The sequence below is a fragment of the Ammospiza caudacuta genome, chromosome 2 (genome assembly GCF_027887145.1).
Source record: "Ammospiza caudacuta isolate bAmmCau1 chromosome 2, bAmmCau1.pri, whole genome shotgun sequence".
Taxonomy (NCBI): domain Eukaryota; kingdom Metazoa; phylum Chordata; class Aves; order Passeriformes; family Passerellidae; genus Ammospiza; species Ammospiza caudacuta.
Window position 1 is genome coordinate 106,728,594 of NC_080594.1, and position 144,179 is coordinate 106,872,772.

General features: G+C 40.4%; 1 protein-coding gene across 1 annotated transcript; it reads left to right on the forward strand.

The window, feature by feature from the left end:
- Window positions 1–13,974: 13,974 nt before the first annotated feature.
- PHEX (phosphate regulating endopeptidase X-linked) lies at window positions 13,975–108,826 on the forward strand. The gene is made up of 22 exons (XM_058825515.1): window positions 13,975–14,258; window positions 18,313–18,381; window positions 19,554–19,715; window positions 35,422–35,508; window positions 36,560–36,786; window positions 39,507–39,575; window positions 40,139–40,255; window positions 43,258–43,341; window positions 43,637–43,782; window positions 50,376–50,469; window positions 55,248–55,376; window positions 58,865–58,966; window positions 74,951–75,028; window positions 76,571–76,674; window positions 84,551–84,609; window positions 95,528–95,582; window positions 98,686–98,753; window positions 100,115–100,245; window positions 103,181–103,246; window positions 103,361–103,465; window positions 105,177–105,253; window positions 108,389–108,826. The coding sequence occupies exons 1-22, from the start codon at window positions 14,147–14,149 to the stop codon at window positions 108,489–108,491; spliced, it is 2,244 nt and encodes a 747-aa protein (XP_058681498.1). The 5' UTR covers window positions 13,975–14,146; the 3' UTR covers window positions 108,492–108,826.
- Window positions 108,827–144,179: the final 35,353 nt, after the last annotated feature.

Below are 144,179 nucleotides of genomic sequence, written 5' to 3' on the forward strand. Positions count from 1 at the left end.
GGTCTCTAAGTGGAAGAGAATTTTTCTGCTAAAGTAGTAAGTTGGCTTTGGGGGACAGTGATTCATTGTATGGCACAGAGAAAAGACAGGCTTAGGAGAAGTCAGTGTGACATTGAGAATGATGGAAACTGGCACAGAAGTTTAGGAAACAGGGAGAAGGGCACAAACAGAATGGGCACATCAAAGAAGTTATTAGCCTTACCAAATCACACCCTATCATAATGTTATAAATGAAAGAAAGACATTACTCACAGAAAATATAGAGAGATTTACATGAATTCCAGCCAACTGGAAAAGAGAAATATTCGCATCTGCATTAAGTACAGTGATAGCAGAAAGCTTGCTAGTAGGGAAAAAGAAAGGGGGAAGGTTTAACTTTGAGGGGAAAAAAATCTTACACATAGACTGAACGTAGAATAAGGGGTAATTTTGGAGTGCCTGCATGCACAGTAGGGAAGATAGATATCTTGGGTTTTTATTTTTGCTGTTTGAGAGTCTGAGGTGTTGACAGCTTGCTGGAGGGAACAAGGTGAGGGGATGGCTGAGAGGAAGAGAACTCAATTTCTTATTTTAATTGAGGAATAGGAGGCTGCAGATGATGTTGCCTGTGGGTAATAGCAGAGAGCTGACAAACTTTGCCCACAGAGAGAAGAGTAGTTGGAGTCATTAGAGATGCCAAGGGAGCAAGTGAGAGTAGTAGCAAAGTAAGCAACTGCTGCAGTGATTAATAATAGCACTGAGCAGCTCAGAAGTGCCTTTTTGAAATGTGGAATGTTGTAGGAAGCTAGGAATGAGGGATGTGGAATGGGAACTGGGAGGATATCAAGAAGTTCATACTGTGGTCATACATTGCAGTGAACTTGAGCTTCAGAGGTAGAAGTGGAGAAGGTGTAAAGAAGGATAAGTAAAATGTGAAATTGATTTCATAATTGGAAGTGTGATGAGAAGTATTCCTGTGCAGTGTCAAGAGCAGAAAGGATGCAGGGGCAAGAGGCATTAAGTTGAAAAGGAACTGAGGAAATGAGCCAGGAAGAGGAACCAACAAACAGGACAGCACAACAGATGTGGTGTGGGGATTTGGGGAACACATCTGGACATACAAAAAAGTGCCAGTCACACTGCCCAGCCTGTCCTCTGATGGTATTGGATGGAGAAGGAAGAGAAATTGGAAACATTTGGGGTTTTTTTGTTGTTGTTGTTTTTTCTAACTGAGTAATGAATGCAAGATGTCTTCTAAGTATTTTCGGAGGAAAAGAGCTTAACTGCTGGAAATTAAATGAAGACTAAAAGGAAACTTCAGATTAAGGAGTGTTTAAGGGTAGACTGATTACTGAAGCAAATAATTACAAACTTCATGAAGTCCAAAGGCAGGGCAGCTGTGGGATTTAACCGTCATGGATTGTCACTGAGCATGGAAGGGAGGTAGGTAGAAGATACTAGTGGTGTCTTTGCTGTCTTCAACTCATGCAACTGGAAATGCTGATCAGAACTGGCAAATGTATGATAATAACTAAAAAGCACTGCTACAGCCATCTGACTTCAACATGCCATGATGACTTTGTGTGTTACTTGAGAGGAAATTCTTATCAGTGATGAATGCACAGCACAATGTGCCATATTGCTGTGCAGCACCCAAATATAAAAGTATTTTATTGGTGTATAATGGAAACATCTTAATGCAACTGTTATTGTATAGGCACAGAAATGCACCAATGGAATAAAACACTGGTTTTAGTAGATGGGAATAACAAAGATGAGTGTGTACAGCTCTCTGAAGCCTTTGGTTTTTCTGGTAGCTGCTAGTGTCATCTAACACTTCCCCGTTTAACTTAATTATCAAACCTGATAGCATTGATTTTTAAAACTATTTTATGCCATGCTTTGTCCTGATTCTGCTCTTAAGCTCCTCACTGGACATTCTGTGAAATTACTTCCTAGTGATTGGCATGTCTTGTAACACTTCGGTGTTTTCAATGATGTTTTATAACCACTGGTTAGTTAATTGGGGTGGAAGGATGACAGGTTTTTTTCAGGAAACAAATTTTTGACAGCTCATTGTTTAAAATCACAGTGAAGACTGACAGAACACTTATAGGAACATGCCATGACTTTTCTTTTTAGAAAGGACCAAATACTGTTAGAAGTTTTCACTTGTGTCTTGAATTAAAATGTTTATACTAGGATTGTAAAATTCTTGCAGTATATATAACACTTCAATACTAAGGAAAGGAAAGTTATGTGCTGGCATTTTCTGGAGCTGATTTGCAGACAGCCACGTGGCTTAAGTTGTATTCTAGATACACTTAATAGAAGCACGAAGATAATCAACAATTAACCTAATACTGCCAACACTAAAGCGTATCCCTGAATGCCATATCTGCTCCATGGATGGTGATTCATCTGCTTCCCTGGACAGCCTGTTCCTGTGCTTCACAATGCTTTCAGTGAAGAAAATTGTTCTTAATAGCCAGTGTAAACTGCCCGTGGCACTGAGTGAGGCCACTGGCTCTTCATCCTGCTGTTTATTACTTGGGGGAGAAGAGTGACCCCCAGCTCTCTACAATCTCCTTTCAGGTGGTTACAGAGAGCAGTAACGTCTCCCCAGTGTTTTTTCAAAGCTAGAGAAACCATCTTGCCTCAGCCACCCCTCCTAAGGTTTTTGCTCTAAAGTGAGCCCCCAAAGGCCTGTATAGGCCCCTGAGTTCTCTGTTCTTGACTGGCAGACTGCTGGAGCCTCACCCACCTCTGGATGCAGTTGGATGGCTTCTGAGAGATGGCCTTGTGCACAGAGACTTCTGGTTTTTGCTTTTGTTTCTGCACTGCTCGAAAGTAGAAGCATTGCCTGTGTCTCCTGGGCAGCTGCAAGGGTCGCTCATGGTGCAGGTAAATTAATGGGTGTCTTTGGCCCGGGTCTCTGGGCCTGGGAGCAGTGGGGCTGCAATGGCTGGGCTGAGGAGTGACAAAATGTTGCACAGTGGAGTTGGGAGCAGCCCTGTGAGCAACAAGGTGAGAGGAGGAGGAGAGAAAGTACTGCAGGCATCAGAGGAGAGATTCCCCTGCTGCCCTGGGCAGGGCTCCAGTGGAGCATGGACTCCCCTGCAGCCCTTGGAGGGAGCTAGGCCGGAGCAGGGATCCGCACGCTCTCCACAGGACTTGCACTGGGGCATGTGGCTATTTCCTGAAGAAACTACAACCCCTCTGGCCTCAGGTTTGTCCTGAAGGACTGTGGCCCTTGGGTGGGACCCCACTCTGGAGCAAGGGAACAGTGTGTGGAAGATGGAGCAGCAGGGTCGAGTTGGTGGTGACTGAGCCCACCTTGCTGCCTTGCACCTCTCAGGGAAGTGGGGCAAGGAAGGGGCAGGAGTGAATTTGAGCCCAAGAAAAAAGATGAGGTGTGAGAGGTGTTTAATCTTTGTTGCTCACTTCCCTGCATTTTTAAGTGGCAACATACTGGATTAAGTTGGTAACTGGTAAAAATGATGAGTGGAACAGAAGCACAGCTGAAAGGAACATGTAGAGCAAAAAGAAGCATCTAACCCAACTTCCTGACCACTTCAGAGTGACCAAAAATTAGAGCATGCTGTTGAAGGGCATTACCCAAATGACTCTTAAATGCTGACAGGCTTGAGGCATTCACTACCTCTCTTGGAGGCCTGCAGGACGGACATTTTTCTTAGGTCTCCCTGGAATGCCTTCAACCTTTAAAAAAACAGGTGATACATTAGGTATGACTGGGAAAACAAGAGAGGAATTTAGTGCTCTTCTGGGTAAGTAGGGCAAGAGACAGCCTCATTAAAACTGAGGAGTCCAAACCATTTTCAAGTTGCTGACTACTTAGCCTGGAGGCATGAAAATACGAACAACTTTTGGAACTTCTGGAACAATGAAAGGTTGTTCTCTTGAGCTAAATCTAAAGAGCCAAACTACTGCCAAACCTTTCTATTGCAGTGTGTTTTCAGCCTAGGGGCTGTGCTAGAACTATTTTAAGGGCTTGTTCCCAATACAGACCTAACCCTTAGGTTTGCAGAAACTGGAGGGTAGAGTCCCTCTTGTCCCCTGTCCCTCTAAACTTCTGTTTCTAGAAGTGCTGCAAATGATTATGAGATGTATGGAAATTTAACTAGCTGTAATTTCTCAAAGATAAATATTTCAGACTTTCTTGACTGGAGTGTTTTCTAAGGTCTGTTTAACCCAGTTCCCCCAATGCTACAGCTTATGGGAGAGGGTTGCTGTAGAGTCATTTTTTCCACTAGCTGTGCCATATGAATGCTCCCAGCTCTCTCTGCTCTCTCATTGCTTTGGCCTCACCCTGTGTTGTCCCCTCTGCCATGAGAGTTTCAGGGAGCTCTCCCATGGCCATGTGACAAACCAAGAGGGTTAAAAACAAACAAGCAGACATGTTAAAGGTAAATGGGAAACTGATGTTGCTGAGCTACACTCCTGAAATGAGTGGACAAAAAAGCTGTCAGTGCTTCATGTAGACCTGTCTGGCTCCTCATATGCTGGCAGACCTCAGTGGTGAGCAGGATTGGGAACTGGTGGTGGGATTGAGAAGCAAGCCACGCCAGGTGTAGGGAAAAATGCTTGAAGTAAAGGCTGCAGAGCACCATGCTTTATACTTGCTTTAGAAGTAGGGAGAGGAGTTGTTAAGGGGGCTACCTCTTGTTTTTTTCTTTTCTCTGATCCTATCTACTGAATTACTTATGGGTCCCTTCCAACTAAAGATATTCTATGGTATTTTGATTTCAGTCATCCAGAAGTTTCAAATCATTTGAACTTTAGACAGCACATAAAAGGTAAGCTAGTAACTTTGATCTAGTGGGAATTAAAAGCTTTATCTGTGTTAGTACTTTAGTGTTGGTGTGGCTTTGTAGGGGGATGTGTTGTTTTTTTGGTTTCTTGTTGCCATTCATACCTTCTAAACTTTTAAATAAAATTTTATGTCAGTAATTTGGCTGTCCCAGTTGATTTTGGTTACAATGACTGGTTTTTTTTTTTTTTTCTGTTCTGAGAATTAGATTAAAAATATGATAATACTACTCATAAGGAATTTTTTTAAAGAATATGGGAACAGCACCCATTTTGTGCAGTGTGGGCTTCCTTGCTCTTGACCTTCTTTGGCCTGTTCTTTAAAAAAAGAAATGTAAGGCCCATTATTTAATTTCATTTTTACTACAAGCAAAATCAGCAATATGTTTTTAGATACCTTTGCACAAGGAGTGCTGTTACATGCTATCACAAAGGCAAAACCCTGCTCAGTGAGTTACAGTGGCAGGGTACCTTGTCGGCCGTGGTGAGTTCCTTCATCCAGTAGAAGTGTTTTTCTGTACTGAGCATGCATTATTTGGGAGAGCAGAACAACATGGTCTAAGTCTGGATCATGTTTGTAACCTGGCTTTCCAGCACCTACTTGGCTGTCTGGTGGCAGTGAGTAAATAGTTTTCCAGTGAACAAAAATGTGGCCATTTTTAACCATTTAATTGTGAACAAATGATACTCAAATATATCTGAACTTCAAACACACTAAAATGCATTTTATGTCATGCTGATCAAAATGCATTTGAATAGCTTTAAACATTTTATAGTGCATCCAGATTCATGCAACAATGGATGAGTTTCATTCAGTATTTTATTTAGCTTAAAATTATGTTTTATCGTTGCTTTTATGCCCAGATATAGGGAAGAAAAAAATGTAGTTAAAATAAAAGCAGCAAGCCATAAATGTTTTTATGAAATAAGGTTGAAAGCATTCCATACCTCTTGAGAGTGTGTTTTCCAAAGGCAAAGGCTTCAATGTCCCAAGAAAATGTAGTCATGGCACCACACTGTGAAAGCCTAGACAAGAGTGTGAGTTTATCTGATTGACTCAGAGTGAAGTGAGCTGCATTTGCATCATTCCTGGTAATGTGTTCTGGTGCTCTGAACAGTGGGAGTAGTGACAGCAAAGGGAATGAATTAATTTCAGCAACAGTCAGCACCTTGCTAAAAAGCAGAAACATGGCACTGCATTTTCAGACTGCTTTTGCAGGGAAAGACTTGGAACCAGAGAAGGTTAGAAAAGGCCTGTGTGAGAGGAGCAGGTCTGAGCCTCTAGGAAGTGTAAGAAAGTCCTGTGAGGAAATGGATGGAGGGTTTTCACTTAACACAGTTGGTATCCTGGGCTATGGGACCACATTCTGGCTGGCTGCAGCACAGCCTGGGATCCTGATCTCTCTGATGCCCCTGGCACATGGGAATTCTCATCAAGGTCTTCCCAGTGTTCTTCTGTCCCGAGCTGCCCTGAACATGCTGGAGGCTGTACCCAGGTGAGGAGCTAAGGTTTGGGAAGCCAGTAGGAAATTCTTTTGTGTGTCTTAGTCCAGATGTAGTCTGGCTGTGAGTGCTTTTGCTCTGCTTTGGGGAGATGGACTATGCCTCTCAGGGTTCTTATTTCCTCTCATTAATTGCTGCTTCAAAAGCCATGATACTCCTAGGTTGTTTTTTGAAACTTACTGTCAGTCTGCAGACTTTTGCTCAGGTAAAGCAGATGCTGTGATTATGCCCTGGCCAATCTACATTCTGTTGGTAGTCCAAATTGCAAAACACATCACATCTTTCACTTTTTTATTAAAAGCACAATCATCGTGGAAATTTTACTTGAGGATTGTTTTAAAGTTGGGTAATTAATGTCCCATTTCAGTCAACCAGTTCAACTAAGGAAGAGGTTGATTGTGTTTGCAGCAATTTCAAAGAACTCTCAACAGAAACAGCATTAAATTATTAAAAACCTATGAATTTATCAGCATCTTTTAGTGGACTAACATTCTGTCATTTTCTTGGGAAGTGCATATTGAAGAAGTTAAGGAAACTTTTTCAGAAGAGCATGATTTTTTCTGCAAGTTGTGGAAAAGGATTTGGCTTTGATCAGCTTAATTTTCCTTCCCTTTAAGCAAGCTTGGTCATGACTATTTTTGTCATTAACTTTGCTAACAGTATTGCTAATTCCTTTGCATGGTTATTTAAATGTCTAAGAGTAGCTAGTTAGAGCCATACTGAGGCCCTTTCATCAGTTTCCCTAATCCAGCTACTTGTTCTTAGGTTAGTGAAAATTTATGGGGAGAAATACCATGTAATGATCAACTTTTGATCTGTAGATCTAACAAGTAGTTTGGGTATTTTTAATAGTACAGAAATCCTTATTCTGTTCTAAAACCTTGTGTTAATAGTAAAGACAACAAACCTTTATTTGAAATAGAGATGTTGGAAACTTAAGGCCTGTCAGAGACATAGCAATTTGACTTGTAAAGATAATTATAGTTGGTGCCTAACTGATTTTTGAGGATTTCTGCAGCTTCAGGAAAGCAAATGTTTGGTCTCGATGATCCTGTCCCGTGGGGCCTCATGCTGTGGTTTCATCCTGATCCGACTCTGGTCTCCCCTTTCCAGAGAACTCGCTGACTAAACACATTTCAACTCTGCTGAGGGGCTGCTGCTTAGCATTATTAGATACATACATAGTTACTGGAATTGCACCAAGATGAGGACAAGATGAGAAATGTCTAGAGATACCTCCACTGAATTAATACACACAAAATCTCACATTGTCAAGGGGCGTTTTATTTAGGACATCATATTTAATGTGAGATTTTTCTGGCTTTCAGCTGTGTGCAAAGTGAATTTTAATCTCATTTTGAAATGAAGGAAAAGAGCTCAGTGGAATAAAATACTTTGAAATAAAACTAAATTCAGTAAGACCCTGAGCTGGTTGTAGCAATGCCCTGGAAGAGCAGGATTTGGTTTTTCAGGTTTGTGGGTGGGGTTTTTTTGTTGTTGGTTTTTTGGGGGTTTTTTTTTGGGTTTTTTGTGGTTTTTTTTTCCCTCCAGGCTGATTTCTTCTGAAAACAGAGGTTATGCAGTTGTGCTTTCCTGTCTCTGTATCCCCTCTCTCTCACCCAGCCTTGCTAAGTAACGCTAGATCTTGTCAGCCAGCTTCAGTCAAATTTGACAGAAGGGATTTGGGTTCAAAGACATTAATTCTGACAAGTCTTTGCTTGGATGAAAAGATCTCTTATTTCTGCTACCAGCCCGTGGTCAGGTGCATTTGTTATACAGAGGGATGTGATCCAACAGCCCCTGAGTGAGAAAGCTTTCACCAGAGCTTGTGCCTGATGGGACTGCTGAGCTCTACTGCCTTGGCCTTAAAGCACTTGGAGGAGCCTCTGCTTCACTTTCTTTTGTTTCCTACAAAAGTTATCACAAGCAGGCTCTGAGTAGATGGCGGTGACAGAGTGCCTGTTACCTGTTCAGTGGCACCTCTGTGGAGCAATTGCTCTGCTCCTGGCTGCAGCTCTGAGCTCTGGTGCTGCCAAAGACAGATCTGTGCTGCTGGAGATCCAAGTGGGAGAGCAGGCAGAAACCATTGCTTCTGCAGGGGCAGTCGTGCTTCTCTGAGAGACAAGAGCTCACAGTGGAGGGATCTCTTTGGCAGATGCTGAAAGCAGCCACATACAGGGCTGGTGGCTTTCCTCCTCTTTTAATTTAAAATGCTGGTGAATGTGTGTCTCATTGCACACCTGAAAATTCATCCATGGGACACAAACTCCTTGGTAACCAAGCTTTTTGCTTCCACTCATAAAAAGAGACTTTGACAGCTGCCAGCAAACATCTGGACAAAGCAAAATAAGTGAGTAAAGCCCTGGTGGAATGATGCAATATTTCAAGGAAACAACAGATATTTATTTGTGTTCTATTTCCCTGTACCTACAGCTGTAGCCACTGGAAAAATGATATTTCCCAGCAATGTCTTTTTCAGTGTCTTTACAGCCTATATACATAGTTAGACTATATTAAAAAAACCAAAAATTTGCTCTGAGTTATGCCAGGATATTTTGTATATTTCTTAATCCCCAACTGAAATGCCATTCTACAGCCCATGTCAGCATGCACCCTTGTTTAATCTCTGCAGCAGGATGACAGATGGGAAGGATGCCCATGTGATGGCTGAGTGTAAACACTCTCTGGCTGTAGTGAGAATGTGGTCTTTAGGAGAAGTAGTGTTTGGTTTAGCCAGAATTTAATGTGCTTCTTGACGAAAAATTGCCGGAAGACCTAAAGCAGTTCCTTCTGCTTGAGAACATATGCATTGCTTCATTAAAGTGCTTTTTCAAAAGAAGCAAATAAAAAGCTTGCAAACTTAAGTGGCGTAACTTTAATCATCCCAGATGTTTGGTTTCATAGTCAGTTGCTGTTTGCATTAGATATAAGCACCTTTTGGTCAGAGAATGCAATGTTTCCTGCAGAAGGGAAAAATTGGTCTTGGAGTAATGAGAATAGCTTAGTCTACTTGGAATAGAAAAAGAAAAAATTGATTTGGGTATTAAATGTTGGAGAACAAAGTTTTCTGCTTTGCAGGGTGTTCTCCTTACAGTTGCAGTTATAGTTAGTGGAGAAGCTTGCCACCAGCAGTGTTTGGAGCCCTGCAAATCCTGTTGGCTCAGTATTGACTCCTAATTAATGATCCACGTTCTCACAGATGCGCTGAGGCCTTCTGTGATGTGGCTGGACCACTGGAAAACAATAGAGTCATTTATTTCCAGCTGTATTTGTCCCATGAATAAAGGACATGAATTAGTGCCAGTGTGTGGTTTCTGTTGGCTGCTGTACAGAAATTTGGCAGCTTTTGTAGCCAAGGGAGTGTAATTTATAAAATTCAGAGATCTGATGAAAACTGGTCAAGCTGTCTCCAAATGCAACATGTTGGGCTTTTCTCGAGTTTGCTTTGTGTACATAAAGTCCAGTTCTGGCTACAACAGCTGCATAGTCCAAAAAACCAGTTCAAGGCCCAGGGTGAAATGGGGTGGAATACAGCCTTTACTCTGACCCACACTAATTAATCTCTTTCAATGAAGTCAGCATATAGCTCTGTTCTGTGAGGAAGCCACTCAAGCTGTATCTGGTGTCTCTGCTTCCATCAGTGTGACGGTGACTGTGTTTTCCTTTTACCATGGGCTAAAAATGCTCAATAGTACATCACCAAAGCTGTGATGCTGTGATTGTGGACTGCTTCTGATAAGCTGTACTTGCACTAATGTACTTTAGGAACCTCTCAGGTAGGATAAGTGTTTAATGTGCACATGAGGACAGTGTCCTCTGAGGCAATGTCTGTAACTCACAGACATTGTTGGTGTTGGTGTAACCTAAGATGTTTTACCTGTATTACATTGGGGTTTACATCTAGAATTGAACTGGGATTTTTTTCTCTTTTTATAAAAAGTATCAGTGACTGTTTTAATATGTTTTGAAGTTATCTAAATGCCAGAAAGATGAAATATTTTACAGCACTCAGGCTCATTGCACGCAGGTTCTTTAAGCAAGCTTGGGCTGGCTATGTGCTGTCCTCAGGCTGTTTTGCTGTTCCAGACATTCACCAACACCTATGCAACTGGTTTGGACTGTTCCAGTGAAAACTGGGTAATATGTGTGATTTTGTTGATCAATTGAATAATCAAACCTCACTTTCTTGGGCCAAGCTATATGAGGTGAAGCTGACATGGTGCTATTGGTTTTAGCTTTGATAATTCTCTTGTCTGACTCTGACATAATGGCTGGAAGTGAGAATTGTGTCTGCTTGTGGAAGAGCAGGATAACACACACTCGTGTGTGGTTGTGAGTGTACATTCATGTGCATACACACACACACATATTTACAGACAGACCTTTTCTAGAGGCTGGGACACTTGCTGTGGTTCAGCCCACAGCACGTTCCAGAGGGTTGGCCAGCTCTGACATATGACCATGGATAGAATTGTTTATGCATTGTCCTGGCTTTGTTACAAGTGCTAGAGTGATCCCATTGTTTGAGTGGGATCTTGATTCAGATGGAATTCTGAGTGAATGAAGCGTGGTTTGGAGCATGTAGCATTTAGTTATTGCTTTTTTGCCACTTATGTCTGTTCAATGTTTTATGAATGTTTAGCAGAGTCTTTGCACCGCCTCATTAAGTGCCTTATTGGGCTGCAATGGCCAGGAGTGCTGTTAGCAGTTCCAGCAGGAGGTGTGGCCATGTATCCTGTACCTGCCAAAGAGCTGCTGGACTTGGGAAGAGCAAGGCAACCAAATCCTAGAACGCTCATCAAAAACAAGAATTAAATTCCACAAGCTTCTGTCACAGATCATCAATATCAGGAACTTACTCACATGTGCTCTGTGCACCTTTTCAAACACTGCCAGAAACGGACCTCTGCAGCTGCTGCCTGCAGCTGTTTATGGTTTAGCTGTAATTTCATAGTTCTGTACATGCTGGAGAAACCAAGATGGTTTATTGACTGCAGGCAGGCTCTACAGCCAGAGGAAAGGACACTTTATACTTTATGCCACAGTGTAAATAAGCCCACAAACCCAAACATGGAAAAGTAATTCTGTTGCTGACAACTGATTTGTGATTTTTCTTGCCACAAAAGGATTAGGTGCTGCTTGGAGCTGACTCACCAGAGGACTTGTGTAGTTGGAGCTTGCTGGATTTTGTTGGGGTAGCTCGATGTTCCCATAGTCCTCACCTTCTTGTGTTTGGGAGAGGGGAATGAATTGTCCAGCTTCTCCCTGCTCTTTCCCTATCTTTCCCTTTTCCCCTGACACAGATTTCCAAAGAGAAATAACAGGTTGCTGCTTTGTCTGTTGAAAGCTGTTCTTAGTTTCTGGCTTGATGTTGTCCTAGAAAGGGCTCAATTGTGCCAATGTAGAGTGATGCAGAGTCCCCAGGCAGTGCAAAGGAGAGCTGCTTTATTGCAAAACCAGGCCTTTTAAAGCAGTTAGCCATTTATCAGTTTACCTGGTAAAGGTAAGGTACAACAAGCCCAAGTCAGCCAACCACTAAACAGCATGATGTGGACAATGCAGCCATCACGCAGCACATCTCCCACATCTCTTCATCCCTATTCCAGATGAGTCACTCTCCCATAGTTCCCTCCTATTTAGCTGAAGTATCAGGCCTGAGCCATGATTTTACAAGGCCCTTATTTTATAAGGCGTTACCTATGTGCAACAATTGATGAAAGCGAAATCCTGCTAGTGAAACACTGAAAGAGCATGATGGTCAGTACATACAAGTACTTCTCAAAGGGGAAGAAAATGAAATTTAAAAATTCTGGGGGAATTGAGTAAGCATATGATAATTCAGTGTTGGTTGGGGGGACATAAAGCTGACGATATGAATAGGTCTAATATCTCAGTATTTGTAGTGTTGGGGTTCAGTAGAAAAAGCAACAGCAGGTCAGGTAACCAACAGCAAATAGTTGTCAAAAGGTCCTTCTGAGGTTTACTCAGTGTTCAGGTCATGGATACAGTGGATTAGGTGTTGAGATCACATGGTGTCCATGCATTTTCTGTAAAAACCCTGCCCTTTTGGCAGCCCCTTTGAGATCATAGTGATTTCTGATATGGGGACTAAATTGCACCAATGTCACACAAATACCTTCCCAGACCTGTGCTGGTAACAGTCTTGTGCTGAGTATTTTTTATAACCAGATATCTGCTCACACCCATGGAGTCATTCACACATGACTGGGAATTTCTATGGTGGGAGACATGTGGTCCTCCTGGTTCAGCAGCATCATTTCCCTCTCTTGCCTCAGCTGATGGATGTCAAAATATGGGTTATATGTGGGACAATAGGCAGGTGAAAAGGAGCAAATGTTTTTTTCCTGTTCTGCATCAAGCAGGGAATGCCCTCTTGGAACTTCCTGGTGAAGAGGGACAGGGCATTTTGTTTGCAGGGCACCAACAAGGCAGTAGAGGGGGAAGAGAAGTTTGGATTTCAGGACCTTCAAACTCTAAGTCTTCTTCTAGGCAGAGTGGGCTTTCCCTTTAGGTTGATATGACATCCAGGACAACTTGTGTGCAGGTACTCACATGGAAAAAGGTTTCAGTCTCCAGGCTGATAACTGCCATTACACACATTTTGTGACACGTGTATGTCTTTCTTCTCTCTCTACTTGTGCAACTTATTATCAGGATGGTTGGGGGCTGAGATAAGGACTTTTTAGTCCTCATGAAAGTAAGTAACTCAGTAACATAAACTGTTGAGAACATGAGCATGGTGCTGCCTCTCCCTGCATCCTTACGTTTAGTGTGAGAGTCCAGCTCTCGAGAAAGCAAGAGCTCCTCAAAGGGCTGAATGTCACACTCAGCTCAGAGAATTCGCCCTGAAATGGCTATTTTTTTACTTGATGAATGGAGAATGTTTGCTAAATTGAGGGGACTCCAAGTTTACTCCACTGAGAAATCTATATAAAAAAGATATTTTTTTTAATCCCCTACCATCTTCAAGTGCCAAATAGATACTTTTCCACTAAGCTTATAGTAGTACTTGACTTGGAAGCATAGGATCATCTCTTAAAATGTGTTGTGTACCAGCAAGCACTGAAATATCTTGCCTAGAAAAAAACAGATCTAGCTTTTAAAGCAGAACTTTTCCGTAGGTTGGCTGATTATTGCTTTGTGCTGCTTGACTGTGATTTTTGGCACACAGTGTCACATACCAAATTCCCGAAATAAAATGCTACATGATATTCTAAGAGTTCTTAGGAAGCTTTAAAAAGGGATTTGTCTGCTGAGTGGGTACCTCTTCTGAAGCCAAATGATGCAGCAGCAATGGTTTGAAAGGAGAAAACTTTAGTCAGCAGATAATTAGTCTTTTTAAATAAATGCAAGGGGAAAAAAAAAAACCTTCCATCAGACTTGTGTTTGTAGAAGTTGTCAGCAATCCTGCTTTGATTGGAGAGGGTGTGCAGCCCTTTGAATAGTTAAAACATCTGTTCAGCGACGTTGTGAAATGCTCGTGTTGGGAACCCCTGATAAGGGGGACTGCTGAGCACTTGGCTCCTACAGGCAGCAAGGGCTGCACTAACTGTGGCCACTGCTTGCCTTTCCTCCTCCTGGGCAGAGCACAACGTAGGACACAGCCACTATTTTCCATGTGATTTTGCTTTGAGAGGCAGAGAGCAGGAAGTGCCTAGGAAATGGTTCATGACAGAAACCTGGAGTTTTAAATAGGAGAGAAGAGGAGGAGGAGGAGAGCACATGGGCACAGTTTGTGAACATTTTAAACACTGACACAGCAGCAGGGGAAAACCAGACTTCTGAGAGAGCAAGCACCTCCCAAGCTGTCCTGATGGAAGGAGAGACAGTCTCTGAGGCCAGGGGAGCAGGCAGCAAAGCCACTCGGATCGCCCTCGGTGTCTTTGTGAGCGGCACTGTCGTGCTTGGCACCGCTCTTTTCTTGGGTAAGTGAAAGCCTTGACACTAACCTGAGCACAACCTCCAGCCTGCCTGCTGGGTGCCTGTGTTTGTGTCTCGCAACGTCTTTCGGTGAAAATGTAAATATATTTTTCTTTCCCCTCTTTTTATATTTATCCTGGAGGGGATATGTGTCAGTAAAGGAGTTCTTGTTGTGGGAATGCTAGAGCTGGGGGATGCAATGGGAACTCATGTAACATTTTGAATGCCGAATTTAAATTTGGATACTCAGTTGAATGTGTTCTGACCAGACTTGGGTTCTTCCACAGGACAGAGAGAAGCAGGGGAGATTATGCTGATTACGGATTCAGTGGTTGTGACTGATGTGGAATAATATTCTCTGTTTCCTGAAAATGAATCTGTGTAGTGCGTGCATTTTATGGAATCTTTTAGAGTTTTCCTTCATTTGGTTTTCATTTAGGGCTTGACTAAAACCCCTATAGAAATCTTCAATAGTGCATATGTGGGCACATATTTTAGATCTTTCTGTTCTTCTATGATGAATTGCAAAGTTGCCTTTACAAAAGTCATAAAAAGTGCATCTAGGATGAAATTGAAATATTTTTGTTAGATATATAAGCTGTAACTAGATGCAACTAAGAAGGAAATAGTTTTTCCTCTCCCAGATTTGGAATTAACTGTAGATTGGTTTTGTTAGCATAACTTGAAAGCATATGCGTACACTTTTGAAATTGTGTAGAAGTATAAATATGCCCAGAAACTCCAAGCAAAGAGGAAACTGTGTTTTATCCTGTAAGAACTTTGCAGAGTTGGATCCTCTTTTGGAGTAATTCTGCCCAACTTTTTGTTTCTTTAGACCAACACAGATTTCCCCAGATTGGTGGAAATCTGGCCTCTAAGTGTATCTTTTTCTTTCATCCAATCCTTTATGATCTTGTTTGAAAGGTCTGCTTTGTTTGCAGTCACAAAACAATGTCAGGTTTTTCATAGAATATTTAAATCAACAGGCTCACTCTTGGTTAGAGCTCTTTTGCTCTTGAGCAATTTCTGCCACATTTGCAGGAAAACAACTCCTGTGTCAGTGATCCCATTCGAGTAAACTTTTTATAACCATGAGTGAGTTTGAATCTTCTAATTTCTAGATAAAAGAAAAAGTTTTTCCCTTAAAAAATGCAGTATAAACACCAGGGAGTAATAATGGAGAGACCTTATTTCTTTTTACCTTCACTAGATTTGTTTGTTTGTTGCTTAGAGCAACCACCACAGCTTCTCAGAGATAGAACTGCTTTATCCATAGCCAGGTGTGAAAATTCAGGCAAATATATTGATTCTTGCAGACAGTTTTCCAAGTGTGCCTGTGGCATGTTCTGTAGGCAGCAATTCAATATCAAAATTTTCATTGGCATAACTGCTAAGAAAATAAAAATGCTGGCCTTGGGACAGCCAAAATGCTTTTAGGATTTCTTTGGAAATGGTCTGAAATTTTCAACCTAAAGAACCAAGGGAAAAAAGTTAAATTGTTGTGGTTTAACATTTTTTCAATTAGATGTTTCCACACTTCATTGTGACATGGTTTTGTTTGTAAGTTTGAACTAATTTTTTTTTTTAATGTTTTATTTAACTGTAGAAATGGACATCATTCTTTCTGTCCATATTAAACACTTCAGGTGCCTCAAGATGTTCTTTTTTCTTCAATTTTCATTTAGTCTGCAAAACTTATTGTTTCTGATACACCTGAAATTAATTTTCCAGCCTGAGGAGTGAAATGTAGCTTTCTCCTGCTCTCTTCTTCTCATAGTTCCTACAAGTCTAAGGAAGATGTGGGAGAATCAGATATTGTTATTTACTGTTCCTTGCTCGTGCTGGCTGTGATCTCTCTGTGACTCCAGTGGGGAGCATTGCTGGGGTCCTGCCTGTGGCACTCTGGTGGGAGACCTGTGACAGGACAGGCGCCACCCCCTCCTTGGAGGAACCAGATTGCTCTCCAGTGTCCTTGGGTGAGAAGTCAGGCAGCTTTGAATCTCAATTTGAAAGCCTCTTCTACAGACTTGGTGGAACATTCACATTATTTCCATCTGTACATTTATATTATTTTCCTTTTCCCTTATAGATTTATTTTTTTAAACTCAGTTGTGGAGTGCATTTGCTTAACAATCTGGAAACAGGCTTATCAAGGAGGAAGCTAGGATGCTGAGGGTTATAACCATGACTCTTAAGTAATAATGTTGTGATTAGTTATCTTAACAATAAAGGCAAGAGAAAAAAACTGTGCAAAGTTTTTTCTGTCAAAATTAGCTGTTATTTAAAATGGAAATGTTACTACCAAAAATTTATTCTAATTATAAAATTGTAGGTGTCCCATTGAAATGGTATTTTGTATTTGTTTAGAAGTATCAAAAGCACAAGGGCTGCCTCAGATTAAGCATGAAATTATGTCTGGGCTTTTCCCTCCTTTCTCTGCTTTGTTGAGAAAAAAGTCTAGCAAGCATTCAAGACCTGGATGGATTCTAAAGGACTAAATTGTAATCAGGGAAAAAGGTGAGTTGGGAGGAGTGCAGCACTTAATTAAAAGGGACAGTATCTATTATTTGTAGTTCATCTTTGTAGTGGCTCAAAATCATATTCTGGAGATCTCCACTTCTCTATTTTCTCCTGGTTTTCAATATTCCAATTACAACCTTTGCATGCCTCAAAATCTTGTGTATTTCTTGGCTAATTGACAGAGGTGTTTGAGGTGTTGTGTTTCACTAAACCAATGAAAGCTGTGGAAAAGCTGTCCAGAAATAGTTTTACATTTCCATTTTTTGAGAAACTTGGATTGAAATCCAGCCATTTCTGCTATTAATTGCCATTAAAACTGTGAGACTGGAAGAGAGGAAAGAGCTTTTTATTCAATTCTAGCTTTAGGACATTTTGCAAAAAAATTTTCCTGGGCTGAAATGAAATTTCAAATTTTTCTATCACTTTAAAACAACATATAATTACAGCAGAAATTGCTTTAGAACTATCAACACTGTTAAAGCTATGGTACCATAATATATTCCATTGTTGTGTTTTTTCGTTCAGTGTTATTTGCTTTTTTTGTTTTTGTCATGGACTGTTATTAAGATAATGGGTATAATGAGACATTTCTTTATGCCTACTGAGCACATCTAGTGAGAGCTATTTCACCTATCCCTTGGGATTCTCCCTTCCTAAACGCAAGTATTAATTATCTGCATATTTGCTGCCTGAGAGCAGTGTCTGAAATTAGCAATTCCTGTGCTTAAATTTCAGTGGCAGTTGTAATACATGTATTTAAAAGATGAGCGAAATTAACTGACAATTTCATAGCTCTTCTCAGCAAGGCTTTGGGAAGCAAATGCAATTACAAAACTTACAAGACAATTCAGACAGAACCTGGGTTGTGCCCTATAAAGCACAGCTATCCTTGTGCCCATTGCAGTCTGCTCTGTTCCAGGCTGGAATGAGGAGACCCTGGGAGGGTCCTGTAGGTGCTGGGTTGTGCTGGGCAGGGCAGTGTGGGCAGCACAGCTCAGGGGAGCTCTGGAAGCGCTGCAGAGGGTGGGGAGGCTGCCCCGTGGTGCATTTCCAACCATGGAAGGTGCAGCCTGGTCCTGTGCAAGGCCTCTGCCCATGGCAGAGCATTGGAATTAGAGGGTCTTTAAGGTCCCTTCTGAGCCTAGCCATCCTGTTCTCCTGTATTTCCAAGCTCTGGAGGATGATAACAATGTGAATTGTTTGTATGTGGTGGTGCTCACTGTCAGGGAGTAGGGCTGAAGTGATGCTGCTCCAGGCACTGTGCACAGACAGCCCTTGCTCTGTGCTGCCTGTGAGCAAAGAGGGGCAAGCAGAAAGCAGCACTAGGAGGGGGAAGTTATTTGTACAAACTGCAGTATTTACATAATATATATTCTAAATATTTACTTAATATACATTCTAAGTGCTCTAAATCAGTGCAGTCAGAGAGGCACTGGGACCAGAGGCTGCACTGATATTGGAATGATTGAGTACACAACATTTGGCTGCAGCTGTCAAAATTCATTGCAAATGATCTCGTTATGGTTTTCTATTTTGCAGTTAGCCAAGGTCTTATAAAGTTTCATCAGAAGCAACAGTACTGTTTGACTGCAGAATGCATTGAAGCTGGTAAGCAGCAATTTTATCTTCTCAATTATATCATGATTATAGTATGTTAATGAGATATTTGTACCATTTAGTTTTTTTCCCATTATACATTTTACTCAGAAAGCTCAGTTAATGAGGGAGAAAGAACGACAATCCCAAACTTTTTAGAAAGTCAGTCCTCAAGTTGCTTCTGTTTTGTTTATTTTGTACAATTAAAATTCACATTTTAATTTGGTCTAATTCTACTAGTCTAACTAGGTTGACTCAAAGTTTCCCAGAGGGGTTATTTTCTTTTTTTTTAATAGGAAAAAAAATGTTGAGTGACTTTGAGTGACTAGACCTTCAGGAGATTTTGTTGCTTCCTCTCCAGTTATCAGAAAACTAGCAAGGGTATTGTTAAGCAGAGAGATGCTTTTGTACCAGATCTGGCACACATTTTATATGATTTTATATAAAAAGAGGGTAGATTCAGACTAGTTATCTGGAAGAAAATTTTTATGGTGAGGATGGTGAAACACTGGCACAAATCACTCATAGAAGTTGTGAATGCCCCATTCTGGAGGTGTTCAAGGTCAGATTGGATGGGACTGAGCAACTTGGTTTAGTTGATGATGTCCCTACTTTTTTAGAAGGTTGGACTAGGTGACCTTTAAGGGTTCCTTCTGAGCAAAACTATTCTATGGTTTTATGATTGTGTATTGAAAAGCTACTGAGTCTTGGACTTGTCAGACTGATCTCTCTCTTACCACCTCTCTTTCACTGACAATAGTAACTGGTAAGGAAGCAGTCACAAAATGGAGCTGAAAATGCTGACAATCTTTTTCAATGAATGGTAGATCAGAATTTGATTTGTTTTCTTGTGCAGTATTCAGCTAGAGGTAAACACTGCATGGTTACTGAAATGCTAATCACAATCTACTTAATATGTATACTACTAAATTCCTCAGGCAATTAATTCTATCATGACAACAATGGAGAGCCTGTCTTCAAGTGCCTGGCTCCAGCAGCTCATGTTCATGTAGTGCTAAGTTCAGTCATCATTTCTCTATGTCTCTCAAGAAGATTCATTGCAGATATTTTGTCTTTTTTGTTTGTTTGTTTCTCATTAATCATAATTTCTGGACTGTAGCCCTGCCTAATTCTCTATTTATAAAAAAGTGTTCCACAAAATCTATGTGGTATTTTTTTTACAGCTGCTAGCATCCTGAGCAAGATAAATCAATCTGTAGATCCATGTGAGAACTTCTATCGATTTGCATGTGATGGCTGGATAGATAATAACCCCATTCCTGAAGATATGTCCAACTATGGTGTTTATCCCTGGCTGCGACACAAAGTGGACCTCAAACTAAAGGGTAAATAGATAATTTCTAAAAGTACTTGGTTGGCTTGTCACTGTAACTTGCTAATTGGCTGAGTTTGAGAGGACCAAAAATCTCCACAGTTCTCATCACTGGAAAACACCCAACCGCCTGACTTGATGTTCTCTTTTAAGTATATTTTTCTTTTTTTAAAATTGAAAATTACATTGAGAGATAATGAATTTAACATAAACAGAATTTGGGAGGAAGAATAGAATTGCTGGGAATTCTGGTAATTCTACAAGTTAAGAATGGATGGATGAAATTATATTGATTATAAAACAAAATGCAAAGACAAGGGGATTTAAATCTTTCCCCCTTGAAGTAGATGGTTAGACCGGAGTGTAGGAGCTTAGCACATGCAATTAAGAATGTCCCAAAATCAATCATCAGTCCAGGGCAGCAGGCTGTCTCTAACAGTGACCAACAGCAGGAAAGAATGCAATAAAGCCAAACCAGGGTGATATTTTCCAGTACAGCTAGCCCTCAGCAGAGGCAATTCTCAGGCTTCCGGAGATGGAGGTTGTTTGGGTATTGGGTTTCCTTCCCTCTGCCATTCAGGCTGCTGCTGAAGTACCTGAGCTATCATCAGTGAAACAGAAAGTTGCTTAAGAATGTGTTTCTGGAGGAAAAAATAGCTCCAGGGTGGAAATGTGTAGGAAGAAAGGTATTTTAATCTGCATGTGATTTGACTTTAGGCTATACTCTGCAGTGTGGCTACCTCGGCAGGAAGCCCTGCAGGCCAGCTGGGGGGAAAGGGTGATGATTATTGTTAGGTAGGAAAATCTTGCCAGATTCTTACAGTCTTGGCTAGAAGTGAGTCATTCAGAAAAAGGGAGACACGCAAGATTTAATATTGTTGGTGGTGTGCTTGAGCTTTGCCCACCTTGAGTACATAATTGACATAAGAATCCTGCTTGAGCTCACCACAGAACAGAGGCCAGTTTTAGAATTTCATGATTAAATACAGCATTTGTTTTTCTTTGTTTTGTGTAGGCACCAAAGCTCTTCTCCAATTGCTTTCTGCAGTCTTATTGTATCCAATTTTCAAATCATTAAGTATATTAAAAGCTGCATTTGGGTTCAGAATATGAGTTTTGGTTTTCAGCACAGTACATGACCTCAAGACTTTTGTTTAAAGTCTGCTGAAGATGTCACAAGGAAAGGAAAAATAATGTTGCCAGAGCCTATTTTAAGTTATTCTTTGCATTCTAATTGTTCTGCTGCCAGAATTGGGCTATATTAGATAAGTGCACGTCCTGCATGAACCATAGCCACAAAGAGGCCAGTCTTAATTGAATATAGAGTAGCAAGCTGTCACTGTCATCCTTAATTTCCTCTTTTTGCATGTCCTAATCAAGGACATCATGCTAAGCCAGATTTTTATTTGGTTTTCTTTCTGCAGTTCCTTTAGAAGTTGCTAGTACATAGCTAGAAAAAATGCAAGACAAAGAAAGAAGCATCCAAGTTTTCATTAAGCATTTGCTTAATGAAAACTCTATATCAGATAAAGGGAGTTTATACAGATTTATTTAATAAGAGGCCCTTGGCACAGACAGGGACAAAAATATGTGAAATGCTGGTTGGTGTACAGGAGTGTTTTTAAAATAAAACTTCCCATTTCTTCCTTAACTTTTAACTTCATAAACTTTCCAAAATATATTATTTGTAATTAATAAAAAGGAAAATAGAAGGCATTGGCAGCTGAAATAATATGCATAACTTCAGCCTCTAGGTATATTTGTGTTTTCTCTTGCATTATCTCAATATATTAGCTCAACACTGAGTTATTAATTTGTGTATGACCACAACCTTGCTAGCAGTTTTAACAAGAGGAAGAACTTCTGCACAGAGAAACAGTTATAGGGTTGAATAGACCTTGGAAGCAAATTTAATCTCTCCTTTCTCAAGAACTCTTAGCAGAACTTTGTACCACATGGTAAATATACCTGTTTGACATTCAGTAGATTAAAAAAACCTCAGTATTTAAAGACCTGGTCATTATGCAAGTTCTATGCTCTGAAATATTTGTCATATTAAAGAAAACTATTAATCTTAAAATGACAACATGGCTTGGCAGAAAGACACATTTTTAATTTTTGATTTTCTTTGATGGTATGATAGAGATGGAGACATTTATTCAGGCTATATATTAAAAAATTATGTTAGTTAAAAGAAACTATTTAGACATCTAATCTGTTTTTGGTCCCTGAATGTTCCTGAGACTACTCCTGTTCCAGAGAAAAGGGATTTTGGGCAAAGACCTGTAACACATATTGCACAAGTGTATCTTCAGTATTCTGGAAACTTTTTTTTTTTGTTCGGGAGCAATTGCTACAGAAGAAGATCTTCCAGTAGATAATGAGTAGCAAGTGTAAAAATTAATTTTGTCTTACCAATGAAAGGTAGTTGTGGCTGTGTAATGTAATGTACTGAGCCCTGCATTAGGTGTTAGTGGGCTTGAGAACAAAGCGTTTTTTTTCTATTTCTTTTGGGTGTTTTTGTTTGTTTGTGGTTTCTTTGTTTGGTGGTTTTGTTTTGTTTGTTTTTTGTTTCTTTTAGTGTGTGTTTGCAATTTTCAGTTTTGTTTAGTTTTCTCTTTTTGTGTTTTTTTTTTTTTGGTGTGTTCTTGGCGCTTTTTTGAGACTCACAAGAGCAAACAGTTTTTCAGGTGTCAGCTTCAAAAAGGGTAGAACGTTTTCTGTATCAGTGAAGGTTTTTGGTGCCTTAATAGGGAATTCTAAAGAGGAAATGGTAGTAGGTCAATCCAAAATAGCTAAGGACTACTGGGTGGTAGATTTTTTTGTCTGCATATCTCTGGTTGATTAAAAGATCAGGATTAGAAATATTAATTTTGGGGTTCTTCTAGATATCCAAACCGTAATGTGATAGTTAAAAGTAGGGTTTTTTTAAGATTTGGGTTTATAGTGGGGTAGGAATATGTATATGTATATGATGCTCCCATGGGTTTCTCTGTCTGTCTTAAGATGCATTCAAGCTAAAATCATATCATCATATCCTCTTTAATTTCTTTTCCATATGTTGTTTGAGGGTACTTGGGTTTATTTTTCTGCGCTCAGAGGAATCCACAAACCACATGTGTAACTTGCTTTGATCTCCTGACTATACAAAATAAATAAAGTTCCAGCCTGGAGAAAGTAGTGGTAGGTCTTTCCTTGGATGTGACCTTCAGCAGGATTTCAGGCGTCATGGAGGAATGTAAAGGAGATAATCGTAGAGCCAAAAATACCTCAAAAGCAGAGGCCTGTGGTTTGGGTTATAATCCAAACCTAGGTAAGGGACATGTAATATTTAGGTTAAAATTGCTTATAGAACTATTCCTTATAGAACTTTTCTGGAGAGGACTGATATATGACTACTTCCCCATAACCATTCCTGGCTGGAGCCAGCCTTTCCTTTTCAGCTACACCACTTGTTAAAAAGTACCTCACTAAAGAGCTAACACTCCTGGTGCCCAAGAGGCCTCTGATGAGGAAGTTCTTGGAGTTCTCCAAAATGGAAAGAATCATTTGGCTGTGGCCTGTGTTGTATGAACAGAAGCAATCTCAAACTGCAACAGCTCCAGCCTCATGTCAGGGCAAGATAGCAGTAACTCTAGGAGTTACTAAATGTTTTCCAAATACCATAATATTTCCTCCAAAGCTATTTGTGTTCCTGATGAACTTTTCCATCTTGATTTGATGACCTCCATTAAGGTTTTAGGAGGGCTTTTGTCTTGTCACTGAAAAGCAAGTGGCTTTTTGTGAACAGTTCAGAGCTGGAGGTCTGAGGCACATAATTCAGTGCTTATTACCTGTGGTGAATGTTGGTGGTGAACCCAGAAGCTTCTTTTCCTTTCTCTGAAGTACAATGGTATACAGCTGGCTTATTTTTTTCTTTCTGGGAGTGACCGTGCAGGAAGCAATAAATTAAAATATAAACAACAAAACAAACTCCACAAACATTCCTAAATCTCAGCACTGCAAAGGAGCTGATTTAAATTATGTGAATAATTTGTGAATATATCTTCCAGATCTTTTCAATTTAATTTATGACTGTGGAAACCAGTTTACAAATTGAGACTCCATACTGTTCCTGGTCCAGTGAGACACCTACTTCAGGCTGATTTGCTGTGCTAAGCTTTGTAGTGTGGCTGTTTTCTGAATGTCAGTCAGTTTAAAATGAGGAATTTCCAGTGTGGTAAACAGAAAGAAATGGAGGCCTTTTAGGAGAATATGGTGTGTGGGTTTCTAAAGAACATGAGACAGACAGCAAACAAAATATCTTGGCAGCGTAGGCAGCTTTTCCCAAGATAATCTGCAATGATTTCCTTTGGAAAAGAAATTGTTTATAAGTAAAACTGGTAAGTAAAAATATATCTTTGGAAATTTATGCTGTTTGACTATAGGATATCCTTTCAGACTGGTCCCAGGAGTTGGTGTTGAGCAGTTGTTTTTGCTGTTGAGTGATTGCTGTCATGCACAGAGGCCCTGTGCCATGGGGCTCCTTTAGGGCTGGGTCTCTCACCATTCAATTGATGCTCAGCTGAGACCACTGGGATAGTCTGGATGTGTCCCATGAAATCTGTAATGCAGCTGCTGACACTCCTCCCCAGGTTTCCATTAGCTGACCTGTCTCTTTTAATTTGTTTCCTTCAAAGTTATTTGAGCTTTTTGAGCGCTGTCCCAAGTATGAGAAAGAATACCAGTAGCAATTAAAATAAAAGAGGATATTTATGGTTTTGCCTCCAATATATTGCTGGCTAACTGCTCTTGAATAACAAGAAGGCAGAAAAAATCAATAGCACTTCATGCTGTTTTGCTTGGTCTTTTCTGCAATAAATGGATCTCTTTTCAATGGTACAGACACTTATTCGGTGGTCCAAATCTTTACTATAGTGGCTTATTTGTAAGAAAATGTAAGAGAAAACATAAGTGGCACAAGTCAGGTTAATCTCTCCAGGCAAGAAGTTAGTAGCTTTTTGGTAAGTACCTAAGTCAAAAGTGGAGAAGCCAGGACTTTTTCCAGGCTTTGTGGCTGCTCAGAATGAAAATTGTTTGTAATGGGTGATTTTTGGGAAACCATGAGTACAGAGAGGAGACAATTTTGGTTCCTAAATGAGGTTTAAAGGCAGCACAGTGACTGAGCCGCAGGATTCCCACAGCAGCTGCCTGGTTTGGAGACAAGAATGGCATCCTCCTCTGAGCCCTCAGCTAGAACCAGAGCAGGGCATCCTGCTCGCTGCTGTTCCACATATGGCACATATTTCCCTTAAATTTACAGTGAACCTGGGGTTTGTATGATGATATGTGCCACTCATACTTGCAGATACTGAATTTCAAAATTTTTAATGGCTATGTTTGGGTGGGCAATTTTACAGAATCAGGACTGATGCCTTGGAAGGCCCAGCAATCCATGACATATGATTCTCCTTTTTGACCAAAAAATTTCCACAAGTACATGTTGAAAGTATTATTGTAATGAAGTAAATGTAATGCTGCCATTTAGTACGGAGCTCCACCTATATTGTAATGATTGGGAAATTTGCAATCTTCTGGTGTAAATGTGTTTTAAAGTCTTTTGCCTAACACTACAGTGACATGTGTTATCCCCTAAAGCATAATACTAGGAGGCCAGAAGGGCAGGGCAGGAAAGAGGGCAATTCTACTCAAATGAGTAAGATTTATTCTTGAAATTTAATTTATGAATAGAGGGTCTCACTTCCTTATAAAACAATATTTTGTTTGGTCACAGTTTGTGTACATTTATGTTGACTTTTGGAGGAACTCACATGATGGGCTTATCTTTTGATATACAAACTCAGAGAATTTACCAAATACTGAAACTGTAAACAAACAACATTTCTGTTTGGGAAATGTGCTGTGTGTTAGGGCACTGAGCAGCATTAGGAAGCATTTATGTAAGCACAGCTGTGTGAATGCTATTTCCATGAGAACTTCCATATTGCTAAAATGGATATTCAAGGAAAGAATTTGTGGGGGAATTTCTTTTCAGGGGGTGCGGGGGATCCCTAGAATGTCAGTACATTAGTTGGGTTTATTTGTCTAAATAGAGAATCCTTTAATGAAATTCGTATTTGGAAATATTTTTTTGTTCTACTTGGTTTATGTTCCTTGGGAACTAGAACCTATATGAATCGATTAATTATGAGATTGTCATGAATTCCTGTGGAAATACATATTCATAATAATTACATCCTCATGAGTGCAAAATTAATTCATAATGATTTAAATGTTCCATTGGAATATCATAAAAATTAATTATGAGGGGCTGTTATTTTTCAAGAGTCACTGCTCCATCCATGATGAGATGAATGCTGCCATCAAGAATTGGCTGATGGACAGTAATTGCATCAAATAAAAAAGATAGTTTCCTGAATTGATAACTGGTGTCTTGATCATGATTAAATACCTTTAAGAAAAACCAACAAAATAAAACCCCAAACCGAAAAAAAACCCCTAACCAACTCCCTAAAAACCAAAAAAATGAAAAAAATAGCAAAGAAACTAAATTCCCCCCACCAACCAACCACCAAGCCATCCTCTCCCCTCAGCTCACAAAATAAAACCAAGGGGAGGAGGGAGACACAGTTTATCAGAGCAAGGCAGACCGAGATTAAGGCATTACCTCCACAGGGGCTATTCTGAGGAATGAACTTATGGAACTGCAGAAAACACTGGTAGATTTATTAAAGAAGAAAACAAAAACAAACTAGTTACTGGTTTAATAATAGGGAAACTTTTATATTTAATATCTAAGGCATATCTGAGGCCTGTGAGCCAACACAAGGCCTTTCAAAAGTGACTAATGGCCCCGTCCATTGACATCCTGGGTGGTTCTGCCTTCCAAAGTGGGAATATACAATACAGCAGGTGTGGACAATCTGAGAGGAGGCTAGTGCTCTGCATTGTTTCATATTTCTCTGTGAACAAGGGGTTTGCCATTATTAAATTTGCATTGACTGATTATTTCAATCACTTATGCACACCAGTAAGATGATTCTGGTTCTGGTGATCTGATTATTAACAATGGGGAACTGAGAGTAGAAATGTAAGAAAGTAGTGGAAGGCTGGTTAAGAAGGGAATGCAAAAGACATGAAAGTGGAAACAAGGTGTGCTTTGGAAAAATTTAAAAACTCTTTTAAAAGCACCAGAAAGGTGTATTGATTTGCTATCTTATTTTATTTTAGACACTCAAAGCAAAAGGCTTTAATTAGGCAAGGGTAGTTGTAACCATATGGAGAAAGATTTTTTTGCAAGCCTTTGATGCTAGTTTGTTCTCCCATATATATATTTAGCAAACAGTACAGAAATATGGACTATAATTAATCAAAAACTCAAAACAGGTATTTATAAAATCCAAGGAAATATACTTTGTACTGCATTAGGCTTGGATACTTCTCTTCCTGTGCTCTGAAACTGAGAATTCTTTACAGCCACCAACGCACAGAGAAAAGGAAGAAAAGGCTTAATGTCAGTAACAATTTAGCAATTATTTAATTTATTTATGGTGGTGAGAAATTTTTTCATCACTTTTCATGCTTGTTTATTTGTGAGTGAGTAAAAATTTTATCTTTAGACTGTGTATTTTAATATTTTGGACTTTTGGAAACAAATTTTTATTGAAAACCAATTATTTGCAGTTCACTTCTGATAAAGTGTCTGGTGGGGGAAAGGACTCCAGACTTCACATGTCAGACTGTACACAAAATATGTGAACTAGAAAGAAGCAATGCAGAGCAATTAGCAGAATCAGTAGTTTACAAAAAAGGAAATAAATTTATATTAGCTCATATTTTAGGGAAACCTCAGAAACCAAATATTGCCATCAATTGCTACTAGAGGAAAGAAGTGATTTTGAGTACTTAAGTCACTTATCAGGAGACATTGTCAGCAGAACTTGTGTTTTTAAGGCATTGAGGACTTTAACGAGGCCTTGAAATGATGCATTTGAGGTTGGGTTGCACTGGTGTCAGACAAGAACTGCGAGCAGTCATCTGCACCTCCACTGAGATTTGTCTCTGTGGTATTTTCCAGGCAGGCAAGATCTTGCTTTGCTCTTCTTCCAAGGCTTTCAGATGCACAGCAATTCTGAAATTGAAGCTGGGTAGGTGCATTCAAGTGGGAGTTTGACCTGTGCTATTAACCAGCTAAGATGGATAAAGTTGTACTGAAACATTAAATGTTGTGTCCTACAGCAGATGTCCATGTCTTTTTCAGAAGAGTGCTCTGAAGAAACAGATTTAACTCTAAGAATAGTCTTGGCTTGATGATACTTTTCTTGTTCCCAAGAAATGTGTTCAGCTTGAAATATCAATTAAGTCTATCACTTCCATTTAGAACATACATACATACATACATATATATAAATATAATATTCTTCACTCTCCCCTCAAGACCCCATTCCAGCTATAAGTCCCTTTTCCAAACTAATGAGAATAAAAATATATGTATCAGATTTTCTTCTTTGACTATTTTGTAGCCTGGAATGTTGCAGTCTAATTAAATCTTATTTTCATGTATCAAGACAGAAATGTTACTGTTGGTCAAAAGATCTCAGCAGTCTTGTGTATAATTCTATGTGCTGTGGCCAGTGCTTTTATTTTGGGGTAGAACATTGTGCCCCTTGTAGGAACAATGATACTTACCACTGCCAGCTCTCCTTCACTTTGGACTTTGAGAAGGAGGATCTGGAAACCAGATACTCTAAATGAATGTCAGCTGGCCCCAAACCATTCTGAAATGATCACTCTTGAAACGTGCAAGCTCATGTTGCTACAGACTGTACATTTGTCTAGCTGTGATGTCTGTAATAGCAGTGTGGTATCAAAGTTCTTTGTGTGCCCTTTGGCATCTTGGCCAAATCTCTGCTCTGTGAACCATCCTGATCTCGACTTCTGAAATCCAGAGTGCTGAGAGTTCGAAGAGGGGTGATGCCTTCATGCTGCAGTTGGAGGGATAAACATCCCCAGTGGCACACTTGCAGGTGGATACTTGGTTTTAGAGGTTACTTTGCAGGAACTCTTTTGCCATACCGCTTAAGCATGAAGAAAATATGGGAATTAAGAGTTAGACATTTTTATAGAGGGCTAGATTAATCATAATTATCTTATAGTTCAGGGACCTCAAGGAATGACATTCTGTACACGTGTTGTGTGTTTAGTTTGATTGCTAAACTCCAACCAGTGTTCAAGAAGTTTTTTCTCTACATTTCAGAGGTAATTCCTCACAGAACATCCTTAAAATAACCTGTTGTTGTCATCAGTGGGCCATCTGCAATTTTCCAAAAGATAACTTGGGGTTTTTTTTTTCACAGAGGGAGCACATAGCAGTGCTAATTTAGAGGGGAAACAAAGGTTATCACTGATAGCTGGAGATGGGAACAGCTCTTTTAATTATTCTTCTCATCAGTTAAGAAACTCAGCTCTTATAGCTGTAGAGCACCGTGAGGGCAGGGTGACTAGCAGAGTCTTAATTGCTCAAGTGTTGAAAGAGAAATTATCTGTCATTGGGTATTTACAAATAAACCTGCTAAATGTGCAGGGCCTTGGGCTGCTTGATCCCAAAAGAATGCCTTACAAGCTGCTTTCAGTTTAGTACTGAGCATCATCTGGGCAATGCCAAGCAGCTCTCACTGTCTCTGAAATTAAAAGGGCTGAGGGGCATTCACTGTCTCCAAAGGATCAAGCTCTTTGAGTGTGTGGATCAAGTTCAGCAAGCCTTATGCTCATAAAGGAGCACTGTTCCAATCACTAGGAGGCTGACATTAGTTAGATAAGGAGCAGTCTGTGGCTCACTTTCTTTATCTGCAGCAATGGATAATGGCTGTGTCTCCTTGCTCTGCCATGCCTAAGAGTGCTTTGAGATCTGTATCCTACATGTATAGAGTGCAATGGCAGCAGTAACCACCAGATTATTTCCTGTGACCCTTTTTGTGTCACAGACAATTACATTACCCATGTAATGCAGCTCAGTAGCTTGCACTGGGATAAAACATAATTGACTTTGGGGTAAAGTTTATCTCCCAAAAAAGCATGAAGTCTTTAAGATATTAAGGGGCAGAGAAGTCACTATCTCCTCTGGTTGCTAGTTCCAGTGGTTAATCAGCGTCACTGATGAATTTGTCTTGATTGTTCAGCCATTGCCTTTCTTTGTGCCTTTTTGCCATAGACTTCTAAAGACCTCTCTAGCACCAAGCATTTTCTAAAGGTGTTTTGATATTGTGTTCCCATCACCCTTTCACATCTCTTGTGAGAAAAATCATGTTCCCTCACTGCATGCCTTTTTTGTCCCTCCCTTCTATTTCTCAAGCCACACCCTCCAAAGAAAAAACCCAATTGTTTTGATATTTTTCTGCCCTCTGTCCAACTGTCCAACATTGTTTTTAAAATTCAGACAGCCAAAGGGCAGGCTGTGTTCCAGTCTGTCTCACCAGCCTGTGTACACACTAAGATCATCTCCCCATTTTGATACTTCTCTGGTTTTGCAATCCAAGACTCCTGTCTGTTCTAGAATTGCCCTGGGAGTTCACACTGCATTATTTGTCTGCTTCTAGCTTTTGAGTCCTCCAGGGTTACAACTTTCCAGGAAATGGGATGTCCCTTGGGGTTCTTGTATAATTTTTGGGTTTTTTTTAGTCCAAGCATATTCCCTGGGGGATGTTTGCACATGGAGTTCTTTTTCTTCAAGATACAAAACATTATAATATATTTCAGATCATTGCCAGATATCACTATGCAAACACTTGAACTTGCATTTTCCACACAGAGCAAATGTTTGTAAAAGGATAAGGACAAAAACTAATGGCAAAATGCTATCTTTACCAATTGGATATTTCTCAATATTTAGGGTTGTAAAGTGCAGAGAAAACTTGTATTTTTTCTCACTAGAATAGGAAATAAACCTCATGGATAACACAGTATTTCTCAGGATTTCAACTCAACAATATATATAGGAAATGGTCTGATAGGGTAAGTATATATCAGCATACAATCTGATCAGGACACTGATAAATTTAATCAATATTTCTAATCTGAATGAATGGTGTGCATGTTTCTTTTCTCTGCAAATCTGGCTTTTCCATCCTTTTTCATGCAGTCCAAGTCAGAAGAAGGAAAGGTATGGGATTTCTTGGTGCCATAAATAAAATATGATGGTAGAAAACCAAAGTGAAGCTGTGCAAGACAGTGGGCTGGAAAATCAACAAGGGCTGGAAATGGAAAGTGAGATTAAAGGTAACACTTAGCCACAAGACTATCCTTAGCAGCTTTAGAATAGTATGCAGCTAAATAAACACACATGCAAAGCTTACTTTGTAATGTGCCTTGCTCTCACTTTTAACAGCAGATGATTGCTATTTACTCAAGGGTAGTGAACCACAGGAAGCTGGCCTTTTTTAGCACTCTTGCCCTGGAAAAGAACTGTGTGAAGGCAACTCAATATAAACTCCCTTCCTTCCTTCCCAGCTCCCCACCCTCAGCTGTGCCTTTTTTCCCTTGGCTGTGTATCTGAGCATCTCCAGTTCAGACAAATGAAGAGCACTCCCAGCTATGGAGTGGTTTTTGCTGGTGAGGCTGAGAGTTTGTGTTTCATAAGAGAGTCAGGGAGTGCAGTGATGCAAACCTGCCTGACCTGGGGCGACAGAAGTTCAAGAACCTTGACTGAAATGGGAACTTCTACATGCTCATCTCCTCTATACAAGAAGGTGAATGATGAAGCCATTTGCAATCTCAGGAAATTTAGGATATTGTGAACACCTTTAGCCAGATTCTGACTGTGCAAGTGGTAGCTGCTTAATGCCATGAGTTATGTTATTACAGCACTGTGGAGTGCAATTGCTAATAGGTGTTGACACTTGCCATAACTAAGTTTTATGTGAAGGAAAACATAAATCTTGCATTTGGGCATCCTGTGCATATGGAAACATGAACAATGAGGTGCTGAGGTCAGTGATAGAGGCAAAGAACTTCTTTTTATCCCAAAGAAAATGACTTTGGAAATAATTTAGAAGTGAAGAAAGTGAAAGATGTAACTGAAAAAGAACTGTTTTGCTAAAAAAGCTATTCAAACATATACTTGATATTTGGCTAAGGAAATGGGATCCAAAGTGTACATTCAGCTGGTTTAAGCTATGCTAGTTCACTTTGTGATTTCTGGTTATGATATTCTGCTTTGCAGGCAGGCTAGCAGTATAACTCAGGAGCAGCAGAAAATTGTTAAATTTTGGTTGATGTTAATAACAATTCGGTGCTTTTTCAGATGCCTGGAAATCAGCTTAGATTGTAGTTTCTTTTTAACCTCTGCAGATTTTGTTGGAGTGATGTGTATTTCCTAATCTGATCAAAACTATTTATTCCTAATAATTCTTCTTTAAAGGTAAAAAGAATAGTGTCCTAAAATGGAAGATTACTTTAAGAAATTATAATTTTTAGTTTAAAACAAGAAAACAGCAAGCAAGCAAGCAAAACAGCTCTAAGAAGAAGCTCAGTGTCTTTCTCAGTGCTAAGTGAGCTGTTTTAGTCAAAATGTTGGTAGCCCTGATCTCCCTAACTAGGTCAAAGTTTAAGGAAACTGTGCTTAAAGAAAGCCTATCAGACTGAATTGCTCAGTGGATTTGTATGAATACACACAATTCCTTAGTGAGGCATGAGAGCTGGAGCTTGGAAAGACAAAGTAAAAAACCAAACAGCAAATCTGTGGTCTCTTATGATCCACAGCATTAACTGATCTTTGGTGGTCTTTCTCTTCCTATCCCTTGAAAAACAACATAGGTTTTGGTTATATTTTGGTGTCAAAACAGAAAATATCTGAAGCTATTTCAATTTCCCAAAGTAGAAAGACAATTCTCCTAGACAAGTGTAGTTCAGGTGAATTTTTTCAGTGGGGCTGAATTTGCTGTCTGTGTGTCACTGGATGGCATTTCCCTTGCTGCAGATGAAATCCATGTCGCGTGTCAGGAGGTGAAGCACTGCTCAGGGTGTGTGGGATGGCCCTGGAGCAGGTTTGCTCAGCTTGCAGAGCCCTGCGAGAGCAGACTGAGCTGCTGCCCTGTAGAGAGCAGCAGGCATCGACCCACACAAACAGATTTGCTCTGTTGGTGGGTTTGTCAGAGCCTGCAGCTGTGGCCAGGCTGCTCACAGCACCCAATATTGCTAATTTAAAGAGAGCTTGATGGGCCTACATTGATTTCAATCACAGTAGTGACTTTCTTTCCATGAATAAGCAACCTCTAGACAGACTAATTGATTACATATATCTTTGTTCAGTGTGCTGAGCTTCTTGCCTTTTCTTGCTGTTCTTGCCTTTTCTTGCTGTTCATCTTTAAGAATTTAAATAATAAAGGACATGTAAAATCCATATGTATTGTGAGCTAAATAAGAAGCAAATTTCTAAATCTTGTGTTTGGATTTTATACTAGTTAATGTAATTTTATATTATATCCACATAACTAGTGGATGTGCACTGCTCACATCCACTAGTTAATACATGGATGTGAGCAGTGCTTCAGTTTTGTGCTTCTAAATCTTTCTGAAAAATTGAGGTTAAGGCTGGGAAACCTCCGTAGCCTAAAGACCATCCATGGATCACACCCCCTATTTCAGTGTCCACAGGATTCAAGCATCTTATTGAGTCTTTCATATTTGATCACTGGATTTTATGTTATCAGAACCGAGAATTGTCTTCATAAAAGAATTTTGCTGCAAGCTGGCAGCATCTACCCCACCTCACTCTTTGCAGTAGTGAGGTAGTGTAGATGTCACATTAATGAGATGGTTTGATGGGTAAACATCAGGTCTGATTTTAACACAATTTGATGCAGTTTTATCTGAAGAGTTGATTTTATTGGCTCTTATAATCTGTTTCTCTCTTGAGCTTTAGCCATTGGATTTTATTAGCTTCAAAATTTCATGGTTGTACAGCTCACAGGCAAAGAGAGAAATTATTGTAATGGCTTTAATGGGAGGGTAGATTTTCATCCTTAGTTTTATGGAGGATTCATTTATCATTTCTTTCAAAATGCCATTTTGAAAATGTGAGCAGGTCTGATTATGCTGCTACGAATTGTACACACTGAACATATATATAGATGATTTGCATTATATTGTATTTAACTATTTGGGAAATATTTGAGGATTTGAAACCAAAGCTATCCTCTCCAGAAGTATTTTAATGGGAAAATCTTATTCATAACTAAGAGAGAATAATCTCATTAAGGGTCTCATTAATAATCTCTTAAGGGTCTAAGCAAACGAATTGGGCAGTGGGGTTTTTTGTTTGTTTGTTTAAGGAGAAAAAGGGTCGGAGGGAGAGAAAAGTGGCATTGCTCATCACTATGGTACTCCTTGAGTAAAATAAAGTAATAAACAGTGTGAGGTCAGCTTTATGGTCCCCTGAGTGCTCACATAAGCTCAGGTGGGGAGCTCAGGGGTGCAGCATGGCTGGTTCCTCAGGGGTCTAGGGAAATTTTGGGAAATAAATACCTTAAGATCCTGCCTCAAGCAGTGAGTTCCTAATACTGAGAGAAGCTGTGCAAACTCAGGCCGTTCTCAGCTGAAGAACCCAGCAGTCACACCCAACTTCTGCCTCCCTGGAGAAGAGGCATTGTGGGGTGGAAGGAGCAGGGCTGGAGAGTGAGTGCCTGCCTCTGTTTGCAGGAGGGCGCTGCTGTGGATGGCAGTGCCACCACCCCTTCTGTACTCTGCATGTCCCCAGCCAGTCCTGGCAGAGGAATAACATTGCCTTGACCCTGATCCAGCTCTGTGTGGGAGCTGTTTGGTCTCACCATGGCTGATGTTACGGAGCCTCAGTCGTTCTCTGCATTCACAGGCCTCTGGGACTCTTGTTTTCTTTGTTCCCCCTTTTGTGTGGGGCACACTTCTCTGCACACTTGCACTGTGCTTCCTCTGCTCATTGAAACCCAGAGCCTGGGGTGGTGCTTTGCTGCCGGGAAGGGAGTCTTGAATTTTTCAAGGCTTTTTAGCTCTGGCTAAGCACATAATGGGAGGGACTTGATGCCAGTAAAGCCACTCCTTCCAGTGGACCCAGTAACATTGAGGTAAGGCTGTGCAGGACCTACTTGGGTCTTGCAAAACCAGACGAGGTCCAACAGAGTTTGCCAGCCCTGTTCCTGTGCTGTGCTCAAGAGTTACCTGCTTCTCCTGGCCATGGGAGTGCTTGTGCAGTGCAGCACCTGAGCTGACAGATCTCTTGAAGCTCTTCTGCCTCTGCATTCATCCACAGTACTTTGGATCTGCAGCTGCATTGTGGCGGATTTACAGCTTATTCCTGGGATCCTGTAATCTTCTCCATTAGGTCCTGATTTCATAATGTACCAGAAGCTGAGCCGCTTGAAAAAATTTCTGACTCCCTGCTCTGTGTGTTGGTTCCCACCCCACGATTGCCTGTCACCTCAGTTGCTGAGGGTAGCTGGTTGTGAGGATGAGTAAAAAGCTGCATCTGTCATTTGGCTTTATATCAGTTCTCTTTAAAATAAATAAATAAAAACCCCTTCTCTGTTGGGGATAGAAAAAGGTTCAATTATGTCTATGCTACTGCTTAAGAAAGTACACATAGAGCCTCATACTAAATCAAATAAATCCTATGATTAAAGCCAATGCTGAAACAGGCAAACAATGTCTACATCTTCCAAAGTATTGAAAAAATGACTTGTTTTTTTCAGCATTGTTAGAGAAACCCATCAGCAAAAGACGAGACAGTGAAGCTGTACAGAAGGCAAAGATCCTTTATGCATCCTGCATGAATGAGGGTAAGTAGATTGATTTGAGGAGGGCATAGATGCATTCCCTGCATTTATAAAGGCAGGCTTTTTGTCTCTCTGCAGAGCTCTGTGAAGCTCTGTGCAGATGCATGGATTTTGCTGATATGGATTCAGCTGGGGTTGAGGGTCTTTTGCACATTTAAAGCTGTGAATTGAGACTGAGGTACACTCAGGCGCAAGTCAGTTTTAGAGAAACCCCTACTTGTCAGAAGTATGAAGAGATATTTATCTCTTTGCAAAAGGATGTTAAACTGTGCCTCAGGCTTGTGGGGTTAGTGCCTGGGGTTATTAAATCAGAAGAACCCTGTGATGAAATTCTCATCGTGATGTTTTCAAGAGCCTGTTGCTCATCACCTTCTACATTTCTCTAAATCTGTTTAATCAAAACATTACCCCAGGGCTGGGTATAGACGGCCCTGGACCCTTTAGCTTTGGTATCTGCATGTCAAGCAAGTTAGCCATGTTTGCAGAGTGCTTTTCCTCAGCTTGTAATGCTGCTGTAAGGTAATGTTCACTAATTTGGGACACATCACTACTCTAAGGTAGCTGCACAGGTGAAAGAAGGCTTTGAAGTCCCCTTTGTCCTTCTGACTCTTTCAGGATTTATTTTCTGCAGAGTTTTCTTCCAGCAAGGCCTGTCTGACTGCCAGCAAGTGAGATAGCTTGCTCTACAGCTTTGGTGCCCAGATATTGACTCTCTAGCTTTGACTATGAGCAATAACCCCCCTAATTTCCCTAAAACCAGTGAAATTTCTATGCTAGTTCCTAAGCAAGGTGTGGTTTTTTTTCTTTAATTTACCTAATTCCAGCCTTTACCTTTTTAGAAAGGCACTGACTTGCTTCTCTTATTATTAATACAGATAAACAGGATTGGACTTCTATGCTGCCATGCTCACAGGCAGAGCAGAGGCTTTGAGTTTCCGCTATTTTGATTGCCTTGCCTGGAAATCAATTGGTGCCAATAAATCTTTGTCTTGTGTGGCTGCTGCTGGACTTGAATTGTCTGGAATGTAATTGTTGTCGCACTTTGACATTTCAGATAAAATTGAAAAAGCCGATGTGAAACCCCTGTTAAGTATCCTGAAGCATTCACCCTTCCGCTGGCCTGTGCTGGAATCCAACATTGGACCTGAAGGGCTGTGGTCAGAGAGGAGGTTCAGCCTGGTCCAAGCCTTGGCAGCTCTGCGTGGCCAATACAGCAGCTCTGTCTTCATCCGTCTGTATGTGGCTGCTGATGACAAAATCTCCCACCGCTACATCCTCAAGGTACAGCACAGCATCTCTGATAGGTTACTTTGCATGCTGCTTTATGGTCTCTTTATTTAAAAACACGTTTACATACCAAAGGTTTACATTTGATTGTTGTTGTTATTATCTACTGGCTTACAGATGTATGTAGGTGCCAGTTTAAGGGAGTGTAGAAGCCACTAGCAACCACTTGCTATTGGAAAGTATTTCTGTGCAGGTTTTCTTATTTCAAATGGAAAAAAACCCATAAAAATGTCCCAGTAGACCAATAGCCAGGGTCTATGTGCATGAGAATAAGAACTCAATATCTAATTCTGTGTGCTGCTTATGACTCATTGGCTGCATGAAGAAGGCTTTTTGTCTGTGAGGATGAAAAATGGTCCATCAGTAGCAGATATTTTGAACTTGAGCTGTTTTTCTTGAGATGGAAACACTTAATCTGGTGCTTATACAGCACCTTACAACACAGATTTAGTCCAAGTGCTTTTAAATGTGAAATAAGAGAATTCACATTTTTCCTGAAATGCTTTTAGACCTGAAATTGCTTTTAGACCAAAACATTACTGAACTCTTAACAGTGCATGGCATTAAATAACAGTTTAGTAAGAAAAAGACTCAAGAAATGTTGCCTCCCTATAGTCTAACAGAACTCCAGATAAAATTGTATAACTGTGGGAAGACTGAGCTCCAGATAAAATTGTATAACTGTGGCAAGACCAAGTGCCTGGGCCAAATGCATTGTTGTTTAAGAGCTTCAGATGAGAAGCCAGAGCCGACTTTCCCTCCATGGCTACAAGAAAATAGTTCATGAAACAAGAGAGAAGGAACAAATAAGAACGTTATGATGGCATTCATCACAGCAAGAAAAGTATTTAAGATCCTTATTTTGCTGGCATCTTGGCTAGCTGTAGGTGAAAAGTGACATATTATTCTGTAGGGTGTTCTGATGTTAGTTTGATTAGGACCTTGATCTGCAGAATGCATCAGCCAGTGCTCTACTTTGTCCATGTTTTAACAAATTCCCTCAAGTGTAGATGAACCACACAGTATTTCAATCTGCTTGAAAAATGGCTTTATTGCAAAATTCTTTTTGTTCACCATTGCAAAATCATCAATGGGTCATAAAAGAAGTGGAAACTCCAAATAAAACTTTGTTCAGCATTCAATATGATATTTTTTCTTTTTTTTTTTTCATGAGTACTGAAGCTGGTGGTTAACATTTTTGGTTTATTTCTCATATTTGTGCTCTCTTGGTTTAATGTGCTGTCAAATCTAATTCTTAAGATCAGGGAATTTGAATGAGCATTTAATGTAACAGTCACATTATTGAAATTCCCCAAATAATCAGGAGTTAACTATTGCACAGACACATGTACAAAAAGCATAAGAGTATATTCTTTTTGCGTCATTGTGCTGACAAAAGAAAGTTATGCTGTTTTTCAAAGAATGAGGATTGCACTGAGCATCACAATTACTCCTTTCTGAGGATGGTTTGCTTTGTAGAGGAAAAGATTACATTTATTCATTCACTTAAAATTCTAAGTTTTATTTATTTTTTACATTTTTTTACATAATTCACTTAACCTAAAGTATTTGGATAAAAAAAGGCCTATATGAATTGTATGAATAAATACAATCTATTGTCACTAGACTTATCTTTTAAAAACAATTGCAGCATCAAACAAAAAATGTTTAGAACATCTAATAAGTTGTCTCTGCTCCAATCAGTATCTTAGTCAGAGTTTGGAAGCTGGTTAGTAGAAGTTTTCAGCTTTGGCTTCCAAACCCTAACCTAACTTGATCACATTGAAAAGTTCTGGGAAATCTCAGTTCCTAGTAATTACTACAAAATATGTGCTGCATAGTGAGTTTTTCCTGGTTAGGAAAATTCCTATGTTTCAAATGAAGCAGTATGCAAATATTCCCATGTAGATGTTTCACTCAAGACGCTAAATGCAAATCTCAAACTTTCAGGCCTAATTCCAATATTAGGGTGAATGTAGACCAGAAAATCTGATCCATGTTTAGATGGAAAAGGTAAGTGAAGGCCAAAGATCCATCTGGACTACAAGACACCTTTAGCTAAAGTACAGAGGACAAAACAATATCCTGTGCATGCAATCCTGGCTAGTAGCCACTTCAGTTTCAGTTCATCTTTTCAAAAGACTGAATACAGCCCCCAGTGCTGGTCTATGTGAAGCTCAAGTGTAACCTCAGTTGCAGTCACAAAAACCTGATGATGCCTCCCAGACAGAGAGCAGCTCTCATGCTCCAGCACCTCAGGGGCATTTGGTGCATACACTGGACTGGTGTGGTCCCAAGCTGACTCTTGTACCCCTGGAATAGACATAAGATGGATGCATGGTCATCAGAAACAGGGATTTGATCCTGTAGACCCAGTCCTTTTGCATTTCCTACTCACTGATGTAGCTGTTTTAAACACCTAAATCACACCTGTGATTCTTTTCTTTAGGTGGCTTAGCTATTGCAGGGGGTCATCTGAGGCTCCTCAGATCACAGTAATGTGATAACAGTAATTACCCATCAGCACAGCATAGCATTTTCCTGTTTTGAAATCTTGTCCAACTTGGACTGGTGCAGTGTTTTATATGTTAGATATTTGCACAAAACTATTGTAATTGTCAGAAAAACATGAACCCTTCCAAAGCTGCTTGTCAGTTTGTCTTTGAATCTGATGAATTTACCTGTTAAATGTTACTTTGTGCTGTTTTTAACAGCTTGATCAAGCAAGCCTCTCTCTATCGTCTCGAGAGGATTACCTAGAAAATACCACAGAAGCCAAATCTGTAAGTATTGTCAACTAGATAATAGAGCCACCATTTCCCCCTCATCTCTTTTAATTGTTGGTTTTGTTTTGTTGAGCTCCAAACTGAGAAAGGGCTGTGCTTTGTTTGGATTTGGATTTTGCAGGGTATCTAGCAGAAAACTCCACTTATATGAGACACTCTTGCAAAGTTTCCTAAATGAAGCTTGCACTTGTATACAAGTACTTCTGTCTCATGATGGTTACTGTATTAGTTGGCCTAAAATACTGCTGTACACTTTGACATATTGTATTATCCATTTGTAAGAGCTGAAAGTTGTCAGTCTAATCCAGAACTGTCATTTGCGTTTCCTGAGACTTGTACTCTCTGAACCACAGCACTTGTCTCTGTCATGCACAGTATTTTTACAGTGTTATTTCTCCTTTTTAACTTGCTTGGCATTCAAGTTAAGGAAAGCACAACCTTGGTTCCTAAGGCATGAAAGCAATATAACCCTTCCTATAGCTGGGCATTTCTGGTCTGCTGCTGCAACTCTGCTCAAGAGCAAATCCTGTTGACATTTCAGTCTTTCTCTTTCTTTACAGTACCGAGATGCCTTTTTGAAGTTCATGGTTGATACAGCAGTGCTGCTGGGTGCAAATGCTTCCCGAGCTGAATCTGATATGAAATCAGTTCTAAAACTGGAAGTTAAAATAGCAGAGGTTTGTAATCCAATATAATCCTTTCTTGAAATGAAAAGTCATTGTATTAACAGCATTAGCAAAGGGATTTTAGAAGCAGAAGGAAAGGAACAGATCCTGATGAAGAAAGGATGAATAATATTTCTCCCTTAGTTAATTGTTAAACTGTAAGTTTTATTTTATTTTATGTCAGGGGAAAAACTTTAGCCAAATACCCTTGGTGTTTCAAATTGCAATGTCAGCCAGGCTGACCAGAGGCAAGCCTGGGGGTGACATGGCAATGTTTAAGGGATGGTGTATTAGCAAGGTCCTTTGGTTTGCCATCTCAGTGGAGGTGGGGGATGGAGATCCATATGGCAACAGAGATACAGGGGCTGTTGATGTGTTAGAAACTGTGGAAGTGCCTGAGGATGGTCCCATAGGAGTTAGGGCTTCTCCTTCCAAAAAGGTGATGAGATCAATATCCCAGCTGAAGTGCATCTACACCAATTCACTGGTACCCACTGGGCAGCTGGAAAAATATGACATAACTCAAGACCTTACATGTCTTTTCCAACCTAAGTGATTCTATAATTTTGAAGCTGTGTAGAATCTGAGCTCCTGCCATACACCTGTGTTGAGAATGCACAACACCTCTGTTTAAGAAGCAGATTGAGATGATTCTTTGTGTAACAGTCTAAAAGCAGTGTAAGACCTAGGTGGGATATTGGGTCTTGGTGGTGAGAGGTGGTATTTACAACAGTACCACCCTTAGCTCCTGAAGTGTTTTCATAAAGTAGTCTAGGAGAGAGGATGTTTTAATTTAGGGGATCAACTGAATTTAGTAAAGCTAAGTGTATTTAAAACTGGTACTTGGTTCTGACATTTACTTGGTATCATTTTTGCAAGGAGTTTAATTTATGTCACATAATTATTGCAGATTGAAGGAATGTTTTTGCTTCTCTATATCTCTGTTTCAGTGTGGCTTCTACAGGAATCCCACTCATGGGAATGGCAAGTTCATTATCATTTCAGCCTCTACTAAAACTGGAGAGAAAGGTTGGCCTCAGTGGTCACAACCCTTTGTGGCTGGGAAACCACAAAACGTAGGGGCACAGACTTGATGCTGGTCTGTAGAACTGCCAGCTGAGTTGAGTATTCCTTCATATTGGCAAGAAAAGGAGCTATCCCTGTTAAATGCTGGTCTCCTGTTAGCAGAGAAGCCTTTTGCACAGGACAGGTGATGCAGCAGATGTCTTTTATCTGGACCCTGCTGTTGCAGTCTACAGGATGCTTCTTAATGGTGTTTGTAAAGAAGTTAGGGCCACACAATAGTAGCCAATCAGTGTTTCCATCTCTGCTGAAAGGGATGAAATTTTGTTAAACATCTAAGCCAAGCCAAATATTAATTTTCAGTTACTCAGGTGGACTAATGCACAAATACTTCCTTGTGACCCAGCACACTTGAAAAGCAGTACATATTTGTTCTGTTTATCACTGATGGCATAAGAAGATGTATCCTTAGCTCTGGTAGCTCTAATGCTTTTCTTAACAAGTGTCTTACAGAGCATTAATCCACAAAGTATGTAAGGGAAGCTGCCATGTAAGATGACATGGATCATGTAACAACCCTCAGCATCAGTAATGCACATCATTATGCAACAAGCCATGCTTGCTTACAGGTTCTTTTAGTAAGAATAATCCTCCTAACATCTGTCCAGATATAAGGCATGAGTCAATGAACATGGATTGTTGCATTAACCTTAATAAACAGAATGATTATATAAACATCTTACTGTGATGGAGGTAGTCCTGTTTGTCACTGGAGGTTTCACTGTATCCAGGGTTCCTCAGCATTTTTCTAAGTAAACATGTGCAATGGAGAATTCCTGTGCTCAGGAAGAGGCAGCAGGAATACTTTAGATATAGGAAGGAGTGGCATGCTTTCAGAGATCTTGTTGTGTACAAGGAAGAATTTTTTATTAAGTTTGAATCACTGGAGCTAGAGGGAAGGTTTTGAGGGGAAGGGAGTAAATTGGTTCAAGAAGTGTTTAAAGATTTTTCAGATAAATGAAATCTGCAGAAAGGGAAAAGAAAGTAATTTTTTCCCTTATGGCTGAGCAATTCTAAAACCATAAACACTTACTGGAGATTTTTGTTTGGAGAAGTGCCAGCTGTCTGGTTGGTCTGGTGTCAATCTCTGTCCTTCAGAGTGCCCAGCATTGCAGCCTGTTGTATAGGATTTACCTTACAGCAGGGCTGGAATTGCCATTGGGAATTTTTGTTTCTCTTGAACACTGAGAAAATTTTGAGCTATATCTTGTGCTTTCTTTGTTTTACATTTATGAGCCACAGGGGTGTCTCGGAGTCTGCGTGTCCTTCTTGTCAGTTATAAAAGGACTTGCTTCATATTTAGGATTTCTTTTGCTGTATCCTTGGAGGCTGCAGAGGAACTTGAGATCCATCTCCTCTGGTCACACAGATGAGAGGCCTGGCTGGGGAACACTTTATTCATGTCTGGGCTATATACTCAGGTTTCCTGCTATGGAAATCAGGATGATGGGGTGAAATGGGGAGAAACTTGTGTGTATCTGGCTCTTCCCCCAGGTGGGGTAAATCCCTAGGAAGAAAACATTCAAAGACATGAGATGCACTTCTAGCTATGAAGATGCACCCATCTCAGATTTGACCTGTTTGGCTTCTACTCGATAGGAAGGAATGAATAAATATTAATGCTCTAGGTGCACTTTTATCTCTTATGTATTAGCATGTCTTTCCTTAGTATAATCAGAGCTAAACCAGTCTAAAGTCCAAAGACAACATGCAGCTCATTAAATTTCCCAGTAATAAGTTAAACATAAAAGGAACGATGTTCCATTTCTTCCACTTAAATGCAATCCTCAGAAACAGAGGTTAATGCCATAAATGCTTGGAAAACAGGTGGTGAGATATTTCTGCACCAGGATTATGAAGGATGGTAATGATGTAAGAGCCCCTGCAAGATTATGGTTTGATGGTTTTGTGCATTTTTTTCTCTTCACCAGATCATGATTCCATATGAAAACCGGACAAGTGAGGTGATGTACAATAAAATGAACATATCAGAGCTTAGTGCCATGATTCCACAGGTTGGTTGGGGAGATTTTTTTTAATCTGACCTGTATAATTAAAACTGTCGTTAGTGTTCAGAGCATGTTAAAGAAGTATCATTAGCAATGTGTGTGCTCATTTGCAGAGTATGTTCTCTTAAATATAGTTCCAACTTTAATGAGGATTGAAAACATATGTAATGACAAAGTGTAATAGTTCCTAAGTTTTTAATAAGTAAAGCATTGAAATGATTAGTTTTAAAGGTGTAACTTAGTTAATAAATCATCTCTCTTCCATAATCCGCTTTAACCAGCCTTCTCTTTGTCATTGCAGTTTGACTGGCTGGGATACATCAAGAAGGTGATTGACACCAAACTCTATCCTGAGCTTAAAGATATAGGTCCTTCAGAAAATGTGATTGTCCGTGTTCCCCAATACTTCAAAGATTTATTCAGGATACTAGAAAATGAAAGGAAAAAGTAAGGATCTTATGATGGTTTCACTCACACTTTTAAGGGGACATCAAATGCTTTTTCTATTTTTTTTCCCATGAGTTTCAGCTATTCTTGGAATCAAGTCTCTAGGCAAACAGTCTGTTTGGATTTGTCTGAATGAGGATTTAGATATTACCCTGTGCTCAGCAAGAGAATTTTCAGTTTCAACACATTTCTTCTATAGTTAACACAGGTTGCAGTAAAGCTGCTCTTTCCAGAAGCATTCAGCATCTCTTACTTTTATAGGGTCTTGTATCTTGTGAAATCCTTTACAGCTGTAGAACAGTTGTAAAATGCAGGTAGCTCAGATTAAACATGGTAGATGTGCTTTGCACAGGGAAGCAAGATGGCTTTGGGCAGTAATGAAAAAGTGACATCCCACTTGAAACATCCTTACTGATGACATCTAAGGGATTTCTGTGATAATTTGGTCTCTGAGGCATGTTACTGAACTTGAAAATAAGTTTTGTTAAGATGTTGTCTCCAAATATCAATCTGTGCTGATTGTACAGTATGGCCACAGCCAAATGTATTTCAGAAAAAAAAGGACAAAGATTATTCTTATATTGTCTCTCTCTATCACTAGTGATGGGATGCTTACATTAGTTCATAGTACCTGTAAAAATAGAACACAAATCAAACAATTAGAAAAATAAAAATTACTGATTTGCCTACAGATCATCAAATATCCTTTCTTTAAAAAGATTCAGATAAGTAGCATTACTGCTGCCAATATTAATCTATTGAAGAAAGTTTTTAAAATTATTTGGGCTCTCCCTGCTTTCTAACTCAAAGTTTGTTACATCAGTGGGTATAAATGTGTGATTTAGAGGATGCATATCTAGCAAGATAACAGAGAATTAGTTATTTCCTGCATAAAAATAGATTTAGATGCAAATATATTTTGTAACTACAGAGTAAATATGTGGACACTTTTTCCATCATTTTCTTATTCAAGGAAAATCTGAGTATTCAAGAGAATTTAAGCCAGCCTGTGTGTCGTGGCAGAAGGACGCTGGAGTAAGACCAGAAATAATTGCACTGCCTGTCTTTAGCAAAGCTCAGGACCAGGTTTCTGACCTCACAGGTCAGGGGGAGAGGGTGAGCAAAATCAGTTCCAGTATATTCACACTGCATATTTTATAGGTGTTAATGGCTTAGGCATTTTCTGCTCAGTCTTATCCTAAGAAATTGGCATCATAAAATGTTAGAAATGGCAAATAATGCTAAACTGAACCCAAGCAGGCTTCAAATTCTTGTGTGTAAAATGTATCAAAACAGCCCAGGCCTGATAACCAAGACCATGTTTATCTATTAGGTGATAATGTTCATTACTTAAAATGTCAGAGTCTGCTCCAGAGGTAACCTTGCTATCTGGCCTGAGAAAATTAGGAAATCATCTCAATGTGGACTCCTAACAATGAGGTCTCAGCATTTCCCTGTAGGGTGAACTGTGAAAGCCTAACAAGGATATTTTCTTTTAGGTAATCTCATTTGTCATTCTCCATATGACATTTTAAAGATTTATTTAATGTAAACAACATGAATTTGATTTGTTACTGTAAATATCTGGACCTAAAGTTCCTAGAAAAGCATTTCAAAATTTTAGATTTGCTTCAGTATTCATCATGGTAATTATATTCTCATAATTTCAGGAGATGGAGTGTCATTAGGAAAAGCAGGTACTTTCATCAAGTTCATATTCTTTTCAGTTACAAGGCTATCCCTAAATTATACTTTTATTCCAGTGCTTTGTGTGTCCTCTTCCTGAATGAGCACCCTGCTAGCCTGGGTACTATTTAAAATGTCACAAAAAGATGGCTCATGCCCCAGTATTTTACCCAGTGATCTGGTAAAGTATTTAATGAAGTTTGTTTCAGGTGGAGGAAAGAATGGAGTGAAAATTAAGTCTGGATACAGAAGCAATTTTTGGTGGAGGTGGCAAGTTGTACAAACTCACAATCTCTGTATTAAAAATTTCTCCCTCAGAGAACCTGCTGAGCAATCTTGAATTGTGAAATCATTCACGGGGCAATATTATTAGAAGAGAGCACATTGACATGGTGTAGCATGAGTTTAGCAGAATTTTCCTTAACTGCATATAATCAAGTTATTGAGTGGAGCTTGAAAGAGGTGCAGCAGTGTCCAGAGGTCAGCCTGGAGTCTCCAGGCCAGGGCACTGCTGTGACTCCAGCCCAGGAGCTGGGCTCTCCACAGCCAGCTCCCCAAGAAGCTCAACAACCAGCCTGCAAGAGTTTCTACCAGCTTGGGGATAGCTAGCCTTAGTCATGTCAGGCGCTGAAGTCACGCCTTTATAAGAGATCTCCAAGGTTTCCTTCAGCTTTTTGGTGTACTAATTCATTTTCATGGGTTTTATCTCTATTAGAGGAAGAAGAGAAGTGTGTATGTAGCTGTAATGTAAATGAGCCATGGCAGAGCTCCAGTACAGCTGTGCCATGTGAAGGGGGAGACAGAACTGTGCTGGCACTAACTGGGAGCTTATATCCCTTCCCTGTTACCGGTGTGCTGGTGCTTTATGGGAGCCATAAATAGGATACTCGAAATCCATCCTTTCTGGAGATCTTTGCAGCTGTTGAAAGAAGCAGCTTTTTCATTCTCATAGATCTCAGAATGCATAATTAGTTTAATAGAATCATAGAATGGTTTGGATTGGAAGGGACCTTATATATCATCAATTACAGAACAGGCTCTTCTAGGTGGGTTTGGGGCACTACCAAGTCCTTAGAGTTTTAAGTGTTGGTGCTCATAGTTCTCAGGTGGATCGGGGTAAGCATCAAGATTTAGGGCCAGGCATAGTGGAGTATCTAATCCCATTTTGGGGCCTGGCTTTCATGGAGTTCAATTAATCATTGTTCTAAGATCTTCTTTACTTTGGAGGCCTTATTGGTATCTTGGGCTTGTGAGAGCTCAGTTGCTTTTTAATCTTAGCTGCTTGGATAACATGTGACCACTCTGCACGCCGTTATGAGGTTAATTTGGGTCTCCTGTGGGACCGCGGTGGCTGGCACAGGGTTTGCCAACCCTAGACTTGCTGTGGCTAAGTCAAGTTTACCCTTGTTGCAGCAGCCCTGCCACAGGCAGGAGCCCTTGCTCTAAGCTGGGTTGCTCAGAGCCCCATTGTGCTGACCCACTCTTAAGGCAAGGGCAGCCTGGCCTTGAGAACTTCCAGGGATGGGGCATCCACAGCTTCACTGGACAACTTGTTCAGTGCCTCATCTCCCTCACAGTAAAGAATTTCCTCCCAACAGATAATAAATCTGTCCTTTTTCAGTCTAAAGCCAGTCCCCCTTGTCTATCACTGTATGTCCTTGTAAAATGTCCCTCTCCAGCTTTCTTGCAGGCCCCTTTTCCCTTGTCTTACCTTCCCATACCTTTGCAATATGGGACTGTTAATTGAGAAGAGCTCTAATTCATATAGCATATGAGCAATTTTCTTCAGAGTTGGAGAGAGGCACTGAATCTCTTTTCTGATCTTAGTCTGTGTCTGGAAAATCAGAGCAGTTACAATAATTTGCCTTGAATTAGTGCCTCTAGCAATAGAGGCAAAAGTTTTTCAGTACTTTTAATTTGATTAGTGACTCAATTCTGAATAGAATTTTCAAACAGATCCAAAATTTGTGAGAGATCTTTTTCTTAAAATGTCAATTAATTTTTCCACCTATCTCATATTAAATCTGTCCTCTTTAATTGCTACCATGTCTGTTGATTAAAATATTGCAAACTGACAGAATTTTACATGAGCAACCTACTTTATTCTCAGACAGGACAGAAAGTGGTTTAGTAAATATTCGTAAATACTGGTATAATTTTAACTGTGCCAGCAAATAATCTCTCTACCACTTCCTTTGGGAGTGTGTGTCATAATAAGGGTCATACTGGTTAAAACTGAGCCTACACTTTCTGCAACAGGCATTTAGCAGGAAGTTAAAATAGAGTGTACTCTTCTGAAGGGTTACAACAACAAATAGTCTGGTCTCATTGAAAGAACAGAGAGGATTTTTATGTTTTATTGGGTACTGAGTTTTGCTTGATGTGTAGAGATTAACTTCTCTGAGCCTCAGTGAACTTATTTGTGAAACTGGGATGAAAATCACCCCAAGATCTGCACTGTAGCAACTTTATCAGCAAAAAGTGTCAGTTTTCAAGCCAACTGAAGATAATGAAATTATTTGAAGTTTGCATAGTTAGCCCAAAATGTAAAATATTCATTCCCCAAATAGGTAAATAAATTCAGATAAATTAATATTTTATTTTGTTTTAAAAAACAAACTAAATCACACTGGGCTTCAAACACATCACAACAAACCCCCTCAACCTTTCCACCTGTTTCCCACCCCTGATCCATAAGCATTCAAATGGAACCTCCCTGTTGTTTAATGCATTGTGGATTCTGTTGTGGTTACAATCTGGAATTATTACTGTCTCATCAGACAGTAATAATTGGTTTTAGCATGTGTCAGCCTTTTCCTTCCCAAATTAAAGCAATCACCAATTAATTACATTTCCTGCAACTGTCATCCACCTTCATTACTTATACCTGACACAAACATTTCTGAATCCTTGTTGATATTACTGCCTTTCAATAAGTCACCTTTTGAGATCCCTTTTATGAATTTCAGTCTTTCATTCATTGCCATTTTGAGAGAAGTTCCCCAACTCAAATGTAAGGACAAACATTGCTGTGTGAAAACAAGTACACAGAAGACAGAATTGATTTTGGTTTTGTGAGTTAGTATCAAATTGTAATACATAATTGATGCATGATATTGATTTATTTAGCTAAGGATTTTACCCAAGGCTTTTGACTGGAAGCAGATCTTTAACCTTTTAATCTGTGAGATTTGTATAAATGCTGCAGAAGTTGATACAGCTGGGTATTCTTCAGCTCTGCTGAAATATCTGAGGCAGATTGTTGTGAGGTTTCTGGAGTTTGAGTAATTTACCAAAACAATGAGAGCCTAGGGTGCTTCACTTGTCATTGAGTGAGAAAATTCCACATTGTCAGAAACTTTTAAAGGGAAAAGTCTGAACTTTGTGGCATTTCTTAGGTTGAAATGAATTTTTAATGATCCTAAAATGGTGTGATTATCTAAACAGAGCTCACTATTTTGGCTTTTGTGACTTGTACCATCTTATAAATGTACATGTCACATGCTAAAAAATCTTTTTCAGATATGTTTTACAATTATTATGGGCATTTAGGTGCACTATAGAATATATCTGTGTACTAAAAGAGGGAATATACCCAGTGTGAGAGATGCAGCAACACATCTTGAGCTGAAGGCTTTGTATGGGTGGACTGGAGCCTGGGTAGAGGCAAAACCAAAGTTATGTCTCAAGCAAACGCTGCTGTCAAGACAGCATGCCCACAAAGTGTGTTCCCAAGCTGTTCTGATTCAGAGAAGGGAGCTGCTTGGGAAGTGTCTCTGAGTCATGTGTCTCTAATGGAGTGACACTGCAGCAACAGCTGCATTGCCCCGCACCTATGGCAATGGGAGATTGCAGAAATGGGATTTTAGAGATGGGGGAGTTGTTCAGACAGCCCATAATAGCACCCTTGGTCGCATAGGAGCCATTTTTCTATTCACAGAGAAGTCTATGGCCTGTCAAAAATGTTATGTATATCCCAGTGGGGAACAAATAACATTTGAATATCCTGCCTTTGAAGCAATGACTGTCCTTGAAAAATATGTCATGTATAAAAGAAGGTGAGAATAGTAAGTGTAGGCCATTATTGGACTTGTTTTGAGACTGTTTGAGGTTGAATTGTGTATTTCAGAATGCACCTTTAGCTCATACAGCCACTGCTGAACATGGAGAGATATCAATCTAGGATGCATAAATCCTCCAGTCAGGTGCCCAAAGTTTTAGAAAAGGGGCATGGATGCCAGATCTCCTGGGAATTTTAAACAAGCTCTTCCTTGATCTCTCAGCCTCAATTCTCAGAAGATTTTTGTTACTGATACTTCTCTTTTTTGGTATTTCAATTATCCATCTGACAAAACAGGAATGGTAATACTTTAATAACTTTGTGAATAGTAGAAGTTTTCAAAGCATATTGATAACTTCTAATGAAAGATACAAATATGAGATAATGAGAGTGTATATGGGATGGACTGTTATCTGTTCTGTTACCATTTATGTGCCCTAATAATGAGGGGAGATAACATTCACTTTGATCTACAAAAGAAAAAACAGTTAATCTCTGGATAGAACTCTGATGCAACTGTTATTATAACACAGTTCTTGCCACTTCTAAGGAAAATCAAAGCTGCCTTTTGAAATAAAACATTACCTAAAAATTACATACTATGTGATGGACCTGTTATAAATTATCCCTAGCAGATGGTTATTATGGGGCAATTATATATTAACTGGCTGCAATCATACAGATTCTTCCATGTAATTGGGATTTATCAATTTGGCCATCACTCATTAATTTTTAAGGTGAAGTTTCCACCATTGGGGTAAAATGTTTGGGGAAATATATCTGTAAGTGCTTTGTGGTACATCATATGTGTTTACATATCTGATAAAAAATATTCCTGATTTAACAGGACTCTTGCCAATTACCTGGTATGGAGGATGGTTTATTCAAGGTTATTTAACCTCAGTAGACGCTTTCAGTATCGGTGGCTGGAATTTTCTCGGGTAAGTTATGCTTTCATAGCATTTACCAGGGTCCTAGTGCTGACACTGTTGGTTTCCCTTATAGTTGCCTATACCTTTGCAAAACAAAAAATGTTTTCCATGCTGGATATATTTCTTGAATAAACTTTTTTATTTTTGAAGACACCCTCTAAAGCAATTGATAAACATATTTTTTGTGTTTGACACTAAGACACTTACATGACACTAAAACAAAAAAAGTCTTTTAGATGATGTTAGAGAGGTTTTGAAACCTCCCCTTTAAAAAACTTAGTCTTCCTTGGCAGAAACTTGAATTAGGTTATGTGGGCTGTGACATTCAGGCCAAACCCTTTTGACCAAAATCTATACTTTTTGAAAACTACTGTTTGCCCATTTGTGAATACAGCTGTACTAAACCAGAAGTCTAGGATTTTACTTTTTTAAAGCTTTCTCAGCACTCTCCCATGCTCTAATGCCATTACAGGAGCTCAAGCACAAGGATACCCAGTCATTTCCACAGAGAAAATGATCAGGTGCCTTCCAGCTTGGGGTTGCAGAAGAACCAGAAAAGTGCCAGAAGCTGTGAGAGCAGAACCAATTATCTGTTCAGTAATATGGGCATCTAAGTAAAACACATACATTTGATTCAGTGAACCCTGAATAGAAATCCACCTTGGTAATTGTGTGGGCAGTGTGAGGGCTCCTTAAGTAAACCAAGGATGAAACTGAAACTGAATGGTGCTTGGTCTTGTGTCTCAGCTTCTTTGGATGCTGAACATTGTTTGCCATTATGAAAATTGGCGGACAACAGGTGGCTGGCATGGTGCAGGAGGTGTGGGTGTTCTGTCCTCCCTGGTGAGCCGTGCAGGTGACTAAATAATCTATACTGTTTTGCTTTGAGGAATACTGGAATAGTTCTGAGTTGATCACATACCTAGCAATAATCTCCAATATCTTGATGGAAACTACATAGGAAAGGCAGCCTCTTGTACTTCTGAGATCATATTCAAAATAGTCTTGTTAAAGATGCTATTTTCTTAATGTAAAATATGAGAAATTGGCTGTCAGAACCACAGTGACAAGTTTGTAGGTGTTCCCTCCTGGGACATTTCTTGCTAGTCAGGAAAAATACATTGATGCTGGCTATCAGCCAGTCTGTAGCATAATACTGAGTTACATTGAGTTATATAATGGCAGAAAAAATCCTGAAAGAAAACATTAAGCTTTGGGTACTGTGCATTTTAATATGGTAACTGGCTGCTATCACATCTCTGGGACATAGAAACTTAGAGAGAAATCGAATTCAAAGTGATTCAGTGCTTATTAATAATCTCATCAAGGCTGTCATAGAATTACAGAATGGGTCAGATTGGAAGGGACCAGAGTGGGGTCATCTGGTCCAACCTCCCTCCCTGCTCAAGCAGGGCCATCCCAGAGCACAAGACACAGGATTGTACCCAGGTGGTTCTTGAATATCTCCAGTGAAGGAGATTCCAAACTCTCTCTGGGCAATCTGTGCCAGTGCTTGTTCCCTGCAGAAGGAGGAAATTCTTCCTCATGTTCAGGTGGAACTTCCTGTGCATCAATTTCTGCCTCTGGTCCTATTGCTCAGCATCACAGAAAAGAGCCTCCAAAAGGCTCCATCCTCTTGGCAGCTCCCCTGCAGATACTTTTAAACAGTGATGGGCTTCCCTCAGTTGTCTCTTCTCAAGGCTGAGCAGGCCCAGCTCCCTCAGACTTTCCTCATAAAAGAGATGTTCCAGTCTCTTCATCCTTGTTTCCCTTCACTGGACCTGCTCCAGAAATCTCTGTCTTGTGCTGAGGAGCCCAGAGCTGGACCCAGCCCTGCAGACAGGCCTCACTGGGCTGGGTGGAGGGGCAGGATCACCTCCCTGCCCTGCTGTCCCTAATGCACCCCAGGATCCATCGGCCCTCTCGGCCCCAGGGCACTGCTGGCTCATGGACAGCTCATTGTCCATGGGACCCCAGGCCCTTCTCTGCAGAGCTGCTTTCCAGCAGGGCACCCCCAGCCTGTGCTGCTGCCTGGGCTGGTCCTTCCCCAGTGCAGGGCCCTGCATTTGCCTTGTCTGAATCCCAGACCATTCCTCTGCCCCTCTCTCCAGCCTGTCAGGCCCTTCTGAAGGGCTGCCCAGCTCTGGGGGTATTGGCCACTCCTGCCAGCTCTGGGTCTGCAGGGAGCTCACTGAGGAGGCCTCTGCCCCTTCCTGCAAGTCACTGATGAATAAGTTAAACAATTCTGGCCATGTAAATGGGTGTAGATTTCACAGGTCAATAGAAAGGACATGAGGAATGGAGTCCAAGGCATTGCACTAGTCTATTGTTGAGTAAGATTTGTCTAGTCAGAGGATGGAGAACTAGTGGCACTTTAGGATCATAAAAAAGAACGACCAACCCCTCTGTCAGGTAAGAGAATAAAACATTGAATTACTACTAAAAAGATATGGCCATGAGATAAATCAGTGACCATTAAGAAAAGGATGTATTTTATACATTCATTGTTTCATTAATTCAGTTAGCCTCAACCATCATAAGCAGACTTTTTTTTTCTCCAGTTTCTCACTTTCTGTTGGTGGCTTTTATACCTTATGTGTAGAGATCTTGGCACCAGGGCCTTAAAATCTTTGCAAGGAGAAAGAAAAATGCATGATGAGACTTTAAAAAAACTTCAGGTTTAGAAATAGAACAAACCTGCTGACTCTAGAGAAAGTGCTTTGAGTACCCACACCAGCAACTATCAGCAGCTCCTCTGCAGTGGCACTTTGAGGCCTTGTAAATGTGCAATGGCACCTGGGGAAGAGGTTGGTTAATTGTGTCATGAAGCTCTGAATTGGCTGGGAGGGCTTGAAACCCGCTATTTATAGCCACTGTTACTACCTGAAGTACTGTGTTTTAGAGTGGTACATTAATATTAGGAGGACCATTTGAGGGAGTTCCTGTTGGCTGTTGTGACATAAATATCAATAAACCAGCTGTGGGATATAATCTATTCTTCTCAGCTCTATTTTTATTGGTCTCACAGCCTGTGCTGCCTTTACATCCTCCTTACAGTCAAGCCTCCCTCAAAATAATGATAATTATTATGTTGTAATAATAGTATGCCACAGTCTAAAAGTCAGCTCTGTCTCCTGACTATTTCTATGGCTGATGCATACTCACAGCTTTTGGAAGGAATTTCAAGCTCTGATGACTAATACCATAGTTCCCTTCTTTCCCCTGTACCAGGAAAAAGCTCCATCGCAGGTTTACTCTGACCCTAGAGAGAAATTTTTCTCCTCTTTTGTTCTTATCTTTTTTTGAGTGTTTCGTTGTGTTATGTATAAAGGTTGAAGAATTTGGAAAAGGAGTTAATTGTCAAATTTGGCTTTGTTTAGAAAAAAACACCTTATTTTTTATTGGTTTGACTAATAGGGGTTCTTTTTAGAAGCAATGTACTCTTTGCCATCGAAAATCTATTACTGCATATAGAGTATTAATAAAAAGCACTTGGAAATGCAATTCACTGCTGTATTTAAGTGTGAGTCATTGATGATGCCTAATTACAGACAATATGATAGGGAAAATCAATCTTTGAACTACCAAAATATCTCACCTTCAATAGCTGAGGGTTAAGCTGCTCAATGAAATATTTTCCTATTGGAAAAAGACAAATCCAAACCCTTAATTTTGCTGGACATTTAATCTTGTGCTCAAAGGAGGAGAATAATGGGAAAAAAGAAAGGGCTCAGAAACTGCAAAATTGGTGCTTAAAAGTCTTTTATAATCTGTGAGAGGCCAGAATCTCTATCCCACTTGCTCTGGTCTGATGCTGACTATAGTCTGCCCTTACACTGCTGTCAGGTGTTGGCTGCCAGACTGGAATTGTGCTTCTTCTCAGTGGAAAAGCTTAAGAAGTAATGTAATGTTAGCTAGGTAAGCAGCCACAGTAATAAGATTGCTCCTGGGAGAAACAGAAACCAAGGCAGCAAATGTTCTTGAGTTCTGTTTTACCTTGTTCTTTGTTGTGTTGACCATTCTTGACTGTTTCTTTTGAAGCTCATTTATGGTGACATCATCAGAGCCTGAAAGTATGGATTTAATACCATTCCTTTAGTAAAGCATGCAAGTTGTTCTACCAATCTCTTTCTGCTGCAACATAGAGTGATTTTTAAATTTTTTTGGGGGGAGACAAACATATTAAGTGTTCTTGAAGATTTAAACCTCTTTTCTCCTGAAAATGCTCCATTTGGGAAAGGAACTGAAAGTAATTTTACTATTTTACACAAACTGCCGTAAAAGTAGTTGGACAGGTAAATGACAAGAAGATGTGAACCTGTACCCATCTGTGTTAGATGTCATTAGTTCTTGGCGATGGAGGGCTCTGCAGGAGCTGTTTCATAAGGACTAACCCAATTTTGATGAGGACAATCTTCCTAGGCTTCTCACCTTGTCAGAGGAGAGGGAAACGTTTTCAGAAGATATCTCACAGCAGGGTTTTTCTAGAGGAAATTGTCTCTCACACAGAAAGAATACCAAGATTAGTCCAAAGTAAGCACTAATTCTCAAAGCCTAGTCCCTCTAGATCACTGCTACCATTGTACTGTTCTGAAGTTTAAAATCTTACAGGTATTTTGTGGTGTTCAAAATATTTGTCATAGCATTGGATGAAAATAAGAATGACTGTAGAGTATCATTGTTTTTCCTTTTGGTGGCTTTTTGACAAATATGCTTTGGTGTGTACCCCGTGTAGATTCTTCTTAAACAGCATGATATTATGGCCTAATACTTGCCTCTGTCAACAGGTGATCCATGGGACTACAACTTTGCTGCCCCAGTGGGATAAATGTGTGGACCTTGTAGAAAATGCCCTCCCCTACGTTGTGGGTAAGATGTTTGTGAAAGCCCATTTTAAAGAAGACAAGAAAGAGATGGTGAGTCCTCTGCAGTCTCTGTCTGCAAATTTTCAGTTAGTGGTTTCATCCTTACAAATTGCCTCTGATGTTAGAACAAAGTTTTAAAAGATATAAGATTTTTGAAAATGTTTTTATTTAATTTAAAAACACTATGAGAAAATGGAATTAATTTGAAGTGTTAACTTTCTGCCCACCTGGGCACTGCCCCTTCTTTCCATCTGCAGTCTTACAGACAAATAAGCAGTCAGTTCAAAAACAGTTTGAACACTGTTAGTTTATGTAAATAATGACAGCCCAGCTGTGCAGGACCAGAGTGAGTGGTATTGATGAGAAATAGTTTGGTATTGCTAATATAATTTATTATGGTAAAGTTTTCACTGACTAATCAAAAAATTGGTCAAGATTTCTCTGCTTTAGGATTGCTTTTTGAAAACTGTGACTGCTACACAGTAGCAGTCTGTGTAATCTGAGCAAAAAGCATGTGACTGGTATCTGGCCCAAATTAAGGGAAGCTGAGTCACATAGTGAGAGTTTATATCTGGGATTCAAATTTTTCCTGCTGTACAGTGGAAGGAAATATTCTTCCATACCTTTGAGTCTAGAGAAATGTTCATCCTCATTCTAAAATTTTCAATATTCAAATAATTAATTACCCTTCACAATAATTTATGACTTATTTTCAGTCCATGCTTTTCTTATAAAGTTTTCCAATATCTGCTTTTACAGCCATTGATTTTCCACCAGTAATCAGTTTTAAATTGACTGATTTAGTCATGAACTTAGCTCTCCATGCAGGAGAGGCACAGCCATTGAGGAGACATGAGATGGGACCCTGTGCTGGGAGCAGCAGCTCTGTGGAAGCCCTGCACTGCCCTGGCTCAGTAGCCTGAGTTTTCCCCTTTGACTTTATCCCCTTGGACTGCTTTCACAGGGAAGGATCCCATTTTAGAAAGCACATGCTTATTTGACTTGTCCACATCTTTGTCATCTGTTTCCCTCTCAGGTTCTGCATTTCTTTTCATATTTGCCTTCAGCTGGACTTTCCTCTCTGAGATCCAGTTTTTCCATCTCCTTGGAAAAACATCCAGTTTGTAATGTGCTATTTGGCCATTTTGTGGCAAAAATATGCCAGGCATATGCAGTATGTACTCCTGCACAGATAAGTGGGAAGAGTAGGAGTATAAGAAATGTACACTATATGGAGGGGATGGACACTTTTCATATTTGCATGTGTGAGGAAAAATTATGAGAAGCAGATAGAGCAGAGTTTCTCTTGAAATGCAAGTTAATTAGAATGTTTCTTAGTATGCACATTCCTTTTAGACCAAAGCTTTGGAAAATTATGAAGTCTGAATTTGCAGTAGCACCAATAGTGAGAAATGCATATAAAATTCATAGTGTAGGTCACAACATTCAGTCTTAAAATGAAAAACCCATGGAGATAAAATTACATACGGATGAAATTCGTTGCATTTCATTTCGAAGTGTACTTTTCAAGTTAATAATTTGTGGTGTTATCATTTTCATTTCAGTGGTTTTTAGTTCTATTTCTCTTTCTTAAGCAGTAAGAATGCATGTGAGTAAAGCACTCTTATTTGTACAGGTTTTTTTCTTTTTTTTTTTTTTTTTTCTGGCTTATGGCATATATCTGTCTATGATAAGCAAATCCTGACTTACGGATAATATGGATTCTTCCCCCCACCCCCCCCACCCCCCCCCCCCCGTGTTTTGTGATTGATGTTTCATACCTTAGATACTTCTTTTATCAAGAAAGACATTATTTGTGTCTAAATATAGCACTGCTTCTAACTCAGAGTGCCTGCAGTGTTTTTTACAGTTACGCCTGAGCAGTTTCAGTAATAACTTTGATAGCAGGAATAGGTTTCTGCCCCTGCCCCCTGCAGCTACAGCTGCTGCAGAAAGCTTAAGTATACACCAGGGCCCAGCTGTAGAGCTTGAGTTTGAACTTGTAACCTCCAAATACAGGGAGTTCACCTCATTAGTGAACAAAGTTAATTGAGTCAGTGCTCTGTCATCAATATCTTTAAGTTACCCTATTTCCTGGGATGCAGTTTACTGTGAATGTTTACTCTTTAGTCATAGTTAATGCTAGACCTGCTCTCATTGACCCATATATTGCCTCTAAAAATGAGAAAATGTTTTTTGAAAAGGGTAGGGAAAAAATGAATAATCCAAGGAACTTTGCTACATTTTTTCTCACTTCACCACAAATAAAGGACAGTTCCACATTAAAATGTTTGTCTGATACATTAATGACAATTTAGCTAAAAGAAATGTTACTTTTGAGGGTTTAGTCCCTGCTTTTAATGACATTTCAGATCTATTAGATTTATAGAATAAGATTATACAAATCTCTGCTGCTTGACATTTTCATTATTTTCAAATGTAACATAACTGATAACACAAAGTTCCAATAAGTCTTCATCTAATGGGTATCTGTCATGTCTTGTGCTGTCTCAACTCTGGTTTGTGCTAAAGGACTCAGGCAGTGGCTGGATCCCTCTCATTGCCTCACTCTCACAGCATTCCCAGGGCTATTTGTTGTGGGGTTCATCTGCTGACATAAATAGACAGCAGGTTGCATACACTTCCGGGCTGCCAGACAGATCCATAGGAATGAGAGCTCTTTAGACTCATATAATGCATATCTTAGCCATTATATTTCTTGGGTTTTGTCATTTCAGGGTTTTCTTAGTGTGCATGCTCACTGACCAGTCCTATTATTATTATTATTATTTACTTGCTTGAGATGCGGTCTTGGCTTTGCAGGGGTGTCTGAAGAAGCAGCTGAGGTGAAGTCGTTGTGGGCTTTCCCAGTTTTGCCCAGATCCAAGCTGTCATTTATGGTCCAGGACCACAGAAGCAGCTAAGGCTGCTCAGTGGTGTGAGCCAGGGTCTCCCTCCCTGCTGTAAGTAAAGGGTAGCAATGCTTCACAAATGCAGCTAAATACAGGCTAAATATTTGGATACTGCTTTGTATTTGGATCATGATGCTGTTAGCCCAAATTCAGTTCTTTGCCAGTATTAATAAGGCGTGTCTCAGTCTCACATAAACCAAACCAGGCCACAGGCATTCTGCAGAAAAGGCTTTTTTTGTGCAAATGCCTTTCAGCTGACTCCTTCTGCATGGGCCAGTGATCTAGAACCTAAGGCACAGAAATCTCCCCAAAGGACTGCAAATCTCTCAGTGTTTTTTATCATCTCAAGATGGGTATTCTCACAAATATGACATGAAATGATCAGCAATGAACAGGGTGTGTGATGCCAGAAGGGAAAGAAGATGGAAAAAACTTGCCTTCAGAAGAAGCGTGTTACTACTGGAGAAATCAGAAATTAGCCTTCAAGAAAGGAGAGCAGATACCATCTGATTTGCAATTATTTGTAGTCTGAACAAATCTATCACTCCTATACACACCAAAACTTTCGTTACAATTATTCTGCCTTGATATATTTTACTGGGGAGGGATTTACTAAATATTTTGCAGATGGAGGAATTGACTGAAGGAATTCGCTGGGCTTTTATTGACATGTTAGAAAAGGAGAACGACTGGATGGACTCTGAAACAAAAAGAAAAGCTCATAAGAAGGTAATAAATATAAATGTTGTATAAATAAAATCCTGCTATGATAAAGATTTGACTTGAGTGATAACAGTATGCCATGCACTGTATTTGCAGTTCCAGTTACTGATCATTTTCTTTGTGAAGGGACACCTTTGTTTTTCTGGATATGGAGCCATCTGAGCTCCTGCTTCTCTGCTGAAGTTATTTTTGTTACCTTGTTCTTCTTTCCTTGCATCCACCTTTCCCTATCTGGCTCTGGCTGATGTAGACTATGAGCTTATTTCAGAATTGGCTTTTCTTGACAAAGTCTTCACCTTGACTGGAATCCCACGGACACAGCAATCTACAGACAGAAAACAGTGCCTGAAACACCTGTGACAGCCAAGAGTATTTGCTGTGAAGAGGGAGGATCTAGCCTAGAAGGGGATATGAGAATAATTCAGGTTTCACAGTTTTTCCTATGCTGTGGAGGGAGGTCTAACTTGAGAGCTGTCTTTTGAGAGCATAATGGTGATCCCAGCTGAACATCCATTTCCTGGCAGAATAATGCCAGTTATGAAGTGTTATAATCAAGGATGGCATTAGTGGTCCTGATTGATTTCAGATAAAGTCACAATAAAATGCAGGAGGCAAAGGTGAAGGCTGGAGGATGTACTCCAAACCTCCTTTTCACCTTGTTTCCACATTTGCAACATGTGACGAGTGGAAAAGAAGATTGTCCAGATGCAGAGCCCTGCCCCTAGAGCAGCAATTGGAGGGGGTGTATAAAAAGACAAGTGGAGGGTGTTGTGTAGGTCTGTGTCCTTATTTACCGAGGCAATGGGATATCAGTGAATTAGTAAGCACCCTCTTTGAATAAACTGACAGGCAAGTGCAGCTGAACTGTTCCTGCTCTCTGTACTTGAATAAAAATAGCAGTGTTTTAATTTAAAAGCAAACACGGACTTCAAAATTTTTAGTAATTCTAATGAAAAGGCTGTTGAGGAATTTTATCATTGGAAAGATTTAAATTCCATGTGCAGTCCATTTACATTTTATAAAGCAGTGCTATTCATATATGTGCAAATGAAATAGAGCTGCATAAATGCACCAATAAACTCAATAACAAGAGAACAATAGTGAAATGACATTTTTTCCTGCTAACCTGGTGGTAAATGGGCTGCAGTTATTACTTCTTCCTGTCTGTTACACTTTTTTGTTTTTGCTAGAAGTACCATTAGAAATATAATAATCTGTAATTTAGATATTTGTTAAAATTGATGCAAAATAAGAGCAGGATTATTTTGTAATGATTTCCTTAATAAAGATATTTCTATATAACAACATGCTTAGGTACTGTGTTCAAAATTTGCTACCTACCTTTCAGCAGGGAAATAATACAAACATTGCCAAAACCCAATGAACTCCTAAAAAAAGCTCTCCCTTTCCCATTTTAAGGAGGATATTCATCAGAAGGTAGGCTAGATCTCTGGTAGGTAGAGATGGCTGTTTCCCTCTGTTGACAGATTTTGGAAGCACATGGCACTTTGCTCCCAATTTAGACATGTCATTGGAGGTTCTGAATTTAGGAGGGTGAGTCTGGGCTGAAAAATGCATAACAAACTAAATTCCATAAGTACAACAAAAATAATACTACAAGCCATAGTACTATGAAATGTATAGCCAATGGTTCAAAATCATTCTCACTGAACTGAAAAACCATTTCATAGCTTGCTGACATAGGAACAAAGTCAAACTTGTAAGACACGAGTGTTATGTAATGCCTTAGATACTGCAGCAACAATTACGTGATACGACTTATGTCTACAAGTTTAAGTTCAGAAATAGCTGCTTGCTGGAAGGAAAGAGCCTAGAGAGACATTTGGTAGATTTCCAGGCATGGAGTGTATGTTTATTAAATATTACTTATTGTTAATGATAGATCTTCTGTTTGTCCTGGAACTCTTGGATGAGCATGTTTTTAATTCAAGAAATAGATTCATTACATGTAGGGTCAGATAATTCACAGGGGAAATCTAAGTTTCATAATACAGCAGAACCTTCAAAATCTGTTACACTGTTCTAATTAAATCTCATGAGCCTAGCACTTTCTGCTGTTACTTTTTCAATACTTAGGCTTTAATAAAGCAGCACAGACAAGCATGAATTTTATGAGGGAGATTGGTTGGTTAAAAAAACCCCACTATTACTCTAATATAGAGATCTGTAAAAGTTGCATTTCTTTGTCAATAAATGTCATCCACATGCTGGACTCTGCACCCAGGATGGAGAAACACCAGGAACCAAGTATAAATTGGGAGAGAGAGGGTGCAGGGAAAGAGCTGGGGGCTTGGGGGCTGTCTGGTTTGGAGAAAAGGAGGCTGAGGGGCCACCTCTACATCTTCCTGAAGTGGGGAAGTGGAGAGGGAGGTGCAGATCTCATCTCCCTGGGGTCCAGTGACAGCAAGTGCTGCACCCAGTTTGGACATTTCAAAGCTACTTTATCAGGAGTGGTTGTACTGGACATTAGGAATCTTATTTTTACCAAGTGTGTGGTCAACCACTGGAATAGACTTCCTGGAGAGGTGGTTGTTGGCCCAAACCTGTGTTTGAGAAGAATTTGGACAATGCCCTTAACCTTGAGCTTTAACTTCTGGTCACCCTGAGGTGGTCTGGCTGTTGGACAAGATGTTCTTCCTTCCAACCAAAATGTTCTAATTGTATTCTATCAATTAAGTAAAGAAAGGATGCTATTAGTTAGGTAAAGGATACTTTGGTCATTTATGTTTTCATCAGTAAATGTCACATTGTCCCTTGTAGCAGTGCAGATTGCAGGTTCTGCCCTAAGTTCCATGGCAGAACTGTATCCTACATGGAAATGACTGATTCAGTTATTTTGCTCATCCTCTGTATTTTTAATCACATTTCATTTTTGAAATGTTCAAATGCTCTGAAAAGAAATTAACTGCAGAAACCTGATGGTGGTTTTGTTTACTGTGCCCGCTCCATGTGATCTGTTTCATTTCCTTTAGTTTTTCTTTAATTCCAGGCATATTTGGGTTATTAACAATTTTTTTACTCATTTCCTGAAAGAAGAGGGTCAGTATGGGATCTTGGTGTCTGGACAATGAGCATAGAGAGTCTTGTGGTGATTGTATCTTTAGATGACAACATTGTAATGTAAAGGACATGGCAGGTTTGAAAGAGAATTAATTGCAAATCCTCTCTGTGATTCAGATACTCACTGCTTCCTGTTTTCTGACTGATGCCCTCCTTTCTTTTGTGCTTGGCTGAGGCCAAATTTGTAAACCTTGCTGTCAGCCTGACGCTTTGCAATCAAAGGAACCATCGACCTCCAAAGGACTTACAAAGGACCCTCTGGTAGAGACTATTGGTAAATTTTGCTTTAGGCAGCTTGTCAGCTCTATCTATTCACTCCATCTGTGACTCTTTGTGTCTGTCCTGTTGTTTTATGTTACTCAGAGGGGACGCTACTAATTTGATGTTAAAAGGATCAAATCTACTACTCCATGTGACACAGGGAACAATTGTCTTGCAGCCTTGATATCTGAGAATAATCTCTTCAGCTGTTGTATAGTTTGGAGTTAAGGTTTGACATTCCTTTTGTAACAAAACAATATCATGAGATAACATCTAATAATTTACCTCTCTCCTCCTTCCATTCCTTTCTTTCTGTGATCGAAAGATGAATTTAAACCAGGCCATCTAAAAGGCAATCTCACAGAAAAGGTTTCTAAGAGGTCGAGGTGGCTCTGCCTTCACGTGCAGTTCTCACCTGGCTCTCTGGATGGAGCTCACGCTGCTTCCAAAGGAGCTCGGATTCTGAGAGAAGCGCTCAGCTCTGTGCTGTGCTGCTGTTTTCTCTCCTGTCCTTACTCCTCTGCTCTATTCAAACCCTTTTTTATTGTACCGTATTTGACTATAATCTCAAATTTGCTTCAAGTATGTCTGTTAACCCCCTGAATTTTCAGTGGAATGCTCTGATAAACAAACAAACACCCCAAACAGGTTTCTGTTCTTGCCCTTTTAGTCTCCCTCATCATTTCGCCCTCATTTGCAGAACAGAGAAATTATTCAGCTGGGTGCAGCTCCAAGGGTGTCTCTGGCAAGCTCTTCAAAGGCATGTTCTGTGAATTACCCATGGCCACGTCAAAGCCTCTGTAGGGATGGAGGAGAGAAGGGACACCCTTTGGTTTCCCTTACAGTGAAGGTGCAGAATGCAGCCAGCCATGGTGGCTGAATGCTACTGACATCTGTGTTTTGGCATGGTGGGCCACAGGGGAAAGAGGGAACCCTCAACTGAAACTCCATTGACATAACTTGTGTGACGAGGGCTCACTTCTTTAAAATGGTAATTTATTGCTTCTGCTCTTCAAAGGATAATTCAATGGAAGATCATCACTGACATATTAAATTATTCCCACTCCTGGGCAGGAACCATTATTTTATTAATCACTATTTTTCCTTCCTAAAATGTCCTTTGTTCTTGGGTTTAACTGGAGGCTTGAAAAAAGACGTTTTTCTTAAATTCTCCAAGTCTCTTGTAAAAGATCCTCTTAGGCTATGGCACAGGAATAACTTTCCATTTGGAAGCTAGTTCTTTTGCTTTGCAGTACTATTTTTAAAGCATGGATTATAAGCCAAAAAAAGAGCTTGTTTTTCCTCTAGTAAGATTTTTCTGTAGCATTATTAACCTCCTTAAGTCATGGAGCACAAATCTCAAGGTCACTGTGCAATCATTTGGCTCCTGAACTTGCCTGCTGCTTTGCTTTATTTCTAAATTGTATATGCAACATTTGTTTTCTCCACATCTCTGAGTCTGAAAACTGAGTCAAGAGGAGCACAGAAAAACATCAGGACCGTGCCTAGCTATAGGTGGCTCTCTTGGGCAGTGTTAGGTACCTTTTTTACCCTACAGGGCTTGTTCTCCTTCTTCAGAGAACTACAAAGCTCCCTAGAAAACACAGTGTAATTTGGGCCCTAGGAAATCAAGAGCCATCTGTACAAGCCCTGATTTTACAAAGTATAGGTACTTTAAAGGAGGTGGGTGTCCGTGGTTTATCCCACTGAAGCCATTTTTTTTCCAGACAGAACTTGCTGGCCCTGTCCAGCCCTGCAGTCACTTATCTGAGCCACAACCCCCTTTCTCTGTTCTCCTTGGTCTCTGTCTCCTCACAGTTGGGTGATTTCACCATGACCATGACAGTTTTACTGCTCAGAGCAGAGTCCAGGCTCTGCTTCGGACAGTGGCCAAACAGTAGCAGATGTTTAGAGATGAACTCAAGGACAGGGCGAGCATAAAGGGACACATTCCCACTGTCCTTTCCTGGCCTCTGACAAACTGCAGCTCACTTGCTTCCTGAGCCAGAAGTGGTGTCTCTGTATTTACTCATATTTTCCTCCTCTGAGTTTGTCTACTGACTTTTTGAACCCACAACAATTTTCATCATCCACAACTTCCCAAAGCAATGAGTGCCACGGCATCACTGTGCTCTGTGGGTAAAAAGAATGTCTTTTTGCTTGACTGTAAAATGTCACCTTCTCCTGTGTTATGGTAGTGCAGAAACCAGAGAATCATCATCACCTGTTCTCTTTTTGTGCTCACTCTTGTGCTAAAGTCTTGGCACAGCAATACATACTGGGAGAAAGGAGCCTCCTGCTTTTCTTCACATACCCTGTCCAAGGCATGCACTAGATACAGTTCTGAAATATAACATTTTGTTGAGATCTGAGGCAAGCCCAGACAAAAAGGGCCAGGCATCACAGCTTCAGGAGCTGAAATTAATCTTACTTAATGCCAAGCTACTTTGCACAAAGATGACGAATCATCCAGTCTTGAAAGTGGTTACTGGGTGCTCTGCAAAAATTAGAAATGCCTTTTGAGTCTTGTGGGGTCTGTGGATCCATCCTAAGACAAATGCAAAAATATGATAGTGGAACCAGCCCTGAGACTCAGGACTTCTGATTCCAATGGCTATTTCTAGAATGAAAGCCTACACAAAACTGATAGAACAATACTTGGTAAAAGAGAGGGATGGAGTTTCAAAACCAAAGGTGTTGGACACACCTTTGGTTTTGGTTTGAACACCTTTTACATGTTCCTTTAAGATGACTTTATACCTTTGCTTCAAGGGTGTCAGAGAACTTCACAAAGTATAAGACTATTTCAGAGCAGTCATAGAAACTGCTACACATACTTCAGAAGAACTAAGAAAAGCAGGGGAAATTTCCAAATACTCTAATTGCAATTAGACACTTCATTCCTGTTCAAAAGCCTATAGGGGAAACTGCTGACTTTCTAATTTACTGGTTCTACTGGAAAGTTTGATTCAGATATTCTTGAAACAACCTTGCTATTTCTCAATTGGAGAGTGTATTTTGTTGAGTGCCAATTAAACCTTAGCTACTCTTCTCCTTTGTGGAAGTGAGCATTCTGAAATTAGGGAGGTCTCTGTCTGGGTGCAAAAAATTCGAGGACCTGGTTGCCTGTAGTAGTTGCATTGCAGGGAGCAATGAGCAAATCTCCTCACAAGGTTGGAATGTGTTGAAGTTTGGAAAAGGCAGAGTCACATTTTAATTATTTTCTAATATGTCTGCAATTCCTTTGTGCATCACTAGGGGTTTATCTTCCTGATTTAACTCATCTTTCACAGAATCACAGCATGGCTCAGGTTAGAAGGGACCACAGTGGGGTCATCTGGTCCAACCTCCCTGCTCAAGCAGGGCCATCCCAGAGCACATGGCACAAGACTGTGCCCAGATGGTTCTTGAACATCTTCAGTGAGGGAGACTCCACAGCCTCTCCAGGCAATCTGTTCCAGTATTTGGTCACTTTCACATTGAAGAAATTCTTCCTCATGTTCAGGTGGAACTTCCCGTGCATCAGTTTCTGTCTCTTGTCCTGCTGCTTAGCACCACTGAGAAGAACATCCAAAAGGCTCCATCTTCTGACACTCTCCATTCAGATACTCAGAGGCATTGATGAGGCTCCTTCTCAGTTATCCCTTTTTGAGGCTGAACAGCCCATTCCTCCTTCTACCATGTGCATGGACATATGAAAAGAAGGAGACAACTCAGTAGGAAAATGTAAGGAAAGTAGATGCTTCTCAGACATGATGTAAGGGATTTGAAAATTTGTGCTGTTTACCTAGTTTAGAATTTGGTCAGGATTTTGAGGCTGCCACTTCTACACCATTCCTTAGATATCTGTTTGGAAAATGCCAATTTTTAGAGTAACATTTTTTCACCTGGAAGAAACAGAGAATGGTACCTTTCTTCTAGAGTAGAAGTGTTCCATGCTTTTCTCTGAATAAAAATAGGTCTTCACTTTCTATCAGATTAACATCCCCTTTTCTTTCTTATCCATTTTACATCAAATATTTATTTCTCATCACAAATTTTAATTTTTGAACTCTAAGAATAATCTATCACATCCTGAATTTAATTTAACCTTCACAGGAAGACCTGGCCTTCCTGGTCAGTAACCACAGGAGATGTTCTTCTCCATTGGCCAGAGCTGAAACTAATAGCCATGGCATGTTTACTTATCTCTTATCTCTGGGGTTAGATTGCTGCTGTCAGCTCTCCCTTGTTATCTGGCTGCTGCTACTGCTCACTCAGTTGTGCAGGGATGTCAGTTCCATTAATAACCTGAGCACCGTGCAAACAGATAGTGGAAAACAGGTGAAGGGAGAGGAAATTGTATTTAACCCTGATCTCACAGCTGTCATTTTTCAGACTCAGCCATGACTACATAAGGCCAGAATGGGTGTGTGACATCAAAACACTTGCGACAAATCTTATGCTTGAAATAGGAGGAAGACAGATGGACAGACGCCTGCAGATGCTCAGGGACCAGGGTGAATCTGAAGATTTTATGGCAGAAACACAACATGAAAACATTGTTATGCTAAATGACAGAGTGATTCTTCCAAAGAGCAAGAGATCTTCCACCACCCCTGGAAGTCTCGGGCTGTTTCAGCTTTAGCTTTCACTATCTTTGTTGTTTGGACAAGTGAACCTGTTTCCTGCAGAGGTACAGTTACAAAGACAGTGTAGTCCATCCCCAGCTCAGCAGTCGCAGATGTGGAGGTGCAGGAGAGCAGTTCTCAGTGTGAGGAGTCTACAAGGGCGTGCTCAGGGATCTGCTTGGCATTGCCTTGCTCTCTGCAATGAAGGTGCATTTCCTGGCTGGGGTGATCTCCCCCTGCTGTAAATGCCCACTGAGGAGAGCTGCTGCTGGCTGGGAGTGGGTGAGGAGCTCAGCAGGGCAGGGCTGTGGGCTGGGACCCCACCATGGACCCTCACTCTGGGCACTGAGCTGTACAGAACCAGGTGTGTGAGCCAGCAGCACTTCAGCTTGCTCAGATTTTGTACCAGCCACTGGAGTCTGAAGCAAAGTTGTGAGATTTTAAATGGCTTCAGGTACTGGCATTGCTGGAGTTTACCTGTAAAGGAACTATGCCACAAGCAGCTCATCAGACTCAGGAATTTTTTCCTTTAGTGGCCTTTTAGAGGCCAGGATGCTGTGACTAAGAATAAAGGCTTCCTCAGCTACCCTCATTTGTGAGGGAGCTGTGAAGTGTCTTGTGCTCAGTTTTCTGCATATGGGATCATCAATGTGAAAATATCTAGATATAACTTATTTAAAACTAAAAATATGTAAAGGTTTGGAATAGAGAGGAATTTGATCTTGAGTAGAGAGTAGAGCATTTTCTGAATATTTTTTTTCTCTAAGTTCTGCAGCCTATGTATTTGATTATGTACACATCTGCTTTCCCCCCATATATTACAAGGCATGGACAACTGAGAGTGACACACTTACTGGTACAGTGCTGGTCAGGTCCCTGTTCAAGCAAAAGGAATTCCTCCTCAGAGATAAAACATGCAAGTCATGAGTACTCCTGGTGTTTAAGTTCTCAGTCATTATTTCAGTTGGAGAAGTTAGAAATGGTCTCTACCATGTCTGGTCTCAGTTGCATCAAGACTGCGGCTGAAGCTCACTTGTGAAATGAGAAATGAAAAGGGAATTTTTCATATCCTATTCTTTATTTTTAAAAAAAGTGCTCAGCAACCTTTGCTTAACCTTGAAAATGTTAAATGAATGTAAACTGATGCAGGCAGAGACTAGGGTCAGAAGTTGTCCCTTTCTGGAACAGGTTATTCAGAGTTTTGCATAAAACTGGAGAAGAAATGCTGTGGTGAATCATATCCGATGCAGTTATGATGGGAGAGAGCTTCCTCACACTTTCCTGATCTCTGAGCCTGCCCCTCTCAATGTCCAGTGCCAGAGATCTCAGCACACAGTGGTTTCTTGGGTCCCTGTGAACTTTCATTTTGCTAGCACAGTGGGTTTTCTTAAGCCTGCTGCTTGCCCTGAGCTAAAACAAAACAGCAGAAAAGCTTTTTTGATTAAAGCGAGTGTGTTTCTAGCAAAAGGTGACATGAAAATGGGAGTATGAATCAACTCATGAGGTGCTCTGGGGGTGAGCAGTGAAGGAGTTCCTTCACTTCCAGAAAGGAATTTGTATAGAAAACTGAATATAATAATTTTTTGCAGCTCATCAATGTGACAAAGACCAACCAAAGGTGGCTTTTAAATTTTTTTTAAATTTTTATTTAAATTTGGAGATGGGGAGTGTGTTTGGTTCTTGGATTTTCAGAGTTAACTATATTGGAAAACATGGAATGTTGCCTGAAAATAAAGGCAGGAGGAGTATGGTTTTTTACAATGCTAAGTAAGAGTCCAAGCCTAGCTTTGCATGAGTCCTACCAAAGGCAGCTTAGCAGCACATACAGCGGGGCATGTATCTATATCTGTGTCTACATCTATATCAGCATGATAATAATGATAGTCTGTGCCTTCAGAGCACAGCACATTCGTTTCTGGCCTGTTTTAAGTGCACTGAAAGAGCTCCCAGCTCTGCACACACCCTGGTGCAGTCATGCCCCAAGTGATCCCCAGGTGTGCAGGGAGGAATCCAGTGCAGAACCCCCACACTGGAGCTGAGCTGTCACTGCTGGTGGTGCCTCAGCTGAGTCATTCTGCATATCTGGGCATCATCCTTTCTTCTGGCCCATGGGCACAATTCCAGCTCCACTGAGAATCCAAAGACCCTTAAAACTCACCCAGGTACTTTGGACAGGAATAGTTATCAGTTAAACATATCTTGTGTCAGGAACTCAATTGTGCTGGTCTGCAGTATAAGTGCACTTATATCTTCAAAGATGAAATTATTTTCTGTGTGTCACAAAGAAAGGTATTGCAGATATGATATTCTGTTTGTGAAGGACAGAATATATGTCTCTTCTGTGTATAAGTTAATGGAATCATGCTAATTGTCACACAGAGGTTGCAAGTGGACAATGGAATTAAAATAAAATGGACAAAGAATTTTTTTCCTCAGCTAAATTAAAGCAAAGTTGGCAGCAGTATGAGTTTCTGGTGGAAGGAGAAAAAATGACTGAGTCTATTAATTGTAGTGTTGCATTGAACTGAGGAGTTGTGCTTATGAAAATATCACAGTCAATTAGAATGTTTATAGAAGTAAGACTGAAATAAAGATCTAATTTCACACCTTCTCTGACTTTGTCCAGTTCTATTGCTTAAAAAAACTAAAATTAATGTGGGATTAGTTTAAACTGAAAAGTTAATTCCAGTGAAACTTTCGTCACAGTGCTTGAACCAATGACTGAATCTTTGTATTCCAGAGAGCCAGAATGGATTTAGAACAGGAAAGAGTAGCACTGTTGTACATTGTTGCTTTTTCTGACTCTTTTGTCCATGGTAGTCCTACTAAACTTTTAAATGCTTTAAACTTTATGGTATCTAATAATAATATTGTCTTGCTGAATAGTAGATGTTAATACTGAACATATAATCTCAATGAACACTTGTCTTAGGAATTGCTGTATCCCTTTTCCTCTCTGTTTCCTAGGATTATAAGGTATGGTATGGTATGGTATGGTATGGTATGGTATGGTATGGTATGGTATGGTATGGTATGGTATGGTATTTTTAAGTGTACTAAATAGTATTGTCTTGTCAGTAAGTTTTTTGAGTGAGGCTTTGGTTTCAAAAGCTCTTTCAGAGAAGGAGGTAACTACTGTATCACATAACCCGTCTCCACTTTGTCACATCATGTGTCCCCAGCACTTGGCTTTTAAAAGTTCCAGAACTTGTTGGGTCTCCATATGGTGAGTGAGTGATTCAGCTCAGTGATGTGGCTGGGGAAAAACTTGGTTAAATTTCTGATTTATTCTGATCACAGGCTGGGGAAAAGCTTGGTTACATTTCTGCTGTGTTATGGGTGTGTTAGGTGGTCCCACAGAGAGGGGTGTCGAGGAGCTGAGGCAGCCTTTGGAGGCTGTGGGCGCAGGCAGCATGAGAAGAGCTATGGACAGAGCTGAGAGGAGTGGGGAAGAAGGACAAGGACTAGGACTTTTTTTTTGGCATCACAAATTTGTTAAATGGACTCAGCTACTTTTGGAACCATAATGTGTATTTAACGGAAAGCAATTGTATGCGTACATGGGTGTCATTATTCACACAAGTCACTTGATTATTTATTTTACTTTTTCTTTGACCTTGGCCTCAAGCTATTACAAAGATAGAATGATAGCTGTGTTTTGTCTTCATTATTTTAGCAAATATTTTAGAGCATTCAAAACAATTATTGTAATGCAGAGGGGATAGTTATGGTGCAGTGTGAAGTGGTGATATGTGGATTGTTATTAAATGAAACACTAGTTCTTGAAAAGTCTACACAGCTTCTGTTATTGTGGCAAAACAAAATGAGGACAGTTATGCAACAAAAAGAGGACCGTTAAGTTTTAAAAATAAATAATGATAATCTGTCTTCTTGAGTATGCATTAGACAGTTCACTGCAGATCAAGTACTGTTAAAAATTGTCATTTCAGGCCAAGTGTTCATGTTTGAGTTGCCACTTCACTTTCCATTGTAGCTGTCAATGTGAAAATCCCTGATATTTCACTTTCCCACAAAGGAAATACTGTGCATCATTAAGGTGAGCTCAATCCATCTCTCACTCAAGTCAGTAGTGATTTCCTACTGACCTCTGTAGGATTGGCTTTAGCCCTGTGATGGAACTTTCCTGTGTTTTGCCAAGATCCACCACTCTATTTTCCTATTTTTTCCATATGTAAACCCTAGATAGATGCAGTGATATTTATGCAGCAGTATTACCAGATGGCTCTTGAATCATCTGTTCTCAATGAAAAATGAAAAGACTGGGCACATATATAAAGGCTGAATTAATCTTTGTAATTAAATGGAACATTACTTTGCCATGAATGATTTTAGCTTTCACAATGTATTTCATGCTAATTTTTCAGTGAACTGTAATTGTATTATTTTTTATATATTTAGAAGCTTAAAAATTATCTTCACAAAGTTATTGAGTAAGTTAATATACAGAAGATCTCTGTCAGACTCATAAAACTTTGTTGTGAGATATATGTTTTGTTTTATTTTCTCTTTACAGTAAGTAAAATATGTCAGTACTTAGTGTTGTATAAAATATCCAAGTCATACTCTGAGAGGCAAAAAGGCTCTCAGGATGCTCACTTGCTTGGTTGTCAAGTGAGAATTTGAATAGGCTGGGAACTGGGCTGCTTTGGAGCACTGAAACACGTGTGCATTCCCACTTTGGCAGGTTGTTAAGCAGAGTGAAAGCTCCTTTATTATCTTGTCTGTGTAGTAAAATGACTCGCAATGCTCTGCCTGTGACAGAAAGACACTGATGGTAAAATCCTGGCTGTGTTGAAGTCAGTGGGGAAACTCCCATGCACAAGGAGTGGTGGAATAGTCTCACTCTGGCTCCTCTGCCTCACAGCCTGCTCTCCCTGGCTGCTGGGATAGGAAGGAGTTGTCATGACTTACCCTGAAGCACCCTGCAGCAATAGTTTCCTTAATTTACCCAGCAGCCCAACTCAGCTGAGTGCTTAATGATGCCTGGGGGAAGCACCCCAGTGCCTCTTTTCTTCCTGCACACATGGCTGTTTAAAATGCAAATTAGAGAGAGGAGTGAAATGAGCCTTTAAACCATAAAAAGTTGTGCATGGTGGATTTATGGGGGATTCATGTGCAACTACCACATGGCTGGTTCCTGTACATTTGTCACATTTCATTTGACTCCCTGTGCTTGCCTCCTGGAAGGCTGGTCTCTTATACTTACTTTTAATCCTATCAAGGGGAAAATAATGACATCATTATCAAAGAGTAAGCAAGCTGTAGAAGAGTTTTCTACTTCCTTGTGCTATATAAATAAGGACTCTCCCAACTGCTGTTAAATATTACACAAGTGAACAGAAAAATAGGCACAGAAACAAAACTTCCAACATGCAAATTTAGAAACCTGCTCTCAATGTGATACTTTCTAACTTTTCAGTTGTGTAAATAAATTGTGCTGCGCTCTGCTGAAAAGGTTTGCACCTGATGCAAAGCTTCTAGGAGGAATCCCAGTCAGAGGAATTCCCAAGGACTTCAGAATGCTTCCTATGTTCTCTCATGAGTATTACTTTGGCTACAGGAAAGTTTTTCTAGCCAAGAGCCAAACATCCTTCACTGTCAGCATCAGCTTTGTCTGTCTTACTTGCTCAGATCTCTAAACCACACATATTGTGGTAATGCCTTTTATTTAACAAATGCAATAATATAACATTTCCCCCTTATCTACATATCTATTTGGCTATCTATCATCTATCTGTCTGTTTGTCTGTCTGTCTGTCTGTCTGTCTATCTATCTATCTATCTCACAGAATACAGTCAGCTTTAGACATACAAAGCATCAAAGTACTAAAAGCAGCATTACCTTTTGAGGTTGCTTTCCAAAATCTCAAGACACACTCTGTTATTTACTAGGATTTTATATAGACTTTATAAAAAAATCTCCATAGTGTCTGACTATTTTTTTCTCATGCTTAGAAATCTCAATCTCACAACATCAAATGTGAAAGTCACAAAGCAAATGATGAACTCATGCAGAACATTTGAGATCCACCTGATTTGTTTAAATATCTGACTTAGCAGAAATTAAAACTGTTGGGTTTTGCTTTTTCCTTTTCCAAAGCTAGTTTTAACTAGTATTGAAACATGGGAAATGGTAAAGGAAATTTTCTGTTTCCTTGCAAAGTTCAGTCAGTTGGACCCAACAACACCACCAGGAAAAATTTAGACACTCTTGATTACATACAAACTTGTAGATGAATTGTGTTCCCTTTCTGGCTTTTTGTTCTCCCTCCCCATCACAGCCTTTAAAATATCATGAAAGACTGCTGAACCTTCTGGCAAAGTGAGGAAACATTCTGTTGAGAGTTAATTTGGCTCATTTCATATTTTCCATTCAGCATTTTTCTTCCATTGCTTTTTTTATTACTAGGGCAATTTGCATGACAATGGGATCTTTCTTGCTTAAGAGATTGTCTGCTCCTGCTGCTAATTTCCTACCTGAAGCTGTTATCTTCTGTTTGTGACATCTTAATTATCTCAACCACAATTAATTGTGATGTCACAAATGGAGGATTATGACTTTGGGTTGGAAGTGAGATTGAGAAATTGAAGGAGTTTGAAGAAAAGAGGCTTTTCTTCTTGAAAAATAAAAGAGGAGACTGGATGACTTTGGTTAAATGGAAGCAATCCTCTGTCACCTTTTTTCTGAAAGTTGTGGAACACTTGGTTTTACGTTTTGCTGTATAGGAGGCCCTGCTGTATTGAGATGCTGTGAAGTGGGAGAAGGGGAAAGGCTGTGTAGAGGAAGGGAAATCTTCCCTTAAGCAGTCAGTCCTTGAAACAAAAAAGGAATAAAAGTTGTTGGACCCTAAAAAAGACCAGGCCCTGCTCATAGAGAGCAGAATGCAGGATTGGTACGGTTGTACTTGGTTTAAAGGCAAATCATTTATTGTTTTTCATATCTTGCAATATTCATTTGAGTTTTGATGTCAGAGTCTGATGAGCACAGAGGAGCATTTTTTGAATGGAGGGAATTCCAAAGACTTATGGAGAAATTATATTCAGCATCATGAAAATACAAAAAATGAAAGTTTTGTGCTAACCTAGTCCATCATAGCTGTAATTTATCCTATGGACTTGTGACATTTCACTTCTTGGTATGTCACCTTTTTGTGTACCTCTGCTTTTCTTCTGGAAACTTGTTTCCACAGAGATTCTGGATGTCAGATGTTTTTGTGAGGACATTACCAAGGCTGTTTATAAACTCACACCATGATTTACAAAGGGAGAATACTCCTCTGCAGCTACTTCACACTGGACTACTTGCACAGGTTGTGCATAAATGCTGGGACCAAATCACAACTGAAAGAGGATTAATGAAAATTGAAGTGTCTTATTTTAACACCTCTACTGGCATTAGGGAAAGAGCAAAGACTGCAAAGAAAGGGAGAGAAACTGGATAACTACACCCAGATCAGTCCTGTAGTTTTCAGAAAGTACAGTGTCCTTGAGAACAGGACCCATCCTCAGGTGCAAATGGAAGTGGCCCTCAGTGGAAACGCCAGGCTGCACTTGCTGGGATCAAGCTTGATTCACATCTGTGCATCAAATCTGTTTTAGCAGTTGGATGTGTACCAGCTACTGTGCCATAGCAAAACAGGCCATTTCCTGTTGTCCTTTGGAAAACAGTGTACAAACAGGCATTTGACCATCTGATTAGCACAAAACCCTGTAGGGAAAATCAGCTGTTAAGGTTTTGCACTCAGACACGTCGCTGTAAGTACGCAAGAGCTCTGCAGGCAGTGACAGACCCACTGTGATAATCTGACAGCAGAATCTGGACCCTCTGCCTTGTGATGCCGAGCTCATTTGTGGCACCAAGTTTACCTTGTAGGCAGGTTGCTTTGAAGTTACGTTAGGATGGCTCCAGGAAAGCATAATAATACCAAGTGGAAACTGAGCAAGAAAGAAAAAAAGCTGTATGCTGAGAAGTGGTTTTATCTGTCAAAACCTTTTTTCTTCTTTTTCTTTTTCAAAGGCAAAAGCAGTTATGGCGAAAGTTGGGTACCCTCAGTTTATAATGAATGACACATATATTAATGAAGACATCAAAACAGTAAGTGTCAGGCTTGCAGCTTTATTCATTTATTGCAGCCATTCTTTGCTCTGTTTTGCTGCTGTCTAAAGTCAAAGCTAGTCTTTTGTTTGGCATGCTTGCTTGGTTATTTTTATTTTAGTTTTGAAGTGTGCTACCTCTAAATTTTATCTAAATAGTCAATGCTGTTGTATCTAAGTGATATCATAAGGGCTGCTGGGATTAAAGTCTGCCTGGGTGCCAAGAACCTTCCTGCTATTAAGCATTTTAAAGGTTAAGCATGCACTGTAACGATTTTGCATGTAGTTGTAAAAATGGAACAAAACAAAAGAATTTTTTCTCAAAATAATGATTTTCAAAAAGCCTAATGCAATTTACCTCAGTATATCAAAATTTAGGATACCTTATATAAGTTCTCCTCATATCTACAGGCTATGAATTTAATTTACAATTGATGCTTGTAATCATGCCAGGATGTCCTAACCAATGTATAGGCCTATTGTGCTGCCTGCTGGACAAAGATACTGTGGGGGGACTCCTTCCTGCCCCAGTACCTGTTCAGCCTAACTCAGGCAGGAAGGCAAATGATTAATAACAACAACAACAATAATAATAATAATAGTAATAATAATAATATATTTTACTACTTTCCAACTGTGGCGTGCATTTGATGAATTGTATTACTGAAAGTCACAGGCAAACCAGAAATACAAGTTCAATCCTGAAGCAGTAAAATACAAGAGCCACCATGTCCACCAGCCTAGTCCTTGTCCAGGGAAGCTGTAGGGAGAGATGATGCAGTGAAAACAGTGCAATGAGACAGAGCATGTAACCAAATCTATCACTCAGAGTATGGCATTATTTGCTCAGATAAGTGGCAATGGCTGGTGAAAAATACTTGTTAATCATGCTTGGAAAACCAAAGTTTACATCTGAAGAGCAACTTCCTTGCAAATCCTAGAATTATTTTAAACTGATGAAAGGGATTTATAACATATTAACATCCCTTTTCCTTGCCTGCTTAGTTTTGTGTGTGTGAATGCTATTAGATTTGGAAACTTATGGAAGCATGGAGCCCTATGGCTGTAAATATTTAATGGGGTAGAACTCTCAGAAGGCACAGAATATGAAGTATTTTTTATAAAATGTAAAGCAAACTGAAAAAGAGACTTCATTACATTGTTGGAAGTGGTTTTAAAATGCACTTTTAAAAATAAAAGTAACCCTACTTCCTCCTGGGAAAGAGGCTCTCTTAATGATAGCCATGGAAATGTGCAGTCTGCAATGCACTGTTGGGTGCTTATGATTCCTCCAGCAGCACTCTGCACAATGAAGAGTTTTCCCAGTGTTCCAGACCCTTGTGCAGATCTGTTCAGCCACTGTTTTTTTTAACTAAGCTCATAAAATATTTATTCTTCCTACCAAGTGTGAAAATTTTACTTGCTTTGATAATCGCAAAAAAATTAGGTAATTATCTCATATAAAATAAAAGTTCTGCTGGTTTTATGTCAGCTTTTGTTTCTTTGGACATGCTTTAAAAATGTCTGTGCTTTCTTGGTACAGCTGAAGTTTACAGAAAGTGATTATTTTGGCAATGTATTGCAAACTCGCAAATATGCAGCCCAATCTGATTTCTACTGGCTTAGAAAAGAAGTTCCAAAAACAGAGTGAGTAGACAAAAGGCAAATTTACATAATCTTCTGACAATATTTTAATTTTTATTATTTAATTTATATATTAAATACTGTTATATATTAAGTTTTAATAGAATTATGTTAACAGCAATGTATTATGCCACAAAAAGCCTATGGGCAAACTCTCATTATTCAGAAACTCCTGTGAATTTTCTTTTTGAAGGTATCCCTGTTCATATGCAGAGTAGTCATGTGCTTGAAGCTCAAACTTAATTTAATGAAAAAAGGGGTAATTGAATTGCAATTAAAAATGGATTATGTCTCTTGGTCACAGAATTTGAAATGGTACAGTGGGGATTTATGAACTGAATTCTGTAGGAATGAAATTATAGTAAGAGATAATGCTATTATTAGAAATACAAATCAGCATTGTTACTTACCTGCTGTTGATAGCAATGATACAGAATGAAACATAATTTACTCTACGTAGGTTATTTTTATTTATTTGTAAACGAGAGAGCAGATTGTGTCACAAACTTTCATAAAATACATAAGAGAATCATTCTCTTTTCTTACTGGTGGGTAATCAAATCCTTTAAATGCAAATTAAAACCTAAGCAGAACTTAATTAGTCTAATCATGCTACTTAAAAATGACTTCTTCTACAAACAGACTTTGAAATCACTGCCAGTGCTTAGCTCCAGTGGTTTTATTTCCTTAGGACTCCAGAAACCCTGCTCAAACTGAACCATGCCTTGTTCTGAGGGTGGCTCTGTGCTGTCCATGAGGCAGGAGGACAAACTAAGGTTGCTCATGGTTAAACTGCTTTAATTTGGCCCTGTGTGTTGAAGGTGTCATTTATAGCTTAGCTTTAATTGTGAATTTTACCTTCTCATCACAGCTTTGTCTGACATGGCACTGGTCAGCCCTGGGGTATGATTTTAGGGGTATGACCATGATGGTGTGATCTCTTCAGGGCAGCAGTTCCAAGAGAGCAGTGGAACAGCACTGGCCAGCCTTGGGGCAGCCAGCACTGGTGCAGCACCTGCAGACTCTTGGCACAATGGGAAAGCTCTCCTGAGGGGAAATCAAGTGGCAGGCAGCCCCTGAGTCCAGGACTGTAGTCTGAGAGCTGTCACATGGGTATGCTTAAAAAATGAAAGTGTTATCCAATTGCCCTCTACAAGATTGAACCCTTCTCATGCCTGTCTTACCCTCTTATTCCCAGGACTACACAATAGCCAGCCCCTCATCACCTTTGTAGCTCTTTTCTTGTCAGCCCTCAGAGCACATTCAGGCCTGGGGGGTGCCAGTTTGATTTCTGGTCCCTTCCCTTTGTTAGCACAGCGATTTGCTCTGCCTTCTGCAGGGCTGGAGGTAATCTCACCTGAGCCCTGGCAGGGAGGGATAATTAGGGCTCCTGCTGGGATATTATTCTGTCTCTGCAACTGTTCAGTGGTAGAAAAGGGCTCTGAAAGTGGTGTCACTCTGCTTGCTGAGGGACACCAAGGCACAGAGTCATTGCTGCCTCCAGAAATTTTTTAAAAATTTATTTAAATAAACCAATAACTCCCACTTACCAGTCTAAGTCATGTCAAACCTGCCCTCAAAAATATCAGCCACTTTTTAGCTACTTCCCACTTTTAAATCATCATACTTCACTGCTTTCTGATGCTTTTACCTTCTTTTGTTTCCTCCCATTTTTCTGTTTTCATTTTTTAAACTTTTACATTTCATATAACTCCACAGAATTTTTGATGAGGCTTGGTGCTATGTTAATAGCTAATTACCCTTGGGTTTTTGTTTCTATTTGCTTCATTTCTTCTTTTCCCTAGTTTAGTAGCTTTTAGAATAACATTTATATTTCAAGATAGATATTATAAGATCATCAAAGTTGTGGACCAAAAAAGATAAATAAGAAAATTAGTGTTTAAGGAAATAAAAGTTGCTAAAATAATATTATACCCAAAAGGTAAAACACTATATTCTTTTAGCAGATAGTCCATGTTTCTCAATAATTATTTCAAACTGGAATCACTTTCCTCAGCTATATGTGAAATTAAAATGGTAGTTCAATCAAAGCACCAGGGAAAGACCATCAGGGGATGGACAGAGATAAGAGATACAAGACAAAGCAGTTGGATAAAACAAGGGGGAATATGGATAACTGTGGGAACCCAGAACATCCCTCTGGCTGTCCTGAGCAGCCAAGACCACTGCCAGGGGGCTCGGAGACCCTGGCATGGAGCCCAAAACACCTGTGGGTTTGATTATGATCTGTGGAGCAAATTACCAACCTTAGATGAAGATTAGCAAGCCACAAAATTTTAGGTAGAATAATAGTGAAGTTATCACAGGGTGGAAAAGTAGATTTTGGGGTTTCTGGAACGGGGGTTCAGGGGGGAAGATGGAGGGATCTGGGCATGTCCAGCCTTTCTCCTTCTTCTCCTTGGCCTCCATCTTCTGCTGTGATGTTGGCACTTTTAGATTGGTTTAGAGTAGAAGCTCACTGTCTAACACAGGTGATAGGTATTGGAAAGTAATTGTAAACATTGTCCACGTGTTTTTTAGTATCAAGACATAACAGCACCCCGGGGGCAGGCAGAGTGCCTGGAACTGTCCTGCTAGACGGACCTCGGCTGGGCAGGAGAAATTTTTTATAGATAAGATACAATAAACAACCTTGAGACCGAGAAATGAAGTGCCCTGACTCATTCTTCAAGCGCTTGGGCTGGGAAAAGAAACTTTTTACATTCTAGGGGTCACAATGACCAAAAGATCCCATGAGATAACAAAGTGGAAAAGAATTGTTTTGGAAACTCAACAGTTTTTAATTTAAAAAACAAGAGGGAAAAAAAAACCTAAATGAGGAGTAATTATAAAAATCTTTGTTCTCTTTTCTGCTCCCTCCATCCCTGGCATTTATCTGCCTGACAGGAGAGGGGAACTCAGATGAGCTCTCATTGCTCAGGGCATGGGTGATGTGCCACACGCAGCCCTATTGGCACCAGAAAGCTGTGACAGGGCACTGGGGTGCTGGAGCTGCCTCTCCTGCCAGTCCTGGGGCCAGGCTCCCCTGGACACACCACAGCTCTGGGAGGTGTCCCTTGTGCTCAACACCAGCCCTGGTGCCAGCTGCCATCCTCACAGCTGGCTGGGGAGGCAACTGTCACCTGCACAGCTGGCTCTCTCCAACAAGAAAAAGGTGCTCCGGTATCAGCAGAGAGTAAAACGAAAGGGATTTGTGCAGGACCTGAGGAATGTGGTGCACAAACCAGCCCAGGTTAGGCTGAGAGGGCTCAGTGGAGAGTCTGGAAGGGGCAGTGTGGGAAGGTGGGCACCAGTTGTGAGGACAATCTTCATAAGCCAGGTGAGGTACAGCTGGAGCAGAAGAAAGTGAAAGGCAGTACAGGGGGAAGTGATGGCATGGGAAGGGAAAAATTAAGGAGAGTCAGGGTTTAGTTGCATTTGCCTATCCTTCCATGGAGTCACACACATTCATGCATACAAATATCCATGTGTGTGTGTTCGTACAAACACATGCCTGCACCTTTTAATCAGAGACAGACTCTGTCCTTCTTAACGCTGATATCATACTTGCAAATAACAAAGCATCAGAAGACTTCTTGGCCACACCACTTCATTATTATCCATCTTTCTCCTTTGAAGTCAGCACATAATCTAAGATTTTTAGACTTGGCCAAATCTTTCTCCACTTTTCACTAGACTTTCAGAGCTGGGGATGTAGATGTCTGGTATCCCAATAAGAGGATACAAAGCAAGGATGCTATGAGAGGATTCTGGGGTCTCCTCCAGGACTTATCCTTATTTTTCTTAACCATACACTATTGTGTGTAAGCCCTGGCTCTTGGTTTGCTACAAGGGAGGGCAGCTCTGAGAGGTTCTGGATTGGATACCTCTAAGGATGGTGTAAAAGCTCCTTCTGAAAAAGGGAAAAGCAGCCATCAAAAACACTGAGCAGGCTGCTGTCTGTTGGAGAGATGATGCTGGAAATAGTGTGACTGGAGAGGAGAGGCTGGAAAGGAACCTCCTGGAGCCTTTTTCTGGTCTTTGAACCTCATTTTAAGCAGTGATGTGGCACTGCAGGCTGGGCCCAGCCTTACCATCCTAGCTGCTTGCCCATTCCTAAGGGAGACAGATGGCAGCCTGGCCTGGGATAATAATCTGTTTCTAGATGGGAAAATATACAAGAGACTAACAATGAGAAGAGGAAATGCAATTTTGAAAGTCACCTTGAAGGTTGCCTCCCATACAGAAGTTTTTCTTCATAGTGTATTCTTTGGATGACATTTTCCAGCTTCCAGAAACTTTGTACAGCTTTTCACTTCTAACCAGCTTAATTCTTTGTACATTCACAAGTTCATTTTCTTTGTTTACATGATTATTTATTTTTTATTTCTTACTTTGAATGTTGAACTGAATTATTTCTTTCAACTCAAAAAACTGAGGATCAATTTGCAAATTCAGTTTGTGCTTTACAGAGAATTAAATAAACGAATAAGCTTTTTTCTGTGCTGTAAATGTTCCCAACCATCCCTGTTCATGAATGGCAATATAGCACACTATACTCTTAACACAGAAAGAAAATATCAGAGGAAATTTCAGCCTCAAGAACACAGACTAAGAGAGCTTCTGCCCCAATTGCTATCTCAGTGTCTGTTTCACATTTTATTTCTACAAGAGAAATCTCAACCTTACAAGTGACAACTCTGCAGAATTAGGTTTTGACTGCTGCAGAAGGAGATAGGTAATGCTACAGGACATCATTCAAAGCTGTCCCCTTTTCAAAAACTTATAGCAAATGGAAACAGTGTAAACAGTTCTAGAATTTTAATTTATTTACTTTGTAGTTAATAAGAGCTTGGAATGTGTAATGCCTTTCTTTTTTTTCTATCCTTCTGTGAGTAGATAAAGCACATTGAAATTGCAGACCTAGAGCAAATGCTCGGGGAATCTGACTTCAAGCAGGAATGGGAGAGTTATTTCTAAATTTGCTTCACCTTAAAGTTTAACAGCAACAGCAGCTACTTATTACACACCTTCATGTTGTACCTTGGTGTATTATTAGTTAAGGACTGTCCCTGAAGGTTCAGTCATTTCAAGGAGCTCACTGAAAGAGCATGGCAGAGGAGAAGTGAGGTTTTTCTGCTAGTCTGGATGGAAGCAGTCTTGGTTATGGCTACTCTTTTGTGGAAAATACTTCCTAAATCTTTTTGAGGGCTCAGAACGGTACAACAAAATGATGGAATAGAAATATGTCAAATATTAAATACTCTGCTTGTTACTAGAGAACTCTCATCCTGACTCCATCGTATGGCTGCTCTGTCCTCTTCCTAACTGCTTAAAAGCAAAATGAATTCCATACAGGATCATTCTTAAGGCCTTTTTATAAAGGAGCAGCTTGGAAAGAGCTGAGTTCAGTTTTGCAGTGAGAAAATCAAGGCTGCTCTCAGCCTTGGGCTGATGCTAAGCTCAGCAAACAGGATGGGCTCTGCAGTTCTGGTGGTAGATCATGAGAAAAGCAGCAGCCTCAGGACAGGGATGCTGTGATTTGTCTTCATCTGCAAGATACAAATCTATGAGTCCATAGGTATGAAAGTATGGCCAGAGGGTGGTGTGAAGTCCTCCCTCAGTAAAAGTGGACCAAGTGTCACCAGCATTCACTGCTGCTCTTGGGCAGGCTGAGGTGCTGCTGTGGGGACAAGTTCCTGCATCACCACTCCTCACCCAGGAAGAGCAAGAGCAAACCTGTGCTGTTGGAGAGCTGTCTCTAGTCAGTGCAGAGCTCTGTGCTGCTGCTTGTGCTGGTTCCTCTCTGCAGCTAGCTGTGTAAGCCCCCCCAGAGGATGGAGAGAAGAGCCACAGCACATTAATCTGTTTTGAAGTATCTGTTATATGTCTCAGGCCCTTGATCCTCTGACTGGAAATAGAAGGCTAAAAGGAATTTGCAAAAAGGGAGCATTTTCTGTCCCAGAAGCCTTTTTCATGCTTAAAAATTGCTGTTTGAGAACAGAAAGGCCATTGTAAGCAGAACAAGCCAAGAGGGTGAGGTGCTAGTCACAACACTATGTGTCTTTGCTCAAACTTACAGTAAAATATAAATTGAAGTCTTGACTCTTTCAGATGGATTTTCTCCTTGTCAAAAAAGGGACAGTCCTCCAGATTTACAGCTAAGCCTGGAGTACCAGTCCCAAGGCATAAATGGCAGTTTTGCATCCTTCAAAACAGTTCAGCTGATTACTGCTGTGAACAAACAAGAAATTCAAATGTAGTTAATTAAGCCCCTAATTTTTTTTTCTTGATCCCCTCACCATATATATTCTTCCTTCAATTTTCCATTATCTCACTACATTACCTCTAACATTTAATCTCCTTATTATGAAGAAAGCAGAAAATAGACCAGAAAACAGCCTCCCCCTGCTCCACCCCTTCAAAATCTCCTAATAAACAAGACAGGGAAAGTTATCTCTGACAATTAGAGCCTGTAATGTAATGGATAGTTAAAGTATGTACATGACATCACTCTTTTTGCCTTCATTTATTAGTTCTTCTATTTGATGTACTGCAAAATACGCTGCTTAGCTTGGAGAATAAACAAGCAGTTAAATTTATTGATAAAAGACAAAATGCTGCCATTTTTGAACTCTCCCCTTTGTTACATGGTTTAAATGAGGACATCAGTTGTCAGAAAAACAAGATCTGCAGATGATTCTTTTATTAATGGGGCTATTTAAAAGCATGAATTGTGTATACGTTGTCATTGATATCACACATTTTTCATATTCTGATAGATCTTCCTTTGGAAAGATCTTACTCATTGTTTTGCAGCTCCTTTCTCTTCTCTTTAAAAGAAATTTTCCAAAGCAATCACATTACATTCACATGGCTTTATAAAACTTTTGAGTAATATTTTGCTAATGACATCAGGATGTTCCTGTTTGAACGTTTACTGGAGTTGCTTCTCAGTTGTTATGAACTAACCACTAATTATCATAATCTTTATTTCTTTAACTGAATTTCTCCCTTATAAAACCACAAAGTGAAATTTTGGGCTCAGTGAACTCAGGGTTTCATCTGAGGGGATTTGGATCTAGCTGAAGTCAGTCAAGATTTTCCATTCATATGATTGAAGCCACCGTCAATATAGAAGAGCTTAGGCTAAGGAGATTCATTTGCTATTCATAGAATCAGAGAATATCCCGAGTGGGAAGGGACTCACAAGGATCATCAAAGTCCAACTCCTATTAAAATCTAGGGTTTCTTCCAGTTTATATGAGAAACCAAACTATGAGAAGAAATGCCTGGCAAGAAGTCTGTTTAGGATGGTTGTGTTCACTGCATAGGGTACAGAACATGAAGCTGTTTATTTTGAATTCACATTTGCAGAAATTATCTGTTTATGTTGCTGGCATAATCCTAATTTTTCAAGTAGTTGTTCAGCAAAGCCTCTAAAGCCACTTCACTTGTTTCAAAATGCTGTCCTCTGATTCCAACATGGAGTTCCTCCACACGTGTTTGAAACACCCAGGAGAGTTTTCACAGCTGCTGTCCGTGTTGCAGCCTCTTCTGGGTGAATTTTGTTTCATCAGCCTCACAAGCACAGTGGCCACTTAAAAATTAAACAGATCACATGATGGGAACACTAAGAATTGCTCCTGTTGGGCATTCATTGACTGTACTCAGAAAAAGTAATTAAACAATAGATTTCAATGGTCTAGAAAGTGCAGGTAGCATGTACTGAAATGGAGAAATATTTAAACTTTAAAGTATCTTAAGTCCTTAATGTTTTTACTTTCTTGTACTGAGTTTAATTTTAATCTTTGCTCCTTTGATTCATAAAGGTGAATGCCAATGTACTGAAAGGCAATTTCTCTTGTTCTTACTACAGATGGTTTACAAGCCCAACTACTGTAAATGCTTTTTATAGTGCATCTACCAACCAGATCCGTGAGTATCTTCCTTCTGAGCCTCCTTACAAAGTGCTTGTTTGGGAATGTATTTATCAAGCTTCAGATAACAGCTGTACCTGTTGTGTTGTTTATGACTGAAAATTAAAAGTTCAGACCTGGTAATTCAGCTGTGAGACTTAAGTATGTGTGTGTGTGTTTGTACTCTGTCCAATGTGAATAATAACTTAAATCACTTTTATTAAAGCCTAATGTCTCTATCTTCTGTAGCAAAAATGTATACACACATCTCCATAAACACACAGTAATAGCAGTTCTGTCCTTTAATATTGACAGAAATGTAACAATAAATGTGACTAGAGAAGACTGTGATATAGACCAGAAAACATAAGGAGGTGTATCCAGTGGATTTTTTCAATTAATTCAAGGACAAGGAATGGTATCTGTAGTTAACTGAAAATTCTTACCTGTATGTGCAGTACTACCTGTCTGATTCTAATTTTTTTTACTGGTTGGTTTTAGACAGCATATATTCTAGTGTGGAAACAAATAAGGTGAAAGAGTTGAGTTTTTCAATGATATGTAATGAGTTTGGATGTTCATTCCTGTTTGCTTTAATGGGGTTTGAATTGAAATTTTCTAACAGGCTTTAAAATTCTATAGCAGGCTTTAAAATTCTATACCAGTCTTTGTGCAACATTTTTACCTTTACCCTGGCAATTCTCTTTGCTTTTATTAGCTTTGCATGTTAAATCAGCCTTTTTTTCTGAGCTGTTAGGGTCTGGAAAGTGGCTGCCCCCACTTCTGTGGTCTCAGTCCCCAGAGTCAGGACATCAAAAATTGCTGAGTGATTCCCCTTTTTTCTCCTGAATCTCTTTTGGTCGCAGAGAGAAAGGCACAAAGTTAATGTATCACACTGAAGAAGGTACAGCAGAGGACAGGCAATTTGAGTCTGCTGGTATTTGCTTCTACCAATTTCTGTAAACAGTTTTGCCTTCAAACCACTCACATAATTTTTTGTGTCTAAATGATCTCATTTGTAAAGCATGTATTATAATTAGGAAGTTCTTTTGATTAAAATTAGTGCTAGATTTAGATAGTTCTGCCTTAATTAGAGGGCTGCCATCATTAGGCAGTCACATTTTTGTTGATCATCTGAAGGAGCATTGGCTGAGGTGGTCACAGCTGAGGTATCCCTGAAGCATTACAGCTGCTCTTCCTCCAGCCACCACTGCTGCTGAGAAGGTTTTGTGTGAGTGGAGAGGAAGCCTGCTCAGAGAAAAACGAGAGCCATTTCTGTTATACCTTCTTTAATATTGGGTCCTTTCAAATTTGAGCAGTGCTCAGCTGTCCCAGCCTCTCTGCCATGGCACATTAGAGAAAACTGTGACGAGAGGCTGGAGCCACTGAACATTTCACACTTGCTGTGTCTGACAGAGTCAGGAGGCAAAAAAGAGGCAGTTGTCAAACATAACCCATCAGTCATGGGTGTAGAGTTGATTGTATTTTCTGTATCATAACTGCTGAACTTCTCATTCTGCTGGCAAATGACCTGGAAGTTTGGACAGTGCCACTCCCTCTCAGTCCTTTTAGGACTGTTTCAAAGAGGAAAAGGGTTTAAGTGGCTCTTTCTGAACAAAATCGTCTCGTACCTGAGAGAGAGGTAAAAAATGTACTAATGCCCCAAAAATGATGTGCAACAGGAGGGAGGATTCAGAGAAAGGCACAGTACTGTCTGCCACTGCTGGCTGCTGTGTTTTTATGGGGCAAGAGGCCCTGGGTGATGTGGGAGGAACATTCTCTGGTAGAAGTTGCTGATAAACATTTGACACATCACTACTGATTTCCCATTGATGCTGGTGGGGAAGAACTGCTACCTTACTGCTTTGCAGCTGTGTTTTCAGTAGTAATCTGTATAAAGTTCTGGGGCTGCTCACATGCCACAAGAACTGTGGCATTTTAAAAGGCTTAGTTAAATAACAGAAAAAAAAGTTCCAGAAACCAGAATAATTTGAGAATAAGAATTAAGCTTCAACTCTAGCAAGTTAGATGTAAAATTGTGATACAGCAAGCCCAGAAATATTTCATGGGCCAAATTTCTAGGAGCATAAGAAATAATACTAAAACCTATTTGTCAAATTCACTGAGAGAGGAGAGTCTCTAAGGCATAAAAATAAGATAATTCTTTGCATTGAAAGAGTTTGGGAAGTTCTATTTCTGGAACTTTACTTGTGAGAGGTTTGTCCTAGAAATAATTTAAAATTTAGTGTCAATAGAAGGGACTTTAGAAGAAATTCATACAAGGAACTATGACAAATATAAGGACTAGATAATATTCTCACAGGTATACAGTACAGAAAGAATAGGTGTGATAAGTATCAAATCCTATTTTTCAAAAGACAGTCAGAGGGATCTGCATAACAAGTTATTTTAGCCTTTATATGAAGGAATCTGGTAGTGACCACAACGTGATTGAATAGAGAATGAATAAGCATATGATATAACAGTGAAGAGTGAACCTGAGAATGTGAGATGTTTTTTGCTTTTTCTTTTAGAAAAAAATCATGCTTTCTTAATCTACTAGAGGTTTTTTTTAAATTCAGAAAGCAAGTAAGTACGCTTGATATGATCATATGCTTTTTTTCCATAGAGCACTGTTGATGAGGTTCTTTCCCAATACTAATAACTGAAGGTTGTCATTCATAAATTAATGAATGATTAAAATAAGAAAAGGAGGTAGGAACCAATTACTTGTTGGCAAATTGCTAACTTGTTGTGAGGGTCTGTGCTACTCACTGCATCAGCAGATGAACTGAAAAGAGGGTGCTGTGTTCTGTTCTGTGCAAAAGAACAGAGGGATTTAAACCCAGCCCAGGAGGACGGTTCCCTCTGCTGCTGGCTGCTGGAAGGTAGGAATGTGTGCTACCAGAAGAATTACCTCACAGGTAGTTGCCTGAAACTCTTTCCCTTCACATCTACAACTGATCACTCCTGTAAATGAGTGAATGGATCAGATATCCTCTTCACTATCTGCTTGAGTGCCCCTGCTCTTCAGTGAGAAAACTGGACTTTATTGTCTTCAAGACCCATCCATTTTTGTTCTTTATAAGTGAGTTTACTAAGAAGAATTTGAGAAATAAGAATTTTAAAATGTGTAATAGAATTTGATTATGGAAAGTAGTTTCTATGTGAACTGGAAAATCCCCACTTCCAAAATTTGATTCTGAAAATTAGGACCATTCGTTTGGAAATGGAAATGTACTCTGTGATGATATCAACAAAACTACAGCAACTCCAAACTTGATTAGTCACTGGAGGCTTCTTGAAAAAGTTTAGAGAAAAAGAAACTTCAGTTCCTTGACCCATTGATTCTGAAAAGGAGCAACCATCAGATGCCTGCACAAGGGAAGGGGAATGTGCATGTCCTGAGCACTTCTGAGCTTTAGGCAGCTGCTTTTGCCTTCTGTGTTCAGAGCACAGGGATGTCACTGACACTCCTGATGGAAGGATCACAAATTCTTCTTCCTCTGCAATCTGTATCACTGACATAAATATTGGAATATCCATGCATGTCCATGTGATTTTCATATACAGGCAGGCTATTAGTGTTTTTAACTTGACTACTCAGTTGCTTGGAAAAAAGGTCTTATTTCACTAAAAGAGAAAATGAACAGAGAATAGAAACTGGGTGATTTAAAGAATTACTAGATTTGGGAGAATTTAGCAAATCTTGCATATCAGTAGATGTACCAAATTTTGCTGTCTTTTAGTGCAAACACTTTTGTGTTTGGTGTCGCTTTGTTTCATTTTTATTACTAAACTATTGATAGTTTGAATGACCAATGATTCTATTAATATTTCCAAAGGAGAAATAAGTAGCTGCATCAAGATGAGATGTGCCAAAAAGAGCAGAGTTTAAAAGTATGTTACATATAATTTACCTTAATATTATACAACTTTACTCCTGATGTTCTCTGTATGTGAGTTTTATTTATTTATTTCCTCTTTTTCCATAATTCAATGTGTCTTAGAAGAACCACTATGCATGTTTATAATGGTTGATAATTATTTTTTAATCCTAGTTTGGATAATTTTTCAATTTTCTGTGCATTTGCTCATCAATTTCCCCTTTAATTATGGGTACTTAACAAGGACAACAGGTATGTGTCATTGCCTTTAGAGTCTCAAAATGTATCTAAGTACACTTCATATCATCTAAGCAGCATGAATACTATCTTTTTAATTATCATAATTGGAACACCAAAAACAATTTCTAAAGGATTAGTTTATTTTAATGCACTCTAGAGCAATCAACAAATATGTGCTGAAAATAGACACAAGTGATGATCAAAAGGATCTAGCATACTTCTGTTCAAGAAAAGGTTTTATTTCATTACAGCACTAAAATATTAGCCTTTGAATATGTTAAGGATAAAAGGAACTATTCATCAGACATTTGGTGTGTTTTGGATTTTTTTTAAGTGTAAATATGTATGCCTCTAGAATATATAAAAATAGTCACACTTGTGGGATGTGAACAGTAATGAAAGGGAGATTTACAGTGAACTGAGGCAAATATAAGCAATGCACTCATGAGGTGTAAGATTGAATAGATGTACTGGATAATTAATGTTGATATTATCTCTGTAAGTTTATATCCATGCTCCTTCTAAGTCATTTGTGCTGTTACTGCAGCTCTCTAGTGAAAGTCAAGAGGCCTCTTTAGAGAGAGGCCTCAATACATGTTACAGGAGGCAGATATGATCTACAACAGAATTTAAAAATTGCATTCAAATTAGCATCCACAGAGAAAACCACAGATGAGGGCTCATATTAGCCAGTAAGTCTCATCTTTGCAGGAAGCATCATGCAGATATTGACGCTGATGCTGGGAATTGCAAGGGAGAACTCTCATCTTGCCAGGAGCCAGGGAAGTGCTGGCAAGCAGCACCTGGTGCCATGGCCAGGGCAGGATGAGGGGAATGTGCATGGGGCATTTTCTCTTCCCTTAAGAACTGGACTATTTGGAAGGTTATTGATGAAGTAGTTTCAAGTGTGCCATTAGTTTCCTGGAGGTTAATGAACTTAAGAGATTTGGACTGAACACTTTCTGAGCCCTGTTATTAAGTAAGCTTTAAGTGTCTTAAGTGAGCCCTCATGTTCAATTTTCCTGAATTACTAAGGACCACTGTTCTCTTTAATTTAACCATGGTGCATGATCCTTACCTCCATTCTTTATTTTTTCTTCCTAAAATTCCTATCTATGAATGTATAAAATAGAAGAACTTGTTCTTTGTTCTTCTCCCCCTAGCCCCCATTCCCTCACCCTGGGGAATCCACTGAGGATTTTTCCTCATAAAATAAATATTTAAGTTTCTTGTAAAACAGATGTTTTCACATTTCCTATTCCCTTAGCAGACAGTATTCCTTGGCACCTCACAAACCACGTCATGTTTCTCCTCATGTTGCCCCACTGAGGTTGGTGAACACCAGGTTCTCTCTTTTTCATGAGTAGAAAAAAGCCTCTTGTCAGGTGAGGGAGAAACTGAGCCAAGAATTGAAGCAGAGGCTACAGAGTCCTCTGCTTTCAAAGACCATTACTTCCCTGTATCTCTTTAATGAATTTATTCACTGAGTTCTTAATAAAATTAAGCTTTGTGTTCATGCATTGCATGGAACAGTTACTCTGCTTTAAACAATTGATATTTTCTGTCACCTTTGTCCACAGGATAAAACCTGAAATAAGGTGTATGATTCAGGTCCCTGTAATGACAGACAATTTTCTCTCTGTCACCTACATATGGGTGCTCAGAGCTGTTTGGGTGTCTCAAAGTATCTGAAAGCAATGTGTTTTTTCTCTTGTGTTTTATCTGAGATAAAACTTGCAGAAGCCAATGAGACTGACAGCCAGACCCCAAACATCAAAACTATCACTGGGATGAGATTCAGTAGTCCCAACAGAAGTCTGTGGAACCATTTTAAACAAATGTATCCTGCCCTTTGGGCTGTTTTTAGACAACTAACCAACACCCCAGGTGTCTTCACATTTAATTCCTTATGTGAATTCAATATTCTTTGATTACTGATCAGAAGTTAGTCTTCTGCTCATATCTTATCCCTTTAAAACTCTACATCTGAACTCATTCAGTGAATTAATGTGACTTGAAAAAGAACAAGTTAAAGCTTTTGAACACGTGCACACCAATTGGCAGAGTGCCCTGTATATCACACAGCTGTCTCCCATATCTGTTACTTATCTATAGGATTCACTAGCCTGTCAGAAGTTGCTTAAAACAAACCAACCTCATTATTGGAAGTTGTAAAATGCACCAACCTCATTATTGGAAGTTGTAAATGCACTAACTTGGAATAAGATTTTTCCTTGCTCAGTTAAAAACAGCATGCTGTAAAACTGATTAATGTAAGTGAACTATACAATTTGAATTCATATTTAGACTTGAACTCTAAATCTCCTCAGGATTTGGTGAGTCTTTTCATGTGTTTTTGGTTTGGTTTATCTATTATTGCTCTGCATTTTTCAGGAAATTATCAGATCAAATGTAGTTATTTGTGTCTTCTTGGTAAACTAGTAATATTATACTGAGGTAAGGGTATTCATCTGCAAAGTGTGTATAATAACACCAGAAGGTTTTAGCTAGGATTTATTAATGGCAGTAAAGCCCCTGCAAAATTGAAGAAAAAGAAACACCTTCAAATTTTAAATACATTCTGAGAAGCTTTACAGCACCTTGCTGGAGGAAGATGCTGAAAATGACATCACAGATGAAATGAAGATAGAAACCTTTAATTACATTAAAAGTAGTCCTGTGCAGGCAAAGTTCTGTCAAAGCTTCAAGATCAGTGTAAATTCAGAGTGAAATATTTGAAGTCAGCCAGGTGTTGGCTCCACTGCTTGAGGTGCCCCTGCATTCCAGAGCAGTAAGGTGACTGAGGGGAAAGTTGAACTGTTGCTGTGCAAGACACAGGGGTTTGGGAAGCCAAAAGCCTCCCTGGAGATGAATCTGGCAAGGGATGTGAAGAAACCTTTCTGCAGGTGTAGCTGCAGCAGCAAATGGAGGGAAAATGTGGTGGTGAATGAGGGCAGGGGACCTGGTAAGGGAGGAGGAGTAGGTTTGGGAGTGTTTGAACAAACTGGGCAAGCACAAGCCCATGGGCTCTGACAGGGTGCACCTACAAGCTCACAGCATCATTATGAGGCCACTCTTGGTAATCTTTGAAAGGTTATGGTGACTTGGGGAGGTTCCTGAGGACTGGAAGAAAGCCAATGTCACTCTTATCTTCAAGAAGGAAGATCCAGGGAATTACAAGCTGGCCAGGCTCACAATGATCCCTGTGTACATGATAAAGTAAATCCTGGAAACAGTTTCTCTGACCAGCTTTCTACATTGAGATTACTAGCTCAGTGGAGGAGGAGAGAGATGTGAAAATGATTTATTGTTTAGAAAGAACTTCAGCACTGCCTTCCTTAACATGGTCAAATACCAACTGCTGAAGAATCAGCCACTTGAGAGGATGGTCAGGTGCACTGAAAGCTCCTTGAACTGCTGAGCTTGAAGGGCTGTGATCAGAGCAGCTGGTTTCTAACGTGGTGGGATCAGCAGCACAAAGTCCATCTTGAGGATGATGCAGCCTGGCTGTCCCACCTTGCCACCAGTAAGATGCATGGATGTAGGGTACCAGTGCTGTTCTGTCACAGCCTGAGCTCAGCTGTCCACAGAGCAGTGCTCTTGTGACATGTGACACCAGTGCCCACCTCAGAATGGTGCTGCAGCCCAGTGGCATTGCTCCAAATTTAGGCAGGTTTTAAGAAAGTAGTCAAAGCACATTCTGCAAGTCCAGAGCTTGATGGCAGATTGGGTTTGTGTGGGGTCTGTAATAAGATAACACAGTTTTCTTCCTGTGTGCTGCTGGTGAGTAATGGCCTTGGTGTAGACTCTGGGCCTGCATTTGTAATCCAGTGTATAAAGAGGGAGACTGTTAGCCTGTATCTCTCTTCTGGGGCTGTGTAGAGGGAGAAAGCTTTAAAAGATGCACAACACAGGCTAAATTTGTGGTCAAGTGTTAGCTCAAAATGCATTCCCACTGCCTGTATCTATTCCTTAAGATGTGAAATTCCCTGAAGTCTGTCTTACTCCTTCAGATCTGTCCTTTGCCTGCTTGAAATCCAGTGGCATAGAAGTAATCCCATTAGAATTTATTGCACCTGGAGCCTACCATGAGCTCTCTGAGTTTTTTCATTAATTCCTTTAGGTGCAATATGCCAAGCAAAAAAAGAAACAGGCTTCACGGGGGAATTACCTAAATCAAGGGATTCAAATCAGCACAAAATAAGAAACTGTCTGGTGATCAATCTCATGTTACAATTTCAAGGACATTCTAGGTATAAGACATTGCTATCCTTGATCCTCCCAAGGATGATGTAGTTGTTGCTTGCCTGAAGGAGATGCTGCATAAAAAGTGTTGTCAGCTCTCAGTGTGTTCCTTCTAATGTTGCAATAGTGGACAAGCACCCTCAGTGCTGCTGACCTCTGGAGCATGGGACCCACTTGCTTTTCTAGCTCACCAAGAATCACTTTCAAACCTAGATTTTTCTTTATTACCAACAAACAAACAAAACCAACAAAACCACAAAAACATGCACCCTTTAAACAAAACAGAACAATTCCTACTGGTGATAATGTATTCCAGTTTCCTGAAATGTGTAGTACAATCTACTGGCCTCTCACTCTGCTTTGGCCTGAAAATACTTCCTGAGCTTCCTTTAGTGCAAAATATAGAGGTGTTTTCACACATGTCCAGAAGCAGAAACCACTCCTTCAACCAGCACTTTGCTCAGTGATGTCTAACCTAAAATGGATCCTGACTGAGTAAAATAATTACCAACCTGTTGTACAGAGCAGCACTGGAGCTTCCTACCATTTGTGCACATTGACTTGTTCAGTGAAAGTATCTCATGGCTTAACTCACAGCTGACTGTGTTTCAACAGTGCTCTTTGAAGACACATTTAGTGCAGCTGGATATGCCTGAGTGAAATTTGCACCTAATTTGCTGTAAATAATGCATATTACCTCTACTGCAGACAAGTGCAAACTCACTTCAAGTTTATACCTGGAAAAATTGTTTGCAGCTCCTTAAAAGATCTGGATAGCCTCTTGGTGCAGTGACAGGCTCCCAGGACTGTGTGATCATTAAATATGATTTGTGGGTGACTGTGCTGCCTTGGCTCACACTGCCTTCAGTGTGGGCTCATTTGTTCATTTTGGCCACAGTTCCTCTCCTCTGCTGTTGTGGGGATAGGATCATTTACAGTTAGCAGAACCTAAGCTTTCCAAAACCTTTTCTGAATTTCAGAGTTTGGAGGGAACCAGTTCAAACTAGATTTTCAGCTCTGAACACAGCTCTTAAAGCCTAACAAGCAATTTTCATCAGGTTGTATGTGTGTACCATTGCTGCTTAAAATGTTCAAAACATGCACGATAAGTAATCCTCTCAGTGCACTGGGAGGCAAGGACAGTTAGATCAGTAAAACTTTGTCCTTGACATTGGTAAAATTGTGGTTTTCAGTGCTGGAAAAGAAAATTATATGCTTGAAACAATAAAGCAACATCTGGAGAAGTAAGAAAAAAAACCCCAGGCAACATTTAGAAAATTTTGTAGCCCACACTTTTTATAAGCTAATTGCAGATAGGGAATGATGGCAGCCATGGAGGAGCAGCAGAAAAAAGCAGTGGGCAGGCCAGGAGGACATGCCTTGTGCTACATCACTTGGCATGAATTACACTCAGCATCCTGGGTTTGTTTTGGGGATTTTTTCATTTGAAAGTAAGTTTTTAAAGACCTTCTAAGGAAAAGACAAAGATCTTGCCTGACAACTTATCTCAGATATAAAGAAATCCATAACCAAACTATCAACAAAAAACTGAATAGGGTTAGAATCAAATGAATATGGTTTCTGTATTGTTTTGGGTGTTCAGGTGATTTCTTGAAGAGGGACCCATAGGGAAATGAAGAATTCCTGGGAAAACAAGTGAATCACTTGAGGAAATGTTATTCCTTAACAAGGTGATGACCATGTGGGTAAACCCTCTAAGCAGGTTCTCTATAGATGAGAGTTTGTGACCCAAGACAGTAAATTCCACATTTGGGCCTGGAAGGATGGCACCTTTCACCATCACATAAGAATTTTGACCATGGGTGTATGTTTTATTTAGCAATTATTTGGGCTGTTAAACTTTTACCATGTGCAGTTCCACTGTCTTTAGTATCCTGGCACTAAAACATCCCCCTGGAATTAAAAATAAATCTGTGACTTTGAATTTGAGGAACAATTTTGTTTCCTATGTGAAATATCAGTAGCTCACAACTCATCAGAGTGTCTCCATTGCTCTTTTTTTGGCAGCTGGTTAGTTGCCAGAACCAGAAGCAGCCAGGTAATATCTATCACTAGACTGACCCTACAGCCTTAATAATCTACAGATTTCCCTTACAAAAGTGCCCAAGTATGTTCATATACCTCTGTTTTTCATAGACTAAATAGAATCAGGCTTACATTTTATCACATTTCTTGCTTCACTGAAGCCTCACTAAGGTAACAGTATTTTAATTCTTACTGCACTTTATCTATGTATTGTCTATTGATCAGTCAGCACATCTGAGGATAATCCAGGACCCTTCAGAGGAAGACTGAGGTGTGTTTTTCACAGGAACACATGCATTTACTCAGACCTGCTTGTGGCAGGATCTCTGCTGCCTCTCTGAGATCCTCTCTTGCATTCTACCACCCAGGGGAAAGCTCCCCTTGAAAAACCTTCTGAAGCCAAACAAATGAGGTCATAAAATCTAAATCCTTGGGCATTGTGACAGCTATTCAGCTGGATTCAATTGACCTCACCAGATTTTTCTTTTCTTTTTTTTTTTTTCCTTTTTGTCATTGCAGGATTCCCAGCAGGAGAACTTCAAAAGCCTTTCTTTTGGGGAACAGAGTATCCTAGGTAAGTAGTGCACAAGGGAACCTCATCTACCTAGAACTGAGGAATAACAGGGAAAGGTATTGCAAACACAAAGAGACAAAGAAGAGGGTGAGGAGAAGAAGGCTGTGGTGCTGAAGACAACTGAAAGGCAGCCCCTAGGAAACCTGTGTTGTCCTGCTGTTGGGCAAACTTGGTCCTTGGGGTGTTGGGTGTTCTCTCCTGCTGGATCCTGCTATTGCCTCTGGAAGGGCTGATTTTGAGAAGTGCTGCTTTGTGTGATATTTTCTTACCTTTGGGAGCTGTATGTGTTGCTGTTGTCTTAAACTGATGACTGATTTCTCACAGGAATTGCTAATTAAGTGCACCCAAGTGCAAGTGTTTCAATGCTACAGCATGCAGATGCAGCAGTGTGCACATGGCAGGTATTAAAAGGAATTGTAAATCAGATAACTAACACTTCCTGAACAGAAGTGAATACCCTGAGAAGCCAATTATTATCAGTGTATTGTTCACTTTCTGATAATATCTAAGATTAGCAGTGAGCCCTTGCCTGTTGAGGTGCATGAGAATATCTTCATGTGCATAAGGGATTGCCTGAGCAGGCCCATGTGCCAGTGAGCCTGAGGAAGGGTAATTATAGGTCACATACATTAAATTTTGAAAAATCACTGCTTTTGTGCAGTTCAATAGCTTTCTATTTTAGGGTAGGATAAGACCATGAAAAATTTCTGGTGGCAGTTTCTGAAAGTTATTTTGCAGTTATATAAAGCCAGTTTCTGGTGAAACATATCCTTAATAAATCATTGTTTAAAAAAATCAAACTTTTCGAACATTTTGTGTTTGCCATCATCTACTCTGGATTGTGTCCTTGTAAACAGGAAATTTGGCAATATATGCAGAAAGACACATTCAATTTATGAACTAATTAATTTGTATTCAAAGAGAATTCTTGTGGGCCAGGTGACTTTGTAAGTGGTAATTGGGGATAGAAGAAAGTCCTTTCTTGTTAAGGTGAACTTATTTTCTGTTGTAGTTATTGCAGACCGGCTTTGCTTTCTGATTTCTCTGTATTCTGACCTTCTGCCATAGTGATAAAACTGTGGTTCTTTCAAAGTATTGTATTTTGCTCATTTCTCTTCCTTAAAGGTTACCTTAGCTTAAATTGGTTTTGCTTGAGTACGTATCAAAATGTAATTTAGTAAACAAATGTAGCTGGTTTATATCAGACAACAGATTGCTTTTGTCCTTGAAAATATTCTGGATGTTTTCTGTCTGCTTAGAAGAAACAGTACATGGCAGTGGAGCAGATAAACTACCAAAAAGTCACCAGTGCCTGCTGAAAAACTAATTTAGCAAATATTTAACGTTTATTGGCATTTTAGTGTCAAGTTCCAGCACAACCACCAAAACCCAGTTACATCTATTTGCAGAAAGCAAAACTTGGTTATCACTTTTACATCTCAGTGCATTAAATAACATAACACTCAAATGCCACCATGCACAATTGTGAGTCTCCAGTACCATATATATTGAAATACAGACTTCAAACTACCTGAAGCTTCCTTTCAGTTCTGAGCCTCCCCAGTCCTAGAAGGGTCCCCTTTAATTTGGTGTCTGCTGGGCTGCACCTTACCCTTCCATCTCTGCCCTACTGTGCCCAAAAATGAAAAGCATGAACAGAAATGGCAAAATTCCTGGAAGAAATGTTGTTGAGCTGGACAAAATGCTGCATTGGTGTTCACAGATTCAAAGGCCAAAATTCACTGCAACCTTAACCCCATCTTTTGGAGCCAAGGAAAGCTCCAAGGAGCCAGACTGGCAGAACACCAGCCTGTTCTTTGTCCCTACCCCTCATGGTGACAAAGAACCTTAGAGGAAAAATAAGATGTATTTAGTAATAGGGCTTGTTTCTTCTAGATCTCTTTACATGTTTTGTGCCATTATTTTTATACTTCTCCAGCTGCAAAAGATCCTGTATAACCCCTTTAGTTCAGATATGGAAAACAAGTCTTACATCATGCATTTATTAGGGGTAATTATCACTGTGTGCTACACAAGATTACAAACTTGTCACACAAAAGGATGATATTTCCATTGCTTAAACATATAATTTTAACCTGCATGTTTTGGAGATGGTTTGTAACAGTACTTGGGCTAAAAAGCAGTAGGGGAGATTTTAACACATGCAAAGTACCATTCAGGAAAGAAAAAAACAAAGTGAAGGATTTTCATGGGAGCAGAGGGAATTAAACGATGTAATAGTTTTTGGGCATGACTGAGATGAGCAATTAGTGCACTATGGATCATTAGGTCCAATAATGTTATTTCAAAACCCTCTGCCTTTCTTCTATTTCAATAAAATGTCTTAGAAATACTATAAGCTACTTTGAAGTATAGCATCTCAATAACTGAAATAATTAAAATCACAAAAAGTGGCTCCACAAATGAAAGATACATTGAGTAAATCACCTACCCCATGATACCCACTGCTTTTGGTGTAATAAAGCCCTAAGCTTTTCCCTCTTTCATCCCTATTTCTCCTAAAAGCATGCTTATTGGGATATAATAAAGAAGATATAATTAATTGTCACTCAGAAATACAAAGTATTTCTTTTTACTCTGTTTCCCAGGTGCCTTAGATCTGACTGTGTATCACATCCTCTTCCAGGGCAGGTGCAAGGGAATTATATGACCTTTCTTTTTAGAACTGAATGGAGATCTGTTAATGCTTTACAAAAGATAGTTTTTGTAGTTTTTGTAGTTTTTTTACAAAAGTAGTTTTTGTACAAAGCTGTAACTTTGTCCTGTTCCCAGTCAGAACAATCAGAATTCAGTCAGCTGAAGGAGAGTGGAGCCCATATGATGCTGATAAGGGATTTGGTTGGAAGAGTGAACCATCACAACGCTTTCAAAGTTTTAGATTAAATATTACTTTTAAACAAGAGTTTAACATTAAGACTTTCAACATCTTTAAGTCAAAATTGTGTAGGTCTGAATTTTAGACACATATCCTGTGCCTTCTTAGCCTATTTTTAAATCAATAATGATCTTTCCTGATGTCTTTTGTCCTTTAATGTTCATGACTGTGAACACTTTCTGAGGAAACTGCTTCTTTGTGTTCCAGGTCATTAAGTTATGGTGCCATAGGAGTGATTGTTGGCCATGAGTTTACTCATGGATTTGATAGCAATGGTGAGTATTTGACTGCACTTTGATAACTTTTTTATTTACAGAGTTGACAGATTAGAAAGCTGACTTGTACATGCTGTAGCATTTTTATTGTTTTGGTTTTTTTAATGGTGCAGAGTTGTGTGAAAAAATGATAAAATTGTATTTATTGGATTTATTTACATGGAATCTTGCTTTTCTGAATTGGATTTTATTTGGTAAAAGAAATGCCACAAGTTTGATTCTTTATATTTGTCTTAAATGAAAACTAAAGCAGCAACAGATTCTGAAAGTCCTAACAGGGGGAGGGGAGAGTGGGAAGGACAAAGGGATAATTTCTGATTGATAAAAATTACTAAGGAAACCTTTCATTTCAGGTTTGACATTTTTAAAAAGATAATTGCAAAAGTTTTAAAATACAATACTGGAACAAAAGTAGAACAGAAATGGTGTGCAAAATATTAAAATTAAATTTAAAAAAAAGAGAGATGGAAAAAAAATAGTCATAAAATGTCAATGCAATTGTCCTGGCAAACTGGATGGAGTGGGGCATTGACACTACCTAGGTTTCGCTGTCTCAGCAAAGTGCTTTTAAAAATTGGGCTCCTGAGAGAAAGTTAGGGGAGAGGAGGGAGATGCAGGCAGAAAGAAACTCAAATCTCCTCCTCTAGGAAGTAATTTTGAGTTTGCTTATGATGTGCAATATAGAATACCTTAAAAAAAAAAAACAACAACAAACCCAAAAACCCCCACATATCCTGTTTGCACTGCTCTACAACACTTTGTGTCAGCAAGCACTCCAAAATGGAGGCATTTTTCTTCATAAACTCCCACTTTGTGTAGGTGAGCACCTAATCTCCACCTTGTTTCCTGCCAGTTAGAAAGGAACCTAAAGTTTGATTTCCTCCTTGCCAGGGTCTTACCTTCCAAATACAGAAATAAATACATCTCTAGGGAATTTTTCACCTTGTGGAAATTTTAGAAGTTTTCATGGAATGGATTTGTTTCCTGCTCAGGTGAAGAATTAATAATAAATTAGTTATCATCACATTGTCAGAATGAAAGACATATGGTATGAGATGAAAAATGCAATTATACTTGCAAAAAAGCTAAGTGCCTCTTACACTATGTAATTATAAAATGTACTGTAGAATTCATTAGTTATTACTATATTTTTCTGCAAATGGAAATTACGACAATAAATAGAATGCCAGCTTTTCACTGCTGATTTGAGTGGGGCCAAGATTTTGCTCACTGATCCTGTCCATTCTGTACACACACTCACATGAGAACATTCACCTCTCATTTCTGTCAAGGTGATAGATTCCTAAACTTTAAAAGCTTTTTCCTGCAAAAACATTTGTTTTCTTTCTTTCCTTTTTGAGGTCGGAAATATGACAAAAATGGAAATTTAGACCCTTGGTGGACGACTGACTCTGAAGAAAAATTTAAAGAGAAAACAAAATGCATGATTAATCAATACAACAATTACTACTGGAAACAAGCTGGCTTACATGTATGTAAATCACCAGTGACTGAAAACAGTGTACATAAGGAGTTTGGGTCATTGTGCTTTTTTTCTTTTTGTTTTTTGAAGTTCTCTTTTTATAAATCCCAACACATTAGAATATTAAACTACCAACTTCATTTCTCACAACAAATGATTTTTTGAGGTGAATAATTCTGTTAAAAATTGTCTGTCACGTTTGATTAGTCCAGTCAAATACCACTACCCACACCCTGGTGACAGGGTTAAACCATTTCTCTCCATCACATCATTTTGGAATCAGAGGAAGAGGATGAAGTCACTCAGCAGGGCTGGTCTAATTATTGTCAGCATGTTAAATGTCTTCTGAAGATGAAGTCTGTAATGAAAACTGAGCAGTCACTCTTTTAGAAAGAATATAATAGCATGTTTTATAGATTCCTCTAACAATTCTGCCTGTTATTTATTGCAGCTATAAAATGGATGCATGAGCCCTACTTTATTTCACATTCAACTCTTGCTATTTCTTCCATGTGTGCACACAGACCCCATTTGTATGTTTAATCAAGGGAATATGACAGCAGTAGCTCCTAGAAAAGGATTGAGAAAGTGCAAGGGAATTGTTTCTGTTTTGTTGTCTATCAAAGGAATGGGCTTCCCTGAAGATGTGTGCATTCATATGTGTGTCCAAAATGAGGATAAGCAGGATATGTCCCAGACCTTCAGAAATAAATAGCTGAAATTCCAGTGATGTTGTCTGGGATGTGATTTTAATCTTAGTTTTCAGGATAAAACAAATACTCCAGTCCCCACTCAACTCTATCACCTCTACCTATATTTTACAGATACTAGTACATCTTTGCCTTTTAACAATAGTGAGGACCCATTAAATTCTTATCAACAATTCTAGAACTTTTCCGAGGCTTGTTTGTGCTGATCTCAGAGATAACAAAGCCATATTGTGGTCCAGTCTGAAGTCCAGCAACTCAGACTTGAAATAATTCATAGCAATCTAATTTGCAAATAAAAATTCTCAGGCTCATTCCTGAATATTTGTAGGGTAAAAACTGTCATTACAAAAATGCTACTCAAAAAAGATCCTTAAAACCTTCCCCAAAAATGTGGCTGACCTCTTCTCCTGCTCTGCCATTGGCTTGGCCATCCCCTTTAACTTTTGCACTGTCTCTTGAGATGAGGTAGGTCTGAATTTGCTCCCAGTGTAGAAACTGCCTTTGAAGTCCATGGGCTTACTAGAGAGACCACAGTTACCCACAGCCTTGTCATCCCATTCCTTCTTTATCCACAGGATAACCAAAAGCACTTTTTAGATGATAGAAGATTTTTCCAATTTTCTGACATATTTTATAGCTTTTGTAGGAAGAGCTATGCCAGCAAAGACCTTTTATTATTATAATTTTGGCCTGTCATTTGCATCAGTACTCTGCAGGCTTTTTACCCTTGTATCAATATTTTTAATGGATTAAGAAACCTATTTATTCTTCTTCCTTCTCATCTGGTATGCAATAAAATGTGTCCAGAAAAGAAACCTAATGAAAGAAAAAGTGATATAGAAATAGCTTCAGAGCGCAATAATCACATAAAGTCATCTCATCAAATAAAGGGCTTATCATGGTCCATGATCCCTGCCACAACCTCCCTGTGCAGAGTAGTCTCAAATACTTGATCTCCAGCTGCCTGAGATCAGCAGAAAGAATTCTTCCGCTTTTTAGCTGGCCTGTGGCCCTGTTAGGTTACTCTGATCTTGTGCTCCAAGTCAGTCTCCTCACAAGCCCAGTGCCAGTGAAATGTGTGAGCAGGAAGGCCAGAGGAAAAGGCAGCTGTGTGCTGTCTGTCCCTGGTGTCCCAGCACCTTTTCTCCTAAAAGCTTCTCTCCCACCCCATCTCCACCCTCCCGAGAGCAGGGGAGAGCTGACAGGAAAGGGCTGCACTTTCCTCTGTGGCTCCCATTTTTCCTGTATGTTGTACCCAAGGCATCCAAGTGTTCCAGTCCAATCTGAGTGCTCATCTGTGCTGAGTGTGGGGCTGTGCACAAGTTCCTGGCCATTCCCTTGAGTTTTCCCCTCATTTTCCATCCTGAAATGAGTCCTGATGCCAACCCCACTGCACTGATCCCTGTGGCAGGGGAGGGCTGATGGCTGCAGCCAGCATTGACCTTCAGAGCCCTGCTCAAAACTGTGCTCAATTATCTTGTTTATTTGAGACACAGGAGAGAGTAAAACTGCTTAATTACAAATACAGTTGGTAACACAAGGACCTTAGTAGGCTGGGTGAGTAGAGATAATGCCACTTCAGCAGAAATTAGGATTTCTTTGTAATGATATTGAACTTGGTAATGCCAGGAGACCAGTTTCCTCACAAAGTTTATATTGTGCAGTTTCCCACAACACATTCTTGTTGCTATTGCTCCTGCTCTTGGAATCAATACCCAGGACAAGCAATAAGAATCTCCTTTGCAGATATTTTTAGAGCACTGAATATACTACCAATTTTGATTCTGACAGCTATTTTTAATTAAGCTTATTTATGTTATGACTTAGGAGTTATTTTTGCATCCCAGTAGCATATTAAGAGTTTTGTAGAGAAATAAATATAGCCTTTTAGATAAAAGTTTAAGAGGCTACTGGATGTCACATGTCACCAGATATAAACAGTCCTTAGGGGCAAATTACTGACACTGAGCTCAAAGATCAGGAACTGGACTCTTAAGTGCATTCTATCTACTACATTTTGTGCTACAGAGATCCATGACCAGAGCCAGGATAACTCATCACAGAAAACAGTTTACTGGCAGTTTTCACATGGAAACCCAGTTTTCCTAACCAAAGTTTGTCCAAATTGACTGAGTTGTTCTTGCCTTGTTTTACTTTTCCCCCTCTTTTTGAAGTTGATCAAGTAGGAAGTTCAGAAATGGGTCAAATGATTGATGTTCTTTCATTCTGCCAAGGTGAAAGGGAAGAGAACTTTGGCAGAGAACATTGCAGATAATGGAGGTCTGCGAGAAGCTTTCAGGGTAAGTAGATGGAAAATATCTGAAACATCATGTTACTTAAAAATAATAATAAAAAAAAAACCCTGTGGTTATCGTCATGCTGCTGAAAGGCACTTAGTATCTCTTTCTTATCAGGCATACAGGAAATGGATTACAGAAAAGAGGGGAGGAGAAGAAGAGCCTTTACTGCCAGGCCTTGAGTTCACACACAACCAGCTTTTCTTTCTGAGTTATGCCCATGTGAGTAGAACAAATGTGTCCCAAACCCCATCTATTAACTTGAACAATGTGCAGTGCAGAGATGAGCTTGGTTGTTTTCAGCAATCTGCACCACCCAAACACAGATTTTGAGAGTATAAGGAGAGACTTCTCCCACAATTATTATTTCTTTCTCTTTCCCTCTTTGTCCTCAACTACCCATGGTGCCAGAACTACTGAAATGATTCTTGGTTTTGCAGTGTTGTCACAGCAACTTTCTTTCTTTTTTCTACTTCTCTGCACTAAAAGGGTCTTCCTGCATGTGTTGACTCCTCAGCCTTCTTCAATTTTAACTCACACCATTTGTTACTGTGTACATTGTTCAAGGGAACTGAGCAGCAGTGAAGAAAGTCTTAGTTTATTTTTTCCCATCTGTACACTAAATATGCTGTGACAAAACTTTGATAAGGCTGTGAGATTTTTAGAAAAAAACACAGAGTGAGGGAGGATCAGAAATTATTTATTTGGGTAAACAAATTGGGGAAAACTCCCTACATGAGAAGTAAAAGGCTATAAAACTTTGTCTCCAGTAGAAGGAATGAATCATCCCAAACTGAAAAAACAGGACCCAACGCAACCAGTCCTGGCTAAAAATAATTTCTCTGCTGAGAGTCAGTGTAGCAGTCTGTGGGCCTGTGGCTGTTTCAGTTTGACCATATTGGACAAAGAAAATATTTAATTTTCATTGTTTATGCTGAATAAACTTTCACCTTATGTCAGTTTTTCTCCAAGAAAATTTTCACACTGTAGGGAACATCTGGGGCTCTTACAGGACCACTGCAGAAATCATATTTCCAATGGTCCCTCACAGGGAGGGCACACTCACAGTGAGAGCAGTGTGTGCAAGGTGCCCTCGAGCTCAGTCTATTTTCACAAAGCTCAAGAGACTCAACGGACTTTTATAAAATGTCTGGACTGTGTTCAGCCAGAAAAAATTGCACTGAAGTCCACTGAAATCCTATGGGCAATCTGGCTTAAAGGATTTTGTTGATAGGAACATTTAATGTAGAGGCTTAGGTAAGGTAGGGGCAGTTTAAAGGAGATTTCTCATGCAATGGATGCAGCATAAGAGTAGTTATTCAGTTGTGCAAATATTCTATCTACCCTCTTTTTTGGTCAGTTATGATTGAATTAAGCATCTTATCAGGAGCAGGGAACTGGAGACCACTGATGGAAATGTGGAATATGTGTAATTTCAAAAGAAACTGACATTCCAACATGGCATAAATATATCAGGTACTATAGCAGCAGTTCTAGAGATGATAAGCATTATTATGTGTACCTTTTATACACATTATATAGTTTTGAGACCAAGAAGTATATTTGGTAATTATTAAGGTGTGAGATGCTGCAAAACAAGCTGAAAGACAAGCTGCCATAATAGAGAACTGCAAAAAAAAAAAAAAAACTAGTAAAGTGACTGTGATTAGATGATGTGAAAGAGTGTGCAGAGAAAAACAGTGGGTGGACACTGGATCCATTAGGGGATTTGAAAAACAAGAGAAAACTTCAGATTGGCAAAGGTGAAACAAAGTAGGAGTTTATGGTGCCTTTCCATTTCATGTATTTTATAAGTAATGGACATCTTAAGAACAGTGACATTACATTTTGCTGTGCATAAAAAGTGATCCCAGATAATGTGCCTGTTTCTCTTTCTTTTTTTTTCTTTTTTTTTTAATTTTTATTTTATTAGGTAAGATGCAATGCCTTTAGACCGGAATCTGCGAGGGAGCAAATATATACTGGAGCTCACAGCCCTCCTCAGTTCAGGTAGTGCAAATATGGTATTTCCTCAGTGTACACACAGAATCAATCACTGCAGAACAGAAGTGCAGAAATATAGCATTTTAAGAGGGGTTTAAGAGCAAGCACAAAATTGGATTGTGCTCTTGGTTTAGATGGACATTGAACTGCTTTTATTAGCTTATCTCTCACTATTATAAATGCTCTTCTGTAAAACTGAGGAGCTTGCATCTACCTTCAAAAGCATTTGAACCAGAACACACTCTGATCCATGTGATGTCCTGTAATCATGGCCTGAGTACCTGAAATGCCTCATCTATCACTTTCTTTCCCTAAGCAATTCCAGCTTAGAAAACAGTGAATATAAGGAGGGGCCTCGATTTAATCCATCTGAGTTCATTAAAAGCTCTTTCGTCTCAACCTTGAATTACATTGATAATGCAAAGCAAAAGGTGCCCTGTGAGTTCAGTTCAAGCCCTGACTCTTCCATTGGCCTTCCAGTGACACTGTTTGAAGGAGCTGTGGTGGTCCAGCATAACAGAGGGAGCCTGTCCTGGCCAAAAGGCTCCTCTGGCCACAGACACTCATGAACTCCCTGCCATGGGAAGGGGGAAATTTTAGAGACCACATAGGAATTAGGAAGCCTGAGTTTATTTTTCTGCTTCTTCATCAAGAACATGTTGGATTTGTTGGGATTTATGTTGGTTACATTTACTTAACTAAGAATTCTGTGTTTGCCCTTGGTCAAGTACTACATTACCTCTTTATTTGGACAAAGGATGTTATATCCACAACAAAATTCACACAATACAGTGGATTATTTGCCTTCTAGAGAATCTCACCACTTTCTGTTGACTGAAAGAGTGTTATACCAGCTAGTGAGTAGTGCAGTATGCAAATCTGTATGCCTTTTGACATTGAAAATACATCATGACAATGAGGAGCATCAGGCTGACCTTCAGCCTACAGAGATATTATTTTCATAATTCCTACCCATGTTGATATTTTGGTAAAATAACCATCTGTTGTCTTTTAAAATCCTCAGGTTTATTTATCTATACATATATTTATATTCTGAATAGTTTCATAGCTACATTCCCATGAGATGGTGATACACATGGAACTCTAGGGATAGAGTATTTATTGGGAAAACTCCTGAAGGCATCAGGCTATGAAAGAAAACATCAGAGCTTAGGTTAATTTGAGATCTAGAAAATATAGACAAAACTTAGTTTTTGTGCAAGATACTGAGAACTGGCTTCTGTTTCACAACTGAAAAAAAGCAGTGGTGCTTGTCTCCTTGCAAATCATATCAACTGGGCTAAAAAAAATATCTATTTCCCTCAGCTTGGTTTCATTTATGTCCCAAGCCCATTATAAGCATAACTGCAATACAGCTACCTCCAACACTGACAACCCTTTCTGTCCAAAAAGCTCAAACAGCCCTTTTAAAAGTAATCATAAAAGGTAACAATAAAAATTATAGAAATGAACAACACATGTCTTGAGCACAGATGTATACATCTGAACTACTCACACCAGTTTCTCTTCAAAGTCAAAAAGGAAATGTCATTTTAGAAGTTAATATATATATAAATAATCTTTCAGCAGGTAATAAGTTTAAATTACTTAGACTCTGCAAGTACATCTTTCTATTGATTACCAAGGGAGGCCAGTGTGACCTGCTCAAGGAAAGGTGTCTCTGCTATAATTCAATGGGATGAAATCCAGACACTCCACTCTGACTTCAGTTAATGAGTGGCAAAATCAAACCATGGGTAGAAAAGTGGTGTGCATGCACACATAAAGATTTTTTCACTGGATAAATTCCAGGTTTACTTGTTTTTAATTGGCAGATTTTCAGTATTAGCATGTGTCTTTGCTATTTTTGAATGCCAATTTCAGATTGAAATCCCTGGCATGGCAGGCAGAACTCCCACTAACATCAGCAGCAGCTCTGCATGACCAACTCTTGCTGTTTCTGCCCCTGAATATGTATCTGCAATTTTTTTTTTTTTACAGTAAAGCTGCATATCTTATTTGAAGCCTAACCTAATTTGGTAATCTTTGCTACAAAACTGACCTTTAGGTATTTTTGTGCCAGATGACTGCAAATTTTTTTACTCACAGAAAGTCTAATCAATGTAATAAGAATATTTTCTACCATGCTGAGCTACACTGAGAAGCAAATTTTCTGCAATATAGAAAAATGCCTCCTCACTGCATAACAGAGGCAAGGTATACAACTGCTATCACAGGAGATGTTTTTTCTGCTTTTAACTCAGAAAACTCTTTACAACCATTACAAGTTTCAGGTTAGTAAATCCCAAGATGGTTGAAAGTATAGGAAAAAAACAGCAAACAACACAACTGCAATCTAGCAAAGGTAAAATAATAGTTTCTGACTGCACCAAATAATGCGGACATGAAAGCAGGAGCCAAAGGATGATTGCATGCAAGGACCAGCTCTTCCCCTATGCCCAAAGGTGCCAGTCTGGAACGCAGGCACATTGTCCAGCTTGTGTCAGGCAGGGAGGTGCTGCTCTTTCAATATCACACCACCTGTGGTAGAAGCAAGAGAGCATGGGAGCTGTTCAGGGCAGCAGGCTCAGAAAATATATTTCCAAAATATCAGAGGAGTCAGGATGCTCACAGGTGCAAGGCTGAGCAGCCCAAAAAGAGCTGTAAAGTCCCAGGGAGCCAGTGTGTGTGGGCGGGCAGAGCATGCTGCTAGGAGAATCTGGAGCCTCATGAAACCACTGCCAGCACAAGCCCAGTGTGTGCTGACATCCTCCTGCCTGCTGCACTGCAGCTGCCTGGCAGGGCTGGAAGAACAATTCCACCCTGCACAGCTACTGCTGATCTCCCACCTGTGCTGCAAGGGTTACACTAGAAAATTGTTCTAAAGGATACAGTATCACAAAATGAATTTGGTTTTCCTAAAGTTTCTAGCAAAGCAAGATGTTTCTCAAAGCATGAAACTATATTTGCTTCATATTAACTTTAACTGGGAGCCTTTCTCCTGAACCTTTTGCTTTTATTTGCGGGGAAAATTATATGAAAGCCTGAAAATTCAGCCTGAAGTGAAAACACTGAAACACTTTCAGACCTGTAGTGTTTGACAAAAGGCAGCCTGCATGTCAATCACCTTTCTCTTTGCAGAGTGATCGGATCCATGAGCAACTTTGAGGAGTTCCGCAAGGCGTTCAACTGCGCGGCGAACACGACGATGAACCGCGGGGCGCAGTCCTGCCGGCTCTGGTAGCTGTCCCTGCCAGCCCTGGTAGCTGTCCCTGCCAGCCCTGGTAGCTGTTCCTGCCAGCCCTTCTCTCAGGAACCTGCAACTGAACTGCTCAAACCCATTGCCAGAGCTTCAGAATGATGCTCTGAAATATGGAGAGGTGTTACTTCAGATGCGTCTTCCTCACCCGTGTTGACGATCTGCATGGATCCGATCATTCCTTACTTAGAGCCTAGAAACATTCCAAATAGAAGAGCTTTTCTTTAAGTATAATAATAAAAAGTAACTCCTTTTAACCATAAAACTACTCCGGCTCATCTGCAGTATCACTGCCGTTGATGGATAACTGCCATTATCAATTCTAATTCCTGATTTATAGTTGAGCAAGATGTAAATGCTAAAATCCAGTTTTAATCTATTGCTCTGCAGGGGTTCTATGCAGAATGCTCCCACAGTAAAATTTATTCTTTCTGGATGAAGAAATTCATGAGACCTGCTATAAAGCCAGCTCTGATCTGCTGCGTGATACTGCATTTTCATAACTTAAGCTGTCACTGCCCAGCATGCCATAAATGATGTTGCATGATGTAAAGACACAAGACTTTATATTAGTTCAGTTTAATATGTCAGATTAGTGCCTCTGGTTTTGGAACAGTTTCAAGCTGAGAAAGCACCTCATGGTATTCATCAGTAGGACTAAAACATAAAGGATGCTTGTCAGATCATGGCCTCTTCTAATTTTAGAACAGCTTATGATAAAAATCAATGTATGGTGAAAATCTCAGAGGGGATTCCCAGCACCATGATACTCATAAATATTGCAGCATTTATTCTGGTTTACAGTGTAGGCAGTTTTTTTCCCAGCACCTTGTGCTGAAGATAGCTTCATCTATATTTATTTTTTCTAAGCCAGAAATACTATACCAGTTTTAAATGATGGATTTTATTGTTTCTGAGTCTTACATGGCATTTTAAGTAGTGTGTGTGTTTGTCCTCATATTCTGGATGGGGCAGGATGACTTGTGATTTTAAGGTAAGAGTTTGTGACAGAAAAACAGACCACCAGCATTATTTGACTTGTCTAGATAAAAAAAGCAATTGAGGAGTAGAGGACTTAAAATACAGTAAAAATATAGACCAGCTGAGTTTTCAATTTGATTTTTAAGAATATTCATGAAAAGATATTTTATTATTATATTTAACCCATAACTATTGCTGGGGGGATGAGATGCAGGGTGAGGGAGGATGTACACACAGCTCTTTTTTCCTATCAGAGAGGTACCTATATGAGTGGTATATGTTTATACTTTGCGCATTATTTAATTTTTACATGGTGGAATTATTTCAAAAGCAGTTTCTTTAGACTGATTTAATTACTGCAAATATATCTGGAGTAATATACATGTGTATATACATATATGCAAAATATAAGTATTATATGCTTTTATTTTATTTTATCAGTATAGAAATGTTAGTAAGAGAAACTTTTTCTTACAAGGATTGGTCAAATACTGTTGGATAAGGACTTGGTTGGATGGTCCAGAGGGTGATGGCTCAGAATTCCAAGGGACACCAGTGACAAATGGTACTCCTCAGAGGCTCATACTGGCACCAGTGCCATTTAATATCTTCATTAATGACAGATAACGGGATCAAGTGCACCCACAGCAAGTTTGCAGACGGTGCCAAGCAGAGTGGAGTGGTTGTCACACCTGAAGGATGGGATGGCATCCAATGGGACTTGGACAATGAGAAGTGGCTCGTGGGAATCTCATGAGGTTTAACAAGACCAAGTGCAAGGGGCTGCACCCAGGTCTGGGCAACTCCCGGTACCAACAAAGTCTGGGGATGAACAGATCAAGAGCAGCCCTGCCCAGCAGGACCTGGGGTGCTGGTGGGTGAGAGGCTGGACATGACCCAGCAACAGGCAGGTGCAGCCCAGAAAACCAACACTGTCCTGGGCTGCATCCAAAGCACTGAGGGCAGCAGGTCAAGGGAAGGGAGAGGAGGCCACCAAGATGATTAGAGGGATGGAGCACTCCTCCTATGAGGAAAGGTTGTGAGAACTGGGATTGGTCAGCCTGGAGAAGGGAAGGCTTCGGTGTAACCTAAATTTCAGCCTTCAGTACCTGAAGGGAAGCTCAAAGAAAGGTGGAGAGGGATTTTCACAGGCGCATGTAGTGACAGGACGAGGGGCAATGGCTGTAAACTGAGAGTAGCTTTGGATTAGATGCCAGGAGGAAGTTCTTTACTGTGAGGGTGCTGAGGCACTGGAGCAGATGGCTCAGAGAAGTTGTGGGTGCCTCATCCCTGGAAATGTTCGAGGCCATGTTGGATGGGGCTCTGAGCAACCTGGTGGAAGTGCAAGGAGGTGACCTTGCCCATGGCAGGGGGCTGGAATTAGATGGTCTTTAAGGCCCCTTACAACCCAAATCATTCTATGAATCTGTGATTGTCCAACAGTCATGGTGGAGGAAGGTTTACTGAAGCTAACTGAAAAAAGTTGGGTTATTTTCCTGTGTGTCTCTAGAAAGAAGGGAGTCATAATGGAAGCATAATTTATGGAAAAGTACAGGATCTCAAACTATCTTCCAGAGTGAAGGAAGCAGACGTTCCTGTCCTTAAGGCTATGTTGCCTCTTTTTAGAAACAAAATATTGTAATTTGGGACCAGAACATTCTTTTCTCTTTTTTCCCTGAAAAATTCAAAGATTTCTTACGAGGAAAGCATTTTCTCTTCCTGCATTCCAGCTCAGTTCCTGAGTTCCACGGATTACAATTTATCATTTGAATTGCCACTAAATATTTTTCCTGGAAGTATTTTGCCCATAAATAATGGTGGCAGTATTTTCATGGAGCTTTTCCTCAAACAAGCAGGTATGGGTCTTTAGCAAACTGTTTGCTGCCTAATAGGAAAGTTCCTTAGCAAACTGAGTATGTACTGACTTCATTTTTGTGCTCATATGAGCACTGACATGACTTGATGTTGGCTGCTTTGGATCAACAGCACAAAGTTCAGGGTTGATGTCCTGGCCCAATTAAAGGTACTACCAATATGGTTGTTGTCCTCAGAAAAATCAGGACATCAACTCAGGCACTTATCTGGATTTTATAAATTACTGGAATGTGCAAAGACAGTTTCACAACAGACAACTCTGTGTTTTCTAATTTCATCTCTCAAATCAGAGATGTATTTGCAAGAATTCCTCTCTCATGGTTATTTTCCAGTGGGACAGATTCTGTAATTTTGTGATTTATGAAGTTGTTTCTCTGTACTGGATTGGATTTTTTTTTCTAAAATGTCTGATGTTTCTTGCCTTAAATGTCACTCTTCCTGCTCCCTGTTAGGCTCAGGTCTTTCATGTTTAATACCAGGGATTTCTGCACGGTAGTGTGTGTATTCCCACTGGCACAGGAACCACTGCCAACTCTTTCATCCTTGCTGGGCCATCTCCTGCAGCAGGCAGGGGACAGGTCTGGGCTGGGGGGGACAGTAGGGAGCTGGGTGTTTTGGGGGCAATGCACTGGGATAAAGGAAGAGAGAGCATGACCTGATTTTGTATCCTGATTTTGGCAGCTGAGAGGGTACCCACCCTCTGCTGGGGGAAGCCAGAAGTCCTTGCTGCTGACTGGTACGTTCATCAGTTGTATCCTAATTCAGGAAATTCTTGCTGTTGACTCAGGTTCTCATTGTTGGGGTTTAGGTCTTGCCTGTGTCCACACAAGGACCCTGGCCTGCCTCACCTGCTGCTTTTTACCTCAAACCAAAGAGTTCATCATACAATTTACAGTTCACTTTGGATAAGCTGCTTAGGTACCATTTGGAAAGCAAAGCAGAAGGTAATTAAACAAGTTCTTAAAACTTTTGTCATCAAAGACAGCCAAGACATGTGTGATGGTTTGTGAGGGCTCTGCCCATTGCCTCTGTTTTATCAGAGCACCTGGCTGTGCTTTGTTTTTGCATTGTGCCTCCTGGGTCTGTGCCAGCAGTGCCTTCCTGCATTGCTCTCAGGTTCCCTTATTACATCTATGCAAAAAATCCTTCACCACATATATCCTTTTCCCAGAGCTTTAAAATTGTTATTTTGCTTAATTGTCAAATAATATATCAGTAATATTGGGAAATGTTTCTTCCTGTTGGCTCAGTAATCTACTTCTGCAGTGACCAGGAGGGGTCACCTATGAATGAAACATTTTTACCTTTGTAAATCTGAAGAGATATTTTTCTACTGTGTAGACATAAAGAAACAACCTCTACTCCTGTCCCATGTCTCCTTCTTCATGTCATAAAAATATGGGAACCTATTCTCTTCTAGTTAATCTAGTCTAGATTTTTGTTTTGTTTTTATTTTGTGTAAGCCTGAAATATTAGAACACCAGTTTATACACTGTGAATATTTCTGCTGATCATATTGTGGAAGACTAAGCTCTCTGAAAAGGCAGCTGTGCTATTCACCTGTATAAACTGCTTAGGTGCATAAATGATGTCCAAGCTGGGTCTGGCCACCAAAGGACCAAAAAAACTCAGCTGAATTATAAAACTCTGCCTCATGCCCTGTGCAGCTGGACTTCACTATTCTTTAGGCAGGAACATTATCATGTCACTAATTGGTTGAATAATGTATAAAATAATCAGGTGGGTCTGCATATAACTTTTCATTGAGTATTATTCAATTAAAAACTTGGAAGTATATCTCATAACAATGTTATATGTTATATGTATATATATATATATATATACACATGTATCTGTCAGTGAAATGTTAAAAGCCTGAGAACTCAGGAGACAGAACTATAGTGATTTAAAATGTCTTTTGTCTTTACGTCTTTTTAATCTGATTTTTATTTACTGGTCAGTCTATTGTACATTTGAATTTTTCTACTTGCATAGTACATTGGTTGACTGTTTTAAAGACAATTGTGTTAGCAACTAAAGCTGAAGTGATGAAGAATTTTCCTATGCTTGCAGTATGGTAAAACCTGCTTGGTTGGGCACTGTCCAACTCTATAATATTATTTCTATAATATATAGTCTTAATGAGATGTAATAAAGAGCATAATGATGTGGCCTTAGGTTCTCAAGACTACTTTTACTGCTTGACAGGCTAAGAAGGACCTCCTCTCTCTGTTAGAGAATTGTGTAGGCATCATCAGCCAGAGTTTAGGGCCCACTTACCCTCATTACCCTGCTGGAGGTAATTAAAATGAACTTCTGATGAGCTATTGTGGATGAGGGCTGGATGCTGTAAAAGCTGCAGAAGGGCAGAGCTGTCTCAACCAAAAGCCAGTGGAGCACAAGAGTGAGAAAAGATCTGCCTGCCTATCAGCCTCCCTCTTCTCCTCTTCCCCAAGTCCCTGCCTCTCTCAGCCCACTCTGCTTTGCAGCTGCTTTAAAGCATTTTCCAGAGGAGTTTTTGATAAGACAGTCTGTTGTAATCAGGTCAACCCCAATGATGGGGGAGAATGCATCTGACTCCATTGATATCAGAAGGCTAATTAATTACTTTATTATGCTATATTCTTCTATACTATATTACACTATATTACATTACATCTAAACTGAATCTGCACAAAGCACTCAACTCAACTGCACAGAATCTCCTGATTGTCACCCAACAGTCCTAACGCACACTCTTGGCCCTGATAGGCCAAGGAAAAAAACACCACCATCATTCTGGGTAAACAACCTCCATATTGCATTCCACCTTGGCACAACACAGGCACAGCAAATAAGATAAGAATTGTTTTGATCATTCTTTTCTCTGCTTCTCTCACAGCTTCTCTCAGGTTCAGAGAACGTGAATCCCACAGTTGTCCTTGTTCTGTGCCTGGGTTTGAGCTCCAGCTCAGCAGACCATGTCCCTCATGAGCATGGCTGAGCACTGCCAAGGGCTGTTTGGGCACAGGGGCTGTGCTGGGCCTCGTCCATCCCCAGCTGGGCTTTTCTGGGCTTTGTGCTCCCTTCCCTGGGCTCTGCCCTGGCCAAGGTTCCCCACACACCAGCAGCGGTGCTGGTCCCCTTCAAGGCAGCACCGTGCCTGTGAGCATCAAGGAGCAGTTTCTGCTGGTGGGGACAATGGGTGATGTTGGTCTTGCTGCAGATTTTGGATGATGCTCTGTGGTGATGCAGCCCCTTGCAGGCCACTCTACGCACAGCTCTTGGGTTTGGGGTGGCAGGATGTCTCCCAAAACCTGCATCAGCTCTCTCTCCTGCTTTACAGTGCAGCCTTTCAACATTTCTAAGGGCAAAAGCAAAGGTTTTTGTGCAAGAAGATGAATTAACAAAGCAAAGGTTGGGGTCAGAGCGTGAAACCAGCCTCAGCACTAGGGGAATGTTAGGCTTAATTCTCATGGGTCATCAGCACCTTGGCAAGATGCTTTAACAATGTCTATAGAACACCCTGAGGAATTCAGGGTTTAACTGCTGCAGCAAGAGCCTGCTTCACTAATCAGACAATTTAATCCCATTTACAGTGTAATAGATATTAATAAAAAGGAAAAGAAATTAAAGATACCCCAGGGATTCTTCAGCACAGCATTATATTTTATTAAATATAACATCAAAGTTGGAAGTTACTGAGAATCAAGATAATGTGTTACACTAAATTGTGATCAAAGAAAGAGATATAATGATATAATTGTAATAATCCATAAACAACCAAAGCTGGGACACTCTATGTATGAGGTTAGACACGTACACAGCTGAATATATTAACTGGGCTTGTGAACTGAGATGCACATTATTATACATGTCTCTAAACATTTTATCACATCCATATCTACTGTCCAAACTGGTAAACAAAGCTAGGGGAAAGGCTTCAAAAGGGATCTTAAACTTTTTCTACCACAGAGTTTATTTAACATACCAGTGCTGCTGTGAGCAATGACCACTTAGGTTGTTTTATGTGGATGATGCATAGTCCTCTTCTAAAATGTGAGCAGCAGATATTTAAGTATAGAAATCTGAAAAAAATATGATGTCACATCCTCTTGACACTAAGACAGTATTTGGGTAGAACCAAGAAAAAAGAAAAATTGCATTCTCCAATACAACAATTAGAGAAACACAAACATGTGAGTCTACGCCATGATATGCAATGAGAAATAAAAAGCTATTGTAGGATATGAAGTTGCCAGACTGGGTCAGGGGAATGGTTTATAACTTGACAGATTATTCTTGCTGGGAGAAAAACCTGAGTGCAGGAGATTTATCTGCCTTTGTAAAATCCTGGGGCACGTGTGTGTTGGAGCTCTGTCCTTTGGTGGGGGTCACAGTGCTGTCTCCTGAGAGTTCACCCCAACCAGCCTTGGGGCTTGAGGGATGCTTCTCTTTGCTTTCCCTTGTGTGTTTACAGCACCTAAAAAGGCTGTAATTCTGCCACTGGTTTCCGGTTTTATATGTATTTTTTGTTCTTTTCACCAAGGAACACATCATATGAATCAGCCACTCTCCACATCATGGCATTTGAAATGAATAAAGAGGAGCTTTTGTAGGTCTGTGCTGCAAAACAAAGCAGTGCTGCTGCATCTCAAAAACATCTGTGTGTTTTGTGGAGTGGGGCTGCTCTTCACCAGACAACACACGTGCTTCCATGTCATTCTGCTAGAGAGGGCATTGGGTGGCTTGCACTGGAGAGAAGAGAGCAAAACAGGGAGTAATGTCTGAATAGGATGACAAAGAGAAATTAGGAAGTCTTTAGTGTTGTAAAGCAGTAAAAGATTGCATTAGTACAAAAGCATTACTACAATTACTGCTATAAATGATTATATATATATGTATATGGGCAGAGTGTGGGAAGTCTGTAAGTCTGTGCTATGTGAGTGCATATAAAAGTGTCAGAAATATGAATTATTTTTTAAAAAATTGAGTCTCGGGGTAAAACTCTGACCTCAGTGAGTTCATTGAGTGATTAATGTCTGTGGGGCCAGCATTTTATTCCATCTGGATAATAGCACATAAAGTTTACTGATTTAAAACTATTTGGGACACACATTTTCTTCTAGGCAGAACAAAATTTCCTGCCTCTGGTATTTTCAGCATCTGCCCTGTCCTCAGTCATTTGCATAGGACTTACTCTATTTGCTCTTGTTTAGCAGATACTCCATTTTCATATTTTTAAACATTTCAAGAGTGAATTTGTCACTGTTTCAGAATTGCAAAGTAGCTTTTTCAACTTGCCCTTTCCAGATATGGTTGTATTAATCATTGAAATAAACTTGCTATGCTCTATCAAACTAAGTGTAGGCTTATTTATGACACTGAGATCATAAATATTTTTGTCTCCATAAATGTTTTTTAGTCTCTCCTAAGTGTCTTGGTCTCCATGATGAGGCAGAAAAGTTTAGTGTCACTGGAGTGGCAGGGGAAGCTGTTGGTGCCCATGGCAAGGTCAGTGCTCTTGGGCTGCAGGGTGGCTGGGGAGGAGATGGGTGATTCACCATGGGCACATAAAGCTGATCAGCAAGAAAAAGTCTGTGCTTGTCTGTGTAACTTGCATTAAAATGGTACTGTCTGAAAAAACAAACAAATCTGTTGTCCTGAGCAAGAAATTAAAGTACTTTCAAAAAGGTGGGAAGACTTGAGCCCTCACGCTGACTGAGGCAATAAAAGCACTTGCATCTTGCTTGTGCAAACTCCAGCAATGTTACAGCCCTGCAGAGCTGCCTCTGCTTGCAGCTGTGTCCTTCCCCTTGCTTGGAGATGACTCAGATTGCTGGGTGGGCTGAGCAAGGAACAAAACTCACTGCTATGGGAGTGCAGCATGGAAGGAGGGCTTGTGGGAACAGGGCACTCCCTGCTGCCCAGAGAGGAATCACAGAATCCTTCAGGCTGCAAAAGATGGTTAACCTACACTGCCAAGTCCACCACTAAGCCATGTTCCTAAATGGTACATCCAGAGGTCCTTTAAATGCCTCCAGTGATGGTGACTTGAGGAAGCAAAGGGATTCGACCCATCCTAATTGATCAGCATCGAACTCTGATTTATTGATTCAACTTACACACTTTTATAGTGGTGTTAATCAAGCTCATACATATTACAAAACCCAAGCTCATCATTGGCCACAGATTACACACCAAGCCCTATTTTGTTGCCGAAACCTGTGGTTTTCTTGTTGAGAATAACACTTGTTTTTCTCATCCTGACTTATTTATCATTCTCAAGGCCTCCATGTTTTCCACCATGCCTTTCTTTCTCACCACTTCCTCAAGGACGTGGTGTTTACTGTTGTTAAGAAAAAGCCTGAGAACTTGCTGCTTACAGCTGCCTTTTACTTTTTAACCAGCTGTATATGTTCATGGCTTTTTTTCCTTCAAGCCATGTCTGAGCAAAATTCTCCAACAGTGACTCAACCCCTTCCCTGGGGAGCCACCAGTAGTTCCACCACCAGTTCCCACCATAGCAGTGGGTACAATGCCCCTTTTTACAGTGTCCCCCCTGTAAAACACACCTTCTTACAGTGCCACCCCTGTAAAACACACCTTCTTACAGTGCCACCCCTATAAAACACACCTTCTTACAGTGTCACCCCTGTAAAACACACCTTCTTACAGTGCCACCCCTATAAAACACACCTTCTTACAGTACACCCCACCCAGACAAACCTCCTGCCTCCTTAGGGAAGCCCACCTGTGGAAAACCTGATGGAATGGGCAGGAGGAAGGGACTTGGCCCAGAGAGGTCTGTCTAAGCACTGGGCACACCTTGGTTTGCAGCAGCACTGATGGGGTGGCAGGACTGCTGTGTTGTCACCATGATATTTCATGAAAAATCCCTTCGCCAGGATTTTTCTCCTGAGAAGCTGAGAAGCCTCAGAAAAGAAATGTGAACAATAATTATCTGGTAGCTTGAAATGTGGTCTGGAGGTTGCTTACCAACAGGTGCATCTTTAATTGGTTCCATGAGAATTGTTTTTAATTAATGACCAATCCCAGTCCAGCTGTGTCTGACTCTCTGGTCAGTCATGGGTTTTTATGATTCATTCTTGCCTAGCCTTCTGATGTCTCCTTTCTCCTTCTTTAGTATAGTTTTAGGATATGATATGATTATGATATGATATGATATGGTGTATACTATACTATACTATACTATACTATATTATACTATAATATAATCAGCCTTCTGAGAATTTGAAGTCAATTCTCATCTCTCACCCCATCCTGGGGACCCTCACAACACCACAACAGTGTGCCACCTCCCCAGCTGCCAGGGCTCATGCATTCATGCAGGGCTCATGCACTCGTGCAGGGCTCATGCATTCATGCAGGGCTTCTGCCAAGGCTCATGCACTCCCTCCCTCCCTCCCATGCATGGGTGCAAATGCCCGTGTGTGCTGTACACACAGCGAGTTAATGAGTGAGGTGTGCTCTGTGCACCATCTTCTCCTTATTCCTGCTCCTCCTCCAGCCAGGCAAATCCCCACCAAGCAGGAGTGGGAAGCAAGCAGGGTGTCCCCTTCCCAAGGCACCCCAGATGAGCCGATTCCCTGGGAGGCACAGCTTGTAGCAGCAGCACAACCCCAGACAGTGGAAAGGTGTCAGGTCATTTCAGAGACAAGACAGGAACATTTCTCCTTCTAGCATGGGCTGAAGTAAAATGTCGTGGTATGACTTCAGCTTAATAATTATTTTAGCTCTCCAGTGTATGATAGAAGGGCAAACTATGGAACCTTTCTTTAGTGAACAGTTTCATTCCTTCAGCTGGGTTTTTCTTTGTTCTGCCTCAGTTCAGTGACAGCCAGCAGCTCAAACCTGCTCGCACGAACAACGTGTTGAGACAGTCACTGTGGCTGTATCCAGCATGCTTATTCAGCTTTCTTTTAATACATCCACTAATAGACTTTCAGAGGCAATGAAGGGAAAAGAATAATTTGGAAACAAAGCTGTTGAAAATAATACAATACAGTAGAGAAGAATGTGATTTTGGAGGTCTCTGCAGTTGTTTTATTTCTTTAGAGGATTTCAATCAACCTGATTACAAAGGGAAGCAAAGGGATTTTAAAAACAGTATGGTGATGGTCAGAAGAGAAAACAAAGGGACATTTTCCCTTTCTTGTATCACTCACTTTTGTTTTCCCCCTTTCATGTGATTTTACAAGCAAAAATCACGTATTAGCTCATTTTAATTAAAAAAAACCTATCCATGCTTGGGTTTTCCTAGAGAAGCAATTTCAGTCTTTGTCCACTAGATCATTTAATCAAAGATACCCTAAATGCTTTCAAGATTGCTGTGGCTGCACCAATCTGACTGCCATCAGTATAATGGTTTTCCCAGTGGATTGGGAAAAAAAAATGTGTAATTGGACATGAGCCCATCCTTTCAAGTGGGATTAGCTGCTCTGCTGCAGTCTTCCCCTAAATTTGAGGGTCTCATGTTCTTTTCTTGCTCCTTCTGTATTTAGGGCTGCAAAGCAACCCCCTCCAGTGCCATCTTTAGAGTTGAGCTGTACAGGCACAGCCGAGGAAGGAGTGTGGAGTTGCACTCCTCACAAAAGAGAACTGTAGGTGTGTAGTGGGAATTTGCCACTTGTCACTCCCGAAGGGTTTTGGATAGATTTTTCCAACAACCTCCTCCTACCTACAGCCTCTCCCCAGTGCTGTGCATGTCAGGACCTGTGGTGGTGTTCACAGGGGTCTCAGGATGAGGGAAGAGACAAGAATGTTGACTCCATGTTTCAGAAGGCTTGATTTATTATTTTATTATATATATTATATTAAAACCGTGCTAAAGAATAGAAGAAAGGATGTCATCAGAAGGCTAGCTAAGAATAGAAAAAGAAAGAATGAAAACAAAAGTGTGTGTCTCGGACAGAGGGTCCAAGCCAGCTGACTGTGATTGGCCATTAATTACAAACAACCACATGAAACCAATCACAGACCCACCTGTTGCATCTCACAGCAGCAGATAATCATTGTTTACATTTTGTTCCTGAGGCCCCTCAGCTTCTAAGGAGAAAAAATCCAAAGGAAACGATTTTTCATAAAATGTGTCTGTGACAAGGACCCTCAAGCAAAGCACTGGTGATATTTTCCCTGCCCCAGCAGGGTATTCTGCATATCCCAGCTGGAGGGCTGAGGCTTGGCTGCTCTCTGACCCTCACCCAGCTCACACAGCACTTCCCACAGGCCAGGCCAGCCTCTCACCACGGAGCAGACACTGAGTGGCTTCCCCATGGTCACCAAAGGGCCTTCAGGCACCCCTGTGAGCAAACAACCACAGAAACCTTGAAAGATGTGGGACTTCATGGGCAGCTTTGCTCTCTGTCTCCTTTTATAGGTGAAAGAATATTTGGTGCCTTTTGTCCAGAGCCCACAGCTGTTCCTGCACACACCATTTTTGCTCTGTTACGTGTTAGATGGAGAAATTTAGGTCAAAATTTAGCTTTGTCTTTTCTGTTAATAATAATGGTTCCCTAACTAGTCTTTCCAACCCTCCCCCAATGCCAAAACTTTTCAGAGCCTTACTTTTAGTTGACTGGTGTTTGCAAAGTTAGTCAAGTGTTTATGTTGCCAAAAGCAAGGGAGTTCCAAGAGAGGAATGCTTAGCTTAGGTGGGGGGAGACCTGCATCAGCAGAGACCACAGGCACACTGTTCTGTTGGGACCCAGGATATTCCTTTGGCTGCCCTGGGTGATTCCAGACCCTGGCAAGGGGCTCAGAGACCTTGGCACAGAGTCAAAAACACCTGTGCCTTCAATTTTAGTCCAGTAAAACAATTACCAACTTTGTGTGAAGATTTACAAGTCACAAGAGTTTGAGTAGAATGATAGTTAATTTGAAACAGGGTGAAAAAGTAGAATTTTTGGGTTTTAGAATGGGGGGTCAAGAAGCAAGATGGAGGAATATGGGCATGTCCTGTCCTCCTTCTCCTTCTTCTTGTCCTCCATCTTCTGCTGGGATGGTGACACTTCTGGATGGGTTTAGAGTAGAGACAGACTGTCTAAGATTATTGTAAATAAAGTACACGTAGTTCTTAGTATAAAAAGTTAACACCACCCCAAGGGCAGTCAGTGGACCACAACCCGACCTGCTGGACAGATCTCAGCAGGTCAGAGAAAGAATGTGATAGATGAGAAAAAATAAAAAACCTTGAAAAGCAGAACCAACAAATCTCAACTTCTTCTTCGATGGCGGGGATGGGAAACAAAAGACTTTTTAATACCTCAGGGTCATCTCTACCACAGAAACCTGAGACTGTTCCCCTTCCCTCAGCCCCGTGCCACGTCCAGGTCACCAGCAGCTAATGTGGCAGCACCTAAGTCCTGACCAATTCCAGGACAAAGGAGAGCCAAGGGATGCTTTAGCTGGAGAGAGATGATTTCACACGTGAAGATATCGGTTTCCATAATGGCTGATGTGGGTTGATGCTTGCTGTGGAAAACTTTCATTTTAAGGCATTTCCAGATCAGTTTGTTGGGCTCATGTTATATTAGGTGACAGCTCAGGAAACAAAGACAGATCAGGCAGAATTGAAGGTGACAGGTCCTTCTCTTGGGGTGATTGAGTGAAATGTCCTTGGTGTCAAGAGGACAGTGAGGGAAAAGAAAGAACAAAACCACTGAATGTCTCCTCATCAGAGTTAAATTTCCCAGGATATCAAAGGACACAGGAAGAATGCCTAGTATTTGCTTGGTCCTGCTGGTGCAGAGGTGGATATCACCAACAAATACAATTATTTAGAAGGAACATTTACTCCCCAAAGAGCTAGCTTTGGTATTTGTGAATATAGAAATAAGTTCCAGATAATTCTTGCAGCAATTAACTAACCATAATTATGTAGTGCAGGATCTGGAAAAGCCCTGCTCCCTGTGTCCAGACAACATATATGAAGTAAGATTCAAGTGTGATAAAACAGAGATGTGAAACTGTGATAGAGATCTTCAATATTTGAATGCAAGAGGGCACAAGCCAAAATACCACATGAAATGAGAAACAGAAAGTTGATTCTCAAGCTGGTGTGGGAAGAGGCTTCAGGAGCTGGAAAAACATGCATGATGTAGGAAATCAAGGAGGTCATAGTCCCATTATCCCAGAGGAGCAAAGTACATCAGTGCAAGAGGGGATGGATAAATGGACAGCTTCAAAGCAATGCCCCATTTGCCATTTTAAGCTGTAACAGAGTTGAAAACCTGTTGCCTCAGTTCCGTGCCACAGAAATAGAAATGTGCCTGAAGGCAGGGACCAAAGGAGGAGCCAGGATGGCTCTGGGCATTACCAAGCAGCAGATGTGTGACTAGGTGTCGCATCCTGTCCTGGTGCTTTGTTTTGTGGAAAATGAAGTGAAACTGGAACACTTTCCTTCTGCATCGGGGCAAAAAGTTCAAACGAAAAAGAGATAAAACATTTACCATCAAAAGGAAGAGGAGATAATTTTGGCAGGGCAGCGGATATGAACTCTACTCTTAGCTCTACAGTGACAGCCTCAGTCTGGAAAGTTACTTGAAAAAAAGGCAAGAGTCCAGTCCTCCTTTGATAGTTACTGTTTTCTCTTTCTGCTATTTTCATACTTGATATGCTTAATGAGATAATGTCAAAAATTTCTCATAGCAAAGACAGTGAATGTGTTGAACCCTCTATGAGTAACAGTGTAGTTCACAAGAAATATGAAAATTAATACCTGGCAGCAAACTAAAATCTCCAAAGAAAAGATTGAAAACACATTTCGTCTTCTAGAGTTTTTATATTTGCATGTTGAAAATACTGTAGTCTTTCATTGTGAAGACTAAGAGGACACTCTTATTGTTTTCCAAAATTTTATTTGCACCAAGATTCTCCTAGGAAGTCCTGAGAGAGCAAGGATGTGAAGGACACAGTGATTTGTCCCTCGAGTATGTAATGAACCATGGAATTTTTTTTTTTTTGGAGCTGCCTGACATTTTTCCAAACAATGTTTCATACTTGACAGAAGTGGTAGCGCACCCAATCATCTGCATTCAATTCTGGGCAGCTTAATTAATTAAGTGCTTATCTTAATGTGCCATGGGAAAAAAACCCAAAAGTTGTCTTAGTGGAAATAGATATAATGTGCTGACAGAATGTTAAAATACAATTGGTAATTAGCGTGCACTGAGAGTTAAAATTATAGAGCAAGAGTCAGAATTTGGGAAAGGATTTGAGCTGCACAGTAACAGAAGAGAACAATGGTTTTTCTTTCTCTGATGTTTCTTATAAGATGAATTTTCTATGAGCTGTTTTCTTTGAGGATTTGAAATCTTCCATGGAGGGTTGGCATCTGGAAATTGTCCCTTTCCATCTGGTTGCTGTTCCCAAGTCTTGAAAGATTTAGATGCATTTGGCTATTTCCCTTGTGTGAATGGCTCCAGTGAGTTCTTCCTCAGAGTTTTTCTTACTACCAATGGGATGAATTTATCTAATTTACTCTAATATAAGAAAACAGAGAGATACCAGAAAAGCAGCTGGAGCTTAAATTTGCAAGGGAGGTGAAGGACAAGAAGAAGGGCTTCTATAGCAGAACTGGAAAAGGAGAACTAAAGAAATTGTGAGCCTGCTGCTAAGAACAGCTAGAGATTGAGGGACAAAGGACATGGAAAAGGTGGAGGAGGTCAGTGCCTTTTTGCCTCTTTTGCTGTGCCAGATTGCCTTGAGGCTCTGCTGCTCCTGAGCCTGGCTGCATTCTCCTCTGCAGCAATGCCCAGGGGACAGGAAGACACAGTAAGGGAGCACTCAGGCAAGCTGGGCACATGGAAGCCAGATGGCCCAGAAGGGATGTCTCTGGGAGCACCACAGGGGTGGGCCAGCATCACCATGTGGCTGCTCCATGGCAGCTTTGATGGGCAAGACAAAGTTTATGGAGCGAGGCTTTTGGAGGTCCTGTCCTGGTGCTGGAATGTCAGAAGGTGACCGGGAGCAGCCTGCATGGAGTCACCAGCAGCACCTTGAGCCTGGTGAGACTGATTGCCCTCTGTGACCAGACAGATGAGTCACAGTGAGGAGGGAGTGCTGGATGCTGTGTATTCTGACTTTAGCAAAGCCTTTGGTGTAGTTTCCCATGGCATCTTGATAGCCAAATTGGTGAGATATGTTTGGCTCAGTGGACAATAAGCAATAAGGTGAATGGATAATTGCCTGCACTATGTGTCTTAAAGGATTTTAGTCAATAGTATAATGTGTACCGACTTGGTGGTCACTGTGATGGTCTTCAGGGACTCATATTTGGGACAGGACTGTTTGACGTCTTTAAATTACCTGGATGATAGCACAGTGTGCACTGCTCAGAAAATTCACAGCTGATACCAAGTTGTGCAGAGGGAGATCTTGCTAGACTGGAGCAATGCATTGATTGGACCTTCATGAAGCAAAATCCTGCATCTGGGAAAGGAGAATCAACTTGTGGGAACACAGGAAATTCCTCTGGCTGCCCTGGAGGATTCGAGCCCCTGCCCAGGGGGCTCAGAGACCTTGGCACAGAGCCCAGTACCCCTGTGCCTTGAAATTAGCCCTTGGAAAAAAAACAATTACCAACCTTATACGAAGAATTACAAGCCACAAAAGTTGAAGTAGAATGATAGTGAATTTATCATAGGGTGAAAAAATAGATTTTTGGGCTTTTAGAATGGGGGTTCGTTCAGGAGGCAAGATGGAAGAATCTGGGCATGTCCAGCCTTTCTCCTTCTTCTTCTCTGCCTCCATCTTCTGCTGTGATGTTGGTTCTTTTAGATTGGTTTAGAGTAGAAGCTCACTGTCTAACATAGGTGATAGGTATTGGAAAGTAACTGTAAATACTGTACACGTAGTTTTTAGTATAAATAGATAACACTGCCCCAGAGGCAGGCAGAGTGCCTCCGACTGCCCTGCTGAGGGGACCTCGGCAGGACAGGAGAAAGAATTTTATAGATAAGATAGAAAAACAACCTTGAGACCAAGGAATGAAGAGCCCTGACTCCATCTTCGACCACCAGGCTGGGAAAAGAGACTTTTAAAAATATCTCAGGGTCATTCTGACCAGCGAGAGTCCTGAGACCATCTGGGCCAGGGACTCAGCGATTAGCAGGCAACCTTGCAGAAAGGGAGATATCAGTTTGGTGCTACAAGTTAAATATCAGCGAGCAGTGTATCTCTGTGGCAAAGGCAGCCAATCCCATCCTGCACAGTTTTTGCAAAACCATACCCAGGGAGTCCAAGGAAATGACTATTCCCATGTATTTGGCATTTATGAGGTTGTGCTGAATGTTCTGCATCCAGTTTTGGGCTCCCCACTACAAGAAAGACACAGATCTTCTGGGGCAAGTTCAGCTACAACCCCAAGATGTTCATGGGGATGGAGTATATGATATAAAGGAAAGACCATGGAGATTGGTTTTTCCAGCAGAATGAAAGGCAAAGGGGAGAGTTTATTGTTGTCCACAACTATTCAACGGGAGGGTGTAGAGAAGACAGATCCAAACTCTGCTCATAGGGGTGTAGTGAAAAGAGGAAACAGACAGAAACAGGGATAAGAAAAATTATGGAAAGAAGTAGGAAAAAATCTGCAGTGTGAGGAAGGTCAAACAGTGACACAAATGGCAATGGAGACTGTGGAGTCTCCATCCCAGGAAACACTCAAACTCAACAGGAGGCACCCGAGGCAACCTGCTCTGGCTGCCCTGCTTCTGGTGGGAAGGGGACTGGAGACTGCCAGAGTTCTCCCCAACCTGGAATTCTCTGCAATTCTCTGGCAGTGTTAATCCTGTAACAGCAACACTGTGTGAAACTAGAAGATGGTGGATTAGAGACCATGATAAAAGCAACTATTTTGGTTACCCAGTCTAGGTATGGGGATGTTGAGAACATCTGAGACGCCAGGGCAGACAGAGGAGCACTTTGGGATTTGTCTGATGTGGTGAGACAGTCCTGCAAGAGCTGGGGAAGGAACTGATGTAGGGGCCAAACATAATGACTGTGGAGCTATTAAGAGCCTGATGGAAAATCCTGACTCGTTGCATGGTAAATGCTGTTCATATCAAATTGCAAGTGAGAAATATGAGAGAGATCAGCATTTCATGGCTGAAAACTGTTTCCAGAGTGAGCTAGACTGAGTGCCACATCCAAGGCTCCAGAGCTCTGAAAGCAGTTCAACCTGAGACCCCAGCCATACCTTTGAGAAAAGGCAGGTGGCTCTTTCAGCTGTTCTCCTGTACAAATTGTTCTGAAACAAACCACAAAGTGAAAAATCTTAAAATATATCTTATTTAGGGAAATAAATCTTTAGAGCTGTCACTTGAAGAACAATGATTTTTAAACTGACTTTGGACAAAGAATCTGGGTGACTATTCACTGTGAACTCACTGTAGTCAGTGGCTTGCTCACTCTAGCTCTAGCTCAGATGTTTGCCTTGTATGTGCAGCATGACACCCAGCCTGTTCTCAGAGTCCCAAATTCATAGTGCTGATCCTCTTTTTCAGTGAGAGGCTCTAATTAATATTGCATTTCTCAAAAAATGCATTTTCTTCAACTACAAAATAAAATAATTAATTCTGGGAATTAATTTTCATTATAAAAAGTAATATTTCAACATATTATTAGTTATTATCTAGAGAATGGCTGGCAGCCTCATGTTACAGGCTAGTTTTTTCTAGTTGTGACTTGCAAAATTCTTTTTTGAGAGAGGCTGCTAATGCACTCTGGCCATTACCACGTACCTAATAATTGCAAAGGACATAACTACCTGAATTCAGGATTTTCATTAGTAAAATTGGTGTTCTCAGAGTTCTGAAAGGGCTGTGTCAAATGGAATCCTAGAATGCTTCTCCACAAACCCACTTCTAGCAGCAAGCTCACAATGCTGTTTCTGTCTCTGCTGACACATATTGATTCTGAGTTTTCATGACAGAGATAATGGCTTTGCTAATGGCACAGTAAGCATCACAATTTACATGGGCCATAAATCATCAAGAGCATATAATCTACCATGAATGAGCTGAGTCATAAATTGTGTCCCTGTTACACTTGTGTCACTCCAGCCAACCTATATCACTTATCTCTCCCCAGCCTACACATTTCAAAGTGCTACAGGCAAGGGAAGAAAAAAAAAAGACAACAGATAACTCTAGAAATTGATTTTCAGACATGTAACAACACATCTAAGAAAGGTCAGCAAGTAAACTCCTTCTTGGGGTTGTTGGCAAAATAAAGTAAAATTGACACAAACTAAAAAGAAAAGGATGACAGCAAATTTATCTATCTGCCCCCTGGCTTTCAAGCATACCTGTGGCCTCATCATTTAGGAGGAAAGACATGGAACCCAGAGAGCACCACACACATGGACAGTGCATTAAACTGGACTTTTTGTCCTTCCTCAGGAGCAGGTGGCTTTGCCAGCTGCAGAGTGGTGTGGCACTTTCCCAGCCTGCTGTGGAACAGCTCCTCATGGGCAGCCAAGGAGTTAATTTAAATGATGCTCTCTCTGCTCCCTGCCAGGAGGATGAGCCTCCCTGGCCAGGGCAGAGGGCAGAGTGACCTGCTGCTGCAGGGGACACAAATGCAGTCTCAATTATACCTAACTGCTTTAAAAAATTTAAGCTGTCATGCTTCAAGACACAAGGACTTGACTGAAGGGAGGGAGCAACCCTTGGCCAGTTTTCTACTAATCTCTGTCCTGACTGCTGTGCATTTTATCCCTGTCTGACATTGACAAATGCAGTGGTTGTAAAAGCCTTCAGTAAAAGGAAAATATTGAGGTAGGCAAGCAAATTAACACAAAGTTTAGCCTCAAGCTGTTCTCTGCTAAATGTTTTCCTGGCATTCTTTCTGCTGGGGCAGTGCTGCTTTGAGACTCAGGACTGTCTGTGATGTGCTGTGCCATGTGGGCTTTTAAATAAGCTGATGTCTAGTCAGACTCTGGATTTCTCTCCCATGAGCACCAGTTGTTGTGAACACTTGCCAGGGTTTCTCTTCAGACCTTCAAAATTTGTGCCTAAATTTGTCTTAGTACATAGATTGCATCTTGTCAAAGTCACATTGGGCTCTTGGATAGTTCAGCTTGGGAGAAAACAGATCAGTCTGCTGGATGGTTTATCAGGTGTGAAAAAATGGATTGCTCTTTTTGAGGGTTTATGCAGGGCCTTGGTGGGATCAGCAATGCGAGCTTAGTTGTGCCGATCATGGAATCATGGATTGGCTTGGGTTGGAAGGGACCTTAAAGATCCCTTATTTCCACACCCCTCCCCAGGGAGCCAGCACTGGGTCAGGCTGCCCAGAGCCCTCTTCAGAAGCAGAAGCAGAAGCAGAACCCAGCCCGACGGCATGAGATGCAAAACGTTTGACCTGAATGACATGAAGTGAGTCTACAGAGCAGGCAGCTGCAGTAGTGCCTCTCAGCAGAGCTTGAATGGCAATGCAGAGTATTTTAAAATGTTTTGTTATCTCTCTTAGGCCAGGAAAACCCAACAGATCACCTCACCCATGCTGCAGAAAAACTTTCAGCTAATTGTGGAGGATCCTCAATTAGCTTCTCCAAAAACCCATTTCTATCTAGCAGGCTCTACAATGCCTCCAGCCAACTCTGACCTTGACAGGAACTGAACCAAGATATTTTGCAGAATAGGTATTCACAAATAACTGTTCCATCTCTTGGTCTTTGCAAACACCTCATTTTATTTAGAAGTATTGCTAATGAAAGTTGGAGCTGTTAGCACAGATTGTGACTATGAAAAATTTATAAATAACAACACTGACATAAATTAAATTGTTGAATACTGAAACAATTGGCTAATTTTTTTCCAATGTCCTTTGCTGAGACTCAGCAAAGCCATGTGAACCCCAAGTTACTCTGACTTCCCCAAAGTCATCATAAGATCCTTTGCTATTCAGAGCAGAGATGCACAAGCCAACATATGGAATCTTCTTATTTTCTGTAATGTAGACAATTATGCAAAAAAAATTATGAAGACAAAAGTAAGCACAAAATCTATAAATTCCCTTCACAGTGGAGCTGTATAGGCAATTTTTTGATGTTGAAGACATTTCATAGAAGTTTTGTTTGTTTTTTTACTTAAACTGTGCCCATTTGAAGCCTGCTCTCAAGCACAGGATTCCTGGAAATAACAATTACTAGCTAGAATGCCTTCACATTCAGAAAAATGTCATGTTGGAGTTTTCTGCCCTGCTGTGTATGTTCCATTTTAGAGTAATAACTCACTTTCTTTGTAGGTGAATAATATATGATCTTTAATATTTGAATAGCCCCTCACACTGTAAAATAAAGTACATTTTGAAATGTTTTACTCTTAAATAATACTATAATTAGTATGTGTTTCATTAGAAAGTGTCTCAAGAACCTTCCTATTCTTCTTCCTAAGGAGAATTCAATCAAATTAAGTTACTCTGGGGCTGGGACATGAGAACTACTGTGGTAAGTTTATGATGCAGTGTGCTTGCTGTGGAATGGGAGCATCCTGCTCCATGGAAAGCCACAGAAAATTAAATAGAACTGATCTCTTCATAAAATGTTTTTAGTCTATGAAACATTGTACAGAACTTTCTCCTTTCTTCTATGAGCATTTGAAAAGAACTAAACCTCTTTTATATTCCTTTTCTCCAGCAAGTTTGCTTTAGGTAGAGACTGTATTACAGCAAAAAGTTTTCATAAAGTTTTTATTTATTCATAAATAAAATAAAAAAGGTTTTTTAATAGTTGCCACCTCTTTTTCTTTCATCTTCAAAGTCAAAAATTTTGCTGTGGGCCTTTACTCAAAGACTGCCATGATAAATAATAGATGCTGTACTATTTGTAAAATGTTATTTTTCTGTTCTTTCAGTTTCAACAAATCCTGCCCTTTTCTAATATTAAAAATCACTGTGGTTGGTATCTAAAAGTATTTTTCAGCACAAGAGAAATGATCTTCACTTTCCTTTACTCATTTGTTCTTGACTAAACTTTATGGGTACATTTCAGCTGGAAATAAATTAATGCCATGATTGGGGCTCCCCTGATATCACTGCAGAGCTGTGGCTGGGAGGAGGGGAGAGCAGAAAGGCATGATTGCCCCTCTATAAATAGAGCATTCTCTGCACATCACCAATTCTGCACAGATGTCTGTCAGTGACATAGATGCTGCTCCAGAAATTACCTAAACAGCTGCATTCCAGGCAGAGAGGAGACAATTAAGAAATGGATTTGGGTTGCAGAAACATTTCATTTGGTGACAGATGTTTGGATACAATCTTACTTTTTATTTATTGAATAAATGCTCTTAATCTGATTTCCTTCTATTATGTGCCAGAAGAACATAAGTAATTATTTTCTAGGTAAATATGTTTATATCACAATCAAAGAGTCAATCATTTATTATTTTACTGGGAGAAAATAGATGCCTTTTAAGTACTGTTTGACTAACCACAGACCCACTGCCTGGGCAAAGGACATGCACAACATTTGATGGGGGAATATATAAAAAATGAAACAGAGGGGCTGCTTTCCAAGAAGAGGACAGACTTCTCAGGGAGAGCTTTTCCAGGAGAGTATTGGCCCACCCCTTACAAATGTCCTTTATGGGGATGTATACTCAACTTCTCAAGTTTCCAAACCCAAAGTAAATTTCCTTCTGGAAATTCACTGGTAAATGAACAAGTCCTAGATTTTTACATAAATACTTTTGCCTAGAAAATAATTCTTTACATAATAATAAACTGCTTGATAACCTGGGGAAATATGAGGCAAATTCAATATCCAGGATTATGCAGTCAGATTAGGCAACATACTTGTGCCTCCTTGTCTTAAAACCTATACATCCTTAATAATTCCCTGGATAACTTTCAGATTTTGGTAAGGAGTGCCACCAATTCCTGTTTAAATCAGGTTGCTTAGAAATACCATGAACAAGGGTTTACCTTGCTTGGTAGTTCCTTCTCATGTCACTGACTGAAACAAACCTGGAGGCCTCCTAAAGGGACTAGGGTTGTACAACTTATTCTTGCAGCTATTTCAAAAATATTTGAAATATTTTCCTTTTCCCCTCCTTTGCTAAATAATCTGTGTGGCTGTTCCAGATCAGCTGGCATTAACAGGGAGCTGGGATGAAGGAGACAAGGCAAGGGAACTGGAAAGGCATTTCAGGGAGTGTGGGGAGTGAGGCAAGTGCAGTGGGAAGGAACTGGCTGCTGTGATTTAAAGCACGTGGTACGTGTTAGCATGGAGCAAAGGACATGCAGGGAGCTAATGGAGCTGGTGTAGTCTCTCAGAGGAGATAATTTAGGTATGCTGGATATCTTAACTACCTTTTTAAAAGCCTGGAATAATTTGGTTCTAATTTCTGAGCAGGGACTTGCAGCCCACACAGCAGTAAGTCTTGATAATTATTAATTATATGTTTTCCTTCTGTTCTCTATGACCTTGTTTGTAAAAGCTGTGTGGTAAAGCCAGAATATTAAGAGGTTTTTGGGCTCTGGCATGCCACCTAGCTGGAAAAGAGGAGAATATTTAAAGAAGAAATGGATAACAGAAAGTATAACCTTGAGCTTGCACCCTTTGACAAGGCACTGAAATGCAGAGTGCACTCATCCAGCACCCTTGGACACTGAAGGAGTGAGAAGGTGATTTCCTGGTTTAGCTACAAGTGAAATTCACATACACTCCTTTCAGTCTGATCTAAAATGGCACCAGGCAGCAAAGGCATAGGGTAAACCACCCATGGAGGAAATTCCAGCTTGAAAACCTGCCTTAGATTATCCTTGAAAACCTGCCTAGTTTTATCCCAGCAGAGATCCAGACTCCAAGGCTTTGGCTCCAGCACTGTGGAGCATCACAGAAGGAACCACTCGAGTACCACGGAGAGCACAAATTAAATCTGAAGAGGAGAAACTTTAGGATGAAATTTTTGTTTCTACTTCATTACCTTCCAAGAAGCTGCACTACCCTCCTACTGCAAGATCACTGTGTTCCTTTCCAAATGTGGATATTAGTCTAAAAATCCAGCCTGCTGTAAATGTGAACACTTACGTTGTTTTTTGTGTTGTACCTACTTAAAGAAATGTTGCCCTCTGATCTTTCTCCAGATGCCTGACTCCCCAAAATATTTTTTCCACTGGAAATAATGAAGAAACCTGACTTGCAATAGGAGAACAATGTTCTGGAAACCATGAAAGCAGCCTGTTTGCCACAGTTACAAAGAAAAAATATAATTGGACCTGGATTTCAAGATGCTGAGGAGATACATATTGATTTTGACTTCTCTGAAAAATAAACTGGCCTTCAGTCCTTGACACACTCAGAAGAAATTATTTCCTTACTAGTTCTGTCAGGGTTTTCTTCCACAGGTTTGGAACATAATGTCATTCTCTGCATGGCAGTTTGTGTAGTAAGTGAATTATTGCAGTGGTGTTGGGAACAGGCCCTAAGAAGTTCAGACACTATAAAACCAGAGCCCACCCACACTTTACTTTTAACATTATCACACAACACAAGCACAGAATATCTCAAATTAAGTTAGAAATCCCAAAGCTTTTATCTCCTGCCCTTTTGACTAACAATGTAATGTGTTTCTCAGCTCTTTAAATTGCAGAAAGTGGTCTCACTAGAGTAGCAAACTTCTGTGATAAAGATTTATTCACAATTATGACTAGTAAGAGAGGAAGAGCAAGGCAGTTTTATGAAAGCATAGATGTCTGCTGCAAAAGGTAGATTGAGCTGGGAAAGTTAGGGCAATAATAGAACACCCTTTCTTGCCTGAATAATATTTTAAAACACATCACTGTTTGCAGTGGGATGAGTGCTGCCAAGAGGCTCTCAGAGCTGCTTGGAAAATGGAAGAAATTATGAATTCCTCTGCCATCTTTCCTTGTCTTTGTCCTCTCCACGTTTGCTTTGTCTCTCATTTGTGTCTTTCTGGTGAATCCATAGGTGTGCCTTCTCTGGGATAAAGTGCCTGTTTGCTTGACTGGGCTCTCCAGTGAGTATGGAAGCAGTGACAGCAGTGGCTCAGCTCCTCCTGGTGAGGACTAGAAGCTGAAAACTGCTCAGCAGAACCCCTGACATTCAGATTAAATGCTGCCAAAATTCACTCTCTGGGAGAGGCTTGGAAGAGATTGCACCTGGGCCACTGATTTTATTTCAAGAAGACAGTGGCTTGCTAATGTGAGAAAATAAAGGTTGGGTAAAAGGGAGAGGAGAGGAGAGGAGAGGAGAGGAGAGGAGAGGAGAGGAGAGGAGAGGAGAGGAGAGGAGAGGAGAGGAGAGGAGAGGAGAGGAGAGGAGAGGAGAGGAGAGGAGAGGAGAGGAGAGGAGAGGAGAGGAGAGGAGAGGAGAGGAGAGGAGAGGAGAGGAGAGGAGAGGAGAGGAGAGGAGAGGAGAGGAGAGGAGAGGAGAGGAGAGGAGAGGAGAGGAGAGGAGACCATTACTGTGCCCATCTGCTGCCAGTCAGGAGAAGGAGGGAGACATCAACCCTAAATACAGTTCCTGCAGCTCATGAGCACATTGATTACAAAAGCAGAAACACAGGAGAAAAACTGGGTGCCAAGGAAAGGCAACAGTGTCTTTAAACTATCTTTGGCGCCACCAATGGTTTGGGTCTCAACCCTCAGGAGAACAACAATAATTAATGGACTTGTGTGGATGGGCTTTAGAGAGCTGGAAATCCCTTGGAGAGCCATTCTCCAGGCAGAGAAACTCAGTGTGCAGCAGGCAATCAGGCCTGATTGTGTGTTTCCAGATCAGCTCCAATGGGGGCTGCAGACACATGGCTGCTGTACCCTCTGTGGTGCTTTGTGGAGCACAGACCACCTGGAGCATCAGGTCTGCTCTTCCACTGCTTTATTTTTAGAGCCAGCCATCACTCTTTTCCTTAACAGCTGCTCAGAAGTCTCCAGTGATTCACATTTTCTTGTCCTGCTCTCTATTTAGTTACATCAAAATTTAGAAGCCCTGGTGCAAAAAGAAAGTAATTAATACACCATTACTTGATTTGCAACCCCTGCACCCAGTGTTACACTTCCAATTACACATTCTTACAAAACACATCAGTGCCAGGAAAGTTAGCATGTTATGTAAACAAAGCAGCTGGCCCAGAGGAAGATTTGCCCTGTTGTAGTTTTGCATTTTGCTCCATTAAATTGAGCATGCAGTGAGAGAAATGACCACATCAGTGAACAAAAATTCCTCAGCAAAGGGAAAGCACCAATAGATATAACATACAGCAGCCTCTCAGTGCACACTTCTGGCTGTTGTCACCTGGAATCAGATGGACTTTGAACATTGTGCCCCAGGTTATTACACCTCCAGTGTATGTCAGAGATATTACAGGTGCTTTAAATCTTGGGCTTTTTCTGGCAATATTGTACAGAATCACATACCTGTCACCTGACAGCATAAGACAGAGGTAAGGATAATAAGACCTTTTCTTAATGTTTTCTTCAGGTTCTAAAACTTCAGTGATTTTTTTTTTAATACTACAATTAATATGCTGGTTTTTTTGGTAGTATTTGAGTGCCTATAAGTACAGCTGTCCACAGCAGTCATCTGCAGCAGAAGAATAAGTGTTATTCAGCTTTAATGTGTGATTCAGCCATGAGAAACTGGGTGTCTTTAACCAAGCTGATGCCAATGAAAATCTACTTTTAAAATAAGCCATTTCCATCAGTGAAGAAAGATGGCAGTGCAGTGAGAACATATTGTCTGGCACAACCAGACCCTATTAGGTCTGGCTGTGGCCTTCCAATGGTATTATGAGCAAGACAGCCAATCACTCAGAGCTCCTGTTCCTCAGCTATATCTATAATAAAGGTGATAATTCTTTGCCAGGCTATTCCTTTTTTTCTTGTCTCTTCAAGGCATGGACTGCACCATGTAGGATGATCCTACAGGGTATTATTTTTAAATAAGTAGTACCTTCAAATATGAAATGTAGGCTAAAGCATCTGGTTTGGTTGTTATTACCAGAATAAAATAAAGGCTATTTTAGATTTAGCAAGGGCTTCATCCCAGAATACAGCTGCTAAGCAAACCATCCATTAAGAATTACTTTTGGATTAAAATACATCAGGTTTTAAATACTTCCAACTTTTGAATGAACTGTGATAGCATTTTGTTAATGAAGGGTAAAATCTTCAAGTTTTACCTTTGTACGGTTTCTTGCCTGGTTAGGATGCTTTAGCATATGGTCCCTGCTGCATTAATTTTGGATATGCAAAGCATGGAGGGTGCTGGGGTTTTGGGTCATGGCACATCATGCCAAGAGCAGTGAGGAGATGGGAGAGGCTTTCCCATCTGGAGGGGCCTGGAGACACACGTGGGCACAGACAGGGCCTGTGTGGTTCCTTCAGACAGAGGGATGGGCAGGATGGATATTCACTTCCTAACTTTATTAACTCACTTTTATTAAGCAAGAAATGCCTTTTAGCTTTGTAAATCTTTTTACTTTGGCCTGGCTCTTTGCGCATTAACTTGGAAGATTCAACAAATTCCAGTCTATGCTTGTAAGGCTGGAATCACCATGCTGTTCTGGACCTTTACCTTTTTTCTTGCAGCAAATAAATGAAGACCTTTCTGTTCTCCACAAGACCATAAGCGTTTTTTAAGACAGCACATTGCTTTTTTTTTCTTTCCTACTCTTGCAGTTGTTGTGTAGAAGTCAAGAAGCTTTGCAGTCAGCCACAAGGAGGCTTTTTTTCTTCCTGGATGTGCCTTTAACCTGCTCAATTCAAGCAACAAAAGCCATGTTTTGTGTAATTGTGGGAAAGTGGATGTAACTAATGATCAATACCAAGAATTGAACCATTTTTCCCATTTGCAAATTATCAATAAAAGGCCTGGGGTTTAATGATTTGCCTCTCATTCCAAACTAACCAATCAGGGAAGAAACTGTAAATTAATCTCAGCGTATTCCCTGAGCAGGTCTGGATGCTGATGGCTGGAAACTGTTCAGACAGGGGAGGTGAGTCCAAGAGCCTTCAGGGGCACCAAGTGAGCAGCCCTGGCAGGGTGCTGCAGAGCTGAACCCTGGGGAAATCCAGCCAGGTGAATTTTAAATCCTGCCTGGGGCAGTGCTGTGGCCTCACCACATGTGCAGTGCCAGAGAACTTGCCAGTGCTCTGGCAGAGAGCAGAGAACAGCATCCCTGCCCTCCAGAACTTGCCTGGGGACTTTGCTGTGTTACCATCAGAATACATTTTGTGTGTGCTTTCAGACCCGTTACCCTGAATTTCCTTGCTGCATGGGGTTTGATATGCCAATACATTGGGGAATACCTATCCCAGGGCCTTCCCATGGGGTCTGCACACTTCTTAATAAGCAGTCTGGTTTTGCCTGGAAAGCTCACTGTCATATCTAAAATGTGTTCCTCTGCCTCTTTTAATTTTAAATGCAAGAAGCACTTTAACATACACACAAAAGTGTCCATAAGGTTTGTATTTGCTCTAAAAATGCCTTACAGGTCAATACTTACAGGGGGCTCTGGTGGGAGCCATCTTCTGCCTCACTGTCCATCTTCAGCCTCTCTTCAGGTCTATTCAAGCCAAACAGAAATACCAAGGAACACACAAATCTTTATGTATGTCACTTTTCATCAAAATGGTAGCTCTCCTCTTTAGGTATGGCCCTCCACAATAGAGTAGGTTTACGATTCATGATAGTTGTCAGGTTTGGAAGCCTCCAAGAGCTGCATTTTAGGATTTGAGATATCCTGTGTGGCATGAGGCAGCTGTGGGCTGGCTGCTGGTGCCTTGTTCCTCAGCCTCAGATGAGTGGAGACCCTTGGAAATGATGGGGACCACTACAGCTGTGTAGCAGAGTTGAGGCTTTCAGTGCAGGAACTTTCCTGATTGATAAGGATTGTCATTTCTGTGCAAGTTCCCTTTATGTGTCTCTTCAGCATTACTCTGGGTTTTAAAAGGTTTTAAGGTTATCCACATGACCAAGATCAAGCTGCTGGTACCATGTCTTTGCTGAATATAGCTGTGCAGTCCTGCTGATAAATACCTGACTCCTCCAGCCAGGTAGGTTATCCCTCCATGTCTAATCTGTCACAAAAGATTTGTGTTTGAAAGCAAAATAACAGTTTTCTTACTTTATTTTTTATTACCATAAATCTGTCAAAGGCAAGCAGCTGGAGCAGAGCTCTACATCCTGAGGGGAAAGAAGAAAAAATATTGTTTTGATGGGAAACTCAGCTAAATCGTTTAAATTAAGAATTACTGACACTGGGGCTGCTGGAGGTGCAAATGGAACATCTGACTGCTTGAAACAAGAGTCTGGAAAAAGTCAGAGAAATTGTACAAAAAGAAGTTGTGGATAATATTCCCTCTTCTCTGGAGGTTGTTAACCTAACATTTTCCTCAGCAAAACACCACAAGGCTATTTTATGGTGAGGAAATGGTCAATTTACTGTTGAACCAGAGGGCTGGAGTCTGAAGCAGTGGACAGAATGTATCTAGGTAGGAAGTGGAGGCTGAAGTTTCAGACTGTGGTATCTAATGGCTGTGTGTGCCCTCCCAGGCAGGAAACCTCAGCCTCACACAGCAGCACCCATTTCAGAGGTGAGCAAGAACTGCCTCACTTGTCCAAGGGCCCTTTAGCCCTGCTGAGAACTGCTTTAGTGCATAAGCAGGCTCCTGGAAGAACACCAAAGTGTTTCTAATGAAAGACATGAAGGCCTGGACAAATTGGTGAAGATGGTACAAAATGATGCTGCAATTCACTGCAGAAGGCTCCTTCCCTCCTGAGAAAAGACCAAAGTCCTGAGCTACAGGGAGAATCCACTGCAGCACTTTCCATCAAAGATAAAGTCACAATTTAGAGCTAGACATTCACCTTGGCCATGTAATTAAATAAAGACATCAGCAAGGGCTTCAGCAGAGACAGCACCCTAACTTTAAAGACAAAAAGGTGGATGCAAAACCCTTGTGTGTGAAATGGCAATACTGATTGCAGACTGGATGTGAGAGAGCAAACCACCAGCATGACTGAACAAGGGTGTACATGCCTCACTATTTATGATAATTAACATTTGAAGGTCAAAGTGTGCCTTAGATGCAATTTGCTGCATTGATCTCAAAACTCTTTACAAAAGGAATATTGATTCTTTACAGAAAACTTTCCCTGCCTTTGGCATGTGCAGCCTGATTGGTGGAGGGAGCTCTGCACATGGATCCTGAGTGAACACAGCCCACCTCTGAACGGCATCCCAAGCATGCCAGCCATGTTGACCTAGGAAATGTGAGATTACTATAGCCCCCCAAATGAGTTTTCAGTAATTACTCAAAGGCAATAAACTATTTTTTATGAACAGAACACAAGACATTAAACATTTCATTAATGACAGCTTTACATTTCTTTGAAGTCATTATGATTAGAGACTTATGCATTATGAAATTGCTTAGATTTTGGTTTCTCCTTCACTGGTCACAAAACCAAATCTAATATACATTTTTTTTTCCTCGTGCACATTCCCCCTATGCAGTGTGGTGCCTCCAAGGCACACATTTCATTTTTATTAGCTGGGCAGTGTGAGTCATGCTATTAATCGCTATCAGGAGCAGCACATCACCAGACTGTCCTTTGCTGCACAGCCTATATTTAGAAAGGGAATGAGACTGCTGCTGGCTTATATAATGATGCAGCTATTTATAGATCTCCATTATACCTAGAGAGCACCATCCTGCCATCTGAGCTGAGAGCAGCCAGCCTGACAGAGGTATGATTATAGATTCGTCATCTTCCCTACCTGTCCTCCAGACACAGTTGCAATTTTGTTTACCTTGACAGTATTTCTTTTTATTCCACCTGCATTAAAAATACATGTAAATTCCTCTGTTCAGACAAAAAAAAAACAAAAAAAAAAACCAAAAAACCAACATTTTAAACCCTGTGATTACTTGTGGAAAGGTAAAACAAAATACAAAACAAAAACTAAAAATCCCCTACATTTTCATTTAACTTCCTTTTCAATTGCATGAAACTCATCAAAAGGACTTAAAAACACACCCATATGTCTAGTAGCATTGCACTAAAATTTTCAGATTCTGAGTTTTTTCCGCAATTTCTTTTTTCTTTTATACTGATTTCTAGTGGCTATGATTAGAAAAAGCAATGAGAAACATGACTTTTTGTTGGGCCTGAGCAAACATAAGGATGGGGGAGTCAAGCATTTGTTTTGGAGGTAGAAATGTGTTTTTTGCTGTATCTAGCATGTCTCACAACAAAGCACTGGTTCAGTCCTGCACAGCAGTTAGTTCAGATGAAATACATTTTCAGACAAATAGTTACAAAGCAGATATTAAAGGCAATTTAAGGTGAGTTAGAAGGCTCAGGGCACGGTCCCTCTATTTGCACATCACAAAATTTACACATTTGTAAATTTTCTTGAGCTGTAATTTTACCTGTAGAATAGTAAATAGAGCAGATTCCTGCCCTGGCCTCTTGGTGCCCACAGCACCACAAGCAGGAGGCTCAGCCCTGGCTGGAGCTGCTGAAGCAATAATCTCACTGCTGCAGTTAGCTCACACCAAGGCACAGTGTCATTCCACAGCAGGCTCTGGTTGTGGGAAAGCATCAGGCTTGGAGCTGGTACAAACCTGGGAGGAGTGTCAGGTGCACCAGAAAGTCGTGCTGACATCCAGAGGGACACTACCAGGCACAAAAAAGGGGCTTTCCAGGAACCTGGTGGAGTTTAACCAGGGAAAGTGTAAAGTCCTGTTCTGGGGAGGAAAACCCCAGGCACCAGAACAGGCCAGGGACCATCTGGCTCACAGGCATCTTTGCAGAGAAGGATGAGGGGGTCCTGGGGGACACCAGCTTTGACAGGTGCCAGCAATGTCCCTCCTTGTAAAAAAGGCCAACAGCACCCTGGGCTGCACTAGGAAAAGTGTCACCAGCAGATCCAAGAAAGTGACTCAGCCCTGGTGAGACACAGCTGGACTGATGGGGTTGAACTTGACCATCTCTAGAGGTGTTCTCCCACCTCAGCTTGTCTGCAGGCCTGGGAGGGCTGTTCCTCAGCTGCAGAGTCACTTCCTTCACCTTTAAGGTCCCTTCCAACACAAACCTTTCTGTGCTCTACGGCTGCTGGACAGAACAGGGTCAGCACAGGACAGTGGGTTCCAGGCACAGCTTGCTGGAGGAATCCATGGGAGCCATTGGAGTGGATCCTCTATGCAGTGACAGACAGGGTAAGGTATGTCAGAATGGATCTGTGGGACCTGAGGTGCCAAGAGCAGAGTTACCAAAGGTTCTCTGGTTTTCATGCTGTCAGATGCCTGCTCCAAGAGGGACACAACACATGCTCTGGAGTTGTGCAGCTTCCTATCAGTAAAGCAGCCAGATGCTTGCCCTCCTGTGCAATAAATCACCAGTTAAAGCTCTCCACCAGGCTGTGGCATATTTGGATCTGTCCCTTCCTCTGCTCCCAGGCATTTAAAGCCATGGGGCATGACTGAGGGCTGCTCAGAGTCCTGCTGGTTGAAGCCCAATTGCACACAAATAGTCAGGAGACACCAGTGACAAGCTGTTGTGCTGGCTAAAAGTAATCAGCTCCTACCTGAACAAGTCAAATGCATTTTCCTCCAGCTTCCTGATTTTCCATGCATTTGTTTCTCCCCAGCCCATGGAGGTCCATGCACCAGAGTGAAGCACAGGGAATCCCAGAGCAGTAAGTCCAGGTGTCTTTGTGCTGTCTTTGCTGTTGATTGTAACTGTGCTTGGCAGGGTGTAAAGTCCAGGTGCTGCCTTTGAGCTGCTGTGTGCAGGCTGGGTCACCTGATGCCAGGAGCAGGGACAAGGCAAGCAGGGAACACACCAAGGTCTGCATCTGGCAGCAAATGTGCAGATGTCTAATAAGACAAGAACTTTTCTCTCTCTCCTTTTCTCTTTTTGATCTTTCTTTGGTTTTCTCCCCCTCTTCTCTCATCAGGGTGTTAAATGTGTCTCTTTTAACTCTATTCAGATACCCAGTGCTCACAGAGCTGGCTAAAGTACAATACCCTTTGAAGCTCTGTCACAGCTGATTGAAATCTGCTACTGACTCAACAGTTTTCAGACAGATACAGTCACAGTGCAGTCACATAAACATCAGGAAAACAGGATTAAAACTATTTCCTTGTAGTATCAAAATAGTTTATTTATGCTGCTATAGTACTAGTTACCTATACTATATTGCTATTGCCCAGTACGTATGGCTAGAGGTGGTTTGTGCTAGATTTGCAATAGTCCATGTCATCACAATGTGTCATCACAATGTGTCATCACAGGCCACTGTTTAGAGCAAGCACAATAGTTCCAGCTTATTTCATCATCATGTGCTATTTGAAGTGCTTAGAAGACTAACATAAGGCATCAGCCTCTTTACTGCAATTACAAGCAGCTTGTTGCTGCAAATTGAGATAGGTAATGATACAAAAACCTGATGAAATGCCACACATTTTGTTCCTGGCCAGGGTTGCATTTCTCTCAGGCCACAGGATTTATAAAATTCCCTCATCCCCTTTAGCCTGTACATGCAATGCATGCATAAGTACCACAAGAGAATTAAAATATAAAGGGGGCGCCGTCAATGTGATGGCCATTAAAATATGGTCACTGACCAAATCCCTTAATATACTGAGTTACTGCTGTTGGCTTTAAATTCCCTTTGGAGAGGATTAACTGCAAAGCATGTTAAACCAAGGGCATATCTCTCATCCTCAGCTGCCACAAATGGGATGTAAGTTTCGCATACAGAAGAAAGGAGAAGGATTTTGACAGCTGGAGATGCTTATCTTCCCATACCACAGGGAAGGCTGGACAAGATGCTGCCTGCCACCTTTCCAGGCTGACATTATCTACACATCAGTGAAGGTGCTGAATGTCAGTCTGTGATAACTGGGGAGCTCCTGCTTCCATATGCAGAGGAGCTTGCCACCACACAACAGCAGCAGATAATGTTCTTTGAAGTGGGGCAGGGCATGCAAGGCACAAAGCATGGATTCAGAATAGGCACCATCCTCACAAATTAATTTGAGGACTGTTTATTAAAACATGCAATAACACTGCAAATGCCTGTGTTAGCTGGCAATCATTATCCATCACATTTAATTAATCCATTGATATTTAACTTACTCTGAGTTTCCTGTTAATATATAGAATCTGATTTATTGTGATGGGTATTGAATAGTAATCAAAATATTCCCACTAAGACAATGGGTCAAACTGTTGTGGAAGACAAGAACTGTTGCTGAAATGTAAGAGCTTTTTGGTGTCCTGGAAGGAATTCAGACCAACCTGTCCTGTCTGGAGGTGGTACAAGCCCAAGCTGTTGAGCCACTGCAGAGGGGGTGGTGCCATTTGTCAACACTTGATGCACACTTCAGGTCCAGAATGTCTCTCTGTTTAGAGAAGAAGCTTTTCCAGATCCTACAGAGAGGTTCTCAGAATACAATGATTAAAAACTATAATACCCCCACAGGGTTATTATTTTGGTGTAACATTGCCCTGTGGACCCAGTTTGTGTGTCATGCTGTATCTCAACAGTTGTGTCCTCTTGTGCTGTAGGGCACTGCTCGTGCTTCTTGGTCAGGGAACTCCTCCACCAGCAAACATGTGCCTTCTCTGTCCAGGCAGTCTCTTCCAACAGGGATGCTTATGCAGAAAAAGTTCTCAGTTTTTCCTCCTCACTGTGTATTGCCAATGTGAGACACCTGAGACCAAGCTTCAGAGAGGCCAGGTAAGGAGTAACATCCAAAACTTCTTTTTCTGCTGCAACATAATGAAATGAGGGTAAGGCACAGGGTAAGGGCAGGTAAGGGGGAACTGAGCTCTCTAGCCCTGTGATTTACTCAGTCAGTCACTCAAGGAGAAGAATATTCAGAAGTTGCTCACTGTTCCAGTGATGCATTTTTACAACCTACAACAAATTGTTCCCCCTCCTCTGCCAAGTGAACAGCTCTATTCCCATGTGAATGGAGGCAGGTACACTGAGGTGGGTAGCAATTTGGGTGTGCAACCACATTTAGAGTGCAATTCGCCCAATCATTTAGGTTGGAAAACACCTTTAAGATCATTGACATTGAGTCCAACCATTAACCCAGCTCTGCCAAGTCCACCCTTAAGCCATGTCTCTAACACTACATCTACACATTTTTGATATTTTTCCTCCACTGTCCAGGGTAGCCTGTTCCAATGCTGGTCTACTGTATCAGTGTAGAAATTTCTCCTAATAATTTCAATACAGCCATGCTGTTGATATAGGCAATTGTCCCAGGAGAGCTCTTGATCAGACAAATGTTGGTGTCTGTTACAGGTGAACCCTCTTGCTGACTCGAATGAGTGGAGTCAAGATTCAGGTACTTAAGTGCAGCAAACCATTATTAAATGATTCTGGTGGTCTGTCCTGTCTCCCATCAGGAGGCTGAGGTCTTCCTAAGCTCCACATCCCCTCAGCCAGCCCTGTGTGGGTGTCTTGGCTGCCCTTGGTGTCTCAAGTGGTGTCGGAAGTCAGGACATCCCTCTGGCTGCCCTGGATGGCTCAAGACCCTGCCAGGGGGCTCAGAGACTGTGGCACAGAGCCCAAGACACCTGTGACTTTGATTTTGACCCATGGAGCAAATTATCACCTTTATATGAAGAATTACAAATCAAAAGAGTTTAAGCAGAATAATAGTTAGTTTGTCACAGGGTGAAAAATAGATTTTTGGGGTTTTTAGAATGGGGGCTCAGGGTCCCAAGATGGAGGAATTTGGCTGTGCCCCGTCCTTCTTCTTTCTTCTTTCTAGCCTCCATGCTCTGGGTGATGTGACACTTTTGGATTGGTTTAAGGT

Excerpts from the sequence above, each read along its gene's own strand:
- PHEX (XM_058825515.1), top strand. The coding sequence starts at position 14,147 with ATGGAAGGAGAGACAGTCTCTGAGGCCAGGGGAGCAGGCAGCAAAGCC. Across the intron at positions 50,470-55,247 it reads GGTGGCTGGAATTTTCTCGG|GTGATCCATGGGACTACAAC; the intron begins GTAAGTTATGCT and ends CTCTGTCAACAG. Across the intron at positions 103,466-105,176 it reads TCTTTCTGAGTTATGCCCAT|GTAAGATGCAATGCCTTTAG; the intron begins GTGAGTAGAACA and ends TTATTTTATTAG.